The sequence below is a fragment of the Antennarius striatus genome, chromosome 3, assembly GCF_040054535.1.
Source record: "Antennarius striatus isolate MH-2024 chromosome 3, ASM4005453v1, whole genome shotgun sequence".
Taxonomy (NCBI): domain Eukaryota; kingdom Metazoa; phylum Chordata; class Actinopteri; order Lophiiformes; family Antennariidae; genus Antennarius; species Antennarius striatus.
Window position 1 is genome coordinate 17,275,771 of NC_090778.1, and position 126,148 is coordinate 17,401,918.

General features: G+C 40.9%; 13 protein-coding genes and 1 non-coding gene across 20 annotated transcripts; 9 read left to right on the plus strand and 5 right to left on the minus strand.

Moving 5' to 3' along the window:
- Positions 1–1,727: 1,727 nt before the first annotated feature.
- On the minus strand, positions 1,728–4,491 carry ptger4a (prostaglandin E receptor 4 (subtype EP4) a). Its single transcript, XM_068310797.1, has 2 exons — positions 3,574–4,491; positions 1,728–3,242 (listed from the first exon to the last, which is right to left on the minus strand). The coding sequence occupies exons 1-2, from the start codon at positions 4,354–4,356 to the stop codon at positions 2,676–2,678; spliced, it is 1,350 nt and encodes a 449-aa protein (XP_068166898.1). The 5' UTR covers positions 4,357–4,491; the 3' UTR covers positions 1,728–2,675.
- Positions 4,492–17,805: 13,314 nt separating this feature from the next.
- On the minus strand, positions 17,806–24,231 carry mrps27 (mitochondrial ribosomal protein S27). 2 transcript variants are annotated; one of them, XM_068311338.1, is made up of 11 exons: positions 24,152–24,231; positions 23,827–23,904; positions 22,728–22,798; positions 22,535–22,593; positions 21,888–22,002; positions 21,517–21,595; positions 20,848–20,963; positions 20,470–20,572; positions 20,261–20,397; positions 18,438–18,599; positions 17,806–18,142 (listed from the first exon to the last, which is right to left on the minus strand). In XM_068311338.1, exons 1-11 carry the CDS (start codon positions 24,216–24,218, stop codon positions 17,894–17,896), a joined length of 1,236 nt encoding a protein of 411 aa, XP_068167439.1. In that variant the 5' UTR covers positions 24,219–24,231; the 3' UTR covers positions 17,806–17,893. The 2 variants fall into 2 exon arrangements, with proteins under 2 accessions (XP_068167439.1, XP_068167440.1); XM_068311339.1 differs by having other exon boundaries at positions 18,002–18,142; positions 18,355–18,599.
- A 3,201-nt stretch (positions 24,232–27,432) lies between these two features.
- On the minus strand, positions 27,433–34,849 carry znf366 (zinc finger protein 366). Its single transcript, XM_068311241.1, has 7 exons — positions 34,705–34,849; positions 31,870–32,901; positions 31,620–31,787; positions 30,275–30,425; positions 29,789–29,980; positions 28,433–28,607; positions 27,433–28,347 (listed from the first exon to the last, which is right to left on the minus strand). Exons 2-7 carry the CDS (start codon positions 32,892–32,894, stop codon positions 27,971–27,973), a joined length of 2,088 nt encoding a protein of 695 aa, XP_068167342.1. The 5' UTR covers positions 32,895–32,901; positions 34,705–34,849; the 3' UTR covers positions 27,433–27,970.
- Positions 34,850–36,175: 1,326 nt separating this feature from the next.
- On the plus strand, positions 36,176–38,296 carry LOC137592521 (isotocin-neurophysin IT 1-like). Its single transcript, XM_068310778.1, has 4 exons — positions 36,176–36,462; positions 36,563–36,683; positions 37,126–37,330; positions 38,037–38,296. The coding sequence occupies exons 2-4, from the start codon at positions 36,564–36,566 to the stop codon at positions 38,174–38,176; spliced, it is 465 nt and encodes a 154-aa protein (XP_068166879.1). The 5' UTR covers positions 36,176–36,462; position 36,563; the 3' UTR covers positions 38,177–38,296.
- A 1,981-nt stretch (positions 38,297–40,277) lies between these two features.
- Positions 40,278–41,088, plus strand: LOC137592930 (fatty acid-binding protein, liver-type). Its single transcript, XM_068311420.1, has 4 exons — positions 40,278–40,389; positions 40,496–40,668; positions 40,796–40,888; positions 40,991–41,088. Exons 1-4 carry the CDS (start codon positions 40,323–40,325, stop codon positions 41,039–41,041), a joined length of 384 nt encoding a protein of 127 aa, XP_068167521.1. The 5' UTR covers positions 40,278–40,322; the 3' UTR covers positions 41,042–41,088.
- A 1,083-nt stretch (positions 41,089–42,171) lies between these two features.
- On the minus strand, positions 42,172–50,579 carry smyd1b (SET and MYND domain containing 1b). Of its 2 annotated transcripts, XM_068310687.1 has the most exons (10): positions 50,317–50,579; positions 49,259–49,435; positions 48,695–48,908; positions 47,950–48,080; positions 47,752–47,790; positions 46,213–46,408; positions 44,008–44,100; positions 43,750–43,913; positions 43,491–43,659; positions 42,172–43,210 (listed from the first exon to the last, which is right to left on the minus strand). In XM_068310687.1, the coding sequence occupies exons 1-10, from the start codon at positions 50,436–50,438 to the stop codon at positions 43,046–43,048; spliced, it is 1,470 nt and encodes a 489-aa protein (XP_068166788.1). In that variant the 5' UTR covers positions 50,439–50,579; the 3' UTR covers positions 42,172–43,045. The 2 variants fall into 2 exon arrangements, with proteins under 2 accessions (XP_068166788.1, XP_068166789.1); XM_068310688.1 differs by lacking the exon at positions 47,752–47,790.
- A 15,302-nt stretch (positions 50,580–65,881) lies between these two features.
- Positions 65,882–73,787, plus strand: lzts3b (leucine zipper, putative tumor suppressor family member 3b). The gene is made up of 7 exons (XM_068310811.1): positions 65,882–66,709; positions 67,782–68,252; positions 68,340–68,507; positions 69,578–69,706; positions 70,051–70,242; positions 70,450–70,680; positions 70,816–73,787. The coding sequence occupies exons 1-7, from the start codon at positions 65,882–65,884 to the stop codon at positions 71,884–71,886; spliced, it is 3,090 nt and encodes a 1,029-aa protein (XP_068166912.1). The 3' UTR covers positions 71,887–73,787.
- A 653-nt stretch (positions 73,788–74,440) lies between these two features.
- ubox5 (U-box domain containing 5) lies at positions 74,441–84,651 on the plus strand. Its single transcript, XM_068311219.1, has 7 exons — positions 74,441–74,568; positions 78,728–78,790; positions 80,206–80,307; positions 80,778–81,553; positions 81,689–82,302; positions 82,403–82,585; positions 82,964–84,651. The coding sequence occupies exons 2-7, from the start codon at positions 78,737–78,739 to the stop codon at positions 83,182–83,184; spliced, it is 1,950 nt and encodes a 649-aa protein (XP_068167320.1). The 5' UTR covers positions 74,441–74,568; positions 78,728–78,736; the 3' UTR covers positions 83,185–84,651.
- Positions 84,652–85,444: 793 nt separating this feature from the next.
- avp (arginine vasopressin) lies at positions 85,445–87,304 on the plus strand. Its single transcript, XM_068311007.1, has 3 exons — positions 85,445–85,610; positions 86,152–86,356; positions 87,088–87,304. The coding sequence occupies exons 1-3, from the start codon at positions 85,491–85,493 to the stop codon at positions 87,219–87,221; spliced, it is 459 nt and encodes a 152-aa protein (XP_068167108.1). The 5' UTR covers positions 85,445–85,490; the 3' UTR covers positions 87,222–87,304.
- A 3,480-nt stretch (positions 87,305–90,784) lies between these two features.
- On the plus strand, positions 90,785–91,872 carry ccl27a (chemokine (C-C motif) ligand 27a). Its single transcript, XM_068311379.1, has 3 exons — positions 90,785–90,915; positions 91,350–91,467; positions 91,556–91,872. Exons 1-3 carry the CDS (start codon positions 90,852–90,854, stop codon positions 91,668–91,670), a joined length of 297 nt encoding a protein of 98 aa, XP_068167480.1. The 5' UTR covers positions 90,785–90,851; the 3' UTR covers positions 91,671–91,872.
- Positions 91,873–92,010: 138 nt separating this feature from the next.
- LOC137592898 (Rieske domain-containing protein) lies at positions 92,011–95,786 on the minus strand. Of its 2 annotated transcripts, XM_068311377.1 has the most exons (4): positions 95,359–95,786; positions 95,050–95,271; positions 94,842–94,876; positions 92,011–94,756 (listed from the first exon to the last, which is right to left on the minus strand). In XM_068311377.1, exons 2-4 carry the CDS (start codon positions 95,252–95,254, stop codon positions 94,466–94,468), a joined length of 531 nt encoding a protein of 176 aa, XP_068167478.1. In that variant the 5' UTR covers positions 95,255–95,271; positions 95,359–95,786; the 3' UTR covers positions 92,011–94,465. The 2 variants fall into 2 exon arrangements, with proteins under 2 accessions (XP_068167478.1, XP_068167479.1); XM_068311378.1 differs by having other exon boundaries at positions 95,050–95,786.
- Positions 95,787–96,246: 460 nt separating this feature from the next.
- LOC137592897 (kinesin-like protein KIF24) lies at positions 96,247–104,297 on the plus strand. 2 transcript variants are annotated; one of them, XM_068311374.1, is made up of 16 exons: positions 96,247–96,510; positions 96,844–96,950; positions 97,215–97,324; positions 97,411–98,118; positions 98,308–98,467; positions 98,638–98,735; positions 98,904–99,122; positions 99,343–99,430; positions 99,654–99,775; positions 100,106–100,211; positions 100,332–100,403; positions 100,532–100,641; positions 101,128–102,995; positions 103,090–103,531; positions 103,686–103,779; positions 103,881–104,297. In XM_068311374.1, the coding sequence occupies exons 2-16, from the start codon at positions 96,846–96,848 to the stop codon at positions 104,025–104,027; spliced, it is 4,449 nt and encodes a 1,482-aa protein (XP_068167475.1). In that variant the 5' UTR covers positions 96,247–96,510; positions 96,844–96,845; the 3' UTR covers positions 104,028–104,297. The 2 variants fall into 2 exon arrangements, with proteins under 2 accessions (XP_068167475.1, XP_068167477.1); XM_068311376.1 differs by having other exon boundaries at positions 96,248–96,510; positions 96,844–97,071.
- A 1,770-nt stretch (positions 104,298–106,067) lies between these two features.
- Positions 106,068–121,435, plus strand: LOC137592670 (ubiquitin-associated protein 2-like). Of its 3 annotated transcripts, XM_068310986.1 has the most exons (30): positions 106,068–106,132; positions 107,554–107,691; positions 109,431–109,508; positions 109,619–109,729; positions 109,857–110,013; positions 110,267–110,344; positions 110,559–110,622; positions 110,828–110,916; positions 111,100–111,152; positions 111,322–111,386; positions 111,535–111,757; positions 111,879–112,134; positions 112,262–112,399; positions 112,623–112,759; positions 113,429–113,661; positions 113,903–114,143; positions 114,296–114,335; positions 115,071–115,200; positions 115,401–115,458; positions 115,652–115,883; positions 116,119–116,210; positions 117,670–117,720; positions 117,814–117,892; positions 118,095–118,295; positions 118,553–118,720; positions 119,331–119,432; positions 119,524–119,556; positions 119,832–119,902; positions 120,410–120,601; positions 120,792–121,435. In XM_068310986.1, exons 2-30 carry the CDS (start codon positions 107,596–107,598, stop codon positions 120,885–120,887), a joined length of 3,564 nt encoding a protein of 1,187 aa, XP_068167087.1. In that variant the 5' UTR covers positions 106,068–106,132; positions 107,554–107,595; the 3' UTR covers positions 120,888–121,435. The 3 variants fall into 3 exon arrangements, with proteins under 3 accessions (XP_068167087.1, XP_068167088.1, XP_068167089.1); XM_068310987.1 differs by lacking the exon at positions 119,524–119,556; XM_068310988.1 differs by lacking the exons at positions 119,331–119,432; positions 119,524–119,556.
- On the plus strand, positions 115,249–115,320 carry LOC137593269 (small nucleolar RNA SNORD121A). Its single transcript, XR_011035106.1, has one exon. It is a non-coding gene; the product is annotated as a small nucleolar RNA SNORD121A (small nucleolar RNA).
- Positions 121,436–126,148: the final 4,713 nt, after the last annotated feature.

A 126,148-nucleotide genomic window follows, 5' to 3' on the forward strand; every position in this document is an offset into this window, starting at 1 on the left:
GGTCATTGGTCTGTGCTAAAAGGGGTCATGAGGCAAATCTTAAAAACACAAATGAGTGTGAGAAACTTTGTGCTTAAATTATTTACTTTTACAGTTGACAGTATGGTCATGGTGAGTGTTCATTTACACTTGTCTTATTCAGTGTACCCATGTATTTGTATTCCTCAGAACACAGTAGAAATGTCTCTGTCTGTCAGTTTTGAGATGTACCAGATCATCGAATTGACATTGACCATTCCTGAATTTAATTTAGCTTCACAATAAAGTAAAATTAAATCTATAGGATACATATAAACATTAATACATTGATTGATAGTCCACATGAAAGTCACACTGTACAATGAACTAAACAAACTACATGTCATTGCACAATGCAGTCACGCAGGGCAGAATTCACAGCATTTATGTACACAAACAAAAACCAAAAGCAAGAAATAACAAGAAATAAGTGAACCAAGAAAGAAAAAAAAATCTAATAACATTAAAAAACAGTAGAGTCAGATTTAGTGTGAAGAGGAGGTAGACTGTGTGATCACTGTGCCCGAAGTTTCTATATAAAGCTCAGTCTATTATACAACAGCTAAACGTGGCAAGTGATTAATAAAAAGAAAAAGAACTGAAAACATGGACTGGTGGACAAGATGAAATAGCATTTTTATGTCATAATAAGCGATAACCGTAACAAATCCAAATATTTGAATTCAGTGATGTACAACTAGAAACCCTTTTTTGATTGAACAAATATTAAGCCAAAGCAAATTAAGTATTTTGAGTCATTATAGTTTTTTGTGTCCCACCTAGAGTTTAAAATAGGACCTATTTAGGATCTTCTCTTCTCAAATCCTTACATACTAAAGGTATTTGTGTTTTGGGTAACTAGTTCAACCAAATTATAAAACGTCACCTCGTGCATAAAGAAATGTATGACCATGTTGATATAATTGTAATTAAAAATATTAATTACAAAGAGACTACTTGCCATTTAATAAATGTACACAATATTTCTTAACAATAATCCACCTCATCTGACCTTAAGTGTGGCATCTAAGGATCCTCTTCAGTTTGCATAAAATATACCAAAAATAAAATATGTAATATTAATATAAAGTGGAATGAATCTTTTAAAAAAAAAGAAAGCTTAACCCCTGCAGAAAGCATGTATGGAGTGTGCGGACACCCACAGGTTGGACAGACTGATCAGGCATGCTGTCTCTGTCAGTGGTGGAAGTTAGTGATAAAAACACTGGACAAGCTGCTGGTCCTCATGGTGAAGTCAGCCACTATCTGCAACCTTCAGCAGCCGGCTACTGTCTCTCTGCAGAAAGACCTAGAAAATTCTTCCTAACAAGAGTTATAAGATTGTATAAAAACATAGTGAGGGTGGGATTTAGGAAATGTCAGGGGGTCAAGGAGTAAAGGAGACAGCACAGAAGAGTTTCCTGTTTTGCGAAATTTTGTATAAATACTTTACAATCCATGGTTAGTCACTTAATTCTTATTAATATTTTTAAGTCCCTGTTATCTATCTATCTATCTATCTATCTATCTATCTATCTATCTATCTATCTATCTATCTATCTATCCATCCATCCATCCATCCATCCATCCATCCATCCATCCATCCATCCATCCATCCATCCATCCATCCATCCATCCATCCATCCATCCATCCATCCATCCATCCATCCATCCATCCATCCATCCATCTATCTATCTATCTATCCGTCTGTCCGTCCATCCACCTGTCTATCCACCCATCACTTCATCGGGAATCTTCCTCCTAACAATCTTTACGATCGATATTGTACACAACACTGAAACACTGATGATTTTGCATATTGTTTGCATTGAATATGCAATGCAAACAAGCTTAATATTCCACATACATCCATCTTTGAATGATTCACATCTCATTTTTTTGCTGAAAAAATAAGTTTAACATTCCAAGAGACATTAGGTTACACATGAATTATTCCACCACAGGAATCTTTGTGCCTTCAGTGTCGAAAGGAAAACAAACATTTTCGAATTTGAGATGGCATATTTGTGTGTCTTCCAAGGCAGAGGTAAAATAGCTGTGCTGACCACAAAATAATACTGCACTGTTCATAGTCATAGAATCAACATACAGTATGTTTCTCAAGACACAACACAATACAGCTTGTTACACTGATCAAGTCAAACAAAGGCAGCACTGAGGCTCATGATTACTCACAAAGACCACGTTCAATGCAGTTTTTACAGAAAGACACGGGTGACTCAATTATTCTAGCCTCCTGTAGTTTAAAGTAAATGTTTCCACAATGATTGAGCATCATAGCAGAAACATAGCAGGACATCTTTTCCATCACTCACACTTTAGACATGAAGAAATGGGTCATCTCTTCGAGCAAAATCTGATCTGGGCAAATTGATGAATTCTGCACACACGGTCAGAGATAGCCAACACCTGAGGTAGTTGGGTGCTGAAAACAGGAAGATCAAGTTCACAGCACTTCAAGTTTCACTTTTCACTCTCACTTTTTTCTGACTTCCTACAAAGAGACATTTCTTATTTTTATGTGCTTTTCCTCCTTTCTCAGCGGTTCATAAGCTCACTATTGGTCAGCCTGTTGAGTGGGAAATCTGATTCAGAGTCAAGCGAAGACTCACTTGACTCTTAATTCAGAGATAAGTTAGATGCATTTCTCCTCCACTGACTCAGTGCTCAATGACACTTGAAGTGCTGGGTCTTTCGGGCATGGCAAGGTTGAAAGGCCCCTTATTACATATGTCCCTTCTGTACTCTGAGCCTGAACACTATGCTGCTCACATGAATTACAACCCAGTGAGCTTCTGACCAGTGAAGGCTGTGAATCTGACAGTATTTCTGCATTCTGATGGCTTCCAGTGTAAATCCAATTTCCCTCTGGCAGGTAGAGGAAGGTCTGGGAACTGCTGGTCATGTCATGTGGGTTGTGGGAAGACAGGGAGGGTGAGTCCCTTTTAGTGACCAAGGAGAGTTGATATCCATCTATACAGTTGAAGTTCCCCTGTCTCTGCTGCCTCTGTGCTCCTATCTTGCAAAATAAGCACTTTACTTTCTCAATGACTTTGAGGAGAACAGCCTTGCGCAGAAGGATATAGATCCAGGGGTCAAGGATGGGGTTGAAAGATGCAAAGCGTATGGCTCGTAAATCGGGGTTTTTATGCAGTCGGAGCTCCACTGGAGTCTTATACAGCTGGTTCCAAAACACCTGAGCCTGTAAGTGAAAAGAAAATACAGACTAAATGACAATGTGCAGTACGGATGTACATTTGTTTGTTTGAGGAATAGTGATTTATGTCAGCAACATCCATAAATATTTCCTTGGTTAAAAAAAAGTTATGATTCATTATTATTCATTATTCATAATACAACTCCAACTAAGACCAGTAGCTTACGTAGCAGGGAAACACTTGAGTGCTATGAAAAGGAACACATGGCATAAGTTTTCTGATAGACTCATCCATAAGCAACGCCACATTTGCGCCAAACAGCCGTGCGTAATGGGTAGAAATAAGCAAAATGGGATCGCAGAAAAGACAACTTACAACAAGGGGGATGGAGCAGATAAGCACCACTGCCGACGTGCCTATGAGAAGAATGACCATCTGAATCTCTGCACCTGCAAGACGCCCAAAGCTGCGGCCTCTCCTCGGGTCGACGTTCCGCCCCACGTCGGTCCCCAGGGACATCCTGCGCACAAAGCGCCTGTGCATCCGGATCAACGCCGCGCACACCATCACGTTACAGATGACAGTGGCGAGAATCAGAAGAGAGCTGAAACCCGCATACATGAAGGAGTAGGCGGCATCGCTGGTTTTGTTGCTCCTCCACTCTAAGAAACACCAGGTTTGCGGGTACTGTTTCTTCACCTGCCCGAACCCCATAATCGGCAGGGCGCAGAAGAACGCGTTGGACACGTAGATGGCGAGGAGAGACAAACCCGCCAGTTTTTGGTCTACATAGTCATTGTAGATGTAGGGATGGTTTATAGCCATGTACCTCTCCACTGACATGGCACATATGATACTGAGTCCAGCTAGAGAGAAGAAAAGCATGGTGAAGCCAAAGTACTGGCACAAGGGGTCCTCTCCGGGCCACGATCCTTTCACGTAAATGGCGATTGTGACCGGACTGGCCAGCAAGGTGCCAAGGAGGTCCGTGATAGCCAGTCCACACACCAGCGTGTAAAACGTGGTTTCTTTTTGCTCTTTGCGAGACTTACAAAGTACCACGATGGCGATGACGTTCCCTACCACCCCGAAGATGAACATTACAGATGGAATGGTCGGGACCATGGTCCGTCCGGTCACCGATTGATTGTTCATCATTCAAATCCTGTGAACGCAACTCAGAGACGAAGGAAAACCAAAGTTCTCTTATAGAACCGGTTTATCCCGTCCAGAGCAGGAAACCGCTGACAGATGAGAGGAACCAGAGCAACATTTTTGAAATGGGAGAAAGAAAAAAAACACCTGCTAAAAAAAAGTTTGCGCTTTTAATTTGAAATCAAGTCAAACTTTCCCTCTGGTTCGTTGGTGTGAAGCTGTCAGTGTCGCTGCTGGCTCTCTGGGTTTCACTCCTCAGGACAGAGCCCTGAAATCACACAAGAGACACAAATGACTTCATTGAAGTAAAGCACTGCCTTCCAGCCTCCTGACGGACTCAGTCCCTCCCCTTCATTTCAACGATCAGCTGGTCAGCATGGTGCAGGAAGGGCCCTAAGGACATATTCTGGAACACCAGGACACAGGGTGTTGAGATAAACCTGAGTGCACACAAAATGTGTTTGTGTGTTGATCATCAGGAATAAAACTGTTTCAAAAGTAATTCCTGAAATTATCAGCACAATCTTTTTAATTATAAAAGCATCACATCTTATATATACGTTTCCACTCTCGGACACGATGACAGATCTTAAAAATGGGAAATGCAATGCTGTCCCCACCTAATCTTCTTTTGCCGTATGACTTAATGACGGTGACGATAAAAGTTGAATCTGATTTAATCTTTGTTCGATCTGCATTTATAGACACAAACCAACAACATGTCAACTCTTCTCCTGTCCGGGAAAGGTATGAGCATCGCTTTTTGAATAAGCAGCGTGTTCAAGAGGCAGCTTCTATAATGACATTGTTGAAAGAAAAGCCTGTTTTATCTGGGCTTTATGGACTAGACCTTTAACACATGTGGCCACCCTTCACTGTGACGCAAACCAACACAATGTCCTATTTGACGGTGAGGACATTGATAACCTGAGAACACTACTGCTGATCCCTGCAGTAGGTATCTCCATAACAACCAGAATCTGCCCCCAAACTATACCTTTGATTATTTGCTGTGTGCAAAGATCTCAGCTTCTTTATAAGATTTTTTTTTAAAAAGAAAACCTCCTGTGGAGTCATTTTTCTGTCCTGTATTTGAACCTTGTGTCTTACACAAAGAAGGTGAGATCTTCTGCTGTGAGTTAAGGGCCAAGGAAACTTTAATAAGAGAAAAAACATTTTAAAAGAAGAAATATACCAAGATTCTGCAAAGGCTTGGATTATGTTTTGCTTCCTTTACACATTAACGTTAAAGCTGCTTCACTACTCCAATATCAGTTTTATTATGGCAAGCCACACTGACATGAAGGACTTCTTTACATGTGAGGAGGGAATGCTGCTCAATTATTATTATTATTTTTTAATTCAGCCTGATTTTCTGTGATCTAGAAGTAAATGCAGCGGACACCATTGACAACAGAGCTATTGGTGGCTGGGTTTTGGTAGCATTGCCTGCTTGTCTGCGAGTGCTGCTTTAGAAGGGTGTAAATTAAGTATTCATTCCATCATTTTGAATTCATGCTGCAATAAAAATGTTTTTGTACATTGTCATAAAGGGGGCACTAAGTGATCAACTACCTGTCTTTCTGAGTTCCCACTGAAATTGCCTCGTCTTCAGCCGCCCATTGAAATCATGGGTTTACCCTGGAGCCTATTCCAGCCGACATTGTGCTGGAGGCAGAGTAGACCCTGGACAAGTCCCACACAGAAACACAGACACCTATTCACACTCCCGGTCATACTCACAGACAATTATGAGTGTCCAGTTGTGTTTTTCGGAGGTGGAAGGAAGCAGGAGACCAAGAGAGATTAGCCCTCTAACACATATGGCCATGCAGACACAAGGAAAACACACATAGTCATACACAGGCCGCAGGAGGAGTCGAGTCAAGGACCTTGTTGCTTTGAGGCAACAGCGCTTCCCATTGCGTCACAGTGCTACACACACCACTCAATCATTGCTCTTGATTTCTTTCCATGGAGCTAATATGACAAACATTCTGGATTGGAGAATGCCTGCTGGGGGGCAGTGGAGTGGGGCGGTGGCAAATATTGACTCTGAAAAGTCAAAGTGAATATCAACATTTTCTTTGACAAGCATTTTGATTATGATCTTTATGATGTCTCTGACTGACGTGTGTAATAACAGGCTCCTCACTACAGTCAGATGGGTGTGGTTTAGGCAATACCAATGATGTCATCAGTGGGTGGGGGACATGCAGTACTTGTGTCTTTGTTGTGTGTGATATAATTAACCCTGAATTAACAAGGAGGAAAAGCAGCTTTGGATTTTTGTCTTAGTGGTACGATCTTTATACATTTGAATGATATGAAGAAGTAAAGAATCATGAGTTCATGTTTCCCTGAGCAAATAAACAAAACAAAACAAAAAGCAAAAATAAATAAGTAAATAAAACAGTGCTTTTGGATGCTTTTATCTCCAGACTGTGGCCGCTGTCTCAGAACATACTGAACCCTGAGCACCGCTGGCTGATGTCATCACATCAGCCTGACCCTCTGGTCTGGAAAACAAACTTGTTCTTTTCTTTGTTGCCCGTTGCTGGCATTCATTCAGAAATAGAAGGGAAGAAAAACCTATGTGATTATGGGCATTACATAGCCTTGAAAAAATATTTACTCCAAAATGTCCTTCCTAGTCCGTATGCAACGCAATTGACCTTGACATGTCAACTCTGCAAAAATATTGCTGCTACGTAGTGTGGTTTTGGATGTATGCTACCTCACAAAGCATACAAAATGAAACCCTTCTTTCTTCTTATACGTGTTTCTGTCAGAGCTTGTCTGGTGTACAGCCATGCAGAATGTTCAGTAAGTAGATTTTAAAGATTAGGGTCCTTATGAATGGGCTTTTCCAGGATTTGCTTATTGGAGTCAGATAACCTGCAATGCGGAAGAAAAAAAAATCAAAGCAATGTCCACCAGCATTTCTGAAAGAATCAATTGTCGTTTTCCTCCTATTCTGTAGATAAACAGTCACATACTGTATACATACACTCTTTGCCTTTAATTCTTTTGCCAGTTGGTTACCAGTTTCTTGGAAAGGATTCAATTTAGTTTTTGTTTTTTTTTTAAAGCAAGAGGAGCAATCACACCAACGGAGAGAAATGAGATATACAACAGGGGAATGGTTCACTGTATTAGCATGAGTGCATAGGTAGCTCAGGACCACTGTCCCTCAACAACGCAGCTGTGTCTTATCTTGATGCTTGAGCTGAGCTTAAAGCCTGAGTTTATCTGTATGTCACACCTGTGTGAACAGGTAGGGACACATCCAGCAGACTGTGGGACCAGTCAAAGACAACAGTCTGCAGGATGCCTGCACACACCTAAAGATTTCAACACAGACAAAATGCTTTGCTTTTTTAACCTCTGCCAAGGAGGTTATGCTTTCACTTGACTTCACTCTGTGTTTGTTGGTTGGAATATCTTGTTGGGAGGCTGGATCTTGGCCCAGCATCAACCTCTAATTAGCTGCAGTAAAAATCAGGGTGACTTTATTTTGACCTTTTCAACATTTTCATTAATTTCTCAGGGAATAATGCACGGGCATCTGTAATTTTGTACTGATTCAAATTAAAATGCAGATTTACTATATTTAAATAATCAACTGTTACAAATCCAGTGACATTACATTATTAAAACAAGGTTTTGAGTTTGATTTTGGATAAGACCAAAAATAATTAGAGGCTGATGTACTTCGGTGGAATTAGAACTCTCCTGCCCCATACTACTTAATAATTGCATTAATGACATATTTTGAGCATTTTGATAAATTTGCTTTTGCACAGACTATGCAGAAAGTTATTTGAGACAACTGAGATCACCCCAAAGGTGAAGTCACCAAAGTCATCCAACTGGCACCTTCAAAGTTTATGGATAATTATATAGTTGTACAATAAGTACATCTTATACAGTAAGATGTTGGAGATGTTCTACCAGTCTATTGTAGTCAGTGTACACTTCTTTGTTGTGGTCTGCTGGAGAAGCAGCATCTTAGCCAGCGATACCAACAGACTCAACAAACTGATCGGGAAGGCTGGCTCTGTGATTGGCTGTAGCCTGGACACTGTGGGGGCTATGACGGAGAGGACAGCTCCGCTGTCGAGGCGACAGATACAGGAAGTCATTCCCGCCACAAAGCATCATGCTGTACAACAGCTTGAACAAATCAGATAGAGTTCCACCACAGTCTGATGTTTAGATATACAGTAGTTTGACAATAAGTCCTGTATATTTCATGTTCCATATTTATTAGTATTTTTTATCTCTACATTTCACTGTACATACTGCTTGTATATTTGTAAGGTTTATATTGGAAGAAGGATGCTGAGTTTTGAACTACCAGGTAGGAGGCCTAGAGGAAGACCAGAGAGGTGGTTTATGGATGTAATGAGGGAAGACATGAAGGTAGTTGGTGTGAGAGAAGAGGATACAGAAGACAGGGTTAGATGGAGGCAATTGATTCGCTGTAGCGACCCCTGAAGGGAAAAGCTGAAAGGAAAAGAAGAAGATACTAGGCTATTTTTCTCTTTTTCCTATTTAATATGAATCTTTCCACTCTGAAGAGATGAAAAAACACTCAGGTGTAGACTTCAACTCGCATTTAAATTTTTTTCAATGTATGTTCTCCCTCGTAGTCTTATTCTTCTTCTCATCCTGTTTTTATGTCTGAATGCTGCTGCAATATCTATCTATCTATCTATCTATCTATCTATCTATCTATCTATCTATCTATCTATCTATCTATCTATCTATCTATCTATCTATCTATCTATCTATCTATCTATCTATCTATCATCCATCCATCCATCCATCCATCCATCCATCCATCCATCCAGTTATAAATGGTTTAATATGTACAAAACCCAAATCTTGTATATTTCTAAAATTACAAAACCAGATATTGAAAAATTGATTTAAATTTCCAAAGCAAAAGAAACTTTTCAAGTTTTAGGTTATTTTTCATATTGTACAATAAGTAACATAGTAGATACCTGAAAATACAACAGAAAAGAAAGGTTTTAATTGCATATATTTCAAATAAATATTGACAGTACTTCATTGCCTGTGTTTGAAGTGAGTGGATTAAAACACTCAAAAACCCGAGTTTTATCATATGATATTGATGGATATTGGAATAAATTCAGATTAAATGTCAACTGATTGAACATTTCTTCATGAAGCTTGACTCTTAATCCAGACAAAAAGTTTATCTATATTGTTAGTTTGAGCCTTTTAAATGGATCGCGTCACTAATAAGTCAGACTAAATATCACAGTACGGTCACGGCGCTTGACTAAGGGATTCCCACATGTGACAGTTGCTCCGTATGGACAGGTTGTTGTCCTTGAGGACAGCTTGTTTTTAAATGTAAACTTTAGCAATGGTTTGGATGTGTTTATTCAGGGTCTACTAGTTTTGCAGATAACATACACATGAAACAAAGATGTGGTGCAGTGAATCAGATGTGAACTGTTTGAACTGGCACAGAGTTGGAGTAATGATGTCAACATGAAAACAGGAAAACTTTGATTACTCATCGCAGGCTTACAAATGTCTTGAGTTTTGATCAAGATATACAATTTCACAACCTGTAAACTACTAGGAAATCAAACTCATTCTATGTGAATACTGGTAATATGATGTATGAGTGTAAAGCAGTCATCTGATGGCAGGTAACAAGTGATAACTACAGTAACACTGTCCAGCCAATGATATGATGAGGTTCACATTTATTCACCATAATTTCCAGAACATAAAATGCTATTTATTCTCACTCTTTGAACACTGTGCATCAAACAATGATGTGGCCATTTTTTCTTTTCAGCCTAACAAGTTTAATGGTTGACAGCGTATCGATGAAACTGTCTGAATTGAATTAAACACACACTTGCTCTAAATTCTTTATATCAGTCAAGTTGTGTTTCAAACAGTCACCCTATGAAGGAAATGGAGCTGCTGCACGTCAGCTTGGCATTAATAGTCAATGCTGGGATGTTGGAAATGACAATGTGAAGAAGTGACTGCATACAAAAAAACAAACATACAAACAACCCTCCCCTCCCCCATACTTTAAGATGTAAGAAAAGGAGATGGCCCAGACTTGAATGAAAGAAGTTTTTTAAAAAAACAATATAATCTCTCAAATCAATCAATCCCCGACCCTGACAACTCATTAAAAATGGATTTTTGTCTTTTTTTAACGTAAGTGGACCAAAACACCAGCATCTAATGTAATCTAATATAAATCACTGCTGTCATTTATTTGTTTTAATAAATCATGTAATTTGTTGTGATCTCAGGTGTTGGACATGTGATACTGGTGTGGCCACAGTGTGCACGTCTAAAGTTGCTCACAGCGATCCAATGAATCCTCAGGGAGTTTCAGTTCAGACACATGAAAATTAGGGGCAACTTTGCCAATCTCCAGCAGCAACATATCACAGTGGAAAAAGACAGTTTAGCATTTAAAGTCGTGTCACTTTAACCCTAGAGCGACATTTGTCACACCACAGCCTAACAACATTATAGGAAACGTGTTAATTCATCCAAGCAGTTCATGTTTCCATCAGTTCTAATCACAGCAGGTTTCTGTAGTGATCTGTAGTTCACCGGTGGTAGAGACATTATTGTGTAACTCATTAACAGAAAGAGGCATTCCAAACTACAATTGAGACATTTACTGCCAGTCTTTACCTGACCAGATGACCTTCCATGCACATGAGAGCAAGGTGGGGGGGGGGGGATATTATAGCACTGTAGTGACCATCTCAAACAGAAAAATTCCACTAAATAGTTACTTACAATCAACAAAATGTCCAGAAGGATGTTACTCTTAGGGAGAGGTTCCCGTTTATTGTAAAACAGTAATACATTTACGGGTTAAATGGTCAAAATAATAACTGAGTTATACATATTCTGGCTTATGCTGGTTCATGCTGGTTTACGATAAGAACCGTGTTCCTCACACCATCGCTCTGCCCTGATCTGATCTCTGAGAGCTGATCACCAAACCTACACGTGTGAAAGGTGCAGCAGCCAGTCAGGCTTGAACAAAGAGACATAGCATTTGAGTTAAAGCAAGAATAAATTAATAACGCTTACAACTACACTGTCAAATGGCTCCTACAAACACTGATGATGTTTAAATTATGCAGTCAGTATCAATGGGCCAAAACAAATCAAACGAGTTCAAACTGACTATCGCTACCTTTTTTTTTTTTTTTAGTTCATTTGTATTTCAGAGCATTTGCAAATTAGTTTTGTGGCATGTATGATGAATGTTGTGTAAATGAAACCTGTGATGGTGATGATGATGATGATGATGATGATAATACTAAAATTTTGCTAACTGTTGTGTTATGCACACACAGTTACTCAAGTCACATCTTAAGTCAAAGCAATACCCTGCAGTTTTTCAAAGGTTGTGTGAAATATGTGCCCCCCTCCCCATCTGCACATGTATTAAATCGGGTCCATGTCGAGTTCTGCCAGCAACTCAAGCTAGAAAAAGCATATAAACACTTTGCCATTGCTACTTTGAAGAGAAACATTCATTTCAAAGCATAGCTAGGTTATTTTATTATTTTCCAGGTTTTGGCTTATGCGGTCAGCAGGCCCATGCTACAAACAGTTGTGTGTGTAATACTATACAAGCTGCAAAATCAGAGAAGGCCTAATTTTGAATTAAACATAGAAATATGACCATTAAGATTTTGGCTTTCTGAATTGTTTTTGTAGTAAATTTTTCATATTTTCCCATGTTTCGGCAGCTAAGATGCCCCAACAGTTAAATAAATCAACTACTAATATAAGAAATAATAGAGAAATTAATCTGACAGCAAATAATTCCTATGCCTCGTAACAGCTGCTCACAGCCTAAACAGTTTAATAAGAGAGCAGTTGAACTGTGTCAGAACATCAAAAGGGCAGATAAATGAAACATTACGAGTTTTCATGTGTCTTTTTAAAATGTTAATGAAGATGCTGACCTTGATGGATAATGAAAGATTAATAACCGTGTTTGTCTGGAAATTCTGGCCAAGATCAGCACAATCATCTCTTCCAATCTGCTTTACAGAACATGACAGACTCATTACTCTCCCATTTTAGATAGTCATCACACTAATATGTGTTTGATAATACTGTCCTCATAAATATATGAAGAGAAAAAAGACTTAATAGTCTTAGATTAAAATAAAATGCATAAACTGCAAATATGGAAAAATACAGTTTCTATTACAAGTTGATGTTACTGTTCAGCGTGATCAGTATGTAGAAAACCCAAAAGATGTGATGAGGATGTGCTCAACTTTACAATAAAATCACTATTCAAGGGTTGTTATTTTTCATGTGCTGGAGACATGTGACGTACAACAGCAGCTGTGCCAAGCTCAACACTGATAGTGTCTAATGCATCCTTTGTTCTTCAGATTGTGTGATATTTACATATCTCAAATAAACCAGGACAGTTGCCATCAAAACCCCACAAAACACACACAGGTCTTTCCAAACACTTAAAAGCTTCTGTGCATCAGAAAAGCAGTGAAGTGGACATCAAGCTTCCTGCCCTTTCCACCACAGCTGACCTGACTGACTTCATGAGCTGAGTTACATCCGCAATCACGGGACAGGTGAAAATGTACTTATAAACCAGGGATTCTAAATGAGAGCTGACAGGATAATGATTGACAGACAACACCTAATTTGTCTGGGGCTTTTACATGGTCATTACTTTCAGTTAAAAAAAGATAATGACTTCTCTTTTTAGTAATTGCAATCCAATTAGCAATGCAAATGTAGCTTTATCCTGAATTAGGTTAGAAGGGTAGTTGTACATCCCAAAATTATCAGTGTAATTGTGCTTATTACTACATACAACGATAATTGCACTTCGCATTATACCTGATTTTTGTTAGTAGGTAGGTAGGTAATGACAGAATAAACACTATAGGAATAATTTAATGTGCACTTGGGCCCCAGGATTATACACATTTGTGTATAAATTTATGCTACTAAACCTCTGCTGACATTCAGTAGGACTGCAACATAACCCCTTGAGTCAATGCTGACAGTCGAGGTTGTGTCTCCTAGATGTACTTGTTACTGCCACACTCAAAAGTGGTGACTCCAAGGCCCTGACAACATTACAGAGAGCATCATGGAAGAAATTATTTTCTTTGGGATTAATCAAATATTATCACATATTTATTAAGTAAAATGCCTCAATCATGGAGAAGCCTTGCTCTGATATCTCAAATTTGCTTCAATTTGACTTTGTGCTGACCACATTTCCTTTTCTTACACCTTTGTATGAACAGGTTTTATGTTTGCATTTACTTACGTGAATCTCTACTTGTGGAATTAAAGATTTTGCTGTACAGAGTTGAATTAAATTAGGGGCTCCATTTATCAATCAAATTCTGATATATAAGACAGAACATAGTATTGTGGTTTGTAAAAGCTTAATTTTCAACTGATTTTAAGTGATTCACATGGGAAAACTGCTCCTAACAGCAGTCACCAAGGACCAGAAGTGCTCTTGAATCAAGCAATTTGTATTGCTCATTCTTCTGGGCTGCATACCAGCTTGTTCTCCAAGATCATGATCTGAATACTGAATAGCTCCAACATACTATGGAGTGAAAGCATTACGTGCACTAACACAACATTTTCTTCACAAAGATCTGTTATCTTTGTGAAGCATATTTTTTCATCTAGTAAGCTGAAGCTGCACTTTCTTATGGATACTTATAAAAGACAGTGCATGTCTTTTCTAACAGTGTACGACATATGTATTCCAAATATGATTGTCAAAAATGTGTTGTTTCTTTCCATGCAGAGTTTGGTTTCGCTTTGGAGTGCCTTTCAGTAAATTTCTGTGTCATACCCCTCTCAACCCTCTGTGAGAAAACTTGCTAGTATAATTTTTTACAGATCCAAAGAGAAAAACACACACAACAGCAAACTTTCTAAAAATGGTACAAACCAGACCCCAACAGAAAGACAGCACATGTGAGACCTCGAAATTCAAATGAAAACAAAAGGTAAGTTTGTTCCTCTCCGAGGAACCATCACCTTATCGTGGTGGAGAGGTTTGTGTGCCCTAAGGATCCTGGGAGCTATGTTGTCTGGAGTCTTGTACTCCTGGTAGGGTCACCAAAGACAAACAGGTCTCAGGTGAAGGGCCAGACAAAGAATGGTTCAAAAGATCCCATTAAAAATCAAAAAGGGAAAAACGTGACCCTGCCCGGATGAAGCCCAGGGCCCACATCTGGAACCAAGCCTGGATGGAGGGCCCGTCAGCGAGTGCCTGGTGGCCGGGTCTGCCACGGGGCCCGGCCGGGCTCAGCCCGAAAAGGCAACGTGGACTCTTCCCACCCCTGTGGACCCACCACCCGCAGGACAGAACTATGGGTTCGGGTGCACTGCCATATGGGTTGCAGTGATGACAGGGGGTCACGACGGACCAGACCTGGGCGGCAGAAGCTGGCTTTGGGGACATGGAATGTCACCTCACTGGCGGGGAAGGAGCCGGAGCTTGTGTTGGAGGTGGAGCGTTACCAGTTGGATCTGGTGGGGCTTACCTCCATGCATAGCCTCGGTTCTGGATCCAACCTCCTGGATAGGGGTTAGACCTTGTTTTACTCCGGAGTTGCGTCAGGCGTGAGGCATGGGCGGGTGTGGGGATACTCACAAGCCCTCGGCTGAGCGCCGCTGTATTGGAGTTTACCTGAGAGGATCACCTCCATACACCTTAAGGCTGTGGGAGAGAAAACTCTGACTATTATTTGTGCGTACACACCAAATATCAGTTCAGAGTATTCGGCCTTCTTGGGGTCCCTAAATGGGGTCCTTGATGGGATCCCTGCAGGGGACTCCATTGTTCTCCTGGGGGACTTCAATGCACACGTGGGCAATGATAGAGACACTTGGAGGGGCGTGAATGGGAGGAATGGCCTCCCTGATTTAAACCCGAGCAGTGTTATGTTGATGGACTTCCGTGCTAGTCACGTATTGTTCATAACTAACACCATGTTCGAACACAAGGATGCTCATAAGTGTACTTGGTACCAGAGCACCCTGGGTCGGAGGTCAATGATCGATCTTGTGAAGACAGGGGCATAGCTGTCAACCAGTGGTGAGTTGGGTCCGTTGGCAGAGGAAACCTTTGGATGGACCTGGTAAGCCCAAACGAGTAGTGCGGGTGAACTGGGAATGTCTGGAGGAGGACTCGGTCCGCAAGGCCTTCAATTCACACCTCCGAAGGAGCTTTTTGTGCATCCCTGTGGAGGCTGGGGGCATTGAACTGGAATGGTCGATGTTCAAAGCTTCCATTGCTGAAGCTGCAGCTGAGAGCTGTGGTCTCAAGGTCTTGGGTGCCTCAAGGGGCGGTAACCCTCAAACACCGTGTTGGACCCCGATGGTCAGGGAAGCTGTCCGACTGAAGAAGGAGGCTTTCAGGGGCATGTTGCCCCTGGGGACTCCTGAAGCAGTTGCAAGGTACCGATAGGCCAGAAGGACTGCAGCCTCAGCTGTGATGGAGACGTAACAGAGGGTGTGGGAGGAGTTCGGACAGGCCATGGAGAAAGACTATCGGACGGCACCAAAGTTGTTCAGGAGGACTGTCCGACACCTCAGGAGGGGGAAATGGGGCACCATCCAAGCTGTATACAGCAAGGATGGGACACTGTTGACCTCGACTGAGGAGGTTGTCGGTCGGTGGAAGGAACACTTTGAGGAACTCCTGAATCCAACTACCCCAACTGACCCGTCCTCTGTTACAGAGGCAGAGCTGGAGGATGATGGGGGATCCGAGTCAATCTCTCGGGGCGAAGTCACCGAGGTAGTTAAACAACTTCACGGTGGCAAAGCCCCAGGGGTTGATGAGATTCGCCCGGAAATGCTGAAGGCTCTGGGTGTTGAGGGGCTGTCATGGATGACACGCCTCTTTAACATTGCGTAGAAGTCTGGGACAGTGCCGAAAGAGTGGCAGACTGGGGTGGTGGTTCCTCTTTTTAAAAAGGGGGACCAGAGGGTGTGTGCCAACTACAGGGGCATCACACTCCTCAGCCTCCCTGGGAAAGTTTACTCCAAGGTGCTGGAAAGGAGGGTCCGGCCGATTGTCGAGCCTCAGATTGAGGAGGAACAATGTGGGTTCCGTCCTGGTCGTGGAACAACTGACCAGCTTTTTACTCTCGCAGGGATCCTAGAGGGGGCTTGGGAGTATGCCCATCCAGTCTACATGTGTTTTGTAGACTTGGAGAAGGCGTACGATCGGGTCCCCAGGGATATACTGTGGGAGGTACTGCAGGAGTATGGGGCGAGGGGGCCTCTCCTCAGGGCCATCCAGTCCTTGTACGCCCAAAGTGAGAGCTGCGTTCGGGTTCTCGGCAGTAAGTCAGACTTGTTCCATGTAGCTGTTGGCCTTCACCAGGGCTGTGCTTTATCACCAATTTGGTTCGTGATTTTCATGGGCAGCATATCGAGGCATAGTTGTGGTGAGGAGGGGTTAGTTTGGTGGCCTGAGGATTGCATCGCTGCTTTTTGCAGATGATGTGGTCCTGTTTGTCATCAGCCTGTGACCTGCAGCACTCACTGGTCCGGTTTGCAGCCGAGTGTGAAGCAGTGGGGATGAGCATCAGCACCTACAAATCTGAGGCCATGGTCCTCAGCAGGAAACCGGTGGACTGCCTTCTCCAAGTGGAGAATGAGGTCCTTCCACAAGTGAAGGAGTTTAAGTATCTTGGGGTCCTGTTCACGAGTTAGGGAACAATGTAGCATGAGATTGGACGGAGAGAGGCAAAGCTCTCCATCTACCGTTCAATCTTCGTTCCTACCCTCACCTATGGTCATGAGCAATGGGTCACGACCAAAAGAACGAGATCGCGGATACAAGCGGCTGAAATGGGCTTTCTCAGGCAGATAGCTGGTGTCTCCCTTAGAGATAAGGTGAAAAACACTGCTGTTTGCGAGGGGTTAAGAGTAGAGCCACTGCTCCTTCGCGTGGAGTCAGTGAAGGTGGTTTGGGCATCTGGTGCGGATGCCTCCGGGACGCCACCTAGGGAGGAGTTCCTGGCACATCCAGCTGGGAGACCTCAGGGCAGACCCAGGACCAGGTGGAGGGATTATATCTCAACACTGGCCTGGGAACGCCTTGGGATCCCCTAGTCAGAGCTGGTGGAAGTGGCTGGGGAAAGGGAAGTTTGGGGCTCCTTGTTGAAGCTGCTGCCCCCGCGACCCGACTACGGATAAGCGGTGGAAGATGGATGGATGGATGGATGGTAAGTTTGTTTTGATGTATCTATTTGCGTTATTCTATTAAAAAAAACAACCTGAAAAATACTTATCACATCAGTGAAAAAATTTGAACATATACAGAAGTAATAATGACACAAGGAGGTGTTATGTTAACAATGTTAATATTTTGGAATTTTGAGACACAAATCTTATATCATCTCCTAAATATACACAAGCTTAATGAATATATTCAATGGACAGTTCAGTAATGTTGGTGAATGCATCATGTCTGCTGGGCTGCAGCCTTCGCAGCTAATCGCTCCTGCTTCTCCTGCTCGGACTTCTCCTTCATCTCTTTTTCTCTCTGGATCAGCAGCCTTCTTTCGGCCTCCCAGGCTTGTACTCGACTCTCGTACAGCTCCAAATCGGATTTCTCAGCAGCTTCCAGGTTCTGCTGGGCCAGACTGGTCACTGAGGTCAAAAAGGAGTTGGGGTCTACCTTGCCTTCAGACTCCAGTTGGCTGCTTAGCTCCTGTTGATGGAGCAAAAAAAAAAGGATTGAAGCACCTACTTTATTTTTATTGATGTGGACGAGAGCCTGCAAACAAGCACATTCTATTTAATAGGTATGATTTAATATACAGTACATCATATATACAGTGATACCTCTACTTACGAATGTCTGTACGTACTAAATTTTCTACTTACGAAATTTCTCACCAGGAAAATATTACCTCTACTTACTTAAACTGGGTATGGGTCTTTAGACAGTGTGACTGAGGAATGATTTGGCAAAAGTTTTGCATCGGCTGCCCTTCCTTACACACCTTGAATCTGGTGGCATATTGAGGCAGTTTAGCACGCTCAGCCTCATCATCTTCATCTAGAGTGTCATCTTTCTCCTCCTCTTCACCTGCCGTCTCTTCTCCCGATGAGTCAGTGTCTGATGTAGAAGACAGTTCCTGTATCAGGTCGTTCATGTATTCAATCTGGAGAGCAACAAAAATTCAAGATTAGTATTTAGAAAAATTATTTTCACAATGCACGTTCGCAAAATTCATATTGAAAACAGTTCAATAACCTCTGAAGGATCTATAATATCTAATTCCTTTATTGTTTCATATTGAATAAAACTATTAGAGATTCCATGATCAAATTTAAGACAATCCAATTCCAATTCCAATTCAAAATGTAAAGATTTACAGAACACTTGGGAAATGAGGCTGTGCAATGTGCCTCTTAATGCTAAGAACAGCTCAGATTAATTAGGACCTAAGGTGACAGCAAACAGCTCCGTCAGTTCGACTGTAATATTTCCTCTCCTGTCCTGACTCGTTATCTGGTTTGTCTACATTACCGTCGTGCTCCTATCTCATGGAGGCTGCTTAATTCCTGTTGCAGCGACTCTCCCCGACATCCTCAGTGCTACAGGCTCTACAAATCTAATTAGATGTGGAAAAAGCTGAACTATTGAACTGGACAGCACAGGCCATATTAGAGAAGCTACACCTGATTGCGTTTGTCCTTCCAGTGTATGTAAAAATAACAACAATATGATTGCATGTGTTCCTTCTCAACTGATAGGGACCATCTGTGTCACACAGGCTACCTGAAAAGCAACAACTGGCCCAACAACTAGTGTGTGATGTTGTGTTATCAATAATTCTGCTGTGTGACTCATAGCCATGCTCAACTTATTTTTTCATTTTAACAAAAATCCACCATGAAAGAAAGGAAGGTCCAGAACCAGTCTTTAACTGTATTCCCACACACTATTTATTATTTAGTCCTACTAATTTTCAAACATCTTTTGTGATATGACTGTGTTGTCCATTTAACTTAAATTTATCTGCATTGGAAGCTCACATAAATAAAACCTGGTGTTGTCATTATTCTGTGCCTTGTACTTAACTTTTATGATTACATAGTTTTCACTTTATTGATAAATGGACCGCATTCAGCAATCTCTAATGGACAAACGAACGATGCATCTAAGTGGTGAATAATGTCTAGAAAATGAAGGGGGAGAGACAATTTTCCTGATACATCCATGTCATTGGTTCCAGGGCAAGTTAAGCAAAAGAACCAGGAGAACTGTAAAAGCCTAGGTCCATCAAAAAAGGCAAGCAAGAGGATCTGTTGTCATGGAGTACTGATTTGATACCAGTCCTCTCTGTTCCACAAATTTAAAACCTGTATGCCTCACTAATAGAGTGCAACTCAGTGGAATTAATTTTAGGTGCGTAGAAAGATACCTGGGATTGCCGTGCTGCTAAACAGTGAGTCACCGGCCTCAGTGATTGAATAATGTTAAAAGGTTAATGATGTCATCCGTTAGACTTTGTTTCAGCTCAGTATTAGTCCCATTTTCACTATTTCTACTTTTCGGTTGTCTATTTTTCATGTAAATTGTAAAGTATGGCCCAGGGTGAAAACATAATCACCAGGGTTTTGTTCATAATAGTCATGACACCTTCTAACTGACAACCCCGTACACAAACTGGACATTTGAGCAGTTGTCTATATGTGGTGAACAAAATGAAACATGTACATGTTAAATAACTTAAGTACAATAAAGTTCCTTCATTCAGATGAACGTTTTTGGTGTGTGGGTAAGTTGATGATACGCATTCACATAAAATGTTCTCACCATGTCTTTGGAAAGCTTAATATCATCAGCAGCAGCTCTCTCCATGACAGCTAGCGCTCGGCCCAGGTACCCATGACCCCAGTAGAGAGGCATCCCTTTGAAGACAGTGTGTATGCCTTTTGACATTTCCACCTTTCCTGATAAGAAAACAGGTTAAATTTATCAAACCATTAAAATAATAGTCTAAGAGAAGAGACACAAATACACACCTAAGAGAGCATTGCCAAACAGCTGAGCGCTGAGGCCGACAGAGTTGTCTTGTGTCATTCCACAGATGAGCAGCGATGCTCCCACTGCCCGCTCTTCTGACACCTGAACAAAACAAGGAAGATATTTTTGCGAAAGAATATTAGAGCTGATCATTTACACGATTATCACTATCAGACATCATTGATGTTAAATTAATTTATGATATATTCTATAATTTATTTTACAATTTATGAGTGACAATGAAGATATTGATGTCTTCAGTGCACAGTCCTACTTATAGTTCTGTACAATAAATGAAAGCCTATAAATATACTGTAAATATACTGTAAATGTTTTAGGATCAGTTTTCATGTTCCTCTATCTGCAGTTTTACTCACAGAGAGCTGCGGTCTGGTTGTTAGATAAGCTCCAAGAGCATACAAGGACAGGATCTGGGTGGTGGAAAGGTCAAAGGCCTCCTGAAGCATCACCTCCTCAACCACAGAGCATGCACCTGTAGACGAACAACACCACTATTCATGCTGTATTTTTCTATCTGTCATGTACATATTTTTATTTTGTTGTACATATTTTCTATCAAAGTTAATTAGCGATAGTTAAAAGGGTTAAATGAAACAATGCCAATATAAATTAAAATGAAGAAAAAACACACATTTGTATTTCAGTTTACTTCATGATTTAAATTGAGCTATGTTCCTCTCCTCTTATTGGTCCAAACAGACACATGTTTAATAATATTTATATACATAAATATTTAAATAGGTCCTTTTGATTTTTTTAAATAAGAAAATACACAATGATATGCATGTGTGGATAGACAGTAGATGTGGATGGACAACACTCCCTGTCAAAACTCCTAACCTAACTTACAGATACTTATGAACAAGAGAAATCCAGTACAGCCTGTTCCACATGTGGTAGGTGCACAAAATTTATAATGGTGTATCTTTTGATGCAACGAAAAACCTTATTTAAGCTGCAACACTTAAATTACATTCTCTAACCCTATTGTTTCAATCATAAATATAAGTTTTACAAAAACTTACTTTTAAAGTCTTCATCTTTAATGTATGAATCTATGAGCATGTTGATGGTGAAGTCATCAGGGAATATGCCATATTGGACCTGCGCACACACAAAACACATTGAGAGTTTGCATCACATGCAACTGATTTTGAAAAGGTAAACACAGCACGTATTACACATGCTGAGCTAAAATGTTACATGTCCGACTTTATTCTTATTCTCACATAAGTTTGAAAATGCTTAAAGGTTTGTTAAGATTTGATATATGATCATTCACACCGCGCCAGTCCAGTATTTTGCTGATTATAAAGATGAGCTGTCTTCTAATTTTGTGACTGTGTCGAGTTTGGATTTTTAAGAAATACCACACCTATGATAATGTCTTGTATACCTTGTTTTTAAGTGTGTGCATCGCCTTCTCCTTCGCTCCATATTTTAAACACTGTCTTATCCAGCTGTGGATGGTCCAGTCTCTCAAGTACCAACAGTTTGGACTGTGACGAAACCTGTAGGGAAATGATAAAGAAATGATATATTATGATAAAACTGCTGTATTAATTTTGAAAGATAAAATATTATTATCACCCCATCAGAATTTTATGAGTCTACGGTTAACCATTTCTGCTGTTGAACCAGAAAGAGCAAAGTTAACAGTCAAGTCAGTGTGAATGACAGTTCACAGCACATAAACATTCAAATGAATTAACAATAATAATTAGCATTTTTACAAAATTCCCTCTTCTTAATTCTCAACTGATTCTGAAAAGAAATGTGTCCAAAAGAAGGGCATGATTGAGAAATATAAAATATTGTAATCAAAAGAATGGGTGCAGATTCCAGAGGAAGGAGTAAACAGGAAAAATCTGGAGCTGTTCAGAACAAAGAAAAAAATAAGACTGGACATAAACCAAAACAGGCAACCCAAACAGACAATTCATTCCAAAAAAAGCCCAGAATTTGATACAAAAAACAAGGAAGCAGAAGACAGTTGATACAGCATGAAGATGAGGAAAATGATGAAGAAAAGATTGCTCTTACTTGTAAAGGTAGTATTCAGCTTGATCAACTTCTTCTCTGGATGTAATATTGTCAACAAACTGGAACAAACAGCAAATATGAACACATTTTGATGATATTGCTTCTATTGCCATTAGATTCAAACTAATTTGTTGAGTTTCTCATGAATGTTTATGACAAATACATAAATTCTTGAAATTTAAATACAGCTTACCCGTGACACAGTCAAAGAGCTGACTGGGAGATTCATTTCATATGTCTTGTCCATAGTCTGAGCCAGTGCAGCTACATGTTGAAAAATAATGCATCAAAAGCATTTTGTTTCAGTTCATCACGTAATTAGATATTTATAATAGCAGAGTATGAAATACAACTGTGACACACTTGCCTCAGTCAAGACTGGACGAATACATTTTTTTAGCATTGGTTTTGATCTATTTTATGACTTTTCAATCTCACTTAAATTATGGCAGTCTCACTCTTATCAAATCCCACCTCCATCAGGAGGCAGCAGTCTAATACTACCACCTGGTGTTGACAGAGTGCTGGTGCTGTGAACAGGTGGTGCACAGACCTATTCATAGGATACAAGGTCTTCATTTTTTTCAAATGACGTAATCTTTAAGCAGTATTAATGTAGATGGAAATTGACATGGTACAGAGCTTCAAATCCCCTTCCATGATATGATTTCAAAACGTTCCATACCAGTGCTACACCTACATCCAGACATTTTTTTGTGATTACACAGAAGGCTGAATATAAAAATGTCTTAAGCAGAGAAAATTATTTAAAATACATTAAGCCTCATTTGGGTAGAACAGTGAGATGAAATATCAAAAACACAATGCAGCCCGTTACGATAGTCTTTTTGCATTAATTTAATGCATTAAAATTTAAAACATTAATTTCATTATAAAATGTAGTAATGTGGAAAATTATTATACTACAACAATGTACTCTACCCGTGAGAAAATGTGTTTTATATATATATATAAATATGGAATCATATCTTTCAAAAATAATCTCAATGTTATCCTTAACATGTTGTAACTTTTAATATTATTTCATTTTAACATCCTTACCTAAATTAGCATTATAAAATTTAAAAATATGTAACTTATTGATACACTACGCTTCTTACAACCCAAGATGAAAGCCTCTTAGCCTTGAGCCGTCGTTGTCTCTATACTTTTCATTAATACTAGAAACGTACAATTTAAGATGTATAGTTAATCCAGAAGGACACGATTAGTCGATTAAACAAGTAATTAATTAAAAAAAGGCGGATAGATAGGTGGGTTTCTATTCTTACCCAATTTCTCGGGATGTTTCTCTCTCGCCTCCCAAACTTTGGTGTCCGTGTAAGCAGCTGAAAGTAACCATCTTCTTGCTGTAAAGACAGTTAGCGAGTATTAAAGCTGTTAAACACGAACTTGCTGTTAACAAGCTTGGGTGAAGCATCCATTTGGCTGCTAGCAGGTAGGCTACATTAGCTATACAAGGTTAGCTAAAACAAACTTGGTATCACTTCTTGCCAACGCGTCCATAAACGGACAATCGTAGACCAAATTAATAAAGTTGAATCTGACATATACTAAATAATAAAACAATATTTTTGGTATGAAGACTGTACTTACCATAAATAAAAGGAGATTTAACATTGACTGCACTTTTAATACAACGTTTCCACACGGAGGCCGCCATCTTTGGACAATACCATACACGACCGGAAGGGGGAAACATTTGACTTAAGGCGCTCTGAAGTGACGTAGTCGTTGGGTAATACCAACAGAAACAGGCTGGACTCCTGTGTGTTTAAAACACATAATTAATAATTTGACCAGATTTTTTTTTTTTAAATGAAGAGTAAAAAGGCGCAAAAGCGTGTCCATATAATGCTTGATTTAGGATAAAAACGAAAAAAAGAAATCATAACACATACACATTAAGTTCAAGTGCTCAACATTAATTTAATCTCTTAATTGAATTACATAATATTTTATGCTTGTTTTTACTCACTAGTCCGTAACTTGTTTTGAGTTTCTGTGTAACAGAAATCAAATTTAATATGAATACTGTAGGCTCCCACACTAGAGGGCGCTGTTCTCTCCTGTTAGAGCGGTTCTTTTGTGTGTTTTTACTTCCTGTGGGTCTGAGAGGACTGGAATTTCATCTGTGCTGTATTTCGTGCATATATGGTACATTTGACAATAAAGTTGTCAAATAAAGTTGAATTTGACCTTTGACCTTTATATGATGAGTGCAACAGCCTCAGTTAGTCGACTCGTTTGAAAGCTACACAAGGGTCCAGTGTTAGCTGTTAAGCATCATAGTTGACTGCTTCCAGAAACTTGCCAGGGCATTTTATTTGTCCCCTTAGGTTTGAATTATTGCAGGCCAGCCCTAAAATAGCAACACGCCATCACATTGCAGTAGGAGGGAGAATAGCACCCTTAAGTGGGTGTTGAGGTGGTTCGCTGTAGGCTTGCTGTCGTCTGCTGCCACTCCTACATCTCAGTTTTTGCTTTTTGTTGTTCTCCATTTGTTGACAGGAGGACAACCCTCAGCTATAATTACAATAAGCTCCATGACAGTGGGTCAAAGGAGGTGATGGGTTGAGACTGGGGTGGGACACTTTTGTTTTGAAATTTACCACCATCTTGTTCTCATTAGCGAAACAGGACATCCTTACCCGAATTGTACAAGAAAGAAAATACAGAGTAAACATTCTTACACCAATATCTATAGATGCAGGTAAATTGTAAATTTCCCCACTGTGGCACAAATAAAAGTTTATCTTATCTTATCTTTTCAGGAACATGCTTTTGTTTTCAGCGTCTCTTGCTTAACAGCCATGCAGTCATATAATACAATAATATTATCTTATTTAAATATGGGTGCAGGGCGGCATGGTGGCGCAGTGGGTAGCGCTGCTGCCTCACAACACAGCGGGTCTGGGTTCGAGTCCCGCTCCAAAAGCATGCGCTTCAGGTTGATTGACCGGTCCCAAATTGCCCGTGGGAGTGACAGTGAGAGTGTGTGTGCGTGTTTGTATGTCTTTCTGTGTGGCTCCGCGGTGCACTGGCGTCATGCCCGGAGTGTCCCCCGCCTCACGCCCTATGCCAGCTGAGATAGGCTCTAGCTCCCTGTGACCCGCTACGCCGGATTCAGCGGCAGAAAATGAATGAAATATGGGTGCTTTTGTCAGCTATGAATGTTAAATTTACTTTGAGTAATAACATTTTATATAGAATACATTTTTGATCAGTTTCCAATAACATTACAAAAAGTTCCAGTGCTTTAATGTGTCTACGGGTGTTACAAAGACTATTTATGTTGACAGGAACATGGGGGGGGGGAATGCAGCTGGATATTTATATCGTTGTGTTCCCAATCCAAGTGAGTAATCAGATCATTGATAGACTAACAGGTAGGGCCACATGTCCAATGTCTATTCCAGTTTTCAAGAGCCAAACTTCAAAATGCTCATATCTACCACATTTCAAAAGCAAAACTCACTTACCTTACATGGATAAATAGATAAAAGCAGTGAATAATCGCACTTCATCAACTCTTTTGCGGTTCATCCTGGTTCTTGTTGAATGAATCAGCAAGAGAAATAATGAAATAATGTAATCTAATGTACAGTGAGAAAGCCCGAAGAAGAGCTTGAAGATGAAATCTCTGGCCAATGACTCAAAAATCGAAAGTATTTGACAGGTGAAAATCAGAGTTTTCTTCTCTGTAAAGTAAAGTAAAAGTAAAGTAAATCAACATTAAATTTTATTTGTATTATGAGACCAACTAAAGCATGTAATATGACTGTACTGTAAATGCGTATCATGTTTTATTTTAACTGTTTCTAGAAGATGGATGACAGTGTTTGTGTCTACGTGACACGGGGCTGAGAAACAGTCAGTGGATCTACTTTGCGGCTGATCTCTGAGCCAGTGGTTGGGATTGAAACACATATGTGAGGAAAAGAGAGGAGGATGTGAGAACTTCCTCAAACTGTTTGCAGTTTCACCCTTCAGGACACAATTGTCAGTGGTAGAAACAGAGAAGCTGTTCTTCTGCATTTCATCTGATGATAAATGGTTCGCATACTCACCTGAAATACTATGGAGAAGTAAGATTCATGTGATATCACAGTGTGGCATGGCACTTAGGATATTATACTTTAAACTGATTTTTAAAATTACTTTCTAAACATTATGATTTGTGTGATGTGTCCCATATGATGCACTTTGTAATGATTTCTAGGCAGCTATACATGTCAGTTTTTTCAGGAGCTCTTCTGAAATGAACAGAAACAATGTTGTATGAGTCATGTAGACACAAAGCTTTTGTCTGGGACACCCACTGTGTCCTAAAAGACAGAAGGGGACACATGTTTTCTCTTCCCCTTCCTCTGCTTTGAAAAAGAAGCAGGACGCAAAGGCACATTTTTTGAAAGCCACAACAAATACTTTTGGCTTAGTAAAATGTGTGTCAGATGGACATTAGCATTTAATAACTAGGCAAAAGGTTTTTTGTGGAATTTATAAGACCTCCAAACTCACGCATTTGAAGATCATTGCAGATGTTCGTGCATTCAAGCTTTTACTTCTACCATTATCTAGCAGAGTCATTTTAAATGACCTCATTACATTTGCCACAAAATAGAACACAAAGATCCTCAAAAAAGTAGCCTAACAAAGAATTATTGTAAAGATTTAATGTGGATTAAAATAATTAAGATCAGATATGAGAAGAAAATCACAGTTTATTTTATAAAGACAAGATACCCAAATAATTTAAGAAGCTCAAGTCCTATTGATATCAAGCACAAACAAAGACTGAAACAAAAGTAAAAACAAAATAAACCCAAAACACACACAATAATTTTAGTGATTTTATTATTGATGCAAAGATGAGAACAAGAAGATGGAACAAAAATAAAATAGCATATTTGAGTTAGTTTTGCGTAAAAATTAAATATATCTTTGCATTTTATTTTCAAGAAAAAGTAATACCTGACTTACATGAATTCACATTAACTCCCTGTCAGTGACTGATTCATCAGTGATATGTTTCTGTATACGCAGCATGCTGCACCACTTTTTATTTCAGTTGCTCAGGTCACACATTTTCTTTTTTTTATCATGCTACAGTAAACTACTATATCACACACATTCCATATTTCTCCTGAATCCCTTTTCAATATCCTACTTCCTTAACAATCAATATCTTTTCCTCACTCTTTGTCGTTTGCTTGTGTCAGACCTAATCCTTTCACCTACACCATCCTCTTGATGGTCACTTTGCTCTGGCTCACCTCGTTCCTCATTTTGATCTTCAGTTTTTAAATCAAAGTCATATTCACAGAGCTGGCTATGACATGTTTCATGGTAAACCTGAACACATACTGTAGCTCTAAATCAGATTTATTTGGTCTTGGATGCCTTATTGGACCGTCAGAGGAGCACCTCGTCACTTGTAGGATTCACAACGTGAACCTCTGCTGCTGACTCCCTCCCATATGTCTGCTCATCGGAACCAGGCAGAAACCTTTTCTTCTGGTTCCCCTCTGGCCTTAAGTGAGCTGGAGACTCCACTCTTTCCTCTAATTCATGTTGATCCACCTCAGGGCTGTACCGGCTCCTCCGGTACAAACTCTCCTCATCCTCCTCCTGACATGAGCTTCCAGGGACGCTTTCTCCATCTGACTGGGAGAGATGGAGGCTGGGCAGTCCCGAGGGCTTCTGGGAAAGGTCAAACGGTTCTTCTTGGCTGAAGTGGGTGAGAAGGCCTACCGGAGTGGACAAGCACAAGCGTTCTCTCTGCCTAAACACTGAAACATCAGATAAGTAAGTCATTATATCCAGCAACGTTCACATTAAAAATACACATAACATCTACATGATGTGTATCCTTACATCTTTCATCCAAGCCTCTGTCCAGGATGCCGTGTTTGACCTTCATGTGTCTGGTGAGGTTTCCCTTCAGTGTGAATTTACTCGGGCAGTAAAGACATTTGAAGGGTTTGCTGTCGGAGTGGAGGTGCATGTGGCCCATCAGGTTGTGCATCCTGTTGAACTCCTTCCCACATAACTGAAAAAAAAACAAAAACAGAAGCCCAAGTTAATTCTTATTATATAGTAATGCTATTACTACTACTACTACTACGACTATTACTATTACTACTAATAATGATAATAAAAATAATAATATTAAAAAAGCAAGTTTTGCACGGTAACAAATGTGCTCTATTGTGTGTGCTACGTGAGAGGCATGTTCTGTGTGTCTCAACCTCAAAAGTAGCAAATGATTCTCCACCCGTCAGACACATGTAGTTCACTGAGTAATTACAGTACTTGTGGAAATAAGCATTTCACCACTGACTATAGTGACAAATATTTAAGGACAAAAAACTCCCCAAAAGGTTAAGACTATCCAATATTTTTATGTCTCTGCTAAACTTCCTTTATTAGGTGGCAATTTTTTTCAGATTACTGAATCGTAGATCTAAACGTAATCATGAATGAATGTGCAGGCAGTCAGACACACACACACACGCGCGCGCGCGCACGCACGCACGCACACGCACGCACACACACACACACACACACACACAAACACACACACAAGAAAAACAGAAAGAGAGAAAGGAAGCAACATGGAGACAGGGCCAGGAGGAGAACAGGGAAGGGCAACTCCTGCGCTGTCCTTCCTCTGCATTCTTTTTTATTAGGGTGGTCCTTTCCTTCAGGAGGAGAGAGGGACTGTAAACTGTCCAAGAGGACCGTGAGAAAACAGGAAGCTCCCTCCAGTAGCAGAGAAAGCGAGATGAAATCTATTTGAGGGCCCTGTTCTCCGGGGGAGCTGGGGGAGCCATTGTTAGAGAGGCAGTTTGTGTGGCGATATCCTTCCTATGGACAAGGAGGGTCCTGCAGCCCAAAGCCTCTCTGCTATCTGGTCATCGTCTAAATCATTTTACCAAACACCAAGGTCTAACTTGACCCTCCACAAAAATATGGATATTTTCTAATACCTGCTATGCCTAAATATTATGAGTTTGGTTATTGATTATGATATATCTGCACTGATTGATAGACAGTATAGTGTAATGGTAGCACATAGAGTGTTGATGAATGAATCAGTCAAGATAAATAAATCTCTAGTTATTACCCCCTAAAACAACTCTTGATAACTAAATGTTAGTTATCAAAATGTAGTTAAGGAAACTTTGTATTTGGAACATTTGTATACCCAACATGTTCGTTTTTACCCACCTTGCATTTATAAGGCTTAATGTCTGAGTGGACGATCATGTGAGCCTTGAGAGTCTGTTTTTGGACAAAACTCTTGAAGCACATGTGGCACTGGTAGGCCCGTATATTGGTGTGGATGAGGACATGACGCTTCATGTTGGCCAACAGGGTGAACTCACGTCCACAGATACGACATTTGTGCTCCTTTACCCCCTGAAGAATGTGTGAAAAATCAGTGAGACAAGCAGTTTAAAACACTTTCTTATTAACCCCTTGAAATTCCTAAGTAACCCGTTGACAACTAGCACTAAACTGGTTAAAACAGCTTCAGGAGATTGAATTTAAGTACAAATTAGTTTTAGATTGTTGTTTTGACCATTTCCTAAAATCACTCACTCAACCTCACTATTTGAAATGAGACACGGATTATTAATGAAAATTCACTCCCAACCCACATCAATACATATTAGGACATGCTGCGCCATTTTTCCTGCTGATCAAACCTACTTTGTGGGTGAGCGTGTGCTGTTTCAGGTGGTGTGACTGAATGAACTCCATGCCACACTCACTGCAGATGTACGGTCGGATGTCTTTGTGTTTCATCATGTGGTTCTGTAGCTGGCTTGGGTACTGGAAAGTCTTCTGACACTCAGAACACCTGCAGCGACAACAGACCCACAGTCTGTCACAGCACACTGGAGACAGGCCAGTGATTGATCACAGGGCCGATAAACAGACATCCTTTCATGCTCACTTTCACACTTATGGGTAATTTAGAGTAACCGATTCACCTATATTGCATGTTTTGGACTGTGGGAGGACGCAGGAGCAACAAATCATACATGTCAACTTCATTATATGCTCACCTGTAAAACACGGACTGAAAACACAGATATTTTCAGAAAAGTCGTTAAAAAAAACAAAACAAAAACAACTTGTGCAGAAAAGCTTGAATTAAAGGCTAAAAGTGCCAAAAAACAATTTAATTAAATTAAGACTTAAAGGTTAACTGTCTGAAAGGTAACCTTTGTTACCATATGACAAAAGTACAAGATTTTCATTAAAATGAAATAAGTATTTAATTTTATGGTGCAACACAGAGGCTGATGTATTTTTCCATATGAAATTTATTTAATATCTGATAGGACTTACAATTAATAAAAGTTTGTGCCATAAAGGTTCATATGTACGATGAATCATCATATCTGGATTCAAACCCAGAATTGTCTCATTGTGGGATGCTTCAAAAAGAACATGGATCAAGCTATTCTCCACAGAAAACAAATTCATGTAGACAATTCAGGATAGGCAAACATATTATTAGGGTATTTATAACATTCATGTTACAAGGCTGAATACTGTAGTTGGGGTTTTTTTTAACTTTATTTGACACAAATGAATTTTATTCTGCAAGAATGTGTGAACTCAAAAATTTAACCTTTTCAAATTCATATGTAGTCCTAGGTTGAATATTTAAACTATTTTGAGGTCATGGATATGAATGATAAGGGTCAGATCGGGTTTAATGCAGGCTTTTACACGCATGCAAATGATTTGTCCTTTTGCATGTATGCATGCTTTGGTTCTGTCGTGATCAGGAGAAGTAGATGGGACACGACGTCAACCACACAATTTGTCAGCTGTTCATAATCTGCTTGTGAAGTGCTTCCTATCCCCCCGAACAAATACCCTGCCTACTTTTGTTCTCTGACTAATATGATTCACTAATATGATTCGTAATTCAGTTCAGTGTCTAATTAGGAATGTGAATCAAAATAACCAAATCGGATCTCAGCAAAAAAGGGCACAAAATGATGAGTTTTGTGATGTAAAAGACAGCCTTTGTGTTCACCTGTACAGGGTGGGGCCACGATGGGCAGTCAGGTGCCTCTTCAGCTGGGCCAGCGTAGGAAAATCCAGACCACACTCCACACACACATTTTCCTGGCCTTTCTCGTGCTTTAGCTCATGTGCTCGGAGCTCGCTGGGGTAAGCGAAACCCCTGTCGCACACACTGCAGCTGTGCAAGGGATTAGGATTGAAAGAATATGATTGCAATAACAACAGAAGAAACAATAAATGTCACATCACAAAGCGTGTACCTGTATGGCTTCACATCACTGTGCTGCATCATGTGTCTCTTCAAGTGGCTGGTCTGAGTGAAGGCCTTGTGGCACACTTGACACTTATGTGGCCTCATTCCCTGGTGGGTGAGCAGGTGTGTGTGTAGGTGGCTCAGCTGCTTGAACATCTTCCCACAGAGGTGGCATCCGTGTGGTTTAATGCCGTTGTGGCCCAGGATGTGCGTGACCAGATTGTACTTGGAGGTGTAGGACTTCTCACACATGCGGCACTTCCATCTCTTCTGGTCTCCCCCGACGTCCACATAGTAACTGTCATCTATGTGGATGTTGAGACCGAGCTTTTCAGCACTGGTTGTCCCAACGCGAGGAGGTCCATTGCGGCCACGATGTCTCGGACGGAGGTCTTCTCTTGCGTAGAAAGAACCAGGGGAGAGATGCATGGTGGGGCCTGGCATGAATAAGGGGTGTGAGAGGAGACTGTGGTTGAGAGATGGGAAGTAGGGAGGCTGGGTGAGGAAAGGAGTGGGTGGCCAAACAGGAGACGGACTGAGAGGCTCCTGCTTCACCTGCACAGGTAGATTCATACCTGGTGGTTTGTGGTGAAGTTGCTTTCTGTTTAGTTCAATCATGTCAGAGGTGGGCTTGGGAGACAGGGAAGACATCATGGGTGGGGGAAGGGAAAAGGGGATAAGAGAGAGGTCCACTGTCCTCTTACGTTTTCTTTCTTCTTCCTCCTCTGCTCCTCTGCCAGGAGCTTCACCTCCTTGGGCATCCATTTTTAAAGGAGTTCTTTTGTGATTCTGCGATCCTTCCTTTTGTGTATAATTGAAGCCAAGCATGGGAAACAAAGCAGGTGAGCAGAATGCGCTGTAAGAATCTCTGGTGTACTCTGGGGATTGGCTGGAGTATCCAGATGGAGAAAATTTTGGGTGTTTAAGGAAGAGTGGAGTTGGATATAAGTAGAAGCTGTGTTGAGAGGCCTGTGATAGGTCATCTCTGAGAGGAGGACTTGTAGGTGAGAAATTGACTCTGTGTGTTTCCATCTTCTTTCTGAGAGATGGATAAAAGATGTGATTTGTTGTGCTGTTACACAGTTGGGAAATTAGAACTCCACCCATTTTACAAGCAAAAGTTACAGGATTTTGAGAGTACTGTACTATAAGCACATTGATAAAGGTTGCATAAAGCCTCGTTGAAATTATATTAATTGCATTGCATTGGTCTGAAGAATTAAAAAAATATACACATCAATTCTCTGAGCCCTCTGTGAGTTGCATTGTGGGTAATGAAGAGGCCATGTTTGCTGTTACAAATGATGAATCTATTGAAAAATTGTCCAGTGACTGATGCTTTACGTCATCACCAAAATATTATTTAATTCTGAAGTAGATATGGTATTATTGTGGTGCAAAATTACGTAATTACTATTTAGTGATGATGAGATGATTAAAACTAGGAAGAAAGGAAAAACAGTGCTGCACAAATTGGGAAACTGTTTTTAATTTTGGATAATTTCCTCGTTTTGTAACAAATTGCAACAAAGCAGAATTGGAAATGGAATACTTATCTCAAATGGTAACGGGAAATCATTTTTGCTTACCAGTTTGTTTGTTTCTTCACATATTCCCCCAAATAGAAGACGTATGTACTCGCCTTTGAGTCTGTTCTCTGTTTGTGGTATTAGGCTGTTTTTCTGAAGCTTCTGTGTGAGGAATGTAATCATGCAAACAGTCTGGTGTTCAACCTGAAACCTTTCACTTCTTGCTTTCTCACATCTTCTCCTCCTGGAATTAGGAAGTTATCAGTAAAATGTTCACTCCTACCTGCCACACACCTTTCACTTCTATGCTTCTGTTTTTTTTGTTCTCTGTTCATTTGGGTTGTTTTGTTTTTTTATTTACTGATAACCAGACAGCAGTTCCCACTTTGTATTCCACTGATGTTTTAATCTGTATCTGTTCGAGCAACCTGATTCCTGAGGTGGAGAATTGAATAAATAAACATGTCACCAGAGAGAATGTGTGGTACTACCCACAGTGGAACTCTGCAACTTCTACATGACAACTGACAACTCCAGAACATACTGTAGTACTTTAAACTGCTGAGATCTGTAGCAACCCAACTGTAGAAAATCTGTAGCAAACAACTTTTGCGAATAAGTAAGACATTGTTAGTGGGAACAACTTAAAATGCATTTATTTTTCTTAACAATATTTCATTTAAAAAACACAATGCAGTAATTCTGCTGTGAAGAAGACATATTTTGCTGGTCTTCATTTAAAACATGATGAAAGATTTATTTAAAGCCGATTTTTTGATAATTTAATCCACCTTTCCATTTTATTTTATTTTATTTTTGTAAAATGAGATTAAGATCAGTGTAGGGATTTCAAATCATATTTTTTCCACTTATATATATATTAATTTGAAATCTTTTCAAGCAGTGAGGCATACTGTCTGAAAACAGGGATTGTTCTTCCATGTATATAAATAATGGAAATGCACATAACAGGGAGACAAGATTAGAATTCAATATTGTACTAAGTTGTGTGTAGATAAAATGAACTGCATGCACAACACAATAAGAAAGTTCTTCCTTCTTTTCCAATCCTAACTGAAATGCAATTTGTTTCACTTTCAGCCAGTTTAAATTTCTCCCTTCTCTAACATAATCTCATTCTTTTATCCTCTGCACATCTTTTTGGGCACATCGTTCAGCGATCCCGGTCTGTATTTTGCCACACTGTGCATTCCAAGCAATCCATTAAAACCGAAGCCCCTCCTCATATGCCAGTCACTGCCATGTGAGTGAGTTTGTGTGAGGCTGCAGTGAAGCCTGCATGTGGAACTTACCAGTTGAGCGTAGCAGAGTGTCGTCTGTGATGCTGTGGATGAAGTGCTGTTTGCAGCTACTGCTGTTGTACCTGTATGTGCGATCTATTCTGCACTCACTGCAACTCTCCTGACAATGAGCCGTCTGTCCACAGATAGCATTTGAAGTAACTTAAGAAAGAGAACAGGAACAATCACTTTGTTCTCATTTTTCAGATGAGTACCTTCGGAGAGAAGGAAGGAAGGGAGGGGAGAGGAAGTCAACAAGCCTAGTGCCTTCCTGCAGAAAAATAAGGAAACACTAGATAGACATCTCCATTTCTCTATGAAATAGGGATTTGTACAACTTTTGGAGGAATTTCAGGACAGGAGATACGATGTTGCACAGGAAAACAATTTACTTTTGATTTTTGACTGCAGTAACTTGGCATGCAGTCGTTATTTTTGTCCTCTAGCTTCATACAGCTCAAACTAATGCAGGTTAACTATTGCCAATGAATAAGAACTTTCATAGAAACCATTTTAAGTTCTTGAACAGCAACAAAATCAATTCAGCTGAACATATTTCAGGTCTTGTGGGTTCCAGCATATAAGCTCCAATGAGATATAGCCATGTGAAACTTAACACATGCAATAAATAATCACAATGGATTGCACAGTCCTGCATTGCAGGCATTCCTACTACTTTGGAGGCCTATTAAAAAACAACAAACAGTGACAGACAAAGACAAAATAAGTAAACAAAACTAGATTAGGAGTCATTGGGAGGTAATTATATTCCTGTTGGAATGACAGCACCGCAGCCACTCATTTCCTTGTTACTCTTCAGATGGTAACTTCAGTTATGTTTTATGATATGTCTGGAGGTGTGAAACTGAAATAAGGTCAAGTCCGTCCGTGACTCAATGTCCGCTAGAAATTAGTGAACGAAGATGATGCCATCGCCATGTTTTAATTGAGATGAGGTAGCAGTTATCTGACCAGGAGGTGCCTGCAGTAATTGAGCTCATATCATTGAAACAGTGAAACCGTCTTCTGTGGGTTACGGCCGATCATTAGCTGTGCTAATTAAGTCATGAGACAAATCAACCTCAGACCTGGACAATGTGTGCATCAATTCTTGAGTAGAATTAAAGATTCTTTCGATAGAATGGAAAATAATGTATGTGTTTTTGTAGCTTCCTTTTTGTGTGTTTTTTGTGTGTGTCCTTTTTTTTCTTTACAAACACCTACCCAACAAAAAACTGTTTAAAGTGCTTTGTGGTCAACAGATAGGAAAAAAAAAAAATCCAGACATAAATTCTTCATAGCTTTCAAAGTCTTTCTGTCCTAGAAAAAAAGAAAAAAGAAACAATAATTCTTAAAATGTGTTTTATTTTTAAAATAAGAGCAGAAGTTATACTACAATAGCATCCATTTGTGCAATGAAAAATTTCACCTCCCCTTCTTCCTCTTGACCTCTGTGACTGTCCTGTCTTCTTAGACATGCATGGTCACGCTCCACAAGCCCTCCTGTAATCACGCTCAATAACTAGAAGTAAAGTTGGCTACGGAAGTGGATGGCCCTTTGACCTGGCCTGCTCAGTGGTCAGTTTCATTGATGGAGGTGAGTGTAGCTAAAATGGGCTCATTAAGGATCTCTAAGTGGATTTTTGGTTTCTTTGTCACTCTCAAAAGAATCTGTGGAAGTATATAAGACATGCCAGAGGCACCGAGAACAGAAGAAGCATCCAAGAACATCTTGAACCAAGACCTGAAATCGGCTGTTTGAGAAATTAAGTAAGTGTGGTTTTGACAGAATGTGGTTAGTTTAAAACAAATGTCATGACTCTTTTTTGTACTAACTAGTTTTACTGTTTCATTTGTCTGTTTTTCTCAGCATGACTGGAGCTGCTGTGTCTGTGTGCCTTCTTTTTCTTCTGTCTGTATGTTCAGCATGTTACATCTCTAACTGTCCCATCGGAGGGAAGAGATCTATCATGGATGCACCGCTACGTAAGGTGAAGAGATTAACTCATCTTTAACTTCCTCTGTGAAGTATTTAACTCGAACCACACAAGACTGACAAATTGATATTGATGTAGGTCAAAATAGCACTTCAAAAGTGTTTGTAATATTTCTGCTATAATTTATATCTTCACACCGTTTGTTTGGATAAGGAACAATCAAAACATAACCTGGGGAAAAGGGAACAGAAAGACAGAAATGATTAACAGAAGAAGGATCACTCTTAATACATAATTAAAAATATTTTTAGTATAAAAATATATCAATATTTTTATGATAACACTCAATCTCATAACTGCATTGGAAAGATTCAAGCTTGATCTGGAGCTTTCAAGCAAAATAAGACGAAGAAAGAATTCATACTTCGCTTCAGAAACAGCTTTGCTCTGAATCTTTGATTTAACCTCAATAATCTTGAAACTATTTCTTCTCCAGTGCATGTCATGTGGCCCTGGAGACAGGGGACGCTGCTTCGGCCCCGGTATCTGTTGCGGGGAAAGCTTTGGCTGCCTCCTGGGCTCCCCAGAAACATCTCACTGCATGGAGGAGAACTACCTGCTCACCCCTTGCCAGGCCGGAGGAAGACCCTGTGGATCCGAGGGAGGACGCTGTGCTGCTTCAGGACTCTGCTGTGATGCAGGTCAGGACCTAAATCAATTCACACTCAGATTATTTACCGAGTACTCCCATAAATGTAAAAGTCTTACCTTGAAAATTGACACAGACATTAATACTGGAAACTGTACGTGAATTGAAACACTCATTGTGTATGCAAACGTTTCATTAGATTACTATGAAAATAACATTTTAGCCTGTAAGCTGAACAAAGTGTTGCTGATTCCTGTTTTTGTATACATTACTGAGTGGTTCAATTTACTTTTTAGCACTACATCATAGTAGATTCAATTGATAGTTGTTTAAAACTGAATGAATGAAGTACAGTAAAGAAGCGAATGCTGTCAAAAGTAGAAAGTAGCATGAAAGTTGGGTAAGTGGAAGTAAAACTGGATGCAAATGGTTCAGTCAACCTAAATTGGCTGTTAATTTTCCCACCTGCATGCAAAATTGATCTTTGTGATTGTCGATTATCATTCTTTTCTTGCACCGACTTTGACCTGATAAACTAATTACAATGGAAAACACTATATGGGAAATAGGGCCATCGTCAGCTGTATATAAGCTGTTTGTAATACCCTTAAATGAGGGGCATAGTACATTTTTGTTTGCTTCATTTAATCACTGTGATATCAGCCGCATGATATAAACATATTGTAAACAGTGACACAATGATAACACAAAGCTACGTTCTCAGTTGTAATTCCTTCTCTGTTGATGTGTTGCCATAGAAAGCTGCACCATGGACCAATCCTGCCTCACTGAGGAGGACGGAGACAACCAAACTAGCCAATTTGAAAGCAGCGATCCCAGTGACATCATCTTCAAGCTTCTGCATCTGGCTGGTCACACTCATCGAATTCACCAATGACCCGCTTCTGACACGGAGGATTAGTGGGAAGCTCTTCAACTGTAGAGACAAACTAGGATTTGAAGATTTAGTTCAGATGGTTGTATTTGTTTGTGTCATCATTTCCAATCTTTCCTGCAGTACGTCTGTAGAAGGGATTTGTCAATATATTTTTATTTATGAAAATAGATAGCTGCATGTTGAAATAAAGTTTTGAGAGTGTATGAAGTGTTGCCGTTTTTTTATTTTAGATGTGCTCAGCTGTATTTACAATAGCTACAAGTATTAATCATTAAACAGTGTGTCATCATAAAACTTATCAGGCTTTAATCTAACACTGTATTCCATTATCACCACACGTTCAAAGCTATCTTTATCAAATGTTCAAGTTTGCATAATTCTGTGTCAGATGGCACTGAGCACCAGAGTGTGTGTGCATGTGTGTGTGCGTGTGTGTGTGTTTGTGTGTGTGTGTCTGTGCATGCTTTCATGGTCATTCATTGATACCAGCGGTAAATCACTGTTGCAACAGTGTTAAACACTTATCTCACTTGGCGTCACCTTTGATCCATTTTTAGTTAAATTCATGACCATAAACTCTTGATTGATAGTGAACACCAAATAATTAACCATAAATGCAATAGATTTTAAAAAAGGACACTGATGAAAGGAATTAACCGATGAAGCATTAGTGACCTAATTGACATTTCCATCCCTGATTACATTCTTTTATCATACATCTACCTCTTGCTCCATCCGGCTCTGTGAAAGCTCTTGCATTTCCTTCATGAAGGTTATCTCGAGCACTGACATCTGAGTAAAGTGCACTGCCTTTGGAATCAAATGTAGTGTGTAGTTCAAACTTTGAAAGCGTTTATTAATTACCAGCTGGAAAAAAAAATATTGACCAGCCGAAAAAAAATTATATACATATATTTTTTACACAACAACAAAGCAGTTTGTGCAGTATTTCCTTTGCCTGGTAGATTCCTGAGTCTACACGTCCGTGGAGATGTCGTCTGTCTGGGATAGGCTGTATTGAATGAGTTCTAATTTATTTAGATTGTCGTGTTTTAATGTCCTGGTAATGTCCTGGTGAGCCTCTCATCCACCTTGCAGGACACTCTGTGCACAAAGCTTCCTTTTCTACTTCTAGGTCATTAGGCCAACAAACAACATGAACTGTCCCCGTGCTTTATGGTCTTGGACTCTCAGCCTTTATCATTCTCAACATACAGCGAGGCAGAACGATCCCATTGTGCTCACACAGGCACTCATCATTATTCTGCAGCCTTCTAGCTAGATGGCTACTGGATGCAGTGTGATGGCAAAAGGTTTTCTCTGATTCGACAAGCCAGGAGGGATCCTTGCTGCCATCCTCTCTGCCATCCACACCAGTCCCAGGAGTTAAAACATCCCACCGTGATCCATGATGACATCATTCTTGTTTGTTATTGATTCCTCTGTTAATGCTGGAGATTAATATGCTGAGATTTTCTAAACACATGACGTACATCATGATATACAATTTCAGCATTTACACAATGACTGAATGATAAAATGCAAAGGTTGAGGGCAGTCTGAAATAGCTCGTCTGGCATTACAATCTTTAATATTGCCAATTTGGCTTTCAGGGCACTAAGCCAGCATGCTGTGCATAGTAATTAATCCAATTCAAGCATTTTAACATGCTACATCATCTCACTGTGCAGTGTGCCAACACAGAGAATATGAATTTATAAATTATATTTTAATGACTTTTTAATCTCTAAAAATTATGTCTCTTCTGAAAGAAATTTGTTAAAGAGAATCTGATCGTGACTATAGGCCTTGTTGGTGGTTAGTTTTAAATAGTTTTACATTTATGTTTGTCCTTAATGGGCAACACCTTAATATGTGTGTATGACAAAAAACTTTCAAAATAATTGAACACATATTCTACAAAAGTTTCAGAATATGTTTTTGCCTCTGCATAAAGTGTTATCTTTCCTACATCGGTCACTGTGCACCTCTATTCTACTGTCAGTTCTTATCTTCAAGCCGTGTCAAAAGATGGCTAGAGTTGTTTTAATTGGAGACACCTTTAGTTAATGATCACCATGCTGGAGTTACAAAGTATAAAACGGGCTATTAACAAACTTTCCCCTCACCTTCACTGCCTGTCACCATGTCTTTCTCTGGAAAGTACCAGCTGGAGTCTCAGGAGAACTTTGAGCCTTTCATGAAGGCAATTGGTGAGAATTCAGTTTTCTTTGACTCTTCCCTTTTTTCTTTTTTTTTTTTTGGCTTCTGAATTTTCACAATACTGTAGTTGTTATGGTTTTTACTTTTCTGAATTAGGTCTCCCTGATGACCTCATCCAGAAAGGCAAAGACATCAAAAGCATTTCTGAGATCGAGGAGAATGGTGACGACTTCAAAGTGACGGTCACTACTGGGTCAAAGGTTCTTGTCAATACCTTCACCATCGGAAAAGAGGCAGACCTAGAAACCCTTACTGGGGAGAAAATCAAAGTAAGGATTAATGACATACAGAACAGCTATAACATTTGACTTGCTAGAATCTTCTCTGTTGCAGTTGAGTGTCTTTAATCCTGCTACATAGTGGTCTAGAAACATGTCTTGTACTCTGCTTTGTCAGGGGGTGGTACATCGTGAGGGCAACAAGCTGAAGACCTCCCTCAAGGGAATTGAGTCTGTCACAGAACTCGTGGATGGGAACACAATTATTAATGTGAGTAAACTAAGCACAATTTTTAAAATTGATGCCTCCAGTGTTGCATGATGTGCTTGCTAATATGAACTTTTTATGTTGTTGTTGTTGTTTTCTTCCCAGACTATGACTCTTGGTGGCATTGTTTACAAGAGGATAAGTAAACGCATGTGAATGTCTGTTTGCACCTGGGGATAGTAATAAAAGACAAAATAGTAGGAGTAGCATTGTTTCTTTTTACCAAATTTTGCACGAGTATTTTACCTTGTTATGCAGATTGTTATAGTCATTGACTTCGTGAACATTAACTTGGATGTTTAATTCAAAGATCACCAGCAGGGGGCACAATTTGTCTTTCATAAAATTCACCCAAAAAAGTCTGATCTTTTGACCAGACTTTTTTCATGACAATAAAATCATGGATGCTGTATAAACTTGCTGGGAGGTGGGGAAAATGTGTATACTATATAATGAGGTCTTTTTATTTTTTTGTGAATGGGAAGATATAATGCCCTGTCGTGCTATATAGAACAGAATAGGATAGAATAGAATAGAATAGAATAGAATAGAATAGAATAGAATAGAATAGAATAGAATAGAATAGGATAGCTTTAATGTCATCATACACAAGTGTAAAACAAAATTCTGAGGTCATACTAGTATTACCTACTGGCTAATCTATAAGGAATTTAAGAGGTCTCAAGTGGAGCATTCTCTCGTGCATATCCAGTATATTCATGAGCAGGGCAGGTTGTGACACTGGAAAAGCAGACAATTACACTGTGTGTGAAAGATTTACAGGAAGTTTAGATACATCCTATAGATCAGTGTCAACTAAAAGACCAAATAATTGGTAATTTACTGGGAAGACTGACATTCATGATTTTAAAAAGTAAAATCATTCAGTCAAAGTTAATGTAAAGCTCTATGTGTTATTAAGGATTAAAGATCCCTTTATTAGTCCCCGGTAGGAGGAGTAATAATAGGTATGTGTGTGTGTGTGTGTGTGTGTGTGTGTGTGTGTGTGTGTGTGTGTGTGTGTGTGTGTGTGTGTGTGTGTGTGTGTGTGTGTGTGTGTGTTTGTGTGTGCGAGCGCGCGCATATGTATATTAATATAAATTGTCCCCTATTCCTCCTCGATTTCTTGTCTACTTGGGAATTGTATAGTTTATACAAGCAGGTGTTAGCTTGTCAGTGAAAAGATGAGTCAAGGTTTTTAAGAATACACTGTATAGTGTATTGTTAAAATACACACCAGAATAGTTTGGTGTATTCTCTCTCGGAATCAATGATAATAACTTCTTAAACCCACCAGTGTTTGACTAAAAAACAGACAAAATAACAGGTTGAATGTATTTTGTTCATTATTTTTATAGCCATGCATTGAAATGCTGCTCAGCATAGATCACCCTCAATGCTTTAAGATACCCATCTTCAGTGTTGCACCTTTTACAAGACTGAAGCACCTTACTGTAGCCTAACTACGACAAAAGAGAAATAATAGCACTGCTGGTCAATACTCTTTACAGTGGAGCAATGCTGCTTATATAGATTAAAGTTTTATTTCATTTATACAATAACTGGAAAGTAAAATCATATCTATAGTCAGTCTACGATCAGTCACTAACACAAAATCAATGTACTTGTTAATGATTAATCACGTACAGTGAAAATGGCATCAAGCTACAACTACAGTAATCAAAACGAAAAATAAGTTCATAAATCCAGCCTGAGAATGAAGGGAAAAAAGATATGACAGCAAATGGAGTGTAATCATAAAGTCAGCACAACATGATGCCACACTTGCAAATTATTAATTGGGGCTAGAATTTTGCCTTTAATCTTTTTCATGGTTAGAGCAATGCATACTGGTAAATTATGACCTGCTTTGATAAGAAATGAAAACTGGTTTATTCTTACAATACACTAAAACTAGTTCCATCAGAGTTAAAAGTGTATCCGTCAAAACATGATTATCTGACATCAGTAAGCAGGCCAAAATAACTGAAGTATAAAAACGATGCAGAAGCTCAAAGTGACATTCTTTCATAAAAAGTGCAACTAAAACAAAATGGGACCTGTGGATAATGAGTGGACTTGCACACAAACACTCTGGAAACTGCTAAGAGTAAATAACACAATGGTTTTATGGATCTTTGAATGACTTAAGTCCTGATATTATTTTTTCCGGTGGAAGAGATTCTTGATTCCCTCCTCCACAGACTTTGGTTCATGCATCATGGTCATTGGTTTATTCTTCAGAGAAGCTTCTCTCATACTGTGGTAAACATATTCATTCTGCTTGAACATCCTCAGTTCCATCTCTGTCTGCATACGCATTGCCTACGGACATATCAAGAGGGAAATATTAGGGCTTTCATTTTCACCCATGAGTTAACTGCAGTTTGCAGTAGGTCTTAAATTTAGATATTGGCTATGTCTTTACAAGCAAACCATTAGAAATATGTGTATTGTGTGTACTTGTCATTTCAATTCAAATTTAGCCAAAAACACAATTTTTAGGGCTAACTTGGCATGGCCAGAACATGTTAGCCAAGGCAGTGACGGTTGTGACATCTAAATTTGATTTTGTATTCAGGCTTTCCAGGCTTCGTGTTCTCACCTCCAGGTCCTTGGTGATGGGATGTGTTGGTCCATGAGTGACCAGAAGAATTCCGTAGGCCTTACAGATCATCCCATGGGCAACCTCTATCTGTCCCGCCTGCCAGTGATTCACTCCCGCTCGCATAGCGGCCATACCCAGAGCAGCATTATTGGGAGGGTATAGTTTTCTGTGGGATAGATGAGATCTTGTTTTATTCATATTTCACTCTAAAGAAATGTACAGAATGTGACAAATAGCTTGGTGTCTTTGTACTCACACATATCCGTCCACCATTTTACGTGCATACTCAGCAGCATCATTAAAGTACTGCAGGTAAGCTTGGACCTCACTCAGCGTGCTCCAAATCCTGAGCAGGTAGATGTGAGTGTCAGCCAAAATTGGCTCTGCTTTTTCTATGCAGGTTCTGCAGATTTTTACCAACTGCAACGGAAGCACAAAAAAATGTCAGTTGTTAGACTTAAAATTTCTTTTATCTAGTTTTCACTCGGTATTATGTGTGATTGCAAGACAATACCTCATGGTAGTCTCCATTTAGTCGAGCTTTGTCCATCTTCTCCAGCATTTGAAAGCAGTAATCTGTTGCTTCTTTCACCTGCTCCTCTGATGGCTAAGATTTGAAGATTTTAATAAGAAGATATTGATGAACTGCCCAAGTATAAACATGCTGAAGATAGCATAAATTCTGTTTTCAAAGTCAACATATATTTGCCCTCTTTGAGTCACTGCCTGATTAGTTTGTATCAAGATGACTTTTAACCTGCTAAAGCAGATGATCACAGACCAAAGCCCTGTGCTTCACAGAATTAGACACAGACAGTATCAAATTACCTCAGTGGAGTGTCATGTACAGCAAGGATGGGACACAACTCACCGACAACCTCAACTGAGGAGGTTGTCGGTCGGTGGAAGGAACACTTTGAGGAACTCCTGAATCCAACTACCCCAACTGACCCGTCCTCTGTTACAGAGGCAGAGCTGGAGGATGATGGGGGATCCGAGTCAATCTCTTGGGGCGAAGTCACCGAGGTAGTTAAACAACTTCACGGTGGCGAAGCCCCGGGGGGTTGATGAGATTCGCCTGGAAATGCTGAAGGCTCTGGGTGTTGAGGGGCTGTCATGGATGACACGCCTCTTTAACAATGTGTGGAAGTCTGGGACAGTGCCGAAAGAGTGGCAGACTGGGGTGTGGGTCCTCTTTTTAAAAAGGGGGACCAGAGGGTGTGTGCCAACTACAGGGGCATCACACTCCTCAGCGCCCCTAGGAAAGTTTACTCCAAGGTGCTGGAAAGGAGGGTCTGGCCGATAGTCGAACCTCGGATTGAGGAGGAACAATGTGGGTTCCGTCCTGGTCGTGGAACAACGGACCAGCTCTTTACTCTCACAGGGATCCTAGAGGGGGCTTGGGAGTATGCCCATCCAGTCTACATGTGTTTTGTAGACTTGGAGAAGGCGTACGATCGGGTCCCCAGGGATATACTGTGGGAGGTACTGCGGGAGTATGGGGTGAGGGGGCCTCTCCTCAGGGCCATCCAATCCCTGTACGCCCAAAGTGAGAGCTGCGTTTGGGTTCTCGGCAGTAAGTCGGACTTGTTCCGAGTAGCTGTTGGCCTTCGCCAGGGATGTGCTTTATCACCAATTCTGTTCGTGATTTTCATGGACAGGATATCGAGGCGTAGTCATGGTGAGGAGGGGTTACAGTTTGGTGGCCTGAGGATTGCATCGCTGCTTTTTGCAGATGATGTGGTCCTGTTTGCATCATCAGCCTGTGACCTGCAGCGCTCACTGGTCCGGTTTGCAGCCGAGTGTGAAGCGGCGGGGATGAGGATTAGCACCTCCAAATCTGAGGCCATGGTCCTCAGCAGGAAACCGGTGGACTGCCTTCTCCGAGTGGGGAATGAGGTCCTTCCACAAGTGAAGGAGTTTAAGTAACTTGGGGTCCTGTTCACGAGTGAAGGAACAATGGAACGTGAGATTGGATGGAGAATTGGGGCAGCAGGAGCGGTATTGTAGTCGCTTTACCGCACTGTTGTCACAAAGAGGGAGCTAAGTCGAGAGGCAAAGCTCTCCATCTACCGTTCAATCTTCGTTCCTATAACCTATGGTCATGAGCGATGGGTCATGACCGAAAGAACGAGATCGCGGATACAAGCGGCTGAAATGAGCTTTCTCAGGCGCATAGCTGGTGACTCCCTTAGAGATAGGGTGAGAAACACTGCTGTTCGTGAGGGGCTCAGAGTAGAGTCGTTGCTCCTTCGTGTGGAAAGGAGTCAGCTGAGGTGGTTTGGTCATCTGGTGTTGATGCCTCCGGGATGCCTCCCTAGGGAGGTGTTCCTGGCACGTCCAGCTGGGAGGACACCTTGGGGCAGACCCAGGACCAGGTGGAGGGATTATATCTCAACACTGGCCTGGGAACGCCTTGGGATCCTCCAGTCAGAGCTGGTGGATGTGGCCGGGGAAAGGGAAGTTTGGGGCTCCCTGTTGAAGCTGCTGCCCCCGCGATCCGACTATGGATAAGCGGTGGAAAATGGATGGATGGATGGAACTCCTTTGGGAGTTATCTTTTCTTAAAATAGCCAGAATCGCTCTGCTACTCGCATTTCAAATCTGACCTTATATCAATACTAACTACAGAGACAGGGTTTTGTTGTTTCTGTCTGTTAAGTGTGATATATTCATTAAGACATTAAAAACAAAGACAGACTTGAACACAAACACAAACCTTTACTTCGTCCACTTCTCGTCCTGCCAACTTCAAATCGTCTTTACTGCAGTTTTTGCAGTTATCGCATGTGCAGTCGAAGAAGTATTGTGTTTTCAGCAGTCTTTGTCTCTCCTCTGATAAATTCAAGTAGTCCACATAAGCTACAGTCAACTCTTCTCCTTCTGAAATTTTACCCAGAGAACGCAGCTCAATCCTAAGGATGAATAACAGTGATTATAGTGATTGTGAAACCCTATTTCCTAGTATAGGTCTCAGTTAAGTCAATACAGTCCAAGGTTGGATATAGTGGATATTAATGAACGTTGAAAAGATTATTTCACACTTGTGAAAAAGTTTAATTCATGCATTTGTTCCCATTTTCTAAATTAAACATGTTATCTTGAGATATATAGTTCAACAGAATATTTTATACACATTAGACCATTTGGGTGGATACGTTTAAATTCTAATTCAGTTAACTGTAAAGTTTAACAATTTCTCTCCCTTAATATTGCCTTCTTTGGAATATTGTTTTAGTCCAGTGTTACATGGTGATAGAGGCAAACTAAACGAATCCAAGGTGACCTCTTACAAGAGCAAAACAGTACACTCTTACACACCACCTGTGCTGGGATGGACGACAAATATGCAGTGCCACGCACAGACAAACACTCAAAGTGAAAAACCTGTTGCACATGAGTTAAAGTTTGAGTGGACAGTTAGAGATGTAGTTTTTTGGATATATAGAAGTGGGGAGAGAAAAATCAAATACCTCTCGAGAGATGGTAAATAAAGATGAGAGCATTCATGAAGTTGGGTTAAATCTGATATGATTTGGTTAGATTAGCCACACAGCCTGCGTGAGCATAGCATCTACAACATGAAAAACTAAACATCAACCACAGGGTGAGAGGCAGAATTTGGAATGTTCTCTGTCTTTAGCGGCTTTTACACCACTAGCTCATAGCAGGGCTCTGTTACTAAGCTGTAATTGGTGGGATTGTTCCATCGCTGAGCTGTGGTGGAAGTGCTAACACCACCAAATCATCCTCCATACAAATGAAAAGTTGCTAACACAAACAGCACATTAACTCAAAGATGGAAGTAAACCAAGAATGTCATCAGTCACCATGTAACGGTAAAGGTACATGATTGCGTAGAAAGTTTTGTTTTTGTCGTTCTCGCTGCTGTATTTTGAACAAAAATGATGCCATTATTATTGGTCTCCTCAAGAAGAAGACACACTCCATGTCGAGGGACGTTAGCAGGAGTCTAGCCTCTGTGCAAACACACAGCCCTCTGGTTCTGCTTTTGCCTGTCTGTTCTCAAAAATTCTAGAAATGAAAGCCAAGGTTCCACAATGCACTTGTGCAGCTCTCGCAGACGGTGTCCCTGCTGTAGTTACATCAAGCCTGCAGCCCATTGGACGACTACAGGTTGACTGACAATGGACAGGGTCAGGGGAAGGATAAGGTTATAATAAGACGATTACGTTTTAATATCACTGTCAGTAGTGCTCAGATAGCACTTAGAAAGCCTTCGGGTGAGGTTACGCACCTCTGTTGAGAATGAAACATAGTATTCACAGCTGATTGACTGAAAGACAAACAGGAAGCTGTTTTACACCAAATCTGACAAACGCTCAGTCACGCAAAAGGCATAGCAGCATAAAACACAAACACTCTCAAAGTAAAACTTTGAGCTACTTCATGAAAGCAGACATTTGAAATGCTAAATATCATAGTTTGTACTTACTTGCCATGGTTTAGGATGACGGTGCAGTTTGGCCAGCAGTTGTGATTCACCAGACATAAATTTGGGAAGAGACCAACTCCTACTGCTTGAAGGCCCCTCTGATCACTCACTGTGAAACCGTTGCAGTTAATCTTTCGGAAAGAGGACAAAACTTTGTGTTTACACAACTCTGTGGAAATTTGATGAAAGGTTTTTTATATTTTAGAAATCTGCTTCTCAAAAATGTAGAGATCTCAAGATGAAACTAAATCGACAGCAGGTTGATTAGAAATAATTTTGGGTTATTGTACCCATCTTATGATATAATATCCCACATCAATTGACTATTTCATAGAATGTAAAATAATATAAAACTGCAGGGCACAAAATATGTATTGTTAATGGAAAGCACAGAAATTCACTGATAAATATAAGTGAACCTTTGCTGTTATGCGGTACATTATGTTCTGGCTATCTGACCAGTATTAAAATTAAATGACGCATTACATTCTAGAAGTCAGGCATGAAGGAACACGCCTATATGTATTGCATTGTAAGCTGCTGTTTGTGTCAAGCATTGAAATGATCGACTTTGGCTGAAAGAAGCAAATCAAAATTAACATCTCAGTTTTAGTTTGTGAGAGTAAAGGTCTAGCTTCAGCTCAATATCTAACTGTGCCGAAAAAACTATAAATAAAATTTTAGATTAGATTATATAATAAAAGAATGTGTGATGGTCACTGATGGGAGACGCAAAGAAACACACCACTCCAAACATATGGGAGATGACATCAATCGTGTGCTGCTTGCTTGTACGAGGCCAATAGTCCAGAAAGTTGTGGATGTCCACTTTGAATTCCTTCAAATCTTCCTCTTGCATGTCAGCGATGTGGTCCTCAAGTTCATCCAGGGTGGTCAGCTGCAAGTCCGACATCAGACTCCCCTCCTTGTCAAGACGCCACATGATGCGGGCCACCAGACTGAAAACAAGTAATGAGGAACAAAACAGAACTTACTATCTCAAAAGTAAATATTGTAGAGACTAACTGAAAAGAATTTGAGTTGATGAAGACCAAGCATGCGTAATATACAGTATATTATTCTGGCAGGATCGAGTGTTGCTTGTCACTTAGTGGATTAACTGTGGTTGTACGCATCGATTTTTTGAAGAAAATTAGTTACGGTACTTGAAATTATTTGATTCATCAAAAAAAACAACAACAAAAAAACAAAACCCTGACACACATAGACACACACATACATGCACTACATGATACTACACGACATGTAGACATAATCAAGGAACACAGTTTGATCTTTTTTCACTCACCGGATGTTCTCATTTGGTGCTTTGCCAAAAGCTTTGATTGCACTACATTCTTGCTTGTGTTCAGCCCAGCCAGCGCGCTGGCAGGTCCGGTCACAATAATAAGCAAATTTACACTGACCGCATCTATGTAGTTTTTCTTGTCTGCGGAAACAGCTGTGGCAAATACGCTCCGTTAGACTGCAGAAGAAAGGAAGAGACAAGATGCTATGATCCTTATATTACAGCAAACTTCTAGATGACCATGAATATAATTTGTTCTACTTTATATTAGATAAGATCACACACATCCGAAAACATTGTGGACGACGCATTCCCACAACTTTTCTGGTTTCCAATGAACTGAACTGACCTTAGTTCCAAAACAAGTTCATCAAATGACCTTGACTTGTTATAGATAAGTAAACGTGACAAATATGAAATGACATGGATGGGGTTTACTTTCATGTCAGTGTCAATTTGTTGTGTGAATAGAGTATTTGAACTCTATCACACCTATTTTTTTTAAATTGATTTTTCCACCCCGATATTACACAAAGCTAATATACATGATATGAATGTTTTCAAAGTCATAACTCAAAAATGAATGAAATGGTCTGACACTAAAGGATATCACACTCAAGCAGTATTGTCTGACACACACCAAAGGTTAAAATGTCATCTTTCACACTTTTGCCACAAAAAACTTGTCTTAGTTTGTCTCACGGTTACTAGAATATGGGGCATGATTAATCCTGATAGAGTTTTTATTTAGTGTTTGCTTGTTTTTGATGTTAATACTTAGTTACACAAGAATGTCTGACACCAGAGGAACTTTTATAAAGTGCACCATTGTCACTTCATGACCTGCCCAAACGGGAAAACAGAGAAAAATCATTTTAACAGAATAAAAATAAACAACTCAACCTGGAAAGTGCCTTGAGATAATTTTTTGTCATGATCCGGTGGTATAATAAAAACAATGATGAATTGAAATTAATTAATATTCAAGTGATGACCATGTTTGAGAACGTTCCCTAACAATAAGCATTCACACCTACAGTTTGTATTCAATACTTTACCTGTCAAACACAACAGCTGCAATACTGGGTTCTGAAAAAATGACATCTCCAGCCCAAAACTCCTTGGTAGTCTTCAAACCCCTCCCTTTTCCAGGTGAGTCAAAAATCACCACATTCTCCATTGTAGCTGCGCTAGTTCCTGAGATGCTGGTGAACAGTGAGTCAGGTGGTGAAGGTTTGAAAGAAGGGTATTCAGTGGCCGTGGAAAGCTAAATGCGGCTCCAGGATAGTTGGTGAATTCCTGGTCCAATCTGTGTCCTCTGTGTTCTTCACTGGCAACTGCACATTCCACACCCGGAGTACTAAAATAGCCGTCCACCTCTTGAACTGTACCAACAGAGAGAGAAACTGGATTGGTGGTCATTCATCTCATTATTCTGCTGAGGAAAATAATGTACTGAAAAGATCACATCTGACAACAGTATCAACAACATTATTTGAAAATGTAACTATTTAACCTCTCATAGTTTCTACATTTATGTGAAGCTGTGGTCACGCTTTTGGTTTTCTTTACCTGTTAACTGGCTTAAAGACCCCCAACCCCCACCAATGAATTGGAAGCTTCCCAGTCCCTCATAGTTATTTTTGATCCTCAATTGCTGCTGTCTATCAGGAGTGGTTGGACAGCTGCAGAAATTTAACAGAGCTGGCCTATCTCTGCCTCAGGCATGCTCTGGTACCTTCTGTAATTAAATCTTGCTCTACCGTTCCTTCTCTGTAAATTCTAACATAAGAGAATATCATTGCATTCACAAACATACAAATCAACCCCACAACCTGGTCTAGTTATTATCTTCTACTATCAGGATTTCACTTACAGTAATTCTCTTCAGTCCATGGTATAAAAAAAATACTTTTTCATAACATATTTGATTATTTTGTAACTGTTAACAATAATTAAAAATACCAAGGAGTTTAAATTAAAAAATCAAAAAAATATACAGTAAAGAGAAAAGTCAAGTCTGTTAATACATGTTTGTATGTGTAATGCATGTCACTTAAGGTAATCTGTGATAGAAGTAGTCTACTCTGCCAAGAGTAGTCTGCATGTCTCGAACCACAATTGTACTCTGCAATACTATGTCAAAAATAATTTATTAATAGTTAGGTTAAAGATATTGTGTTTATGAATTAGTACTGAACAGTGATTTGCCTGTCAGCATGAATGTAAGTACTGTATACAATGGATAAATGAATACAGTAATATTTTGTCCTTTTTTTGTAAAATAAACAAAAATAATAAACATTATTATTTGCTTTTTTTAATTTAAATCTATAATCGTCTAGAAACAATCTTCTAGTTTGGCTTCAGATTGCTGGAATCAGGTGATAACACCTGTCTGTTATCTTTGGAATGTCCTTCAGTATATCTATGTTGATCGGTTTTGATTGAAATTATTGTTGCTGCTGCCGTTCTGTTTGGTCTCTCACTCTGCTTTCGTGAGCACTGTAATTTTCTCAAACAGAGAGCGGAGGAAGCGGTGTGGAAAATGAATGAATGAATATGACAACGTAGAGAAAGAATAGAACAGGAACAACTTTGCTGAGCTGGAATCATAGCGCCCCTCAGTGGCCATGTGTGGTCATTGTATTCTTGGATCACTGAAAGATAAAGCTGGTGACTTCCCATGCTCACAGCTGCATTGTAGTTGTGTCTGAGAATACACCACCGCCCCATGTGGCAGTCAAAGAAAAGGGATCCTAACAATTGTAATTCATGACAACCTGGAAGATAAGTCATTTGAAATAAATTACTTTGATATATAGTTGAATTCTAATCACTTGAATATGTGGAAACAAGTTATTTTTTGATGATTATGGTGATCTGCATGAAATCTTTATTCCTGTCATGTCCTCATCACTTAGCAAGTTAATGTCATACCAAACCAATCAGAGGCAGTGCAGAGAAGATTGTGTGTCTACATAGTAAGGTTTGGAAAAAGACCACCTAAATCCATGCCATCATTTAAGCTTTGAATCCAATCAGCTGTTAAATTTATGCTGTTAATCACACACACATGCACTTACACCCACACACGTACACACAAATGGCACCAATCACATGTTGGCACCAATGTAGCAACAAGAAGACACAAGCCACTGTCTTATTGTGCCAGTCCCAAGCCTGGATAAATACAGAGGGTCGTGTCAGGAAGGGCATCTGGCGTAAAACTTTTGCCAAATCAAACATGCTTCTTCTGTCGTGTGTCCTTAGACCTTCAGCTCCATTGTAGCAAGCCATTCCAGCGTGTCATCGTCCAGGTGAACCAGACCTTGATCACCATTCGGAGGCTGGTTTATGGGGCACCTGCTCACAATGTGCTCCACAGTTTGTAGTGGGTCTCCACACTCGCAGCGGGCGCTGTCTGTGAGACCCCACTTCTGCATTGCGGCACCAAAACGTCTGACACCTGTCCTCAGGCGATTGAGTGTTGTCCACTCCTTATGGGGGGGGTTCTGGCCGGGAACACCTGTGGGGTCCTCGATGTAGTGGTGAAGCCTGGATGGGTCTGCTGCCTTCCACTGGTCCCTCCATTTTTCCCTTACCCAGGAAGCCCTGGAGGTGTCGGCTGGCGTTGTTCGGAGTAGCTCCTGCGCCTGTGTGGCAAAGGGGTGTCGGGACTTGAGGCAAGCGCGCTGTGGTGTCACTGTGACAACCTTGTGGAGGAGGTGGGATTCACTCTGCTGTGCCTTCTGAGCGAGGGCCAGCGTGGCTCCTTCTCGTCTGACCACTGCTGAAGCGATTCTGGCAAGGACAGGCATTTGGTTTGTTGGAGTGGCACGTAGGCATCCGGAGATGGTATGTAGGGCGATGTTGAGGGCAGCGTCTAACTTCCTGACATGAGGCCTATGGCTCCAGACTGGGGCGCAGTACTCCGCTTTGGGGAACACCAGGGCCTCGGTGGAGATTTGCAGAGTCTTTGTGGTGGCTCCCCATGTGGTACCGGCTAGCTGCCGTATCAGTGCAGCTCGGGCAGTGGTCTTTGCCTTGACACTGTCCAGGTGTTGCTTAAACGAGTGTTCGGTCGAGCTTCACGCCAAGGTATGTCAGGCAGGACTGGGACGGTAGCCGAGTGTCGTCAACCATGATGTTTATGTCGCGGGTTGCTTCCTTGTTGTACAGGTGGAACATTGCTGCTACAGTCTTCTCAACGCTCAGCTTGAGGCGCCAGATCTTCAGATATGAGGACAGGATGGTCATGTCCGTGGAGAGGCCCTCCTCTACTGCTTCCCAGGATGGTTTGCTGAGTAGAATGGCCAGGTCATCTGCGTAGCCGTACTTCCTTTCTGTTGTTGCAGGTAGGTCATGGATATAGATGTTGAAAAGCATCGGTGCCAGCATTGAGCCCTGTGGTACGCCTTGCTTCAGCTTTCTCACCCTGCTGCTTTGGCCGTCGCTGGTGTGGAGCCGAAAGCTGTGGTTGCTCAGCATCTCCATAATAAAGCTCACCATGTGCTTGTCTGGGATGGTCTCCAGAACCTTCATTTGTAGCCCACGTAACCAGACGGTGTCATAGGCAGCTGTGAGGTCCAGGAAGACGGCACCAGCCTTCTCTCCTGCCTGGAAGCTGTCTTCTATGTCGTGGCACAGAAGGGTCACCTGGTCTGTTGTTGACCTACCGCTACGAAAGCCAGCTTGTTCTTTGGGCAGCTGAGGGTCGATCACTGGGGTGAGGCGCGCTAGAATGAGGTGTTCAAGGAGTTTGAAGGGTACACATAGCAGTGAGATGGGCAGGTATCCCTTTGGGTCATCGCTCGACTTGTTTGTCTTCGGCAGAGCGATCACCTTGGCACGACATCAAATCTTTGGTAGCTTTGAGTACTGGAGGCATGCAGAAAAGAAGGAACGGAGCCAGTCAAGTTGTTCTATCATGATGTAGTTAGGAAAAGAAATGGAGAAGCAGTTATCTTGAAGGAGGAGTTTGTTAGGAATGTCCCGGAGGTAAAAAGAGTGTCAGATAGAGTGATGAGTCTGAAGCTAGAAATCGAAGGTGTGATGTTCAATTTTGTTAGTGGGTATGCTCCACAGGTAGGATGTGAGCAGAAGTGAGCATTTGTGAGCAGCAGTATGGTTTCATGCCAAAAAAGAGTACCATAGATGAAGTATTTGCTTTGAGGATGTTGATAGAGAATTACAGAGAAGGCCAAATGGAGCTGCATTGTGTTTTTGTAGATCTGGAGAAAGCTTATGACAGGGTGTCCACAGAGGAACTGTGGTATTACATGAGGAAGTGTGGAGTGGCAGAGAAGTATGTTAGAACAGTGCAGGACATGAATGAGGACTGTAAGGCAGTGGTGAGGTGTGCTGTAGGTGTGATAGAGGAGTTCAAGGTGGAGGTGGGACTGCATCAGGGATCAGCTCTGAGCCCCTTCTTGTTCGCTATGGTGATGGACAGGCTGACAGACGAGGTTAGACAGAAATCTCCATGGACTATGATGTTTGCAGATGCCATTGTTATCTGCAGTGAGAGCAGGGAAGAGGTGGAGGAGAAGCTAGAGAGGTGGAGGTTTGCCCTGGAAAGGAGAGGAATGAAGGTTAGCCGCAGTAAGACAGAGTACATGTGTGTGAATGAGAGGGACCCAAGTGGAAGAGAGAGTTTACAGGGAGAAGAGATCAAGAAGGTGGAGGATTTTAAGTACTTAGTGTGGAAAAGAGGTGAAGAAGCGTGTACAGGCAGGATAGAACAGGTGGAGAAAAGTGTCAGGTTTGATGTGTGATAGAAGAGTTTCTGCTAAAATGAAAGGAAAGGTGTACAAAACTGTGGTGAGACCAGTGATGTTGTTTGGCCTAGAGACAGTGTCACAGAAGAAAAGACAGGAGACAGAGCTGGAGGTAGCAGAGATGAAGATACTGAGGTTCCTTTTGGGAGTGACCAGGAAGGATAGGATCAGTAATGAATACATCAGAGGGACAGCACACGTTAGAGGTTTTGGAGATAAAGTCAGAGAGGCCAGACTGAGATGGTTTGGACATATGCAGAGATAATGAATATATTGGTAGAAGGATACTGAGTTTTGAAGTGCCAGGCAGGAGGCCTAGGGGAAGACCAAAGAGGAAGTTTATGGATGTAGTGAAAGAGGACATGAAGGTAGTTGGTGTGAGAGAAGAGGATGTAGAAGACAGGGTTAGTCAGTCAGTCATCTTCAGATTACCACCGCTGTAGCCGCCGCAGCGGGTACAGCCGGGGACACTCCAGGCACGACGCCAGTGCACCGCGGAGCCACACACAATGACATACAACCATGCACACACACACACTCATTCCTACGGGCAATTTGGAACGGCAAATCAACCTGAAGCACAGGCTTTTGGAGGTGGGAGGAACCCGGAGAGAACCCACGCAGACACGGGGAGAGCATGCAAACTCCACACAGAGTGGGACTCGAATCCGGGTCCGCCGTGTTGTGAGGCAGCAGCGCTAACTGCGCCACCGCGCCACCCTAAGACAGGGTTAAATGGAGGCAATTGATTCGCTGTGGCGATCCTTGAAGGAAAAGAAGATTCTGTCTGGGCTGCTGACCAGATAGGCAACAGCGTGGGAGTTGATGTTATAGCTGAGAGCTGAGAAATCATCTTCAATGAATGGCTTACTTTAAAACCGTTTTTCATATATACAGTGCACCTGATTATAAAGCGCACTGTCGGTTTTTGAGAAAATGTAAGGCTTTTAGATGCGCCTTGTAGTGTGGAAAACAGCTGGACTGTGACCGGATTAACGACTTTGGCGATGGGGAACGGACCGACGAACCTGGGAGCGGGTTTCTTGGACTCCACTCAAAGAGGTAAGTTCTTTGTAGATAACCAGACCTTCTGGCCGTGTCTGTAATGTGGAGCGGATGTTCTCTTTCGGTCTGCAGCTGCTTTGTAGATGGCGGACTGCCATTAGAAATTCTGGTGGGCCTGCTCCCAGGTTCTCCTACAGCGCCTCACCGCGGCCAATGCAGAGGGCACCGAAGACTCCGAGTCAACAGAGGGAAACAGATGGTTGATGACCATGAATAACATGGAAGGGGGACACACCAGTGGAAGCAGACGGAATTGTATTGTGGGCAAACTTGACCCAAACCAGCTTCTGTGACCAGGTGTCGGGATTCTGGGATGCCATGATGCGTAGGCCGGTCTCCAGTTCCTGGTTGAGACGCTCAGCCTGCCCATTGGTCTGCGGTGTGGAATCCGGAGGAGAGACTAACTGTAGCGCCCAGCAGGCTGCAGAACTCCTTCAAACTCCTTCAGGCTTAACATTCTTTGAGCCAGGTCGGTAGGAGAGCGTGAAATTAAAACGACTAAAATAGATAGCCCACCTAGCCTGCCTAGCATTAAGCCTCTTAGCAGTCTTTAAGTATTCAAGATTTTTATGACCTGTCCATACCAGAAAAGGCTGAGAAGCTCCCTCCAGCCAGTGTCTCCACTCCACTCCACTCCAGGGCCACCTTGACAGCCAGCAGTTCGTGTCACCAATATCATAATTGCGCTCAGCTGCAGTTTCCTCGACAGAAACACACAGGGGTGCAGCTTACCATCCTTGGAACTGACTTGAGAGAGAATCGCACCGACCCTGACGTCTGAAGCGTCTACCTCTACCACGAACTGCTGGCTGGGGTCCGGGAGAATGAGAACAGGGGCGGAGGTGAAGCTCTTCTTTAGAGTCTGGAACGCTGCTGCACTCTGGACTCCAGAGAAAAGGTCTGTGGGGACAAAACAGGTCATGCAGAGGTGCCGCTATGGAGCTATAATCGCGGATGAACCTTCGATAAAAATTGGCAAAACCCAGAAACCTCTGGACCTCTTTGCGAGAACTGGGGGTGGCCCACTCCGCAACTGCAGAAACCGTCTCGGAATCCATCCTGATCTCCCCCTCAGCAAGCACAAAACCAAGGAATTAGACCGAGGGTTTGTGAAACTCGCATTTCTCCGCTTTCACAAACAGTTGATGCTGAAGCAACCACTGAAGCACTGAGCGGACATGGTGAGTGTGGGTCTCTTCATCGGGGGAAAAGATCAAGATGTCATCCAAATAAACAAATACACAAACATTAAGCATATCTCGGAGCACTTCATTCACCAGGTTCTGGAACACTGCAGGAGCAATGGTGAGACAAAAAGGCATCACAAGATATTCGTAATGTGGCCTGTGGGCGTATTAAAAGCAGTTTTCCACTCATGCCCCTCTAATCCTCACCAAATGGTATGCATTGCAGAGGTCAAGTTTCGAAAAAATCTTGGCCCCCTCCAACGATTAAAAAGCTGAAGAGATGAGGGGAAGAGGGTACCTGTTCTTAATTGTAATGTCATTGAGGCCGTGATAGTCTATGCAGGGTCGGAGGGTCTTGTCCTTCTCTACGAAGAAAAACCCGGCTCCAGCAGGGGATGAGGAGGGACAGATGATCCTAGCGGCGAGAGAGTCCTTCATGTAATCCTCCATGTCTATGCGTTCTGGAGCAGAGAGAGAATACAACCTACCCCTGGGTGGGGTGCTACCAGACAAGTCAATAGCACAGTCATACGGATACGTAGCCTTAGTCTTACTAAAAACTTTGGCGAGGTGATGGTAACATGGCGGCTTGTTAACAATGTCAGGGTTTGAGGAATCAGTGACAAAGGAAGAACTATAGGATTTTGGAAGACAGGAATCCACACAATTCAGTCCCCAGGAGGTAATCCTCCCATTATCCCAATCAAAGCTGGGATTGTGGGCCTTGAGCCGTGGGTGTCCTAAAATCACCTGATGAGCCATAGAGTCAAAAACATGAAAACTTAATGTCTCTGTGTGAGAGTCCCGGACAATAAGCTTGACGGACTGAGCACAATGATAAATTCTGCCCAGAGGGTTGCCACCTACAGCTTTAACCTCAAGGGGGCGTTGTAGAGCAAACTTTCTCAACCTCAATCTCCTGACTAGGGAACCAGAGTCAATGAACACAGAGACCAGAAGAGAAATTGAGTCAGATACAATTTCCACCTGAGGCTGGAATTGGGCAGGATTACCAATGACACAGCTTCTGTTCACCTTAATCTGTTCTCTGGAATGTGCCCCGGCTCCCTTGACATGACAGGCATTTACGAGAAGTCCCAGCTGTCCGCAGTAATAGCACCTGCCGTCCCTTTGTCGGGCAGGTGAATACGACCCAGCTGCATGGATTCCTCCATGGGGTGGTTGATGGGAACAAGGCTGGCTACCGGTGGACGAATGTGACTCGGCCGATTCTGGGAGTCGCTCCTCCACCCGCAATGTGGCGATGAGCGAACCCGAAGTCGTCCCCGTTCCTGGTCCGGTTCGGCGAGTCTTTTATCGATCTTAATGGCCAAAGCTATGAGAGAATCTAATTCCCCAGGCAGATCGACAGAAATCAGCTGGTCCTTTATCGCTTCAGAAAGTCCTTGAAAGAATGAGTCAGTCAACGCCGCAGGGTTCCACTCGCTCTCTGAAGCGAGGGTGCGGAAGTCAATAGCATAATCTGAAACCTTGCGGTTGCCTTGCCTCAGCTTAAGCAATGACCTGGCGGCTTCCCTGCCCGGTTGGAATACCTGTTCAAAGGCTCTAATGAAACTGGCAGGGGTAGAGCAGGTTGTCGACCTGTGGTTCCATTCTGCAGTGGCCCACGCCTCTGCCCGCCCAGTAAGATGGGAGATGATAAACGCAACCTTGACTCGGTCTGTGGGGAAGGCTGAAGCCTGCAGTTCAAAATGTAGCTCACACCGAGTTAAAAATGGTCTCAAGTCACCTTATTCCGCGGAAAATCGCTCCGGATGGGAGAGCTGGAGGCAGGAAGAAGCGGCACTGGTCGGTGACTGAGAGTCGGAGGCGAAACTCGGAAGAGTGGCACCGCCACAGCAGGTGCCACTCTGTGACCTGTGAGCCCAAAGATGTCATCATTGAGTCCTGGCGAGCCGCCTGTTCTCTCAGAACGGCGCACAGGGACGTAAGCTGCTCCTGCTGTTGAGCCAGCTTCTCTCCCTGTAGTCGAAGGGCGTTACGAACCAGATCAGAGTCGGCTGAGTCTAGTCTGGCCAGTTTGTTCTGTCATGAACGTAGCGCAAAACAAGGTTTATTCCAGGCAAGGTTCGGTACACAGGTAAGGCAGTCAGTCCAGGCAGAGGTATCTAAGGCAGGAGGCGAGAAGGTAAGGTCAAAAACAAGCAAGGTTCAAACACAAAAAGCTATGAATAGAACTATGACAAGGGCTGGGACGTGAGCAAAGAACTACTGGTGACAAGACAAGACACAAAAGGGGAATATATGCAGGACTAATGGGGGTGATAGGAGACAGGTGCGGGAAACACAATCAGGGATCAGGTGCACGCAGACGGGGGGGGGGGGAGGGCAAACAGGAACCTGGAACAGAGACAGGGGTGAGTGATCACAAAATAAAACAGGAAGACAAGACATGAAACATGGGGAAGCAAAAACACTTAACAAACAGGATCATGACACTTTCACAGCCAAACTTCTGAATGTCAGACACTTTACATGATGCTGCAAGCTGAATCACATGCAAGGCTGATCTGAATTGACTGGGTAGATCAGCAAATAACCAATACACTGAACTGAGTTTGTGGATCTTCTGTTATGTTCCAAGTGGGTTTGTCATTTCAATATCATTAATGTACAAAATCAGTGATAACTTTAACTCATTTGTGGAAGGTAATAATTTGTTCTCTTTAAAGTACAAGCCATCTTAGTGACTCAGGCTATGAATGACCTTCTAGTGCCAGCTTTGTTTTTTGAATTTTGTCCAGAATGTTAGCATGTCTGAACATTGTGTGGATCATCTCGAGAATGCAAATGTATACTGCTGTGTACCCTGGCTCTCAGGTATACTGTACAGGAATTACATATGTGTAGTAGAAGCTTTTGTGTGGCTAAATATGTTTTTCTGTACTACATATAATCGTCAATATGCCCAATTAGCAAACCAACTGACTGCATATGTGCTCCTAAGCACCTGATGTCCACATACTCCTGATTATTTCAGAATCATTATACTAACACTGATGAATAGAATTAAAATTGAAAACACACCTTAAATTGCTGTGGTGCCTAAATACAGTTTAATCCTGTGGGAACAATATGAAATAATTCATATTACTCTGATAAAAAAGAATGTGTTTTGCTTCCTCCTAAAGTTAGGGTGGAAATAGAAAAAATAGTCAGTTATATTTTACATCCACGACTGTTATCCTGGTGCAATGGAAAAACTGAGTTAAAGCTATCCAAAGCTTTTTAAATCAATCCACTGGACTTTAAGAAAGTTTCTTGAAGACATTTCTGCATATACCTACATATATGCAGTCAAATGCAATACCTGCATATAGAGTGGTATATGCAAGTGTCAAATGCAGCGACGAAATGCTGGATAACCTATACAGACATATGTTAAAGCTGCTCTAATCAGCATTATGTGAATACTGTAATGGTTAAGATATCTGTATCATCACCTAATTCACTACTTCCCCTTGGGTCTACTGAGCATTCTCAGCATCTGTCAACACATTATTTTGGTTAAATAGCTCACAGTATTAATATTTTGGTTTTATATCATGGATGTAGCAAGTGCCTGTTTTTGATTGTAAGATCCTGGAAATCAACTGCAAAAAGGAAGATGGCATTTGAAACAAAATATTTTTGTTTATTACTAGTTACCTGCTGAATAATAAATGAGAAAAGGCCACACAAAAAAATCTGGAAATGCATGCAGAATAGCAATTGTTACCAGTCACATCCATCCATCCATCCATCCATCCATCCATCCATCCATCGAGAGGACTGTATACGACTCTATAGGCTGCTCCCCAGGGACAGCAATGGAATAATGCTAAAGGGGGCGTTGGTATCATGCAGCTGGAGGGGCGGGACCAGAGGTGGGTGTGTGTCTCTCAGCTGATGCGCGTATCAACCGACCGACTCCATCATCAGCATCCGACGCTGACAGCGGTCGAAGACAGCATCCCTGATAAAACCAAGCCATGATAAGATCGTAGTGTAATTCAGAGCCCAGCCGACCAGGACTGACGCTCCGTTCCTGTGACAAATGCATTTATTGAGATCGCGACGCACAGAGCGCCGATCGTCAAATACCCTTTGATGATGGACCGCCAGGATGCCTCAATCGGTAAATCACAGCTACAGCCGTCAGTGTCAATGATGCTGCGTACATCTGTCTGGATATCGTTTTTCTGTTCAGGGCTGTGCGTGTGTTTCTTGTGACGGGCCTAGCAAGGAATTGTTTTGGAGCGCAGTCGATTCAGGCTTTATGCGGATGCTGCTAAAGCCGCCCTTGCCGCCCAGAGATGCAGTGAAAAAGGGAGCGAGGGGGGAGTCGTGAGGGGAGGGGATTGAGGCAGAGCAGCAGATAGATATGCAGTGAATTTTACTACTACTACTCTTCACCGGAGTGGAAGTAAACCTCTAGTAAATGGACTGAGAACGGGAAGTGCACTGGCATGACTCTCTCTATCTATCTATCTATCTATCTATCTATCTATCTATCTATCTATCTATCTATCTATCTATCTATCTATCTATCTATCTATCTATCTATCTATCTATCTATCTATCTATCTATCTATCTATCTATCTATCTATCTATCTATCTATCTATCTATCTATCTATCACCTATCCATCCATCCATCCATCCATCCATCATGTCTGTGCAGTATGCCTATGATTTAAATGATATATTCATATGTAAGCAGGCCTTTTAACATTCATTTTATAGGGTCATTTGGTGTTTTTGGTGATATGGGAATTGCATTGCTTAATTTGTTTTCATCATGTGATGAATAGCTAAGAAAAAATGACAGGAAATATGTCACAGAGTCCTACTTCAGGGGAAGTCTTTTGGGGAGGTGTTGATTCATCTGTTTTGGAATTTGTGAGTCCATAGTTTGTGGCGATGCTCAACTGCATTCCATCATCCTGAGTTGTTTCTGATATTCGGTCCACCCTATTTACATCATTTACGGTTGAAAGTAGAGAACGAAAATGTCAGAAAATATTAGAAACACCTGTTTGTATCACCGGGCCCCTGATGGATCCTGAAGGGAGCCCACTTTGACCAACCAGTAAACCAAAGTTGTCTGTAAGCCTGTGATTATTTTATGAAACAGTTATTTTGAGAGAACAGTCAACATAGGACATAATATTTATTCATTCATTTTCTCAACCCGCTTCATCCACTCGCGCAGTTTGAAGGGAGCTTGTGCCTATCTCAGCTTTCTTAGGGTATGAGGCAGGGGAAACTCCAGGCGCAACGCCAGTGCACTGTGGAGCTACACACAGAGACACACACACACACACACACACACACACACACACACACACACACACACACACACACACACACACACACACACACACACACACACACACACACATTCCTATAGTCAATTTGGGACTGGCCAATTAACCTGAAGCACATTTTTTTGGATTTGGGAGGAAGCCAGAGAACCCAGAAAAAACCCACGCAGACACGGGGAGAACATGCAAACTCCGTGCAGAGCGGGACTAGAATCTAGAACCGCCTTGCTGTGCGGCAACAGCGCTACCCACTGCACCACTGTGCTGCCCCAGAACATAATGTTGTGTTCGGTAAATACTGAATGCCTCAGACTGTATTTTGATGCACAGCCCCTTTGCGTGAACGAACTTCAAGATTAGATCAACTATGATGCTCATTAAGTATTTATGGTCATTGTTAAGTATTTATTGTACATTATTGGTGTATTTCACTCAACAAAAACACATTTGCTAGAAAAATGTAGGTGTGAATGCTAAATTTACACTTTTTGATTGAAATATACCAATAATGTATGAAAGATGTAGAATATTTTAAGACTTGATGAAAAGCTGAAGCCAAACTGAATTTCTGGCTTTAGTCTTACCTCTGCCAGCAACAGTTTGCGGAAGATATGTGATTGCATGTGATTGCTTGTTTGCTTTCAGTTTGTTTAATTGGTTGTTTTATTTACAAAATATCGCAAAACGTTATTCTTGGATTGTTGACGGGGGAGTGGAGAGGCCAAAGTAGAATTTTAAAAAAATTAAGTCTATTCTGGATTACTTTATTACTTAGATAAGGCCTTCATTTTTAACATTTTGCCAATGTGATAATATGAAGTACCCTGGCATGGGCAGCCCCCTATGCACAACTGGTTCCCAGACCTGGATCTTGGTCCAGAAAACATCTCTGTGGATTGGCTGTAGTAAAGGTAAAGCAATACCATCACAGCAGCATCACTATTGTGTACTCCATCCACTGCATACAATTGTTAGTACAACTGGTGATCTCCTCCCAGTGACGAAAACGAAATGCAAGTATCGTGCACGCTTACTATTCAGACTGATAAAATAATTGTCACAGAATTTTGTTTTGACATAGCCTGAAAATGAGGGTTTGGAGACAGATTTTATAAGTGGTATGATTGCATTTTTATTTTAAATGAAGAAGTATAGCTGAGAGTGTGTGAATGTCTGAAAAACTGGATGAGAATTGATGGGATTTAAAGGTCCTACGAATCTCACTGTGCAAATGTGTTAAATGTTATCGTGTCCAACAAAGTTTGTTGCCAAAAGAATGAGTGACTACAAGTTAATTCTGAAGAGTGTAAAAAGTTAGTTAGAAAAGTGTCAGAGAAATGAAGGGTGGAAAATATAATGTAAACTGAGACCTGAATTATATTACATTCTTAAAGAAGGGAAGCTAAACTCCATTGTTAGCTTTTCTGGAGAAGCAGGTAAAGGTAAGGAATTACAAGTACTAATTCTCCTATTTTTATTTATGGGATATAAAAGCTCACCATGTGTCAAACATGTTGCAATTCAGGATTGAAATAAAGTTGATGTAAATACATCAGAACTGACAATCTCAGACCCGAGCTTGTCATGATGTCGTCACTTTTTTTCAGAATCAAATGGTTTTTCCTTGGCTTGGTGCTTTTATTGATCATATAGTGAAGTAGCAGCACAAATCTAACCACATTTATATCAAAAAAATTTGGATGTGGTGAATTGTTAGAATAATTTCCTGCTCCTCTCCTCTGTAATGATGATGTCACTTTAATAAAGTCAGTTAATATCTGAAAATTGCATGACAATTAAGAGCAATACTTATAAGGAGGAATAAAAATGTAACCAACAGAAGAAAATCAAGATTCTTGTGGATCTTTTCAACTGAATGAACATTTTTAGCTGAATTAGCATAGCCTTTTTTTGTGATTAGATGACATTACTGTACTCTCAATTATTTCTGTAAGGAAAATGTTCATGTCAAATATTTAGAATGTTTGAAGCCATGAATAGGAAATAATTATAATTAGCAAAATCTTATTCAAATTAATTTTTGAATGAAATGAAACAAAATGTTAAGTTTCAATAGAATTAACATATTAACATTAACATTATAACATCGGATTGTGAATGTTTTAAATACATTCACAATTAAATTACCAAAAAAATGTACCACAAAAATAGTTTTGCCCAGTTGATAATTCAGCCTTACTTTGAACCCTGGACAATTTAGCAGAAATGAATGCCTCTGCTGAAGAGTTTTAACATAAGTAAAGATGATCACCATTATAAAATATGATTTAGTAGATTAAATTTAGCTTATTTTGGCTGGACAAACTAGCCACTAGCAACTCAATGTGTAATGAGGAAGATCTGCAATCCTCAGTCTCATACATGCTAATAATACAATATAATAATAATACTGCGATGCACATTTCCGTACATGCTGAGACGTTGATGGTGAGGTCATGTTATTTTTGTTCTGTAGTAATCATGAAATCATTTTGCTTGGGCTCTTCGTGACACTTTCAGATGTTTCCATTGTTGACAGTATTTGACAGTATTTTTCACATTTTTCACATTTTTCACTATACTAAACAATACTAACAGCAAAGACCAAACAGTTGATCAGATAGCAATACTTTACCTTGTTCTGTCACCTACATTAAACAAACAAAGAAAAAGTGATTCTAGTACAACAGCAATATCGATTCAATATTGTGATTACATAACTGAAAATCATAAATTCATGATAATCTGCAGTTCAATGACGCTAAAAGATATAAAATACATTGAAATTTATGTTTTGACTAAACTGGCTTTAGTGGCCTCTTCACACAGCATCTCTTATGTTATGAACACAAACGTGTTTAAAAATAACTCAGTCCTATCTATATAAAATCTCTTAGTGTGTACATAAAAAACAAATTCCATAAACTGAAAGCAACATTGGGAATCCATCACTAAACCAAAGAAAAAGTTATATTTATATACTTAATTTAATCCTCACCCTACACATAATTATTCAGACTTTAATTTTTACGTCAGTTAGAGGTACAAGCTATCCCCAGATGTGGGCTGAAATCTATTTTGCACTATTATTGCCATTATGTAAATACTAAAATGTGTAACGCCTGTCGTTTTTCTGTGTTCCTCTAGTGTGTTTGCTCCCACTACCTGCATAAGGTTGTGATGACCCACACTACTTCCAAATGTATCTGTGACCCTCCTCAATCTTAACTCCTAACCTCTAGTCCCTGACCTTTGACCTCCCACTATGGGCAGTGTTGGCAGTGGGGTGGCAGGAGAGCAGGAATTTGCCATGAAGTCTGTGGGTACAAGGACCACCCTACCCAGGGCCCCACCTCTCTCTCGACGTTGCCCTGCTGACCGCAGCTACAGTGCAGAGCGGCTGCCCCGCCCCCCCGCAACTATATCTGATGGGACGGCCTCTAGCGATGAACGAGGGAGTGTTAGTGTCGGGACTGGAACTTGCACTGGGACTGACCGGCCTACTGAAACAGCCTCATCCACTAATACTGAATGTACCATGACGGCCCCATCCAACAACAACCAGTTAGAGAGTGGCAACGGAGCAAGCAGGCGGGAGAGAGAGTGGGAAAGGGAGAGGCAACGTGAAAGGGGGAGAGACAGGGACCGGGACCGAGACTGGGACCGAGAAAGATTAGAGAGGGAGCGAGAGAGAGAGAGAAACCGGGAGAGGGAGAGGGAACGAGTAGAGAGGGAGAGACTGGAACGGGAGAGAGAACGGGAGAGGGAGAGAGCCAGAGAGAGAGAACGAGAGAGAATTGAAAGGGAGAAGATAGAAAGAGAGAGGGAGCGTGAGAGAGAGAGGGAAAGAGAGAGGCTGGAGAATGAAAGAACGGAAAGAGAGAGAGAGAGGGAAATCAAGGCTGCTGGTTTAGATGTTTGTGGGAACATTGTGGGCCGAGCAGTAAATGAGAAGACTGGTGTTGGGATGAACCAACACCATCACAGAGAGATGGCAGCCAACAGAGTTGACAGTGACAACAATCCAGGCAGCCATAACCCTCCAAACCACAACCCACCCAAGATCCTGCCAGTATCCGGGAAGCTGGAGCAGGTACTTTCAGATTGAGCACAGAGATTCTCAACCTGGACTCTGCATTCTTGAAATTGTTTTTTGAAATTTATCAAAGAAATCACAAGATGATAAAGAAATAGTGAAAACACAGCTCTGAATAAGGACTGAGCTGAACTGTTCATTACCAATAGATCCGCAGCCTGTGACAAGGTTTCACAAGCAGAAAGTTTTTATCAGCAATGAATGCAGAATCTGTACTTACATTGAAAGAGGTATCGTCTGCCATAGTTCTACCATGCAGTTATAGAAACCTGAACTGAAGGCATTCCACTAGCTGGCCATAGTAGATGTACTGTAGGCGTGCAGACACTAGCCCACAGCAGGCTAAAGTAGATCTGAGGATGGCAGGTGCAAGGCTGGTGCAACGCGCATGTGTAACATGCCACTCTGTACAGACTGCCATGGATTTACTACCACAGGGGATGGCCTTTCGTCAACAATGCCACCTTTCAATACTCACCATGGAACTATCACTTCTTCATATTTCACCTGAAGCCTTGTGAAGCTTCAGCAGCAACAAAGTGACACAAAGCAAACTGGCAATTGGCCAGAACAATATTAACTGACTGATCTGGTGGCTTAATAGTAAAACAAATACTTTACTTAGCTATCTAAGATCGCTGAAGAAATCTCTTATTTATTCTTACTTCCCCGATCACTTACATTCTGAGTCTTATCTCGGTGGCATTGCCTCACATTCAAAATGGAGAATATTATAGACAATAACACCTCATGGACATCTAAATATTGTATTATAATAGACTTGAAAAAAGATCTAAACTCTAATAGATGATTTGTGACATTTGGAGGCTTTACGTGATTTAGAAATAGGCCAAATGGCTGTATAATGTCTAATTTATGCTCTTAGTTATGTTATGTTATGTTATGTTATGTTATGTTATGTTATGTTATGTTATGTTATGTTATGTTATGTTATGTTATGTTATGTTATGTTATGTTATGTTATAACACTGAACTTTTGCCTTTGAGATTCACTAAACTTCTCTCTCTTTTTCTCTTATCATGTTCTCATCCATCATCTCTTTTGCAGGCAATGCAGAACAACTCAGGCCTCGTTCGTCCCTCTGCCTTCAAACCAGTGGTTCCCAAGAGCTTCCACTCCATGCAGAATCTGGTAGGCCAGGCAGGAGGAGCGGGCAGTGAGGGCAAGGCTGAGGCTAGGGGTGAAGGGTTTAGTGAGAGCAGAGGAGGCAGGAGAGGAAGGGATGGAGCAGGAGTAGAATCAGGAGAGGTCCCAGAGGCACTGCTCCTGGACCAGGACAGCCCAATGAGAGTCAGCAGAAGTGAGGGAGGGGGAAATGGTAATGAAGTAGTTCAGGGAGGGATGTCTGACTCAGGGAGAAATTCCCTGACAAGCCTGCCCACTTATACAGGCTTGGGGTCTGGATGTGGGCCCACAGCTGTCCTGGGGCCTCTCAGTGCTTCCACCAGCCACATTAACAGGTTAGGTATGGTTGGAGCAGCTGCAGGCCTAGACAAGTTGGAAAAACCTGGTTATCAGGTAGGGCGATCATCCACAGTCACATAATGTTGCACCGAATTGTCTCTGTTGTCCTTAACTGCCTTGTGATGGCGTTCTCTCTTCCAGAATGGGCTCAGTGCCTCAGACAGTGGCCGGTCATCCTCAGGAAAGAGCTCCTCCTCCTATCAGAGACTGAGCCACCTGAGTGATGCCCCAGCACCTCTCCGCCCCTCCCCCTCTTCTGATGACATCATCCAGGACCTTGAGGACCGCTTATGGGAGAAAGAGCAAGAGGTCAGAAATGTCTGATTTTAAAATAGTTTACACACTTTTGCAATCATTAATCTGTGGGGGATTACTATAGCCACGTCAGTGTTTACAAAATCTGTTTACACCACACAGTAGAAATGAACTCGTTTTAAAAGGGCTAGGTAACACTGGAGGAATAGAAGCCCAGAAAAAACGTGCCTGTTTGCCAAAAGAGGTATACTAGTAGAAATAAAAGAATACTGAAAATAAAAAACAGAAGAGCAGTTCTGGAGAAAGCTGCATCGCACAACACCAGTGCCAAGCAGCTGGTGGATAAGACTAGACCAGCAACTTCCAAAACAAGAAAAGATATCCAACATTCTCAGACATCAAGAGCTACACAGCATTATGGACCTGCCACAATCCTCTCCAATGGTTGAATATGCTAACAGCCCATCATTATCATGTGGCAGCACAAATGACTGAGCTACTAACAACAGCCTCTCACCTAGACTAGATAATACAGGGCAGGACAGCACTGATCATAAACGATCTACACCTTGAAACTACTGGCCAATAAACTACCTCTCATGAACATGGAATCTCCTCGAAGGCATCATAGCAGTTCCACTTAGGAGATCAGTGAGCCAATACATATAGAAAGTTCAGAAGGGTATAGGAAAGAACATAGAAGAGCTAAAGCACCAGCTAGTGGGGAATAGAGCAATCACCAAAGACTCTAAAGATAAGGAAGAAGGAAAAATAAGCTGGATTGACTACAGGAAAGCATAAAGAAAAAACTGCTCAATAATAATCTTCATGAGGAACTCAATATGGAGGTGGGATGAAATGGGCGACTGGAGAGAACCCGCGTAGACACAGCAGAACAGACAAACATGGCACAGAACAGGACTCGAACCCAGAACCGTCTTGCTGTGACGCAAAAGCACTACCCACTGGGCTGCCAATTTTACATTTAGGTTGTTTTAATGCAGTTTTTTGGTTTATAACATTAGGACCAATAATTTTATTTTTTTCTTGGCTAATTTGTATTTTCTCGACTTTTGTTATTTAGGTTGAAGTTTTGACAAATTGTTCCTCCTCTTTTCTGCCAGGTGCAGCATATGCGCAGAAACCTGGACCAAAGTGAGGCAGCAATCATCCAGGTGTTTGAGGAGAAGCAACGTGTCTGGGAGCGACAGATGGATGAGCTGAGACAGAATTATGCTTCACGCTTGCAACAGGTGACCTCTCTATAAGTGACCCAACAAAACATGAAGATGTTACAATACTTTAAGTGTCTTTGTTCGTGAATCAAAATGAATAAGTGAACTTGGAAGCAGTGCAGAATGAATGAATTAATCTGATGAAAAAAAACAAGAAAATGAAAAAAAATACAAACTGTTTTGAAGTTGAGAAAATGCTAAATTTGAAAATTTTGCATTTTCTCACATTCATAATGCAGGTAAGATGCAACAACATCTATAAACAAATTAGCCTCTACTGGATAAGATGTCTTAAGTACCAGAAGATATTATTGTAAATACGATACCATCAAAACTACTATATATGTACATTTTCTTGGCAGGTTACCCGACGTGCTCAGCGTTCCCAGACTGCTCTGCAGGCCCAGATAAGTCGCCTGTCCCAGGACAAGAGGCGTCTTCAGGAGGAGATGGCAGCTCTCTTGGCACAAAGAGAAGAGCTGGAGAGAAAGTGTCTGGATTATAGAAAGGAGCAAGCAGACATCTTGCCTCGTCTGGAGGAGACCAAGTGGGAGGTGAGATATGAATATGAGTTGGTGTGCTTGATTTGTTCAGTAAAATGTTATCAGAGCTTCACCATGGTAGACTCAGCAGTTGAGACCTGAGAATTGGGGTGTATGTGAAGCAGCCTATATCCATGTATGTGACTTAAAGCAATGCATTTGTATACAGCCAGATGGTATTCACCAATTATAACCTCTCACTCATTGTTCATGTGGCAGGTGTGTCAGAAGGCAGGAGAGATTTCTCTGCTGAAACAGCAGCTGAGGGAAAGTCAGGCTGAAGTGACCCAGCGAGCTGGAGAGATGGTGGCCCTGAGAGGACAACTAAAGGAGCTCAATGCCCAGCTGAGAGAGAGGGAGGAGGTCATGCTGGGTCTGAAGGACTCCTACAGCACCAAAAGCATGGAGCTGGAAAAGTGTGAGGGAGAGCTGAGGAGGACTCTATCGGAGGTAGGGTACCAATCACACTGAACTCTGTTGAGGTTTTAATTTAAAATTAATCTTAGAGAGTCTAAAAACTTAATTGTGTAATACAGTGACTAAGTGCATTTGCCCATAGTGAAATACTGCATTTTTGTTTTGCAGGTGTCCATCCTTCGAGAGAAGCTTGGTGTGTTTGAAGCAGAGGTGCTAAGTTTGAAGCGGGCCTTGAATGAAGCAAGCAGAGGAGCAGAAGTCGTAATTAGCCCTAACTTAGCCGCTGCAGGATTGCTGCCACCCTGGGGAATTGTGCATTGCCCACGAAATCCCACTGAGCCTTCAACTAACTCCCTCACCCCCACATCTGACACCCTGCTTAGTCTCCAGAGTGATGAAGCCAAAGCCCAAAGGCAGGAAGCTCAGAGACAAGAAAGGCAGCAACGGGAAGAAGCTCAGTGGCGTGATGCACAGCAGCGTCAGGATGCCCACATGCAGCAGGACATCCGAATGCGTCAGGATGCTCAAATCCGACCAGAGGTGCAACTCCGGCAGGAGGCCCAGCTCCGTCAGGAGGCCCACCACCGACATGAAGCTCAAATGCGTCAAGAAGTTCAATTACGCCAAGAAGCACAGCTACGCCAAGAGGCCCAGCTCTGCCATGAGGCCCAAATGCGTCAAGAGGCCCAGCTACGTCAAGAGGCCCAGCTTTGCCAAGAGGTTCAACTGCGTCAGGATTCCCATCAGCCACATCGAGCCCAGGAGGGTCACTGGGATGAGGCAGGAGAGTTGCGCCGGCAGCTGGAGCAGTTGCAGGGTGCGTTGCGCTTGGAGCGGCAACAACGAGAACGTCAGGCCCTCAACTTCGACCAGGAGAGACACACCTGGCAGGATGAGAAAGAACGGGTTTTAAAATATCAGGCACAGCTGCAGCTCAGCTATGTGGAAACGCTGCAGAAGAACCAAGCTTTGGAAAAACGTATGAGCCAACTGGGAGCCAAACCAACCACAGCATCCACCCCCACCACTGTTACCACTACCACCACCACCTCTCCCACCTCTTCCAATTCACCCCCTCCAGCTCTGTGTCCTCAAACCCCTCCCTCAATGTCTGGTCCCATCGCTCTCACCATCTCCCCACCTTGTGAGGACCAGAAGTGTCCTCCTTCTCTTCACCAACTTGCTCCTCCCTGGGCAGGACCCTCACGACTGGAGAGGATAGAATCTACTGAGATATAGAGACAGCTTCATGAATCTATTTCAACATAGCTACAGTGACAGTCTGTCATACAAACTACTTCAGCATTCAGCTGAAAAACATTATAATCTGAAGTTTAAAAAAATGAGTAGTCTATTACTTCTCAAAGCAACTCCAGACTCTTAATAGAAACTCAGTTTGACTGCAAATTCTATTATCATTATTTTCAACTTTCTATTGAGCCTGTCCCTCTCTAGTTTCACATCACTACATCGTATACATAATCAGCATTGATGAAAAGTGTGCCACACCAAGTGATGGCAAAAAAAAGACAACAAAAAACAACAGAATGTTAAATGACAATGTTTAGATCACAGCACTAATACATGGGGCATTTCATTCCCATACTAGAAAAGGACCAAGACAATCAGGGATATTGTCAGAAATTATCAACAAGTATATTATGCGGTATTTATTCCTTGTACGTAAGTCTGTGTCACTGGTAATGTAAAAGTAGAATTAGTAGTCAGAGTATGTGAAGTTAATTTGCATTTTTGGCCAGAGAGCGCCTTACTCCACTCTTTCCAGGATGTATTAAAGAATAATTAATGCTGGGATAAGATGAGGAAAAAAAATCAAAATTATTAATTTAAAATGAATCATTTCTGGGCTTTAATTCCTATATCAGCGAAGCAGTTTCATAACGTTATTATCTAATGAACTATTTCATAAGAATCCAAGCAGATATTGATGTTAAATTCATGCAGACTGATTTTTTTATTCAGTCAAATCATGCACAAGGTCCAAGCATGCACGAGTTACTTAGACACATCATGAAGACCGACAGAGTTTATATTTTCTACAAACTGGATTAAATAGATATGTTCAGTAGATAATCAACCCGGAGAGAATATGAGTTTTGTGACATATGTAGGAGAACCTGGTTCACCTTCACTGCAGATTGTGTGCGGTGACTAAAAACAAACACTGGAGGTCAATAGAGAGCTTTTGAGACTTAAATTTCTTTTCTATGTACTGCAGGGCTCATGTGAAAGTAAGCACACAATTTGAATTTAGTTATTATGATAATTGTGTCAGTCACTTCACATTGAGCAACAAAATCAGTCAATTTCCCCAAAGTGAAAAAAAATATAGAATGTATAATATGCTAGAAAGATATACTTAATATAGTTATAGATTGTACAAGTGTGTGTGTGAGTATGAGAGAAAGGGAGTGTGAATTCACAGTTGTGTACATATATACATAAATATATATGAAAAGCTTCAGTTTATGAGATTGAGGAGTAGTGGCAATACAGATGGTGAAAGTATAAAGAGTAAAAGGTGTTGAGCGGCTTTAAGTACAGTAACTTGTACATCAATGCTTGACACAAGCGCAATGAGTGTGACATTTAAACTGGTCAGTATATCCTGACATACCTTTCATCTCTATAGAATAGGACACACAGACCAAGTAGAACTTGAAAAGTCCAGTGTGTAAAAGGGAGCATTCGGGGTAACTGCACTATGCAGTGTCCTACATACAAGTTACGATGTACAGCAGAATCAGATGTGAATATCATGGCTTTTATATGTGTTGTTTACGCCAGCAGAGATGTTGCTCGAGAATATTAACTTATCTAAGGTATTAAATAGTATTATCATCTTTATTACTGTTATTATATTATGGTGAACAGAGCTTCTCTTTATGTTTTTCCTAACTGTGTAGATAGCCTATTGGCCTTCCATAATGGTGCAATCATAGCAACCCTGTCCAAAAATGATGTTCCTTTTGATGTAGGTGATAAATGTAGTTACAGTATTGCATTGTTTAGAGAACAAAATACAGTACAGATTTTATACATGTTTCAAATTAATTGTTTGCATTTATGTTATTAGTACTGTTCTGACTTGATTAAAACCACCCCTTTGTTAAAATTCAGCAGAGCTAATAAAGATATGACAATAATTCACTCTTTTGTCCTGTGTTTAAGATGAAAAATGTTATATTTATGTGTAAAAATATAAATAGAATTTTTTTCATAAAATTTATTAATTTATGAACACACACACGGACACACACACACACACACATACAGTATTTTAAGTATTGGAATATGGTATGATTCTAGGTACTATATACTGTATATGTAACCAACGATTGATACTGGGGCATCCATGAAATGCAAAATTCTGTCCTGTCAATCTGATCGATCTTGTTGGCCCTCCTGTGCAAACTCATACACTCCATACCAGTGACGTGCGGTCGCCGGAGGCATGTGAGGCATGTGAGCGATCAAGGGATTCTCCATGGGACTCCTCGGCGATTTGATTCGCATGTTTGATTTGGCAAAAGTTTTACGGTGGATGCCCTTCCTGACACAACCCTCTGCATTTATCCGGGCTTGTGCCGTCTGCTATGCGACTTTAAACATAACCCGCTCGCTGTTGCTAATTAAATGGTGAATGAGCTCCACTGTAGGTTCATATGTTATATCTGATTATGATGAAGTCAGTGCCTCCCCAGCCCAGTGGACGCTGAGGAAATTCTCAATTACAAATGTACCGCATGTCCCTCGTCGGCCGCCAGAGTCGCATTGGCTGAACTACATGGTAGCTACTGGCTAGCAGTAGCAGCTCATTAGCTAGTAAATTACCTTTAAAGTTTTAAGAAACTGATATCGGAGAACTAAAACAATCAACTTTGACGACTATTAAACAAAGTAAGCGTTTTCAGCCTTTGCTTTAGTCTTTTTTAGCAAAATTTAAGTGTCAGACATGCTAAGCATCGGCATTGTTTGTGACATTATTGCTAGCTGTATGAAGCCAGCTGTGTTCTAGGGGCCGTTTCTTGGAGGAGTCGTGTGGTTGGAAGCGTTTCAATGAAAGAAATAGTGCAACCTTTTCTCAGGACGTCAGCTTACTAGTGTGAATGACGCTCAGCGCCTCGAATAAATAGGTTTAAGATAACATCATATGTACAGCATTCTGTGGCGAGACAAATTACAGTCATTTAGCTATCTAACTAGCTACTGGAAAAAATTAGCTATCTTAATGATCAAATGAATGTATGGTTTCACTACATCTGTCATACAGGTACTGTATGTGGGGGTCATTGTGTCAATGGTTTTGCTCCTGACGAGCAGGTTGTGCTTGTTGTTCCTTTAGCATTTCGTCAAATGTTTATCGATCCAATTTTTTATTGATATTAACCCTTGGGGACTGATTGGTACCAAAAGTGACATTTTTGTTGTTTTTATGTTTTTCTTTCCCAATAAATCAGTCAATTAAAAGGCTAAATATATTAAATTTTGCCAGTCATTTTCTTTCAACTTTATTTTCTAAATTCCTTAATGCCTGTCATTGGAAGTGTATAGAATAGTAGATTGTCACCGTGTACACACAGGAACCAATTGGTACAAAAATGGTCTCATTGACTCCCATTATAACCACATATTTTTCATATGCTATAGGCATATATATATATATATATAATATATTAATATATTATATATGCATATTATATATATTACTATATACAATAATGCTGCCATGTTATAATGCAACATGATCTTCATTGTCTGCAGCAAGCCACTGTCCCCACATTGACCCCACAGCACAGACACAGACCCACCGTCTGTGTTTACTCCTCCTGTTTACTCCTCCTTCTTCTTATTTTCGTTCCTTCATTCACAACAACTACCTTCATGAAAGGTAGTGGGTGTGACAGAAGGACATGAAAAAGGACATGATTTCTTTTGCAGGTCTGTGTTTACACACCTGCAAAAATATGTATTTCCATTCATCCAATAGGTGAGCGGAGGCTTCTTTTGATCCAGCAAAATTTGCTGGATCAAAAGAAGCCACAGTAGATAAATGGTCACTTTTAGGGGCCGTTGTTCATTCAAACAATACATGCCTTCCAAACCAGCCAAGTACGGACTCAAAATCTGGGCTTTGTGTGATGTCCAGACCTCTTACGCGTGGAGGCTCCAGGTTTATACGGGGAGGTCTGCGTCAGCTCCGGTGGAGCGCAACCAAGGAATGCGTGTGGCACTGGAGCTCACTGAATCGCTCCAGGGCCACACGCTGACCACGGACACTTTTTTTTTTACATCTTTTCCGCTGGCTGGGGGGGCTGGCTGTGCTCCCCCCGCAGCTCTTAGACAGTAAACAGCGGCAAGTGCAGTCATCGTTGTTCGGATTCACGCATGAAGACAGCGATCGTGTCATATGTCGTCCCCCCCCCAAAAAAACCAAAACAAAACAAACGTGCTTCTCCTGAGCACAAAACACCGGGAACCAGAGGTCCAGGAATCGGGGAAAAAACCCCACAAATAATAATGGACTATAATCGCTGCAAAGGAGCCGTCGACCACCTGGACCAGGTATTTACGCATCACTTATTTATTTCACTTACTGGTATTTATTTACTGTTACTCACTACGTTTGATTGTGCGATATAGCAACAGCCTATGCACTTTATTTTGTTGAATATTTTTCTATTTATCAAGAGGGATGTGTGAAATTGTATGCATATTATTCGTGTAATTTGTTTTTCTTCCGCAGGCTTGTGGCACCTACTCCTGCAGCCGGCAAACGCGCCGCTGGCCCAGGTGTCTTTTTTATCACATGGTCCATGTTTCCTGCTACAACGCCTTCCGTCTTTTCTTGTCTGTGTACCCCGGCTGGAACAGCTCTCGGTCCACGAAACGCCACCTTTTTTTGGAGCAGCTCGGCGCAGCGCTCGTCACCCCAGCAATGGAGAACCGACCGCGGATGCCTAGAGCACCGTTTTCGGCGAGCCTGGTCCGTGAAGTCCAGGGCCGGGCCAATCAAGAGGAAGATGGGGCAGGGGAGGAGCCACAGCCGGTCCCGGCCAAATCACGTAAGACTCGCATATGCTGTGCGCTGATCAGAAGGGAGTGTGGAGCCAGTGCGCAAAGTGTCACGCACATGCATGTAAGAGGCACTACAGGATTATCTGTGAGTCGTGTTTCAAGTGCCAGTAAACATTCATTCTCACACACGCACGCACGCACACACACACACACACACACACACACACACACACACACACACACACACACACACACACACACACACACACACACAACAACAACAAAACATACCATACCACGGCATACACTGCACAAATATTGTTCTTATGTTTGAAATTTAATGAATGTTGAAATGTTTATATGTATAATAAAATATATAGTTGTACGAAGGTCTCATTTTTGTTTGTCTGCACCGGACACGTTGCCATGGCGAGGCGCATACAATTTCATGACATGATCCGTTTTGGACCATTAGCCAATGTGTTCATTAACTTTAAAATTCTCTTTGTACCAAAAACTAATAATGCATTAAAGTTAATATTGTTACCAATTACTGGCATGGTCAAGGTTGTAATATCTTTATCAGAAATATTTAACCATATGCAAATTTTTCTAAATATTCCATATTTTGTGTTTTTCCCATTGGAAGAAAAAGAGGGTTGTCATGGCAAATTCCATATAGACATATATAATAATAAAAAAAACTTTATATCTATGAATAGGGCTGAAGTAATGGAAAAGATCAGATGCACTGAAAGAAAAAAATATTTCTGTATGGCATGTTTTTTTTAGACTTTTATGAAATGTCAATTTTTTGTCTCTTTGGTTAAAGTGTTTAGAAAAGCTAAAATTCTCATTGTACCAAAAACTAATAATGCATTAAAGTTAATAATCCTACCAATTGTTGGTATGGTCAAGGTTGTAATATCTTTATCAGAAGTATTTAACTGTCCACTAACTTTTGGAAATATTCCACATTTTGTGTTTTTCCCATTGGAAGAAAAAGAGGGTTGTAATGGCAAATTCCATATAGACATATATAATAATGGAAAAACTTTATATCTATGGATAGGGCTGGAGTAATGGAAAAGATTGGTGCGTTGAAAGAAAAAAAAATATGTCTGTATTACAATTTTTTTGAAGACTTTTATGAAATGTCAATTTTTTGTCTCTTTGGTTAAAGTGTTCAGAAAAGTTAAAATTCTCATTGTACCAAAAACTAATGATGCATTAAAGTTAATAATCCTACCAATTATTGGTATGGTCAAGGTTGTAATATCTTTAGCAGAAGTATTTAACTGTGCACTAACTTCTGGAAATATTCCACATTTCGTGTTTTTCCCATTGGAAGAAAAAAAGGTTATAATGGCAAATTCCATATAGACATATAAAATAATAAATACAACTTTATATCTATGGATAGGGCTGAAGTAATGTAAAAGATTGGTGCATTGAAAGAAAAAAATTTATTTCTGTATTACAATTTTTTTTAACACTTTTATGAAATGTCAATTTTTTGTCTCTTTGGCTAAGGTGTAGAGCCATTTTAATCGGTACCTAAGGGTTAAAGAGAAATAACGTGGTAGTTATCAATATGCTGGAATTAGAGTATTCAGTGTTTGGTATCTATGTTTCATAAAATACAAACATTTCTTTAAGTGTCAGTGATCCTCATTAGTCATTATTTGCTCAACTAATCAGATTGGCAGTAAGATCAATGACAGCCACAACACCGAGGAGTATATTTTGCGGATATTGAATTACAACATAGTCAAATGAAATATCGAATAAATAACTTTGTAGACATCAAATACAAGTGGAAGTCAACATCTCCCTTTGTTTTTTTCTGTCATATTATTGGCAGTAACACAGCTGTTTATGTGTAGGCAGTCACAAACCATCTAACAGTGTGTCTCAGTGTGATGTATCAGTAGTCATCAGCTGCTGAATGGGTGTATTCACTGAATGCCTCACTTTTACCTTGACCTCTCAACAGATTCAAGGAAATGTGTAGCTCTAAAATGATTTTCTTTTTCTGCAGGCCGTGAATATGGTTGTGAATCTCTGTCTACCACACTTCAAAACAACAGTTCATTGCAACAAGGTGCGTGACATGTTTTGACCTTTTCCATATCTGTATCTTTTGTAAGCAATATCTTAAATTGAACATATACTGTGTTGTCTGTCATAACAAGATTGAGAACACGCCTGCTGCAAACCCCTGGGGTCCAAAACATCATATAACCATTACCCTAATGACAATGTAAAGGTTTGATGCATGTATTATAGTAGTGCTTTCTTAGTTTCTTAGCTTAGTTTCCCTTTTAAAAAAATTAAAAACAGACATAATATGTACCAAGCTGATGATCAAACTGAACCGCCAAAAAAATGCCGAATGATTGAGGTTGCGAAAAAAGATGTCATCACAAAGAAGCAGAGGGACAAATGACGGTGGAGAGACTGAATCATACACAACCTTGTTATGTTCTTTTTATTATTACTTTGTAATTGTGTCATGGCTGGAATTTTCACCACCCTTAGTATGGCGGATGTTCTTTCATTCATTTTCTACCCCATCCTTTTAGCCATTATTGTTGTTGATAATATGTTAGAGACTGTCTTCATTTGCACTATTCTGTAGCACATCATATTCACAACCCCTTGAAGCTTAAAAGGTAACTAGAATTGCAGAAAAAAAGAGTAAAGTTCTATATTTCCATTTAAAAGTCATTTTAAAAAAGTTTTCAGTTTTTTTTTTAACTTTTGCTTTTCAGTCAATAGTTTTCGTTGCCTTTAATTCATATACTGTATTCTCCTGTGGACACTGCACCATGCTGACAAGCCTTCTCCACACAAGTTTCAGTACTGTAATATCTGTCAGTTATATCTTTTCCTTCTTTAACTATTGATTGATGTTTATGCTAGAAAGCAATCATTGTCACTTGCTTTTTGTCCAACTTTTGCATCTTTTTTGGAGGCATGGTGATAATCAACCTTTATTTGTATAACGCTTAAACATATCAGCAGACATTTCAAAGCGCTTAGACAGACAAAGCCAACAGGACTATCCAAGCATAAACGACAGTTTTTGATTGCTCTGGAGGGTTAACTAACTCCTCGCTCTCACTGCAGCGTGTAAAACGAGAAGCCATCATTTTGCCGCGTGATCGATTTTAGTTAGGCAGAATCACACAGGTGAGTCTCGTGACGAGACTCACGTGAGTTCAAACCATAATGATAATTTCCGGATTCCAAATTGAAGTGGAGAAATGGGAAAAATTGTGAATATTTTTTTGAATGGAAGTGCATTTAAAGCTTGCATCCCAGGGACTAACGTTGTCTGACGATGATGCGTCCCTGTCAAAAAATGTGAGGCAAGGACACACGCAAACAAGAACACTTAACTTTGAGAGTAGGAAAAGACTAGGTTTTATGCAGAAATATTTAATCTCCCACACATTGACTAAAAGTGCAATAAGTAAAATTGTATAAATTATTTCTTTCAACTTTCATCTGCAGCTATGTGCAGACGGCTATGATGTCACAAATCTTGTATCAGCTGACCCAGTTCACAGAAAGCGGGGTTTCAAACTGGAGTACTTCCTGCGTCCACCTGTACAGGTCAGTTTGTGCTCTCACACTCCTTTCTGTCAAATCCACTCCTCACACCTGCCTGGGTTTTATATAGGGTTGAAAATGACAATTTTATAATTTTTTGTCATTATTCTTATCACAAAGTGTTCTTTTTAAATATTCCTTTTGTTGTCCAAACAAACATACACATTCCAGAGACCCAGAAGCCATGAATAACAAGAAAAAGCAGCAAAACATGTTCAATAACACACACACATAGCAGAGGCAGCGTTCTTTTAAGTTAGCCATTCTTCACGCACAGGCAGCTACACTTACTCTGTCACAAATTTCTATAAGATAAATTATATTGAAGTTGCAAGTCTGAGGCTGCAGGACTCCTGAGTCAGAATGGATGCTAATTATTTTTTGCATGTTAACATGCCCTTTGCCAACACTCATAATGTGTTTGTTCCTTTAGTTAATAAATTCATATCCATTATTTATCCCCTTTCTCTCAGGTGACCTTGAAGTTTGACTTCCAGGTGGAGGTGTGCAGAGTGGATGTGGAGTTGTGGCCCTGGGGTATGGACAGAGGACAGGCTTGCAAGAGGCTGGAGGTCAGCACCAGCTGTGATGGGGTTCTTCCCCATAATTTTGATCATAGCCACAAACTGAATCAGCAAAAGGAGCACACCCAGATGCAGTCAAAGTTCCAGAATAAACGGAAGAGAGAAAAGGAAGAGCATGGCGATAAATCTAGCCACTGTAATCAAAAATCAAGAATAATCAAGAATGGCGACGAGTGGAGTATTCAGGCCTGCCAGTGGGGTGACGTGACTCAACCTCAGCCTCAACAGATGGGCCATATGCTCAAATGTCAGTCGCAGACTGTAGACAGTTATCCTGAGCCACACTTTAGACTGGTAGGTCGTTGCGAACTTAAGGAGGAGACACAGGTTTGTTTCACACAATCAAATTTTCGTCCCCGGCCCCCGTTCCTCTCCTCACTTCCACCACAACCACCAAACTGTTTGCAAGAGGTACTTTGGAACCGGGGTCTGCTTGGCGCTGTGACACAACTTCGTGTGACCATGCCATTTGGTGGTGCAGCGTCTGCTCTGGGCTTTAAGGCTTTAGCTGTGTGGGGACAACCTGCTCGCTGCTGCGCTGCAGAAGAAGTGGAAAGGATTAAAAGGGTCCATGAGGTCAGTAGTAAACTGCTCCCATCACCCGCTTTTTATACCACTTCTCTCAACCAGACAAAACCACAGCTGCAAGCAGGCACACCTCTAAGGTATGTGTTTATAAGCAGTCTAGTGACTTAAGCTTCTGGTGTTTCTCATAGCTGTGGATACAAAAATCCGCCTAAGATTCAAAGAAATTTATTTTCAGTCATGTTGATTGTCTGTTAACTCTTTTTTTACTTCAGCAATCTTTCCATCCCAGAGGAGTTCCTTGATCCAATAACTCAGGAGATAATGACGCTGCCCATGTTGCTGCCTAGTGGTGTGTCGGTGGACAACACCACTCTGGAGAAACACCAAAAGAGAGAAGCCACTTGGGGTCGACCCCCAAATGACCCCTTCACTGGTGTGCCATTTACTTCAACATCTAATCCTCTTCCTAACCCCCAACTGAAAAGCCGCATTGATCATTTCCTTCTGCAGAATAAAGTGATGAGGACGGATAGGGTGTTGGGGAGACAAGGGAAGACAGATGATCCACAATCCTCAAGACTTATAGCCTCCAAGGCAGATGGGAAAACCCAGAGCAATTTATGTCTCATTAAAAGCTCAAAGAAGTCTGTCATTCAATGTAATGCTGGCATCAGCAGCTCAAATTGGACTACACAAAGAGATGGCTCTGGTTTGACACGATCAGAAAGTCGGAATCACTCATCCAACTCTCAGCATTTTGCTGCAGATCTTGAATCAAGGTTAAAGAAAGAAAACATAAATCAAGGCAGTGAATCCTCAGAACGGTTGTCAGTTGAACAGAAACAAAGATTTCAAGCAAAAAGACCGAGAAATGATGCAGTTTCCTGTGAGTATAGTACTATCGGTGCTCCAAGACTCCCAAAATACAGTGCAGTATATATCTTTTTTCACCCTCTGTCCCTTTGGTTCATTCTTTGTACTCTCAGTCCCCAGCTGCAGCTCTCATGAACAGCGTTTGTCAGCCAGCCTGGATGAGGCCCTCTTCTCTGCCTTGCAGGGCCGACCGTCCTTCACCTCAAACTTGTCACACCAAAGACGGCTTACTCCAGACCCCGAGCGACCGAACACGTCAAAGAACAGTCAGATAGCAGCTTTCTGCATGTCAACAGGTACGATATACAAAAGTGAAATTGTTACCTGAAGTTCCTTGTATTTTTCTCACTGACCTCTTTGTTTTGGGGGGGGGGTGAGTTGAAAATAAATAGAATTTCCCCACTCTATGCACCCTCATTGTATTACTTAATACAGGCCTGATGTTGAATCAATCACTTGCTAATGTCATTCAACGATTTTCTCATTTCTCATTCAGTTGCTGGCCTTGTTAAGAGAATTGGGGGTAAAATTCCTGACGTAATCTAAAAAAAACCTAAATTTATGACTTAGGACTGTCAGTGTATTTATAAGCAACCGTTCTTATGGTATCTAATGTAACATCAATATAAAACCATTAATTACGTGATTAATGTCCCCTCACGTTTGTTTTTCAGGCGAGAAGAGGTGCTCGTCATGTTTCTGTTCCCTCTCCATTTACTCTCAATCTACGACATCCGTTTACCGTCTCACCTGTGGTCATTTGCTCTGCCGTTGCTGCCTGCAGAAGGAATCTCAACCACTGAGTTCTGTCACGATATCAACATCCAATCACATCTCATGTCCTGCCTGCCAATGCCCTACACCGTGCAGTGACATCATACGTGTGCATCACTGAGTGACGTCTTTAGAGGCTTCACCAGTTCCCTTAATTCCTGTGAAGAAATTAGAACTACAGTATACTCTCATGCTAAAGATGGGCTTCTATTGCAAATGTGTCACTGTTGGGTTGTGACCATTTCAAATTCAAACATGGAATGAAAAAGACGCGTACAACTGTACAAACCCCACATATTAACTGTATAGATGGTTTAGTTGGTTGTGCTGCTTCCATCCATTTCTTTGATACACAGAATATTATCACAGATGCGCCGTTACTCTGGTCATTCTTGGATTAATCATATAAATCCCTTCAATCTTCATTTCTATGTCTATATTTTGTAACAATTTTGTTCTTTTTGTCTTAATCAGATAAGTTACAAGACTAGCTGTGAATATTCAACTGAATTTTCTTGTTTCTTTGACAAAATACGATGATTGAGTTCTCTGTGTGCAAAAACTTTCACACAAAAAAGAATGGTTGAAAAATTTCTTGTACTCTTCCACCCCCTCTACCTGTGTTGCATTTTATTGAGCTGAATTGTGGTACCGACCTTGGTTGTGTAGATATTGTACAGGCCCTGAATGTGTTGAGAATGAACAATGAAAAGGTTAGGGACAGGACTAATAGAGTAAGAGAACCAGAGTTAAAGTGGAAATTGAATTGACCAAGGCTGTTTTGTTATTGTGAATAAACAGACTCACTCCTGCACAGCCATCTTCCTTCACCCCATTTACAGCTTGACATCTTTTTTGTAGAATACTGTAGGTTGTCTTAAGACAGTAAATGCTGCTATATATGTAAACTTGTTACCATAAAATTATTTTTGATGTGGTAAAACTGAAAAGGCTGATCTTTATCAGGTTGTGTTAAAAATTGAAGCAATTCAAGTTTTTGCTTGACCACCACTTGTGTCAATCTCCTATTATAATGTGTATGTCGTCTTCAATTTATTCCTGTGTGTAAAGTCTTTCCGAGCAGAGGCTCTCTATCAGAGTTATATTAAACTTAGGTTAAATTTATTCATCTTAACACTTAATCCTAATTACACTGATTATCATATTCTCTGCCTTCAAGGGTTAAACAGACCAAAGTCTAGACAAACTGTTGGGCTTGCAGTCACAAACAGCATAATTTATATGTTGGTTTCCATGAGAACATTAAGCTTAATCGAGGTCGTGATCCTATATCCGCTCTGTGAGTTAAGATTTGCAATCACTTGTTCTGCATGTGAAGATATCAACATTACTGTTTCAGACACAAATATTTTTACGATAATAACTGACCTATTTGTCTGGGGTTTTGCTGTTAAAACAGACTGGACCTGGTGTCAGAAAGGTTAAAAAAAATCCAACTTCAAATCGAATTTACTGTAATAATTATGTTTCAACATTGCTGATTATCTGAACTTTTTTATTTGTGAGAATAATGATATATTGTTCAAGTGTATTGCCATGCAAACTAAGACATTTTGTCTGTATTTAAGTGTCATGTTTGAATACTTTGATGTTAATTAAAGGACTCTTTCATTCCTTCTGCCTCTAATGTTCAGTTTCGTCGTTTATCTCTGAGCTGTTACACAGCATCAGCAGCTAATAAACCAGATACAACACTGAGCATGCAACAAGACACTGAATGAAATAAGGAGCCTGAGGTGTTTAAGTTAATTTGAAATGCTAATCTTGTTGTGCTCTTTAATGGTCTTTAATCACGTTAAGAAGATAATTGCTGTAACATTATGGTTGTCATGGTACTAGCACAATTGGCTTCTTTTAAGTGAAGTTAAAAATGTGTCCTGCAGTAATGGACAGTAATTGGCTTGACAGTTGCATTGTGCATGATCATCTCTTGTACTCAATCAGGGTGATTATTGCAGTAAATGCAATTAATTGTGCATAAATCTCTTTAGTTGTTCACATTATGCCATTTCTGTTTTTTGTGTGTGTGTGTGGGGGGGGGGTTTCGTTTTTGTTTTTTCAGAAAAGTAGAATAAAATGAATAAGGGACAATCATGAATACAGAAAAGGCATCGCTCTTTGCCAGTGTTGTTTTCTTGCTTAAATTTGTTAGATGGCCCGCATCTGATTCAGAGCCACATCTGCTTCGACCCCACGCACAGAACGGCGCACCCACGCAGATGGCCTTCAGGTGCGCGTGCATGTGAACAGGAGAACGGGTACGACGCTGACGTCAGACACAAGTGTCAATCGCTTTGTCAGGTTACGTCTGCTTATAAGTGACGAGTTGACGGGAAGTAATTCAGACATCCACCCAGGTGGAGGAAGTAGAGGACAGGTGCGCGGCGCTCATCCAGACCAGCAGCGATGCCTCATTCCTTGTTACTCCTTTGCGTCCTGGGACTCATCGTCCTCTCTTCTGCCTGCTACATCCAGAATTGTCCCCGGGGAGGAAAACGAGCGCTGTCGGAGAGCGGGATCAGACAGGTGGGGATCTTCATCCTTCTTGATTTCTTTTAGGAAATAAGTTCTTAAAACATTTATTTTATTTTATTTTTTTTTAAAACTTTTGGAAGCCCTAGGCATGATGTAAACAACAACAACAACAACAATAATAATAATAGTAATAATAATAAATTCAAATGAAGGGTAAAAACATCTTAGTTTACAACTAATATAGGTATAAAATATTAGTAACGTATTATTGAATGTTTTCTGTTGTAGTTAATAAGTACAACTACGTGTTTATTAAACAGTCAAATGTATTTATCATGAATTCTGCAACCATTTGCTTGCCAGTATTAAGGATCTTTATTTTGAGTAAACTCTATGCTCGTCTATTAATATTAAAATACTTGAGTGAAATTATCATTAAACATTCAATAAATACTTCTGTGATGTACATTAGGATGAAAAGAGTGTAAAAGTGGACAATGCCAAAATGACGGTAACATTTGATGACATCATGATGATTCATAGTAGCACCTGAATACTGTAATGCTTAAATCTCTCAAATTTTCTCCTATAGTGCATGCCTTGTGGCCCCAGAAATAGGGGCCGTTGCTTTGGCCCCAGTATCTGCTGTGAGGAAGGGTTTGGCTGCCTTATGGGCTCCCCAGAAATAGCTCACTGCATGGAAGAGAACTATTTGCTCACCCCTTGCCAAGCAGGAGGGAAACCTTGTGGAACAGAGGGGGGACACTGCGCTGCTCCAGGACTCTGCTGTGACTCAGGTACGGTTTCAGCGGCGGCTCTGGAGTTAGACCATTGTGGGGGGAGGGTGCCACTTGTGACACCCTATAGAAGTTACAGAAAACTAGGGATAATCTCAAGACTTGTATGAGCAGCTATAACTAAACTGAACATCTAGTTCTGACTAACTCATATTCAAATCTTCCACTGGATCAGAATAATATGATGAGTCTGGTTACTTTTTAACTTGAACAGTAACAGTCCCAGGAGCCTTTGTGCTCCAAAGTCATAACTGTCACCAAGAAGTGACTGCTGCCTTACGGCATGATTTATTTAATCCCCACCTGTGGTTACAAGACAAACTAAAGCCAATATCTTTGTATTTCTAATGTCTGAGTGTGGGTGAATATGTTTTGTTGGTCAATGTGGTGCCTCAAGTTTTTTTAATGGATCCAATTTGTATTTAGACATATCTCTGGTTTTGTTTGGAGTAGAAACAGAGAAGTGGTATTGTAGAGAGAAAGGTAGAGTAGAGTATAACTTTATTTATCCCTTAAGGAGGTTCCATCAGGGAAATTCGTAAAAATTTCTTCCTTTGTTTGGCTTACATTACAAATTTGGGGGCTTTTGGAGGCCACATCCCAAAAAAAAGGTGTCTTAAACTGTCTATGTTTTGATTGTTTGTCTTGTTTGTCACACAAGTAAAAGCTATGAATTGTTCTATGATTCTAGTGTGAATGAAGTTGCTTTCCTTTCCTAATCTCTTCATCAGAGAGCTGTGCAGCGGACTCTAACTGCCTGGGGGGGATGGAGGCTTCAGACTCACCTGACAGCTCGGCGTTGAGCTCACCTGCGGAGCTGCTGCTGCGCCTTCTGCATGTGGCCACCAGGGGGCAGACGGAGTAATGATTCCGTTACCTTTGGAGTCGAAGAGCGTCCATAATTCACATTGAGCCTTGAGATTTGAATCATGAATAAAATGCCAAGTCAAATAGTATTCTCTCTAAACCTCAAATTGTATTTGTATCTGTAATGATAACTTTTTCATCTTTAGTCATATTTAGGTGATTCAATTATTGACTAAACAGGTGAAGAAGAATCTTGAAAATAGGTGTATTAATATATTTCATGTTTGTTCCTAGCATAGAACTGTGTATATTAATGTGCATACTGTAGACAAAATTTTATTCTATTTGAGGCATTATAATATGTCTCAAAGTTCAAACAAATGACATGAGTTACAACAGAAAGTGTAAATAAGACGGCAAACCAAGCATGAGGTTGTTGATGACAAACATTTGAAACACTGTAGAGCAGATAGTTATCATGAAAAAATACAGAATCTATCATTGCCCAAAAAAACAACTGTTGTCATTACAAACTGAAAGTTGTTATATCAAAACAATTGTATATCTTCTGCTGATGTATATGTGTGAGAGTGACAGTGAAAGAAAAAATAGAGTAAAATGTAAAATACAGTAGACTATATTGTTCTTTTACATGGATAAAATAACAACACAGTGCCTGCCCGGTGCAAATGTTCATATTAATATTGCCAGGATTAAGTATTAAAAGCAGTATCATTATATTTCATAGGGCTGCATGCTGAGAGTGTGAATGTGAAAAGTCTAATAGTATTGTGATGGCAGTAGAATAATATTGAGACATAAATGAAGGGGTGACAATCTGTACATGTTGAAAGACAGACAAGAACAACATTAAACTTAAGTAGTACTTTTAGTACGCTTAGGAGTTGTAATATATCTACCTAAAATAGCAGGACAGGAACCGACAGATCGAAACAGTGGGGTGAGCTGATGTGAGCTTTATCAGCCAATCAACATCAGGCGTGATCTGGCAGTGTTTCCAGGGTTTTGCCTCACCTCCAGCCTGAGGTTAAATGGGACAGACTCCAGCCCCACCCCACAAAACTATAAACAGTTACAAAAAAATGAATGAATGAATGAATAAATGTGTTGACTGAGGTAGATTTGAAAGCTGGAAAGTACCACTTGGACAAGATCACCTAGTTTTAAATCCCTTTTGTGGAAATATCAACCCCCTCAGTGTCTTAGGATATCTGCCAACATTTGTACATGTGGTTGGGATCAGTAAATCACAGAAATTTCAGTATGACAGTGTACAAAAACTAATATTGGTCAAAATGAGGTCTTATTTTACCCTCTCCACCATCTTCACTAAACTGGCGTAGCCTTTCTTGGCTACATCATCCAACAGAGACGGTTGAATTTAGCCAACATTTCTGCTCCCTGCTGTCCTGTTAATGGGTGGATTTATTTTTCTGGTAAACTCTCACCCAGGCTCCTGCTATGGCATGTCTGATGTCCTGAGGAGACGGGTTTCTGGACCTTTCCTACCACACACCTGTTTTGTCACTTCTGGCACCTCAGAAACTAAATCGCAGGTCTGACGTGTCAACTCCAGTAAACCAGACCTACGTAAGGGCTCTGCTTTGTGTCTCTTTGTCCCTGATTCTGTTCATCCTAAGGTTCTCCAATCATCTGCCATCTTGGTTTAAGAAGAGCATCATGAATGCCGATAAAGGGTCCTACATCTCCTTGTGTGGTGTGTGTGCCTTTGGTCAGACAGGTACATGGAGTACACACACATGATAAGCGTTTGATAAGCACTTGCCCTTGGGTAAACTGAAATGTTAAAGGACTACCGTACATGTGTGAAGGACATAGATCAAAGATGAGATGAGATAGCATCTCTTTGCCAACAAATACGTGATCAGAACATACGGAATGTAGATGCCATGTTTGCTGGATGAGCATGAGAGGACAAAGATGACCATGCAAAAGACGAAGGTCTCCCAGAAGGAGGAGAATCTCCAAAATAGTTTCCTAAGAAGGAGGAGAGCCTCCAGAAGGACCTGTTTAGAGGATGAAGCTGTCAGAGCTTCATCCTCTAGGAGGAAAGCATGTGGAACCGTGAGGAGGCACATCAGACAGAGGAGCTCCACCAGCTCTAGCAGAAGAATCCAGCTAGAGGTAGGCTCATATTTTGGATTTGAATTGCTATCATCATCATTATTATCATAGGTTGAAATTGAGGGTTGGGGGGGTTTCAGTTAAACTAAGGCAAATTCAGTAGAGCCCAAAATCGGATCAGGTTCCCCAGCATCCTTTTCTAGCACAATGATTGAAGTAGGTGCAGCTTCAGTTGTATTAGTGCTGATTATATTCTACACCTATCCTATGTCTGTATCCAATATCTGATCAGATCAGCAGTGATAAACTGAAGACGCCTTCAATTCCCTTCATACGACCACTGAGGGTTTCTTTGAGACTCCTGAACCAATCGGAGGCATTTAGAGTTGAAATCAAATATCTTTTATCTGTAGCTTCATTTGATTTTTTCTTTTTTTTTTTCTACGCAGAAATGTGAACCAAGCCAAACGCTGATATACCAGTTTGTATGTTTCGGTTGTTGCAACATCACCAACTTTCCCGAGTAAAATACATTCAGGCAGACAATCTGTCATTTGTGTTATCAGATAAATTACCCTTGGTGACAGATTGATGTTTTTTTTTAGTTTTTCAGCTCGATTGCACAACAAGTGAAGTAAATGGATAACCGCACCTGAGCACACAATGAATGTTCAGTGTTGTTTTTGCTAGTGAACTGTATATTCAGCAGTATTACCTCAATATCTTATTGTACTGTCAAAGTGGATGTATTTACCGTATGTCAATTAAACCTTTATCTGCACCTGCCATCTTTTAATCTGGGTTTTGGATCTCCTTCAGATGTTTTAACGCAGATCCTCTGGTAGAAAAATTCTATCATTGTTACTTGTTACGGATTCATTTTCAACAACTAACATTGTTACACAGGGATATGCTGGTCATACACAATAATTTATGTCAAGACCTCAACAAAATCTACTTTGTCTTGTTTTTCTACGGTGGTTCTTCTTAATTTACTCATTTGACCTGATTACGTTTAAAATACAATGAGTTTACAACTTTTCTTCTTTTCTTCTTCTCCTTTTGGCTTTTCCCTTCAGGGGTCGCCACAACGAATCTGTTGCCTCCATCTAACCCTGTCGTCTGTATCCTCCTCTCTCACACCAACTACCTTCATGTCCTCTTTCACTACACAGTAAGTTTTCAACAATAGCCCTTATATGTACCCTGTTTTATGCCTCTGGGAATTTGTCAGCCTTTCCTTTTGGACCCGTCAATCAAACAACATTCCGTTAAAAGAAAGGTTATGAAGCCTGTTGAGGCCTGCTTCAGAGAACATGTCCTTCTCACACATTATACTGACACAGCGTTTAAAAAAAGCAAAATGAAACTAACTTTTTTTAGACAGTATTTTAACTGACTTGCCTTTGTGTGTGTGTGTGTGTGTGTGTGTGTGTGTGTGTGTGTGTGTGTGTGTGTGTGTGTGTGTGTGTGTGTGTGTGTGTGTGTGTGTGTGTGTGTGTGTGTGTGTGTGTGTGTGTGTGTGTCCTCAGTGGCAGTATTAAACAAGCAGGGACACAGTTTCTGCCGTCATTCTGCCATCATGGATCTTAAAGTTGCTGTCGTGATTGTCTGTCTGTGTGCCTTCACCATCACACCAATAGAAGGTAACTATCATGATGAATTTTTCAACTTTATGTATTTGATGAGAGGTATGGGTTGCTGATAACAACTGTCTCTAGGGGGTGAAAATGGAGGTGCTGGCATATATTTATGTTCACAATCTAACTTGGAAATCTGATTCCAACCTGCAGTCAAAATTCTTAAAACCTCTTCTGTTTGGTAACGAACTTTGGTGTTTAACTTTAGATTACTTCTGTGTTTTATTTCTATCTCAAAGTCCAAACCCAAATATCAAGAAATATACAATATAAAAAAAGGAAAAAGGTAAATCACTGACATTATCCTGAAAAATCTATATATCAATAATAGAAACACTTCCCAATCTGCAAAAATGTCATCTATCTATTGATTGTTCCACTTTTTATTAATTTTTATTTACATCAAAATTCTTTTTATTGATATTAATCCAACTCTGCAGCTGGAATCCCAAAATGTTGCATCACAACAAAGAATCAGATCCCTGCTCATGTGCTGTTTAAGGTTCAAAGATTTGATGTGCAGCAAAGCACCGGTGCCTGTGACATCCCCGCACTGATGTAAGTAACGAAGGTCGACGGTGAACTGAAAGATGGGTCATTTTGGAGTTTTCGAATTCTGTATTTTTCTTTCCTTATCTGTCCACAGACTGCATGTAAAGGGCAAGAAAAAGCCCATATGTGCTCATCCCAAGGTGAAGAGATTCCTGAGCCTTCTGATCAAGCGCAACATGAGGATTTCAACTTTGGCTGGGCCAATGTAACTTTGGCTGATCCTTTTAATGAATATGTTTATATGATTTGTCATCTTATGTCAGAGAGGGAAAATCAAAACAAGTTAAAGTAAACTTACTGAGCTGTGGGATGAAACATTTCTCAAACTGTATGTGTGACTCCTGTATTCTATCATTGGGATTTCAAGAACTTGAGCTATATAGATGCTCACATGGTTGTTTTCATTCAACATATAAAAAAATATTACTAATATAACTTGTGAAGGTTTATTGTTATCATTATTACTGAAAAGTTCCTCACCTTGCAGTATTTTAGTATTTCCAGTTCCACGTACCTTTACCCTCCCACATTTTAGAGGGACTGTTCTGAAATCAACAATGTTATTAGAAGTATTTCTGCCATCTCGTGGAGCCATAATGCTGATGACTTAACGGGCCATCCATTACTTTTAATATTTTTTAAAAACATTTTGTCTCCCATTGTTTTGAAGTTCTTCTAAAATATATTTTGACAGTATTGGTTTTACTAAGGCAGCATGGTGGCACAGTGGGTACGACCGTCGCCTCACGGCAAGAAGGTTCTAGGTTTGAGTCCTTTCTGTGTGGAGTTTGTATGTTTTGTCCTATTCCTCTGGCTTCCTCCCGCCTCCACAAACATGCAGCTTAGGTGAATTGATCACTCTAAATTGCCCGTAGGTGTGAGTGCATGCGTTAGTGGATGCTTTCTTTCATGTGGCCCCGCAATGAGCTGGCATCTGATCTACAGGAACACGGATGGATGGCTTCACGAATGTAACTCTTTATAGTGTGATATTGAAATTTAAGTGAATGATTGAAGATTTCTTTCACATCTGTTGAAATGTAAAATAATAAATTTCATTACTGTGTTGTTTTTCTATGTAGTAGTGGCAAAAACTGTTCAATAAATAGTTCGACTACAACAAAACTGACATTTTGGATGGAAAAGTGATCTTAACATGTCATGCTCAGTAGTTTAAAAATCACTAGATTATGTGTTGATTCTTTTCTTAATCTGGACCAACTCCTACATAGCAACAGACACCAGTGGCTCTAATGTTACTACTGATCTTAAATGTCATCTGTGAACATACTGCACACTAGAAAAATAACGCCTCCAAGATTCCTTTCCTTTTACACAAGTATAGAAAAGTGACTTGATTAAGTGGCTTGATGAACAGTGTGCACACACAGAAACAACACACATCCTTAAGCGAAACAAATGTGTTGTTTTCAAAACCAAACATTTTACAAATGTACATTGTGCCCTTTTTTTTCTTCAAATTTAAAACAGGTACATGACATTTTTCTAATATCATGCTTCACAAATAAACAAAGAAGAATACAAAAAAAAAGAAAAAAGCTTGGAGCCATATTAGGACAGCCAGGCACATGTGGCTTTCAGACCTGATTCAACAGCATATGGTAATACCATGGATTGATCAATGGCTCGGCTAGCTGTGCTGGTAGCTATACAGTGAGACTGTAATGATATCTCTCTTTATGTCGCTATTAAAATGTTCAAACACGTTTACTCTATGAAGTTACACACTGTATGTGTGTAATGTCTTTCTTGAGCTGAGTGATCCTAAAACGGCTGGGAGGAGGAATTCAATGAGGCACGCAGTTCTCCTGCCTCATGGTAGGGGGCGCTGGTGATCCCAGGGATTCCTGCTGGGACTCCTCGGCTGCAGAATAGGTGACATCAAGCTGCAGTCTATGGTCAGCAGGTCAAGTGCAACTATTTGGGGTTTTTTTCCGCTCGCCTTGCTTTACTACACAAATGGAGGATTACATATCTCAACTCAAAAATGTTTAGACGCTTTTGCTCAAGAGCTGCGCATGGACTTCATTTATAAGTAAACACAACATATAAGCAAACATGTAGGTAACATTTTGAATCAAATGTGCTTGTTTGTATGTGTAAATAATTCTGCTATGAGACTTTAAACATAACCCACTCACTGTTGCTAATTAAATGCTGAATAAACTACACTTCATGTTCATATGCTTGTAAATCCGATTATGATGAAGTGAAGTGACTTACCAGCCACGAACCTCACCGCACGTCACTGCCAGATAATTAAAACAATGGAATGAGTTATAAAAGGATATACCTGAAAGTACAGCTCGTTAATTAGCATTGAATGACTGACAGAGTTACTGTGTACATTCATACAGCATTTAATAAATATACAATTATTTATTACAATCTATCTGATGAACTGTCAAAAAGGATTAGTGGATTCACAGTAAAATAAGAGATACTTTAAAGGGTAATGCGCTTCCAGCTGCTCAGGTCTTGCTGTGATGTGGCTCAGCCTCCGTCCATACTTACATTGACTTAGAGCGCCACCTGCTGTTGGGAGAGGGGAACTACCCAGGACATGTGTAACATTCTGAGGAGAGCATGTGCCAGAAGTCACGCTAAGATTGCTGTTTTGCTATTGTTCTTGGAGGGCACTAAATTTGTGCGTGCATTAAATTGATACTGATACTGCATTTAGTATTTGTAATGTGCCCTATATATTAAAGTATGGTATAGGAAATTCCACACATCTGGCACCTACAGTTTAAATATCTTAGGTTGATCTCACACTAGTTATTCATTTCTTTTTTTTTTAGATTACATATTTCTTTCTTTGTCTTAGAATGACCCAAAGTGGCTTCCAGGGTCATGAGCTCAACAATCAACAGATTCTGAACATGTTTCAGTATTTTCGAGTGAAAGATAACAAAACATCCCCAGTGGTCCTTCTGAGTTTCTCAGGTGAATACTCAAACAAGTCCAGGACATCCTTTGGTGTCTATTTCTTGGACCTGGGTGTTGATCGCCTCTTGTGTAACAGGTTCCTGTACTTCTCTGTTTGATAGACATCTGATTCAATGGCCTCGCTGGAATTGTTAAGTGTAACATACACATCTCCGTTGACCTCGGTGACCTTGTGAATTCTTTGTTTGACACCTTTAGAGCGCCAATGTGTTCTCAAAGGTTTGGCTGTAGGGTCGTCCACAGCTTGGTAAAGCCCTTCCCCTTCTGCCAGTGTGATCTTGTACTTGTGCCATGGACACACGATACACAGCAGCCCATTGAACTCCTGATATAGACACAGTCATACAACAAAATCTGGTACATACAGTATATATCAGCTGTATCACCACTACTTCACAATATTCAATTACCTCAATGTCTCCGCACTGCAAAGGTCCACCTGTGTCTGTTAATGGAAAATCAAGTGTAATTTTTGTCAGGTGTCTTTTTAGTTAGTGTTATAAACATGATGAATGATTACAGAAAAATTCCATATTGAATAAATGTGAGAATGAAAAAAAAACAGAGTTACACCCTTGGGCATTCTATCAATACAAACAATGCACTAAAACAGCTTACGGTAGCAGTGCATGTCCATGGCATGAAGCTGACCCTCGTGGTGCAGGACCAGTACATCTCTGCATCCATTCACCAATGTGGTCACACGCCCAGCCTTTATGATGTCCTTCTTCCTCCCAATGAAGTGGCAGGAGGAGGAGGAGGAGGAGGAAGAGGGACAGAAAGAAGCCTGAGAAGTTTCCTCCTCAGACGACATGTTGATCATTCATCGTAGCAGGTATCCTGGTATGAATACAGTAGTTTAAACTTATTCGGGCGTGACGGAGTCGTGTTAATTCTTCTTGAGGAAGGTCATGATTTGACACCTACTGCCATGTGCTTGTCCACCTCCTGCTGCGTCTCCCTTGTTTTCTACAGCAGGACAAGAGCCAGATCGTCACCAAATCTAGCCATAATACATTTTCTAAATGTTTACCTAACAAAATGACAACCAGGATATGCTTAATAAGGTATTCATTTTAAAACGGGTCCAAAACGTGCAATTTCTTCCGGGATTATTAAAGTATATATCTATCTATCTATCCCGCTGCGTGAAAATGTTATTGTTTATGCTAATTTATACTTCAACGTATAGTTCTTAGTTTCACTAATATCGCGCATGCGATTATCCGCGTTTTTATCTGAACAAAAAACGTGTTGATTTTCGTCATCAGCATTAATCAGTAACCACTTTTTACGAGACGCAAACTACATTTGGTGTTTGAAGAAAACCGAGCACCAAGTTAATGTGTGTTACATCTAATGTTGTCCGACTGAAACACGGCGGGAGGAACTGTTCTTCTTCTTTTCTTCTTCGTCTATTTTCTTCTTCTCTTTTTTTCTTCTTTTATGTGATACCGCCACCTTCTGGATAGCACATTAAGTACAATTAAACTCCAGTTACAGGTCTCCGCTCTGTAAATGCTCTGTATCTCACATCATCTGAATTTCTCTGAAGCATTTATTGATGCAAAATATCGCCTCCTTATATTGAATCGCACATATATTTGGTAATATTTCGGGTGATGATCTTGTTAAATTACCAAATTTACAAGTACAGAATAATTTATTACATCGTGATGCACGTCGGGAAAGAGTGTGAGGGGTTTAATTTCAGGAGCCTTTAGTCTAAGCAGGTTTGCTGGGGTTTTTTTTTAAGCCCTCTGCGGATTATGTGTCTGTGTAATGCTGAATTCGACCGGCTGTCGTCCCGTCCTGAGGACGCTTGATAACATTTGTTGGACTTTCTGCCATGTGTTCATCGACGGCTTCCTGATCCAGAGTTGCGCTCATTCATCGCGGGGAAACTGAAGTGCCCTCTGCAAACAGTCTGTGTCGTTATGGAGATCTACTTTGTGTACGGAAATAGTGATACCACTGTAGCCGGCAACTCTGGAAAATTGATGGACTCAGTTCAGTTAGTTCCATCTGATAAAAGTCACTCATTTGCCAATTGTTTCTAAGAAGTCTGAAGTGAATCTGGTAAGTTTCTTGTTTGTCTTTGCCATTTGAGAGTATATTCATTCATTCACAAAAGAAGGCAAAAAAACAACAACAAAAACCTGAATCAGTTCACTGAATTATGACTTTTTATTGACAGAAAAGACCTTCATATGTTAAAAGGAGCTCAAACAGCTTCTCCATGTATTTCTGAAGTAAAAAAAAAAATCAACACACAGCTCAAGACAAACATTTACACAGTAAACAACACTTACTAAAAATTTACAGTGAGTGATTTTAATCAAGCATCATACAGTAAGACTTCTGTAACTGTTGCCTGTGGGCGCTATATTTATCATATTGTCCACATTGCAGAGATGTGTGACATGACTCCAGAGTGCTGGCTCCATCCTGAACAAGTCTCAGATTTCAACAGTGGACAGCGTCCTGTGCTTGGCGTACCGCCACAACAGTGCAGTGTGGTAAGAATGAGACAGTGACAGGCCAGACCAATATCCATCAGTCTGAGACGGAAAGCACCGACCAAGTAAAAACAGCAAGGGCACATTGTCTTGGAAAATACAGTGTGGCTAATGAATGGAGGTGTAGTGATAATTCAGCTTTGGGGCTGTATTTTAATCAATAGCTTTAATTCATTATCGTTGAGTTACAATCATATCTTGCACGCATTTGCTTTGTGTGAATAAATAGTAGGCAAAATTATGTGATATGTCTGCCACTTACAGGGTAAGTGGAGTGAAGTAAAGAAAAACCAAAGAGACATGGAAGAGAAAGACAAGAGACTGTGCTTGTATGAGTGTCTGAGAGCGGTTGGGCTGCAGAGTTACTATTCCAGGTAAACTCCCTCACTCAGGCTCAGGACACCCAAACACATTCATCTCGTCCTTTCATCCTCTGACCACCTGTCTTCTGTCCATTCAGTTTAAGCTCAGTAGGTGTTCGTTGTGCAGCCCACCTTTCGAGGCTGACCATGGAGGACTATCCCATCCTGGGAATCTGCTCTATGGAGGACAGAACTCGACTTTTCCAGTTGATCCAAATTGTCAAAACTCTTGAGATTGATTCTGAAGATGATGAATATAGCAGTGAAGAGACCTATACTGAAGGAGAGAGTGGCATTACCTGTGATGGATGTGGGGATCCCGATGGAGACGCATATGATGATGAAGATGAGACAAGAGCTGTTAGTTTTTCCAAAGCATCATGTGTTCGCAAGCTTGACTTCAGTTGTGACAGCATTGATGAGAAGCTATCAACTCATTCAGTAGATACTGTGTACCAGAACAACAACCACAAGACGGGTGTTTATAGTCATCAATACGATTGTCACAAGGGAGCAAACACCAAGCCAGACGTTGTGAGGCAAAGTTCCACGTTCAACTTTCCCACCAGATTATCAACGAAGTGTGTCTCACCCATTGTAAAAAAATCTAAACCTAAAGTTGTCACATCAAAGAGGGTTATCAGCAAAGATGGAAAAGGAATCTCTAGGAAGGAAAAACCAGTTAAAGAAATTAACAGTAAAGAGGTTAATGTACACACAGCGACAACATCTGTTTATCAAGCAAAGAGAACAGCGGACTATAACTATGGACTACCACTGAGTTCCCCTACAACCCCCAAACAAAGGTTAGTAGCAGTATAGGCAGTATTTTAATGTCCCTTTACTTAAGATTGATATAAATCTTTGTTTAAAGTACCACAAAAAGTTCTCCAATGCAAACACAAGCACTTAGGTTTCAGTGAGTTCATCTCACTCAATCATGAAGTTTTTTTTGGGGGGGGGGGGCGATATTGATATTACATATTGTGTTGCAGGCGACCAGGAGGGCAGCGCATTAGTGTCTGTGTGAGGAAAAGACCTCTGACACGCGCTGAGTGCAGGAGAGGGGAGGTAGATGTTGTCACAACTTACGGAGAATGTGTGATAATCCACGAGAGCAAAGAGGCTGTGGATCTCACCCAGTACACACTACAGGTACTGAGAATATCCACAGAGGAGACCGTCACCAGCTGATCACATCACAAATCTGTACTGTGGGTGGAGCTTAACAAACAAATAAGCTTATTGTGATGAACGAGATTTTTTTTGCATAGGGTGTGATTTTACTTGATTACTTACATTGCCTCATTCTTTCACCCCTGTAGCACAGGTTCTACTTTGACCATGTTTTCGGGGAGGAGAGCTCCAACGAGGAAGTGTATCAAAGAACAGCATATCCTCTGGTGCAGCACATGCTCAATGGGTGACGTAGCGTTCAAGTACAGACATGAATCAAAATTGTTGCATTTATGTCGTCTGTTTACCACCTGTGCCAAAATTCATCAGTATATACTCTCCAGTAATCAATATTTGTGTTTTGTGTGTGTGTGTGTGTGTGTGTGTGCGTGCGTGCGTGCGTGTGTGTCCATAGAGGCAAAGCCACCTGCTTTGCATATGGCCAGACAGGTGCAGGGAAGACCCACACCATGTTGGGCTCATCTCCTAGGAGACCAGGGATGTACACACTAGCAGCCCAGGATATTTTTGCTCACCTCTCCACCGTGCACACACACTCGCCTATGATGGTATTTGTCAGTTTCTTTGAAATCTACTGCGGTCAGCTTTACGACCTATTGGACCACAGGAAAAGGTGTGTGTGTGTGTGTGTGAGAATGATGTTTTGTAGATATCTGGTTAAAATACCAACATAAACATTAATAGTATGCGTTTAAATAATAAAATACAAATTTTGTCTCCCAGTTTCTCATTATTCTTGTAAGTACGCGGTTTAATTTTTATCATAACTTACTATTTCCTGTATTTCTTTTCCTTCTGTTTTTTTGCTTTCCTATATTCTATGTCTTGATAAGGCTGTTTGCCAGGGAAGATGGACAGAAGGTGGTTCACATTGCCGGCCTCCGTGTTGTCAGCGTGGACTCAGTTAACTCACTTCTGGAGGTTTGCCCCATCAAGTATTTTGTTTTCACAAGAAAGAAACTCATTTCTATTTTCAGATGTATATTAAGACTAAATTCAGCTGGAGCATCTCCGGTCAATGACTTCTGTGCAGGCATGTTCACTGATGCACCGCTAGACTCTTGTAGGCTTGACTTCTTCTACTCAACATGTTTTGAGGTCTCTGTTTTGTCTCCCTCTTGCATTTTTTGTTGTGCATATAAAGGTGATTTCACAGGGCACGGAGGAGCGCACACAGGGGAAGACTGGAGTGAATCCACGCTCCTCTCGCTCCCATGCCTTGCTTCAGATTCAGCTCAGAGGGACAAACCAGCAGGTAGCTGGCAAGTGAGTAACATGAAGAAGTCCCTATGAAACAGCAAATACGCGTCATACAAATACCATAATATATATAATTCACTGAAAAATACCCTGAGTAATAGTAATACAGAACAATATATTTAAGCCTAGGGTCTGACTATAAATAGTGTGTGTGTGTGTGTGTGTGTGTGTGGGGGGGGTTACTGTGTAGTGGAACATTACCCAATAATGATTTAAAATAATAATATGGTGTGTGTGTGTGTGTGTGTGTGTGTGTGTGTGTGTGTGTGTGTGTGTGTGTGTGTGTGTGTGTGTGTGTGTGTGCGTGTGCGTGTGTGTGTGTGCGTGTGTGTGTAGAATGTGGTTTGTGGACTTGGCAGGAAGTGAGAGGGCATCGGATGCAAAAGAACCAGGCAAACAGAGTCGAGTGGAGGGAGCAGAAATCAATCAGAGTCTACTGGCAGTAAGTTACACACCCTGTGATCGAACATAAAACATGTAAGAGTATATTTGGAAATGTAAGAGGCGGTTTTTATACTGTACTTTGTAAATTCTGTAAAGTCTATACATTTTCTCGCCTCAGCTTAAAGAATGCATCCGATCCCTTGACCAAGAGCAGCTGCACACACCTTTCAGACAAAACAAACTTACACAGGTACAGTACTTGACTTTTGTCACTTGCTCTAATATGAATAGAATTTTTTCATAAATTGTTTGTGAATATCGTGACTCATTTTTTGCATGATGTCACTAAACCCTCTCTTGTTTTTGTTCATGCGATAGATTTTGAGAGACTCCTTTGTTGGAGACTCGATGACATGCATGATCGCCAACATTTCCCCAGGAGACTTCACAACTGAACACACACTTAACACATTAAGATATGCAGATCGGTAAGAATGCATGTTTTTTTCAAACACACACACACGCACACACACACGCACACGCACACACACACACACACACACACACACACACACACACACACACACACACACACACACATAAATATCAAACTGCTAAATATATCTAGAGTTTAGTTGCATTATGCTATTGTGGGTTACACATAGTTTTCAACAATGCTATAGTACAAGTACTGTGATAAAAATTCTGGGTTTTGTTTATGTAAGGCTGTGGCTAGTTATTTTGTGTGGTTTATTAGTCAGATAGGTTGGTGGATTGTAGTCCTCTTCATTTAAGACTGTCAAACAAGCAATAAAAAGCTACAGAATGATGACTTCTGGAGAGTATTTCAAGTCACATAGTGTTATACGTACTGTATGTCACAGAAAATAAAAAAACTGAAAATAAAAAATCTGGTCTGCGTGATATGGTTTCCCATATCACGCAGACCTAGTTATCGTCTTCATTTTTCTTAGGGTGAAGGAATTAAGGAGACAGGAAGGACTAAGAGGAGGAAAAAAGGACAAGACAATACCGTCACCCATGCACAACCTGTTCAGCAGTGGTGGCACCGGAGGAAAAAGCCCCCAGAAAAAAGCAAAGCCATGCAATCAAAAAGAGGCTTTTAGCCCCTCTGCACCTGCTGTGAAGTTGACCACAGGGGACACAATTCTCTGCTCCAAGGCCATCAGCAGCAGATGGAAGGAGGAAACAAGACCGAAAAAGATGATAGGACTTGAACAAATCACACCAATCAGACACTTGTTGGGAACCAGTGACAAGAGGAAGAAAGCAGGTAGAAGAAGAGAAAGAGATAAAAGAAGAGAAACACATGGAGGGAACGGCCGTGCAGGTCACCCAACCTGTGACCAAAACATTGATGCACCGGTGGCATTCAGACAATCAACAGAGAAGATGCAGAGGATATCTGCACTCGACCACAAAGAAAAAGTGGATCAGCAAAGCACTTCAGAAGATGGAAAAGAGGGTGAAAGATGTAAGTTAGAAAGATTAAGTGTAATAGATCTACAAAAAGTTCATGAAAGGGAAAAGGAGAGGGACAGGCATCTGAAATGGTATCACCAGCAGCTCCAGAGATTCATGCCTTCACCTATGACTTCATTTGACTCTCCATTCCTCAACCCTACATCTCCACCTTTCTCTTCCTCTAGTAAGGCCTCTTTCTCTTCCTCTGTGTCTCTGTCTTCTATCCAACCATCTTCTTTCATTTCATTATCAACCTTTATGCATCATGATTTAGAAAAGACTTTAGATGAGTACAGGAGCAGGATTGAAGTTCAGACTGATGGGAAGAATGGGCACTTATCTTCCTTCCCAAGTGAAGAGATTAATTTACAACCTAAAACATCCCCAGGACACAATAAAAACACATTTGAGGTTGGTTGTGAAGTCTCTGGTGGTATTAGTGAAGATCGGAGGGTACATTCTGAAGGAACAGGGGCGGGATTTGGACAGAAAGGTGGTAAAAGTGAAAAGATGAAGTCACTGAGGGCAACAGGTGAAAGAGACGTAAGAGTAAAGATAGAGGACTGGAGGATAGTTGGGATGGAACAACAAGAAGAGAGAAACTGGCCTTTTGTAGCAATGGCAGAGACAGAGCAGACAAATAACCATCCTCCTGCTCAATCACCCCATCAGCGAGCTCCAGCAGAACGGCCCCTCTCCCCATCCTTTAAACAAACCGACACATTTATAGCTACTAATAAAGTCAGTGATCCTTCTTCTACTTTGAAGAATACCAGAGTCACTTCAAAAATCTTGCCACCAATATTGGAAATTCTCCAACAGGGAGTGTCATCGGGCAGCTTTAAGGAGAAGGAGTTTGTTGGTAATGCCAGCAGGAGAGAATGTGAAAATACTCATTCAAACTCACAACCTCTCAATGCTTCCGTCACACAGACTGGATGTGAAACACTTACCAAATTATCTGAAAATACAGAGTGCACTCAGGTACACGACCATGCAGAAGCAGAAAACAAAATATCTGCTTTAAATCAAGGAGAGCCTTGTACAGATCATCTCAGTTCCATCATCGACCCCCTCGGTATCTCCTTGTTTGAAGTGAACCAACCAGTTCCACCAGTCTCATTCCTCCAAGGTGAACACAGCAACTCCCCACTCTCTCTTTCTGAATTGGGAAAAAGTATGAGAGGAGAGAAGAGAGTGGACAACAAGCATCTCAAAGCTAGTGGGGATGAAGAGGCAGAATTACACCTGTCACTTCTGGAGCTGTCACAAACAAGAACCCAGTGCCCTTCCACCTCGGATACCATTGTGTCTAAAGACTGCTTATGTTTTCACACAGACAAACGTTGTGGAATAGGTAAGCATTATCTCTGTATGTGTGCACTATAACTGGAAAAGGGCTAAAAATGAAACAATATTGGTTTGTAACTTTTTCTTTTACTCTTGCCCAGATATGATGAAGCCTCCTACTCCTGAAGTTAAGCCATTCACCATCCAGAACCAGGAAAGCAACCACAAACCTAAAACCAAACAAGCTATAGAAGTCGTGAACAACAAAGCCCCTACATCCCCACATAAATCATCTGCATCTGCATGTGTAGAAACTTGTGCCATGCAGTCAAGTTCATCGTCCTTCCAGCACACTGGTTTACACAGCTCGCAGATTCTAATGCACAATAAACTTGATGTTCCCATTTCAAAACCACAGTCAAAAAGTGCCCCGGATCAGTTGAACACAAAATTGTGTCACACGGTGCATTCAAACTGTTCCAGCAACTCCAGCATCCCAGTCCAACCTGGTACCGTAGAATCAAATACAGGGAGAAGCACCAGCAATCTGCACATTAAACCCGTAATCCGTCTGTCTATGTTGGAAGACTTTTATCAGGATCAGTAAGTGCCACTCTAAACTTTAAATCCGCACCCAAGAACTAGTATTACTACATATCTGTGTATAAGGTTTTTTTTTAATAGTGCTGATATATCTTAGTTTTACGAACATGATACAAAAGAGTTTCACTTTTTCTTTAATCCAATCCAACTGTAGATGGCATATTGTCCAGGCCCACTGGGAGCAGCTTGAAGAAATGGAAACTTTGTGCCATCAAGTGGGGACACTTCTGTGTCAGCAGCCTGACATGGTCAGAATAACCCAACAAAACATTTGTTACATCCTTTCATTTTCCACTTTTTAACTGATTTTGCATTTTTCTCTGTACTTACTGTGTCTCTATCCGAACAGGCATTTGATGAATATGTCTGTAAGCTGGGGGAGATCATGGAGAGAAAGGCTTGTTGTGTCCACAGGATGATAGCTCAACTGCAACCATATCTAAAGACCAGTCATTCTAATCAAGGACACAATCAAGAGAGGAATAATCATGATTAAGCACTATTAATCACATTTTATTTTTATGTCCAGCCCATATTACACTTACAACCATTTATGCAAAAGCTTTTATGAGTACACTAAATGTAATGTGGCTCAATGTTAGTTTTATTCTATTCAAGTTTGATGTTAGTCTTACTCACTGAAAACTATCACTTGATGCTTGTGACAGGTGCAGTGTGTATGTGTGTGTGTGTGTGTGTGTGTGTGTGTGTGTGTGTGTGTGTGTGTGTGTGTGTGTGTGAGTGAGTGAGCGAGTGTGTGAGCGAGTGTGTGTTTAGATCCAAAGCATATTTCTAAATTAATATATTCCTTTCTTTGAATTGTGTATGTCAAGTTAATTTCAAAATAAAAATAATTACTTGGACATTTTTGGTGGTTTTTAAAATTTACTGGTTACACTATACTGCATCTTTGTATTTTTCTAAACTGTAGTCTTTTGTTCTGTTTTTCTGTTTTCCGATTCCATGAATTCCACAATATCAATTCAAAACATGACCTTGATATAAGACTTGATCTAAACTTTGTCGGCCTTGTCCAACTCTCATTTTGATCTCATGCTTTGCCTGCATTGCCATGAGATTCAGTCTATACAAACACTAAACCACCCTGATTTGGATATATATATATATATATATATATATATATATATATATATATATATATATATATATATATATATATATATATATATATATATATATATATATATATATATATATATACTGTATAATGAACATTTAGCTGATCTACCTTTTTTTCTAGTATTTTATTTATCTTTTCACAACCACAATCACAGCTTGAAAAAGAAACAGTTGTTAGCTCAGTGTCTCAACATCTGTAACCCCCACAATCTGAGATTGAGTACCAAGCTCTAATAGATATAAACTGCTTCAACACAAAAGCTGCTGACCTGGGAAGGACGATTGGAACCCAAACCAAAGCCAAACTGAAAAACTGGAGCCTCCAAAAAATACTGGAGATCAGTATTTCTTGGAGGCTCCAGTTCCTCTAGCAGATCTTCTGAAGGTTCTGAAGTACCTTCAGAAGATCTGCTAGGGGATGAGGATACTGCAATAAGGACTCGTCACAGAGATCAACAAGATGATATGGTATAATAAAACAAAGTAATCCTTCAGCTACCAGAGTACAAGATTTACATGGTGCATAAGAAGTAGTACCCCCCAAGGAAGATACTGCTAAATGCCTGGATAAAGGTAACACGGAACATCCAGTTTGTGGCTTCAAACAGTAGCTGGAATAGGTGACAGAAACATCTTTTTGTGTTGTATTGTTATAATCTATCTGTAGTTTCAATATAAATTATGTTGGAACCACAAGACATCAAATAGAATACTCACACAAAATTTATGTGAGTTAATGGGATGTGAAAACCTGGTCGATTGCAATTCTAACATATCAGCTCGTTGATTGTTGAATGATATTTATTCTCTGTGGTATTAGCTGGTCATGTATCTAAGGTCTTTTGAGAGGCGTTTGATCTCCATATTTAGTTATTATGGAAGTCGTGAAAAGAATATTATTGAAGTATAATGTTGAAGAACAAGAACCCTGTGTGAGACAATCCTCGGTATGATATTTGAATAGAAAAATTTGCTTTATGTTTCAAGTTACATTCTTTCTCTTTTCTTTCAGTGACTTCAACTGTCCTCTGCAGCCTCCAAATTGTACCAGAGCTGACTTTAATGTGAACCTTTTCCCACACCCCAAACCTGGTGGGCTCTTACATCTCATCAAATAAAATAAAAAATAAAATAAAAAACATATAAAGGAAGACGACATTACTTCTCAGTAGACATGAAGTTTAAAAGCATATTCCATCATAAAAATCTGATCTCGGTTCAGATATTGGATTTGCCGGACAGAGGGGCAGAAGCTCCATAGATATTTACGGCTTTCACACGAACTCAAAACAGAGAAGAGCGGAGTGCTCCTAGACGGAACTGCGCATGTCAGGGCGCGATGTTGTACCACCTGACCCGCGCCGAGCGTTGTGGTTGGTAGTTACGACTTCACAACGTGAACAACGGTGAGGTAGGTCACGTGACAGCATCTGCTGGTGGCTGAGCGACGCGTGTTAGCAGGTAATAGACAATACAAAGATTCTTCGTGGGAGTATTTTTCATTTAAGTGCCGTTCGTCGGCATATGGGTCTAATTCTATGTGTTCTTTAATTATTTTGAAGAAAATCGATCTGCATAGTCAAGAGAAACCGCTTATCCTGTTCTCTCGCTGGCCAGCTAGCTAGTTAGCCAGCATTGTGTGCGGACAGGCCGACGTGCCGGAGAACGTTAGCCTGATATCTATATCTGTTAGCCTGACACAACATAAAAGGCCACGCTTTTTTCGACAGACGTTTTTCTGTTTTAAAGTAATGGACAGCGAGAGCTTTAAACGACATCGTAGTACTGTAGTTTTTGGTTTCAGTTAGGTCATTTTGCTGCTAAGTGTATCCAAATCTGACTTTGACGATACATGAAGCTACTTATTTTAAGCTAGCATTCCTTGGTGTACACAAAAGGACGCATCTATCACATCTTCGCACCTGGTATATGTCAATTTTTCTTCATTTGTTGTGCTTTGAAATGTACACAAATCACATTAGCAAGTACTTCAACAAATTTTATGGTTAATGTACTAGCGTTACAAATAATCCATTTTAATTTTGAAGTTAAATGATATGTGACCAGGTTGCACCTCACACTGAACAAAGACGAGTGGTTAGCCAGGCTAACTAGCCTGAGCTAGCTTTTCCGACCCAACGCTGCTGTGAATGTTAGCCGATGCGGCTCATATTTCCGTCGAGCTTCTTTTAACTTTCTAAATAAGAATACGATCAAGTCATCACTTGTCTTAAACGTGGATGCCTGAAAAACAACAAGTGTAGTAACCAACACGTAGGTCGCAGGAGTTAATTACTTCCTGGCTGTGTCTTGATGTTTGTTTCTGCCAACATTGTCATTTTATCTTGATCGCTTTTTGTGCCCTCACATGGAGGTTTATCAACCCGGCACCACATTAGAGCAGTCAGTAAGTGGATGTAATGTAATCCGACCCCGGGAAGTTGTAGGCTTTTGGTTTCCTTGAACACCGTTTCGCTTGGATTAAATCCAAACAATCTCTTTGGTGACTGTTGTGATTGTTGCGGTGTTGGCTGTCGACGAAAAGATGTTAAGTCTTACTAAGTTAGCCATGAATGTGTTCATACTCGAGTTTTCTGTGTGTGAGACTTAGTAAGGGTTGTAAGTTGACACCCGAACATTCCCATTTTGACTGGCTAAATTTAACTGTGTGTGTGTGTGTGTGTGTGTGTGTGTGTGTGTGTGTGTGTGTGTGTTTGGTGGGGGGCTACAGATGGGCTGAGAGTCTTAAATGGTATTCTTGACAACAGTGAGTCACAGGCTGCTTATACGCAGTACATTGCGTTGGGTACATAATTCTGTTTTTTTAATTGTGATGCAATGCACAAATCTCACAGTTGAAATTTCTTTTCCCCTGTCCCCAGATTTTTCTATTTTGTACATACATTGTTTTGTATATACTGTATATGATGACATCAGTGGTCAGCAATCAGGCCCGGGGGACCCGGGACAGAACTCTCCCCACAACCACACAAACAACACAGCCACAGAAACAGAAACAGGTAGGGGTTCACCGTTTTACATACATTTCACCAAATGAAGCTTCCTGGATAAGTATAAAATAGATTTTTTAAAATACAATTAAAGATTCTTATTCATTTACAATGACACTGAAAGAAATGTTTAATGAGTGTGAAGTGTATTTTAATTCTCACGAGACTTGTCAGTATACCCTATATGGTGTAATGTTTGGGGCCTGGTATCACAATGGTTTGCTACAATTCTTACATCCCGCTTCAAAGTGGTGATGTATTCATTGTTAGAGTCAGTGTTCGTTCGTCCGTTCGTTTGTCTACCAGATATCTTCGCAACCGTTGTAAAAAGACGAAACAAAAAGCACATTACTCGGGCGGCAAAGGGGATGAAAATGAGATGATGGCCTTGACCTTGAGAAAACAAGGTCGAGGTCAAATTTCAACTTTTGTATACTCAGGAACCAGATAAGATAGAAGGACGAGGGAGAAGGCCAGTAAGACCTACCCTGAAAGTAGATCAGGGTAGGTCGCAGGGTTTTGCATTCTCTGACTGCCTTTTTATTTCAGTTAGTGTTTGTAATGACTTTAAAATAAAAACAAGCGATATACATAACAATTATCTTCCCCTTCAATACCACAGGGTAAAATCTTTTTTCACTATTTCATGAACAGGGGTTATGCAACAACCAAGGCATAGCCTGGCAATTTCAGACCAATGTGAGTTTCCCTGAGCCAAAAGTACCCTATTGAGCTATCTATATGGAACCAGTTAGGAACCATATGGAACCATTGGTCCCCAACCTCCAGGCCGTGGACCGGTACCGGTCCATGGGTCATTTGGTAGCTGACCATACAGAAAGAAAAAATAAGTTACATTTTTTATGTTTTATTTCGGAGTCTGAAAGATGTTTTATTTTGAAAAGTGACGTCTGCGGAATGACACACAGACGAATGCATGCATCTGTCCCGTCTGAATAGGTCTCGGTCACGTGACAGGTTATCAGCCGGTACCCCTAAATTAAGCACCCACAACTGCGCCAGATTATCCTGAGATCACTAAAAAAAGTGTCGAAAACCCTGCCTCCTGTCTTTGTGAAGCGGGATTTTCTGCAGTGACTGTAAAGAAAACCAAACTACGGAGTAGACTGGACGTACGGAACACACTTCAGGTGTCATTGTCTCCCGTTACCCCTAGATCAGCGGTCCCCAACCACTAATTCTTATTATTGTAATTATTATTATGTGATTGACTTGCTCACCCTTTTATTGGAAATGATCAGTATTTCTCCTACATTGAATAGACTGATTGTAAGTCGCTATATTTCAAAATGAACCTCATCAGTGCAGTCACTTCAATTGACTTTTTAATATATTCTTACAATTATTTACAGAGATGTTGATTATAAATTTATGAAAAAAGTTTTGATGTCTGTATTTTACATGAAACCACTGCGTATGATTTATTATTAGACTACAGCTGTCCTGGCGTCATTAACGATTATCGAGCAAATGAAGACCAGTCCATGAAAATATTGTCTTAGATGAAACCGGTCCGTGGTGCAAAAAAGGTTGGGGACCGCTGAGTAAGACTATCTAGTAAAAAATCCTGGAACACTCATGGAACACAACTCAGGATTGTCTGCCATTGAACAAATGAATAAAATACAGTGTCTTCCTCTTAGATGTGTTGTTGGGTTATAAATATGACACTAAACTCTTTATGTTCCTATTTTATTGTTTCTTACTAAACCCTGTTTATTCATCAGGCAACAGCAGAACAGATTCGTTTAGCCCAAATGATCTATGACAAAAATGATGCAGACTTTGAGGACAAAGTCAAACAGGTGATGTATATAAGCACATAATTGGACAAATACATTTTCTGACCATCAGATTGACTAGGTTCTCAGACAGTCACACGTTTTTTTTTAAATTTTGGTTTGAACACTTGCAGCTGATTGAGGTAACCGGAAAGACTCAAGATGAGTGCATGGTAGCCCTGCATGACTGCAATGAGGATGTTAACAGAGCCATCAATTTCCTGCTGGAGAGTACTTCTGACACAGTGAGTCTATATTAAACATGCACAGTCTATATTCCTTGTTTAGACACCAAAATGCCATGCACTGAAGTAAATACATCACATTTTATGTGTATTTTAAAGTCAGTCCTCTTTTGTTAACCTTTTCCAGAATTCCTGGGAGACTGTGGGGAAGAAGCGCAGCCTTGGAAAAGAAGGAGGATCCTCAGAGATCAAGGAGAGCAAGGAGAAGAAGGGAGAAAGGGAGGCTAGTCGTGGACGTGGGGGGTCCAATAGGAGGGGCAGAGGCATCAGCAGAGTGCGTGAAGGTGAGAAAGGGATCAAACATGTTTGTCAGCTTCCTTTCGATTTTGCTAAAGTATACTCTCAAAATGCAGACTGTTTTTGATGTCATTAAATGTTAGTTCACATTTTTTAAAAACATTTTTGAGGTGATTAAGTTATGCTGATTACCTATCAAGTTAGCTTTACTCTGAATATTCATTAATAATGATGAGTTTATTAAAATCTTTATCTCTTCTTCCTCTTGTTTTTGTTGTTGTTATTGTTGCTGTATACCAGGCCGGTTGGAGGAGAATGGGTTTGATGTGATTCCAGGAGAAAGAGGGGGGGATCGTGGACGCAGAGGGCGAGGCAGAGGTGAGGCATACACAAAATGACAGGTGTTGTTAAAATCTTGTGCCTCGTCTTTTGGTGAGGATGTAGCTGGAAGCATACCTAATTGTATGCAAGCATTGTGGATAAGAGGAATAGGTTTTTCTTGTAATGAAGCTAAAGCAAAAGTATCCATCTAAAGTTGACGCTCACAAGGGCCAGTCATCAGAGGTCATGTGACTGTTTCGTGTGTATCTAGGGGCAGGAGGCCGTGGTAGAGGAAGAGCAGCTGCTGGTAACCGGTTCTCCTCCCAGGGAATGGGGTAAGAACATTTGTTAAACGTAAATCTTAACCTTCAAATAGAAGAGCGGTAGAGTTATTGATTAGCAGATATTTTAAAGAGAAATAAAAGGAAAAATAAAGTTCCAGTATCCTCATTTGCTTGAATTAACATTAGCGGTCAGTGGCAAGAACAGCCAACATTTTTTTCTGTTAGTTAGTTTAACTCTTTCCGCTACTTCTTTCAGCACCTTCAATCCTGCTGATTACACAGCTAACTCTGGAGCTCGCACTGAGACATGGGAAGGGGATGGCAATGAACCTGCTGAGGGAACGGGTAAGGAGAATAATAGAAGATGCTGCAAGGTTTCCTGTTAAGATACCATTCTTATTTTTGTGAGAGAATGTTGTAATTTTCCGTTCAAGCCTTGTTTGACTCAGGAGTCTATTTATTTTTGATGTTGTTGTTTTTGTTGTAAAGTATTGAACTTGTTTTTGTTTTTTGTTAATGTTTCTGAAGGAACATGGGCAGGCCAACTGGAAGACTGGACTTCAGAAGACTGGAATGAGGATGTAAGAGTCATACGCTGACCTTACTCATGCTTAGGATTATTGACTGCTGTCACTGAATACTGTTGGTGAAAAGGCAGTGATTCAATTTGTTTTAATAATCATTGGCTCTGGTTAATTATTTTGCAATGCAGCACATATATTTATATTAATCTGATTTATATTTTTGCAGTTGTCTGAGACCAAAGTATTCACTGCCTCTTGTGCTCCAGCAAACCACATCACACCTGGACACAAGTAAGCCCTTCTGCACACAGCCCACTCAGTAGAAACACTGCATCTTAATTTTTGACGGTGATAAATTAATAAATTATTTATCTTCTCCGTGTGCTTCTTCCCATACCACTACCCTACCACTTGGCACTCATCACTTCCTTGTTGTTAGCGTGGATCTGGCTAGCCTACTCCCTAAGGCTGTGGGCTGTTCTGGGGACTCTGACTTGGGGGCGATCGTCGATGGCCCCTCAGCTGAGGATCTGGGCCAAAGTCTGGTGTTTACCAATTCCCACCACAATGGACGCACTGCAACACACAGCTACGCACACGCCACAGCCAACAGCTATGCCCATGCTGCCTCTGGTGGTACCACCTACGCACATGCTGCACTGGTACAGACAGCCGCATATTTGCAAGCACCAGCAAACACTTGCATGCATCGTTACGTGACTACATATTGATTGTTGGTATAAGTTTATTCAGGTTTTTCTGTTGTGTTTTTTATCCTGCCAGTCTTCAGTTCTGGGTTCTGGTTTTGGGTCCCTGAATGCACCTAAACCGACGCCTGCCTCTGACATAAGGACACCAGAACAACCAAGCGGGCCACGGCTTGGTCAGAGAACCAGTCAGACGTTGTCCACCACCAGCAACGGGAATGTTTCCAAAGGTGCAGGACCACCTCCAGTACAGAACCCTGTTTCTTCCTCTTCTCCCCCGGTGGAAGTCAAGGCTCAGAGAGCTGAGAATGGCCTTGTTACTGCCCAACACAGTGAGTTTATCTAAAACCAAACAACATAACACACAAACATCTATGTCAGTAGTTCTTCTTCATAACAATGCAAAAGGTATGCTGCACTTACCTGCAATAGTTGAACAAGCATCTCTTTTATCTTCAGTGGAAATGAAGCTTCAGCCAGAGCCATCAATGGTGCTCAGCCAGTTGTCTCAGAGGCAACAACAGGCCACCAACCTTCCCGCCACAGAGCCTCTTGGCCTGTCTCACCTGCATGCCCCACAGGTTCCCACACCACCAGGTATGAGTGCAGAACATTATAATATTATGCCATTAAAAGGTATCAATTTTGCAGGAGCACAAAATCTTGCAATTGTAACTCACTAACTCAGCAACAAGCAAAAGTTTGAGCAAGCACTAAAATGTAATGCGTTATTTGTAACCGCATTAAAATCAGTGACACTAAAATACTGGCTACAAAGCTGACATACAAGGCACATTTTGACACCTTCTGCTTCCTGTAGGTCATGAGTCCTCCGTCCCGACTGTCAGAGATGGAGCTTCTCCAGGATTGAAGCTGTCAGCCATGGAGCCGCCCATCACAGAAGTCCCTCAACGGCAGCTGAAAACACAAAGGCGCAGAGTACCTCCTCCCTCAAAAGTAAGTTGTTTTGAATGTTCATTTTTTATCAGAAACCCAAATGTTATAAACTCAATGGGGTTGCAGTGGCTCAGGTGGTAGAGCAGATCGTCCAATGATCGTAGGATTGGCAGTTTGAATCCCTGTCCCCCAGTCCTCTGTTTCTGTGTCCTTGGGCAAGACACTTGACATTCCTTGCCTCCAGTGGTGACATTCACTGGTGTGTAAATATGTGGGAATGTTCCGGTGGTGGTCGGAGAGGCTGTTGGGACAGTGAGTCTGGCCCAGGGCAGCTGTGGCTACATGTGTAGTCCTCATTCATTCACATCAATGAGGACTGAATTGATGTGAAGCGCTTTGAGTGTCTAGAAAAGCACTATAAAAATCTAATCCATTATTATTAATCAAAGATAAAATTTTTGAGTGTATTCCTTTCGTACATGTTTGGTGTAATATGGTGTTCTCCAATCTTTAGTTTGTCCAGTTGCAGTCGAAGTATTAAGTAACAGAAAATGGAAATACTCAAGAAATATGTTTATAAAATATAATTTTCCTCGATTGCATGTTGGAATTGATTTTGTTAGGTAAATGAATTTATATGTGATACAAAAAATTAGTTATCAAATTGTTAAACTAATCTCATCAAAGTAAATAGGCCCATTTTTACTTATTTTTTCTTTGTCTACCCAGATCCCGTCATCGGCAGTAGAGATGCCTGGCTCTGCAGATGTATCTGGCCTGAACTTCCAGTTTGGAGCTCTAGACTTTGGGTCTGAGACTGGTGGCGGGACGGTAGACATGGCACAGACGGAATTGGCCAGAGAGCAGGCCCAGGCCCCAGCTCCACCTCCCATGTCTGTCCCTGCAGCTGTTCCCACACAGCAGCCACAGAGCAGCATGTTCTCTAAGCCAGGATCAATGAGGTGGGTGTCTGGGGGACAGGTTTTTCTGATTATCTGAAGAAACAGCATTTAAATTTCCAAAGTGTAGAAATTTGTTGGTCCCTCATGAAATCCAACCTATGATTTTTTTTTTTAAATCACAAGGTATAAGATGCTGATGTTAAGAGAATGTGGTTTTAATTTTTTTAAACTATAAATGCCTCTTCTGTATGTTTATATATTTATCCTAGCTGATCATCCCTTTTCTTGATCCTATCAACAGTGAACACATGAGCAGCTTATCCACCTTACCCTCAGCCGTATCAGATCCCAATTTCCCATCACCATCTCTTGGCTTACCCAGTGCTACACCCTCCCCCTCTCTGGGTCTTCCCAGTGCAGCCATTCCACCCTCATCCACAGCTCCAGCAGCAGCCAGCCGTGTAGAGAGTGGTCCAAGGTCCCTTCCACCTCATCTGGGCTTTTCTCAGAGCAAAGATGTGCCTTCAGCTGCTCCGCTCACGGTGAGATTATTTTTCACTGCATGAGGACACAAATGAGAAAATGATGTTGACCACTGCTAATGTAACTATTATGCCTTGAAAGCCCAATTTCTGCTTAGCACCCGACAAAAGTGACGACTCTAAGATGACTTACAGCATTTTTCTTGTCCTAGAATGGCTACAGTGGAAAGAAGACACAGAGCACGCAAGACAGTAAGTGATGCAGCACTGTCAGTTCAATTGAAGTATACCTGAGTGTATACTAGAAGGCAGTATAACAATAATTGCAACCAACAGGAAGTGGAATAGCCATTCCAGTGATGTTAAATGAGTTAGTGGAGAGCTGCCTTTCTGATAGTCGTTTATCTCAGTTGAAAGCCATCACGGTCCAGAAAGCAGAATGTATGCAGGGTTTTGAGGTGAAACAGAATAATGCTCCAGTCTGTTTGTAGAGGTGGATAAATGTGATTAATGCTGCAGCGTGTTTTAGTCATCCGGCCTAAGTTAAGACTGATCGTCTCTTATATCTCTTTTACACCAATGGCCAGTGTGGGTAGGACCATAGATCAAAGCTAGTGCATTGATTTATGAAAGTAGGTCAGAGCACTAGCTTTGATCTTTGACCTATGCAAGTAGGTCGGTAAAATTTTGAATTCTGGGGAGTCACGGGATGTTGCAGTCTCTGACTACCTTGGTTTATTCTGTATCTTGGTGCTGATACATGGAAGCGACTATTCTCTATGACTTACCAGTAGTTGACATTGCCTGATCTTGGTTCACTTGGACCCTCATCAGAGGTGATACCAAAAATAGTAAAAGGTACCAGGTCTGCTAATGTAAATGCAAAAACTGTGAGCTGATAGGGTCTGTGATAAAGGACGGTTACTGACACAGCTTTGGCTGACTGCCAGGGTATCCCTTATCATTTTTCTTTGTCTTTTCAACCAGCTCCATCATCAACATCTAGAACAGTGAAAACTGAGTCTCCTGTTATGACGAGTGACAGTGGCCCCATCCACCACATCCCCTCACCTGCAGTTACCCCTTCCCACTCAACATCCATCCCCTCACTCAGCAGGTAAGATTGATGTTTTTGGTTTCTTTTGTTGTGTCCCTCCTTTAATATCTGGAGATAATGATGTCTACAAGCACATATCTTAATCGTTTATGTGGAAATATTTTGCACTGAATCTCCCATCCACCTGTCCATGTTTCCTGGATGAAGCATGTTTGTTGTAATCAAATTTGACTAACAGAATATTCTTACTGTCTTCTTAGTCATGTGACCAGTACTCTTTCATCTGGATCAGCCCTCACCACAAGCTCCTCCCTCGCTGTAAGTGTGCAATTTAGCGGTTGTTGTGCCGTAAAATTTTGTTGTTGAGCACAGTGATATTTTCTGTTCATCTCAGTGGCTGTTCAGGAAACATGATGATTAGCTCCTGTGATGCCATCCATGCCTTTGACCTATGGAGCACTATTTACATCCTTTCTCATGCAGCCTCTCTACTCTTGTATCGTCCCATCAGATTAGTAACGAGGAGAGCAGCAGTAGCAGCAACATCCACACCTTTTCTTCGTCAATGTCCAGCCATGCTGTCAATCCCAGTCCTTCTGCTCCTTTGGTTGTCAGCAGCTCAACCACCAATGGCCTACAACCCCCTGGAGCGCCAGGACTAACTCAAAATGGGACGAACACCACAAGCGTCACACTCTCAGCTGCTGGCAGTCGCACAGCGCCCCTGCTCAACGCCACTTCTGGTATGGTCATTGGTCGACGTGGGAATCTTCGACCATGGCATAAGAAAATATCCTAAAACACATTATTTTATTGCTCACAATTTTTAATTCACATTAAATGCTCTTGTGACACTCTGTTTTACAAATCTATTCAAATTCATTTGAATTCTGTAAACAAGTATCCCATAGTTTTTTAACTGGGTTATTATCACTCTCTTTACATCTAAATTACCTTTGTTTTTCTCCTCTCCACCAGGTAAAGCCCCTCCTAACTTGGCCCAAGGAGTGCCACCTCTTCTGGCCAACCAGTACATCATGGGCCCTGGAGGTTTGCTCCCTGCTTACCCGGTAACTATGCTGTGTTCATCCCTTTTTGTTTCAAGAAGATTACAGTATTTTCCGCACTATAAGGCGCACTGGACTATAAGGCGCCCACAATAAAAAATAAATAAAATTTAACTGTAGCGGCTGTAGTTGCGCAATCCGTCCACTAGATAGTGCCGCGCTGCTCAGGCAGTCATGATTGCATTCATGACTTCCTGACTACCTTTGAATGGCTCCTATTGTTATGTCAATAAGCCATTCTGAGCCTCATCAAGGAAACCTGATCACTTGATCACTTTGGCATCTTAGAAAGAAGTCAACACGCATATTAAAAAACCTGACATTAAAAACTGGTTAAATTCATTATGAGTGTAGTCAGTGTGAACAGAGCAGATTATTTCCTGATCTGAAGTTTGAAGCAGATATTTAAGCTCCGTTGTTCATCTTCGTTTATTAATTAAATATTGTTTCGATCGATCGGTAGTCCAGTCGGAGGTGAGGTGCAGCTATTTGCTGCTGTGTGTCCGAAACAATTTTTTAATTCGTTTTTAATGTCAGGCTGATAATTTACTGGCAAATATGACGCTGTTTTACTCCTAGAACTGACTTTAACGTCGATGTCTCACCGCCGTGAATCTCACCGCACGTCGCTGCAGACAGAATACACAAGCCTGAATGCACCCCTCCGCCGCCCGCCCAGAGCTATCAACTACATTTATAAATCAATGCAGCACACCCGTTGGCACCTTTGTCTAGCAGTGACTCTGTTCTTGAAATTTCAGAAAAGGCTGGAAGTTCAGCTTTGAGGGTCTTTCATTCACCTTCATGCCAGTTTCTCCGTGTGTTTCCACAGACTAATAAAATGGACCGTCACTAGATTCCAGATGACAGAAGACCAATTAAATTTAAAGTGGGTTATTTCCGACGCCACATAGTTAGTAAATACTGAGATCAGTCAGTCAGTCAAACTTTATTAATAGAATTGTTGAAAGTTCCTTATGTTTTGCTACGTAATCACCGGTGCTCCTACAGTCTGCTCTACCGTCTGAGAGCAGCTCAGTCAGAGCCGGGACTTCGGTGACGCCCCTTGACTTCCGTTGTTAGGGGGCGTGGGCCCGAGTGCCTTGTGAGGGGGCTCCTCTGGTGGCGGAGTGCGGCATGACTGGCGGCCAGACTGCCGGCTTTTTTTCAGCGATCATGTTTTTAACCAATATTAACATGAATATTAATCCATATATAAGACGCACCGGATTATAAGGCGCACTACGGGTTTATGAGAACATTTTAGGCTTTTGGGTGCGCCTTATAGTGCGGAAAATACGGTAACTTGACCCCTTCCTGTAGTGCTTTTTAGTGTTGAGCTTTTATCAGGGACCAATCAAACATGAGGTCTGTGCATTATAGCCAGTGAGCTTTAGTGGAGATGCCAGCCATGTTAAAAGACAATCACCACATTTTCCTTCAATTTTCTTCTTTTCAACAGCAGATCTATGGGTATGAGGACTTGCAAATGCTGCAATCTAGACTTCCAATGGTGAGTTGGAATTGTTAAACTTGTAATTTATGTTGTATGGGATGCGAGGATGATATTTTACATTTGAATAATGTTTATTCTCATTTTAAACAGGACTATTATGGTGTAACATTTCCTGGTACTACAGCTGCTATTCCTGGAAGAGATGGTCTAGCCAGTAATCCATATTCGGGTAAGTCAAATCTTACATTCAGTCTTCTGATCTTATTTCAAGATATAAGCTATTGACTCACTCAGAATTATCCTATTTTAATTTTAATTTTTAGTACCAGACAAATATCGTCTACATCTATAACTGCGTTATTGTATATGGCAAAGTTCTATGCTGAAATTGTGTTTGATTTAGTTGCTTCAGCTTCCCTTCTGTTTTTCAGGTGAGGCAACAAAATTTGGCAGGAATGACACTTCATCTCCAGCTCCCCCAACCAGTTTGTCTACAGTTGGGGTGCAGTCACAGGCCCAACAGGCCCAGCAGGCAGGAACACAGGGGCAGGGCCAAGGACAGAGCCAGGGGCAGCAAACACAGAACCAGGCCTTCCTCAACCCCCCTCTGCCCCCTGGCTATGGATACACTGGTTAGGAAGAGCAAAATTAAAAAGAAATAAATCATATATATGAATATAAATCATTTTTAACAATAAGGATATTGCTCAATGAATTTCCATTCATGTTCACTGCTCAGGAAATTCCCATTTTGGAAACTGTCGTCCTTTTGACTTCTTAGTGTTAGTAATGCTTTTCATTTTAATGATAGGCCATTTTTTATTTTTGCTGAAATCCGGTTGTGAAACAAACATTAATCGCATTATATTTCAAACTCGCTATCCTTCAGGTCTTCCATACTACGCTGGCGTGCCTGGAGTTCCCTCAGCCTTCCAGTATGGAACTGTATTTGTTCCTCCTGCTTCGGCTAAGCAGCCTGCAATGGGGCTAGCCAACCCTTCCAGTCAGTACCACCAACAGCATCAGCCCAGTTACGGACAGCATGCATACGGTGCAGGTAAAGGCAGGACCAAAACGAGTGTCAACACTGGTTTGATTGATGTGGTTTGCAAACAATGCACTGTACTGTTTGAGAGTTCCCCTGTGACGATCATATCAGGTTTTCCCCCTCACACCTGTGCATGTCTGTTTGAACTATGGTGGATGATTTCAAATCATTAGTCACAAACAGAACTTAAAAAAGTGAAGTTTAGTTTTTACAATTACGAGGATTGCGAGGCGTGATCTATTGTGATGATACGTTAGACCATGGCAAAAAAAAAAATTGCTTTGAAGAGTGGAGGGAGGCGGAGACATCTTCCAAGTCTTTATATGTGTACACCAAATTCTGCATGTGCGTGTGGAATTGGGTCTGTGGGTGTTTTTTGCTTGTGCTGCATGCATAGCTTAAACCCCCTGCTGAAGTGTGAGGCGGCTCAATGTGGACACAGCTTCTATTCTAGCCAGGTTACCTTACTGCCTCTCTCTCCCTTGCCCCCCACCCCTCCCCCCCACTCTCTATCTGCCCTTTTTGCTCTTCTTTACTCTCCCTTCTCTTTCATCTACTCCCTCCTGCTCGTTCTACCTCCTCTCTTCCTTCCTCTCAACTCCTCATCCTCCTCCTTCAGCCTTTGATGACCTGTCTCAAGCCCACGGGGAGTACAGTAAGGGAGGGTACGGAGGCTCTGCCCAATCACAGGCCAAGTCAGCAGGCAGCGGCCCGGGGAAAGGTACATACACAACACGTGCGCACACTGTGACAACACGCACAAAGTTAGTGGCCATTTCCCTGTGAGAAAACAGAATTACTCACAATTGCAGATGATTCTGCAGTGAAGAGTGTTCAGGAGACAGGTGTGTATTTGCACGTGTGTGATTGTACTTTGATGTGCACATAAATGGATACATGCAAAGGGATGAAAAAAGAACCATGCCTCTGCACCTCCTCACTTGTAATGCTGCTTCCTATTGGCTGGCCCCCCTCATACTAACTGTTGAAATGAACATTTAATGCTTTATGCATCTAACAGTGACTTTACTCAGTTGTTCTATCATTCTTTTTTTGTCTTTCCATCTTCAATTTCAATCTTTTATCTCTTTCATTCCCCTTCTCTACTGTTTTCTCTCAGCACCCGGATTGTCAGGGTCAGGTACTAGTGGAGTACCCGACATGGGAGGCTCAATCTACAGTAAAACTCAGGTGAGTGACTTTTTTTCCCTATTTCATAAAAATGTGAAAATCTGTACACAACAGCCTATCATCTTGTTGAGTCAAATAATTTAAGCTTTGAGCATGGAACATTTAAATAAACAAATTCCCAACAACTGAATCCATGTCCGTAAAATATCACACTAACCAACCGACCCACCACAGCACAAGATCAGTTTATGTTAAGTAGTTTGGTTGACCCTTGGCGTGGTAAGCATTTTGATAGTGTTTAGTTATTCAGTGCTACAAGAGAGAAACGAGGTCTGCAACGCAGGTTTTAAGCATCATTTATGCTCTCCACCGGACAAAAAGCCTACAGATACAGATGGAGTCTCTCACTTATAATGTAAATTAATCTTGTCCATATTTGTCCACATTCCCTGGAAGCATTGAGTTCTTTTCTTCCTGCTGTAAACTAGATATATTGTCACAGCATCCTCTACCTTGTGTTTGATTGATGACTTTTTGATTTTCTTGCCTTCTCTCTTGTGTCTTCAGTCGTTTGACAAGCAAGGCTTCCACACAGGGACACCGCCTCCCTTCAGCCTGCCTTCAGCACTGGGTGGAACAGGGCCTCTAAACCCAGGGGGTGCCCCTGGATATGCCCCTGCTCCCTTTCTGCACATCTTGCCTCCACACCAACAGCCCCACTCCCAGTTGCTGCATCATCACCTCACACAAGATGCACAGGTAAAATACGCATTGCGTTATTGCCCAATCAGGGTTAAGGAAGGAAGAAAGTTGGTAGTTTTATGAACATTCACTCATTTCTGTTTGTCTACAAGATACTATATCCTAAGTTGGGCCCCTAGATGTTCTTACAGATGTTCATGGTGGCCTTTTGGTCTTGAACATGAATTACTCTAGTTTTTTCTTGCAGGGTGGCCCTGGGCAGCGCAGCCAGTCAAACAGCATGCAGCAGAAGACCCAAGGCAACAAGTCCAGCTATGGCAGCTCCCCCTACTGGGCCAACTAAGGAATGTCCCTTACTTCCACCATCCCCAAAAGGCTGTGTGTGAGCGTGCACGTGTGTAAACCCAAAACAAAAATACAAAGATCTACTACCATCACATTGAGCATCCTTGGGGCTTTCTGCCCCCGACCACCCACCTCTACAAGTCCTCATTACGTCTTTTTGGGTTCTCTCTTTCCCCCTTTTCAGAATTGGTTGTACATGTAAGATATTTATGTATGTATTTATATATAAATATATATATATACTGTATATGTAATAGTAGAACATGAAATGTGGTTGCATTTTATTTTTGAAGGACTTTTGTTTACTTTTTTCAAAACTGCAGGAAAAGATGTTACATTAATTCAGAGATGATGGTTATGATTGTGAAAGGACGTGTGAAAAAAATGATCTAAAACTTCCTGTAAAAAAAAAAAAACAGAAAAAGGAAAAGGAGAGAGCTATAGCACTGATTGCATATGAGGACATTTAAGATGGGGGTGGGGTTTATAATAACTAACTGCATCTGTGTCATCTTTTCTTTTTTTATACATAACTTCCTGAATGAACAGGCTCGTTCCCCATCAAACTTGCTTTGTAGTTTCCTTTTTTCCTCCTGCCTCTCTCCCTCCCTTCCTCTGGTGGGTTTCTTACTCTCCTTGTCAACAACTTCTGTTTAAAGAAAGACATACCCATCTAAATTTTATATTTTAATTTAATTTTAACCCTAATTTCCCAAGAAATAAACATTTTGAGCAGTTGGAACTCTTGACTCTGTTTTTTTTAAAAAATTCTTTATCAAAGTCTCTGGATTTACACAGTGGATTTCAAAACCAAGCATTTACTTGAATTTAATCATGATTAGCACTTGTTATAATAATCAATCCCTTTGTTGATCCCTCTAGGGAAATAGCTTTTTTCCACTCTAATGCCATGCACATGTATTGTACAGGGCTGCACACAAAGGGTTCTGTAGGCATGCAGAGGATGGGGGGTAGACCAGTGGCCTGCTCTCACATGGGGAGCACCAAACAAGCACCAGCTCCTCCTGATACAGGTGGCAATTGGAATGGTAAATATTGGCTATGGGGAGAAGTGGGACTGGATTAGGATTTAGTTTTATGTGAGAACCAAGATCATCACGTGCCAATAGATATTATGGTGCTCAGTTTTAAATCCAAGTTTCTCAGTTTGAATGCAACTATTTTATTTTTTTAAATATTGTATATGTTCAGGTCTCTAGTCTCTGGGCTACCTTCAATTGAAATTTCCACCTATTTGTACCAACCAACCCTAATACAGCTGCCCAGAACATCCTATTGCATTTCTCTGCTCCTTTAGTCTGGTTTTATCTTTAGTTTGTCATTTGTGAATAGTTTACCCCAACTATTTATTTGCAGCTTGTTTCTGGAGGAAATTTAATAGTTTTGATTTGTAGGATAAAGTAGTGATAATGTAAAAATGTCATTGGAAATACTGCATTTTAGCAATTCCTTGAAAGGCGTTCATTCAGTCTAGCACATAGTTTCTTTTATATTTAGACCACGTGGTGGCGCAGCATGTGAGACAAGCTGGTCTCTGATCACAGTGAATGCACACAAAAAAAACCCATTTCCAATTATGCTCTCCATTATAACAAAGAAAAATTTATAAATTGTGAAAATAATTTGTTCCTTGTCTCACGATTGGATGGACATAAGAGTTATAGAGGAAGTTAAATCTGAATGCAATCACACTATTTTTCAGTGTAATTTTATGTTCATGTGTGTTGAACTGGAGACTAACCCAGACTGTGTCCAGTGTCCACCTATTGCGAGTCTAGGTGGTTACAGAAAATATATGTGTGGCTGACTTTATAATCAGACACTGTTCCTGGGGATTAATGCTCACCATTTTACTTGAGATCATTTCTGTTTGTGACTGTCAGAAAGTTTTTAAATTGGGAGGCAAAATTGTTTTTTCACTATTTAAATACCACGGAATCTCTTAAGTGTAGTAAGTGTTCTGATCATGCACTTCTAATTTTAACTTCCTGAATTTATTACATCCTTATTTGAGAGATTCACATGAATTTCCGTTAATACTACTTCATTTATGAGTAATCATGATTCGACTGATTCACTTTATCTCGACAATGGTTCTGTGTTGTGCAATGAAAACTTAACAATTGCGAAACCAGGGGCACATTAGGTGAGGAGTTGAGCAATGTCTCAGCTAGACTGCCTTAAAATACAATGGTCTATAGAATGATTCTATCTCCCCTCATTTTGAAGAGAATACTGGAAACCATAACAATAAAAATGTGTCAATGAATCGTTCAAGAATAATCAATCTTTACCTGTGTGAGTGTGAACGGACAGAATAGTGAGGACAGAATTCAATGTGACCACTAGATGGCAGTGTGCACCCGGAGCTGAACAACTTGATCTCTGGTCCATCCATACAGGCTGGACTACCTTCAGAGACAGGAAGCCAGACCGGGATAATCACACCTCACGGAATCACAGGAAAACCAGAAAAACTGTGTCTGAGTGCACAGATCCCCCCCCCCCCCCACTCCTGCAAAAACACTTTATGCTCTTAGGAAATGTGTGAACTTCTTTGTAATTCTGTCAATGCGTTTTTTATGAGGAGGAATGAACAAGGGTAACTAGATGTCCCCCATTCTTGTTTTTTCAAAGAAACGTCCATATTTACAGGTATACTGCATAGCACTATTATGGCTATTAATGGAATGTACAGTTGTGAGTAACTTTGTTTGACAGATAAAGTGAACACAGACAGTGACATAATTTAAATAGAAACCAATCAATGGATTCACCTGAGAATGTCTGAACCTGGGAATTCCTCCTCAATGGTGCAGACTGAAGTTTTGGTTGGCTACAGCTTTCCCGTCTCTCCCTTCTTCCAACAGTTTCCACTGAATGTAGACAGTGTGTGTTCTCTGAGAATACCCTATATAACCCTGGAATGCGTCTGACAAAGGAGAGAGTGAAAAGAAGAGGAGAAGAGTGTTGATGCAAGGGTGGGATGCTGTGCAGAGAGGATGGGAAGTCAGTGAGTGGCAGGTGCTATTGTGGCCTAAGTGTAGGCGCCCACAACAACAAGGTCACAGGTCAAAGTGAAGTTGAAAGGTCAGTCTTAACTCCCAGAAGGACCACCCAGTGAGTGAGGTAGATAAGGAGGGGCAGAGAGTGGTGGGCTCAAAGAAATAACTGAAGGAGAAGAGAGGTAGACGTAGGTAAGAAAGAGGTGTACAGAGGAGTCGCAGATGATTTTCAGACACTACGCCCTCATTCATTGATTCAGACAAAAAAAAAAGAACATCTTAAAAGGCAAGCCAGACCGATGAAAGAACAGGAAGCAAAGATGTGATGGGTAAACATGGGGACATGAAAGAGGTGTGGAGGAGCAGTGGTGGAGAGATAATTGCAAGATGCATTTGAATGCAAGAAAGCCACACATAGTTGATAACGCCCCTTTGTTGAAGGAACAAGAAAATCATGTGGGAGGTTCCTTGAAATGATCAGCTTGGTACTGGATTAACAAATTAGCAGCATCCTTGGTTTTCTATTGGGGCCTTCCATTGTGTTGCCACTGGGTTTTGTTTTGTTTTTGTTTTTTAATCAATTTGGCAGAAACACATGATGCCCCCCCCCCTATTATTTGAGTGAAGGGGCACTGGAATGCACACAGGAATCCCCTTCAGGGTGTTTGTTGACACTCACCATCATGGCCCTCAGCTGTTGACAAAGAAGTTTTGTTGGGGTTCACTCAGTTCAGGAGGAACTTGGGTAACCATTAAGGCTGCCACTCAGGATAACGTAACATTTTAGATCTGAATGAGAAATGGGGGCCCTGGTGTTCACACTGGCCCCGTGACATGGTTACACGATTTGGATCCTCAAATCAATTTCTACTGTTTTTCTTCTCATCTCCTTTATTTTTTTCTTAAAATTACAAGCCCGTCCATCTGGCTGAATGCTGAACAATCACTGGGATGATGTTTTCTCTATTTTCTTTCATCTCCATCTGGGGGACCATGAGATGCCCCCCCCTCCCCTTCCTTGCTTGTTGTGAAACGTGACAGTGGGTTCCATTCAGTGAGAAATTGGCTGCAATTAGTGCAATTACACTGATTTTCACTTGTGTCTAATACAGAACACAGTTTTTGCTGTGCGAGAGACATCCCCAGGAAAAACCGCAGCAAAACAAAAACCCATCAATCAACAAAGGCCTTGAATGAAAGGCTAAACTGGAGATAATACTGGGCACATTCCATGATGACAGCTTTTAGTCAGCTTTGACCTATGTTGCAATAAGGGCATGACATTTTGAGTTTCACCGATTAAGAGGAAATATGTTGGGAAAAACACCTGGATGATAACAGTAACCCAGACATGCAGGATTATTAGGGTCATCTGTGAGGATAGACCCAACATGAATACTGTTCGTGCTCAAAAATATAGCAGATTTAGCCATTCATTCAACCCAGTGTCTTCAACATATATCATAAGGAATCACTCCACTGCTGACCACAAATCATGACAATCAAAAGAAAAAACTGATACACACACACACACACACGTATATATTATATATGTCTGTGGCTGTTTCCCACTGGATGATGAATGAGGAGGGGAACAGCGTTTACCTAACTTTACATTGGTATGTCTGTGTCAATATTTCCCAGAAGACTGACAAGGCTTGCATTCAACAGCAAATTTCAAGGTGCAGGAAAGGGGGAGAGTGTCCAAAATGTAATGAATCCATTTGTTAATGGGCTGATTTCATTAGGGGATTTTTTTTTTCTTCTTGGAGCTACAATCACCATTGGTGTTCCTGTACAGCAGTTTGTGCTGTCTATTAAAATATGACCCACTGACACTCATTAAAACCTAACTAGAGACAAGCATGATAGTTGATGGTCAGGTCACAGCTTGTTTCTTTCAGTAAGAAAAACTAAATTGCGTCAAAGTGAAGAATACGAATACGTAACAGCTGAACTGGTGTCGTCCACAGACAAGACTTACAAATTGTAAGAAACATTCTGCAGTCATCCTAAATTTCAACATACTTCCAAAGTCTTTTTCATAGCATTGTTGAACCAAAAATATCATGATGCAAAAACATTTGAACATGAACTACAGTATTTTCCTTCTTTTTCTCTAAGTTTTGGCAGTAGAATTTGAGTTTAAAAAAAAAAAAAAAGGATAACATAGTTTGCTTACAATTGATAATTGATTTTTTTTTAGCGTTTGCTACTTATATATTTGACATCC

Bases quoted from the DNA above. Each gene is read 5' to 3' on its own strand.
- mrps27 (XM_068311338.1), bottom strand. From the start codon at position 24,218: ATGGCGGCCTCCGTGTGGAAACGTTGTATTAAAAGTGCAGTCAATGTT. The intron at 22,799-23,826 runs GTAAGAATAGAA...TTCAACATGTAG, and splicing joins GAAACATCCCGAGAAATTGG to CTGCACTGGCTCAGACTATG. The intron at 18,143-18,437 runs GTGTGTAAGGAA...CTCCATCAACAG, and splicing joins AATATGCCACCAGATTCAAG to GAGCTAAGCAGCCAACTGGA.
- ccl27a (XM_068311379.1), top strand. From the start codon at position 90,852: ATGGATCTTAAAGTTGCTGTCGTGATTGTCTGTCTGTGTGCCTTCACC. The intron at 90,916-91,349 runs GTAACTATCATG...CCAACTCTGCAG, and splicing joins CACCATCACACCAATAGAAG to CTGGAATCCCAAAATGTTGC. The intron at 91,468-91,555 runs GTAAGTAACGAA...ATCTGTCCACAG, and splicing joins TGTGACATCCCCGCACTGAT to ACTGCATGTAAAGGGCAAGA.
- LOC137592897 (XM_068311374.1), top strand. From the start codon at position 96,846: ATGTGTGACATGACTCCAGAGTGCTGGCTCCATCCTGAACAAGTCTCA. The intron at 97,325-97,410 runs GTAAACTCCCTC...CTGTCCATTCAG, and splicing joins CTGCAGAGTTACTATTCCAG to TTTAAGCTCAGTAGGTGTTC. The intron at 102,996-103,089 runs GTAAGCATTATC...ACTCTTGCCCAG, and splicing joins AGACAAACGTTGTGGAATAG to ATATGATGAAGCCTCCTACT.
- LOC137592670 (XM_068310986.1), top strand. From the start codon at position 107,596: ATGATGACATCAGTGGTCAGCAATCAGGCCCGGGGGACCCGGGACAGA. The intron at 115,201-115,400 runs GTAAGATTGATG...CTGTCTTCTTAG, and splicing joins TCCATCCCCTCACTCAGCAG to TCATGTGACCAGTACTCTTT. The intron at 120,602-120,791 runs GTAAAATACGCA...TTTTTCTTGCAG, and splicing joins ACCTCACACAAGATGCACAG to GGTGGCCCTGGGCAGCGCAG.
- LOC137592930 (XM_068311420.1), top strand. From the start codon at position 40,323: ATGTCTTTCTCTGGAAAGTACCAGCTGGAGTCTCAGGAGAACTTTGAG. The intron at 40,390-40,495 runs GTGAGAATTCAG...TTTCTGAATTAG, and splicing joins GCCTTTCATGAAGGCAATTG to GTCTCCCTGATGACCTCATC. The intron at 40,889-40,990 runs GTGAGTAAACTA...TTTTCTTCCCAG, and splicing joins ATGGGAACACAATTATTAAT to ACTATGACTCTTGGTGGCAT.
- znf366 (XM_068311241.1), bottom strand. From the start codon at position 32,894: ATGGAAACACACAGAGTCAATTTCTCACCTACAAGTCCTCCTCTCAGA. The intron at 28,608-29,788 runs GTGGGTAAAAAC...TTTTTTTTTCAG, and splicing joins TTAAGCCTTATAAATGCAAG to TTATGTGGGAAGGAGTTCAA. The intron at 28,348-28,432 runs GTAAGGATACAC...CTGATGTTTCAG, and splicing joins CAGAGGCTTGGATGAAAGAT to TGTTTAGGCAGAGAGAACGC.
- avp (XM_068311007.1), top strand. From the start codon at position 85,491: ATGCCTCATTCCTTGTTACTCCTTTGCGTCCTGGGACTCATCGTCCTC. The intron at 85,611-86,151 runs GTGGGGATCTTC...TTTCTCCTATAG, and splicing joins CGGAGAGCGGGATCAGACAG to TGCATGCCTTGTGGCCCCAG. The intron at 86,357-87,087 runs GTACGGTTTCAG...TCTCTTCATCAG, and splicing joins AGGACTCTGCTGTGACTCAG to AGAGCTGTGCAGCGGACTCT.
- lzts3b (XM_068310811.1), top strand. From the start codon at position 65,882: ATGGGCAGTGTTGGCAGTGGGGTGGCAGGAGAGCAGGAATTTGCCATG. The intron at 68,508-69,577 runs GTCAGAAATGTC...CTTTTCTGCCAG, and splicing joins TATGGGAGAAAGAGCAAGAG to GTGCAGCATATGCGCAGAAA. The intron at 69,707-70,050 runs GTGACCTCTCTA...TTTTCTTGGCAG, and splicing joins ATGCTTCACGCTTGCAACAG to GTTACCCGACGTGCTCAGCG.
- LOC137592898 (XM_068311377.1), bottom strand. From the start codon at position 95,254: ATGATCAACATGTCGTCTGAGGAGGAAACTTCTCAGGCTTCTTTCTGT. The intron at 94,877-95,049 runs GTAAGCTGTTTT...TTCCATTAACAG, and splicing joins CATGGACATGCACTGCTACC to ACACAGGTGGACCTTTGCAG. The intron at 94,757-94,841 runs GTAATTGAATAT...TGTCTATATCAG, and splicing joins TGCAGTGCGGAGACATTGAG to GAGTTCAATGGGCTGCTGTG.
- ptger4a (XM_068310797.1), bottom strand. From the start codon at position 4,356: ATGATGAACAATCAATCGGTGACCGGACGGACCATGGTCCCGACCATT. The intron at 3,243-3,573 runs GTAAGTTGTCTT...TTTCACTTACAG, and splicing joins TCTGCTCCATCCCCCTTGTT to GCTCAGGTGTTTTGGAACCA.
- ubox5 (XM_068311219.1), top strand. From the start codon at position 78,737: ATGGTTGTGAATCTCTGTCTACCACACTTCAAAACAACAGTTCATTGC. The intron at 80,308-80,777 runs GTCAGTTTGTGC...CCTTTCTCTCAG, and splicing joins TCCTGCGTCCACCTGTACAG to GTGACCTTGAAGTTTGACTT. The intron at 82,303-82,402 runs GTGAGTATAGTA...TTGTACTCTCAG, and splicing joins GAGAAATGATGCAGTTTCCT to TCCCCAGCTGCAGCTCTCAT.
- LOC137592521 (XM_068310778.1), top strand. From the start codon at position 36,564: ATGACTGGAGCTGCTGTGTCTGTGTGCCTTCTTTTTCTTCTGTCTGTA. The intron at 36,684-37,125 runs GTGAAGAGATTA...TTTCTTCTCCAG, and splicing joins TGGATGCACCGCTACGTAAG to TGCATGTCATGTGGCCCTGG. The intron at 37,331-38,036 runs GTCAGGACCTAA...GTGTTGCCATAG, and splicing joins AGGACTCTGCTGTGATGCAG to AAAGCTGCACCATGGACCAA.
- smyd1b (XM_068310687.1), bottom strand. From the start codon at position 50,438: ATGGAGAATGTGGTGATTTTTGACTCACCTGGAAAAGGGAGGGGTTTG. The intron at 48,081-48,694 runs GTGTGTTTCTTT...TCTTTCCGAAAG, and splicing joins TCTCCCATATGTTTGGAGTG to ATTAACTGCAACGGTTTCAC. The intron at 43,914-44,007 runs GTATTGTCTTGC...CTTCCGTTGCAG, and splicing joins TAAATGGAGACTACCATGAG to TTGGTAAAAATCTGCAGAAC.